Source organism: Cucumis sativus, chromosome 4 (genome assembly GCF_000004075.3).
Source record: "Cucumis sativus cultivar 9930 chromosome 4, Cucumber_9930_V3, whole genome shotgun sequence".
Classification (NCBI taxonomy): domain Eukaryota; kingdom Viridiplantae; phylum Streptophyta; class Magnoliopsida; order Cucurbitales; family Cucurbitaceae; genus Cucumis; species Cucumis sativus.
In genome coordinates this window covers 16250521-16371578 of record NC_026658.2, presented here as the reverse complement: position 1 = coordinate 16371578, position 121058 = coordinate 16250521, and the positions used below count along the sequence as shown (strand labels likewise).

Below are 121058 nucleotides of genomic sequence, written 5' to 3'. Positions count from 1 at the left end.
AATCCATAAGTTATTAGTGTTTTTGGTGGAATAGTATATGGTTATAATAGTTTGTGTTTGTGTTGTTCATGTTAATATAATGTCAATCATGTGGGTAGCGACTTTTCTAAGTTTAGCGGTTTTGTGGATTAAACTAATTTTGCTCCTGGTTGGAGAGTGCTCACTGTTCATGTTCCATCTTTCGTTTAGTGTTGGAGATCAGTGAATGAAACAACCTACTGTCTTCTTTGTACTTGTTTTGTTAATATATATTCTTTTATGTTATTGTTTTGATTTTTCACTACTATTATTAGTGTATATGTATGTAGCGGTTGAGATTTACTAAAATAACTTTATTATCTAGTTAAAGAACACAAATTTTAGGTCAGATTTATTGTATCACAAATTCACACTGTTGTTTTCCAAACTTATATTTTGGGACAAATAAAGATTACCCTTATTGACTATCTCTTTTGTTTTATTTATTCAACTTCTGTCTCTCTATTTGAAGTAATACAACTTATGTATATAAATATAACACAATCTTATTTGTGAAATTATATTAATAAATGATAATATGTGGTAATATTGTTTTTTCTTCTTCTTCTTTTGTATGTTTGAAAATGAACCTAACTTTGAGTGGTCATTATCTTTTATCAATTGATTAGTATACTTAAAAAAAGTATCTAATCTCATGATTATCTTTTCTAGTTTTGTCAACTTTATTTCTTTTCTTTTTTTATATTATTATTATTTGTATAGTTTTTTTTTTATAATTATAATAATAGAGATTTTGTTTATTAGTGTAATTTGACTCAATGAAAGTGTGTTGAATAAAATAAATCCTAGCCCTATAGATTGAATTGTATAATCTTAAACAGAAAAAAAAAATCATTCTAATTCTACCAATTTTTAGGCTTACATACTTCTTTCAATCTTACACTTTTCTTAGTTTATTATATTTTAGAACTCTATTTTAAAAATATTTAATTCCTTCTCAAAAGTTGTAGAAAAATAACATGTTTATTTCTTAACTATTTCATATTTTATGGGTTTTCAAATCGAGAGGAGTTGAAACTATTAAAAAAGATGTGGTAGCATTTAATTGACCGTTAAAATGACGAGAGAAATTTAATTAAAAGAAATTACAAAAGAGAAAAAATAAAAATAAAAGAAAAAGAAAAAGAAAAATGATGAAATTTATGGAGAAGAATTAGAATTTTGATTTACCTTTTATTTTACATTTTATCTATCAATATTAGTGCTAAAAAATGTAGTGGGTTAATTGTCGTTCCTTACTAAAAAGGAAAGAGACAAAAAAAAAAAATGTCATCCATATTTTATTTAAACAAAGATAGGTAGAATTATTGAATAAAAAATTTTATAAAGTAAAATATGTTTAAAATATTATTTAAAAATAAAAAAAGATGTATCAAATAGCTGTCGATATTTATGGTATGTATTCTATAAATTGAAACAAAACAAATCTACACTCCAAACACAAACATATAAACTTTATATAAACCTTATACATTTTATCGTGATTTCTGAAAATGGTTATATAATAGAAATTGTTTTAATAGATTAGGTTGTTTTATTATAGGTGAATTTATGAAGATAATGAGCCCATAACCATTTCATTTGCTTTAGAATCCAAAAGGTTAATTTAGCCCATAGTATGTATTGCGTAATGTCATAGGAATTGGGTTTTATTTTGTTAGAACTTTTAGAGAAAAGCAACAATAATTAATGTAGAGAGTCAAAGCATTAATGTTATTTGATGTGAAATTATGACAATGATGGCACAAAAAAGTTCCTTAGCTACTAAGTATAATGTAAACTAATCCTAAAAAGGGATTTGCAAATTAAATTAATTGACAACACAAATATAATTAAGTTCAAAAAGTAAAATTCCATAAGTTGATTGTTTTGGGAGGGGGAAGCAAAGAAACACCACATGTTTACATTGAGGAAACCTATTTGATCAAGTTTTTAATCAAAGCATGCACTATGCTGCTATTTTAGGAGGAAAAAATATCAAACATATGACATGAACATTCATCATTAAGTATACTTAATTGAGCTTCACTCGACTTATTTAGTGGATCCTTTCCAACATTTTTGTTTCTTTTTGTATATAATTGATTAAAAGAAAATTATCTTTTAAGTTCTTAGATTTTGACAAGTTTGAATATTCATTGAATTTTAAAAGGACTTTTTAGTCTTAAAGTTTATAACGATAGACTCGTTTGATTCCAGAGTTTTTAAAATGTACATTTTTAGTTTATGAGTTTTATAAAATAGGTTTAAAAGATCACTTAAATAACTTTATACTTTAATTATTTTAAATAATTAACTTTTAGGTAAAATTTTATAAAAAGAACGAACAAAACCGAAAAAGAAAAAAAAGTAGTTATCAAATATACATAATCTCATTTCTGGTTCTAGAAAAAAGAAACAAAGAACAAGAAGTCAATAAAGCATGCATAAGTCGAGTTGGACATATTTGGAGGTAAATTACGGACCAACCCGAATTTCTCGAGTGTGGGCAAAATATGGGTTACCGATTGTGTTTTTTTTTATTACCAATAATTTATACTATTTTTTCATTATTTTCTTTTCCACTACAAGTTGAATTTTTGTAGGGAACAAAATGTCACATTTTTAAATATATTACATCAATTAAAAAAAATATATATATATAATCAAACAAACAACGAAAGAGTTTATCTTTAAAATTACAATCCAACTCAATCTTGATTATTTAAAGTTAGATAATCTGGATTGGTCTAGTTATTGAATTTTTTTCATAATCCTTATTACGGAAGGATTCTTATTTTCTATGTTTGAGACAAAATCATTTTCAATAAAGTCAAGTGTGTTGAACTACCTAAATTTCATTGTGGAAAAAACCTGTGGACAAAAATAGGAACAAAAATTTCATTGTGTATTTATAAATACATAAGATCATATAGTCAAGTAACAACAAGTCAATCTTAGCCAATTATCCTATTTTTCTTTGGATGATTTTTTCCAACCTTCAAATCAACGTAATTTTCAAGTTAAATAATGAATCTATCTAATCTCTAAAGTTTGGAGAAAAAAAATATTTTTAAAAAATTGAAATTATTTACAAGAGGTAACCAAATCAATTAAACTAATCCATTAAGTTTTTTTTTTTTTTTTTTGTTAGATAGAATTTAGTACATATAATAAATTATACGATTAAAATTTAGGTATTATAATATGATAAATTTTTCAATAAAAAATCTTACCATAAATCCTTGATTTTCATTGTCACCTATATCTTTTCACATATTTCTTGATACTTCTGGACCCAATTTATTTTTGCATATACATATTTAAGAGATTGATCAAATTTAAATTGAGACAAAGCATTCTACTTTTAACTCAATTTGCAAAGGAATATAGACAGAAAAGAAAAGAGTGAGAGAGAGAAAGATTAGTGGAAGATATAAAAGAAGGAAATTCTTTTTGTTGCTTCTTAGACTTCAATTATATAACCATATAGTTCTATTTTATTTTTTAAATTTTTTGTAATGTTGTTCTTATCATAAAGACATTTATAAAAAAAAATTGAATTGAATTTAACTTTGAATTCTATAATGTAATAGCATAATATTTGTAGTATTTAAAAAGAAATAAATTAGGTATAAGTTCAAATATATGTGTAGGTGCATAAGAAATTTCATTAAATTTGAATAATAAAAGAATTGGGATTTTGGAGATCTAAGATTGTTATATTATAGAAGTTGGGGAGAAAAATAGATTTGAAGGAAGAAGAAAGGTTGAAGAAGAGAAAGAAGTAAAAAAAATGGGAGAGGAAGGGGAGAAGATGATAAGTTAAAAAGAAAGAGAGCGTAACAAACAAACAAACAAAAAAACAAAAAAGAAAAAGAAAAGAAGGTGGAGGGGAAGAGGAGGAGACGGTGCCGTATTCAGTGAAGGCAGCCCAACCAGCCATCGGATCCATCCATGGAAGAAACTAAATCACAGCAGCAAATTCAATCAAAACACAAACCCATTTCCAAATGCATAGCTTCTTTCCTTTTCTAATTGGTGGTTTTCCGATTCTCTCTCTCTGCGATTTCCTCGCTCTTACCACTTCTCTCTCTCCAATTCTTTCCCTTTCCCCCCTTTTCTATTCTTATCCCTCTTCCCCAGTTTCTTAATTTATTCCTTTTTTCTTTTCCTTGTTTTGTTTTTGATTTGATCTTCCCGCCCCACCCCACGATTTCTTTCCTACCCATTTCAGGTGGGAGATCCTCCGATCCCACCCCCTTTCTTCTTTCTCTCACTTCTCTCCCATTTTTCACTATGATTTCGTATTCAGTGCATTGAAGGCCCTTCTGATCTCTCTGCTCCTTTTACTTTCTTTCATCAATTCCGAGACGATAACCCCTTCTCTTTCATACCCTTCTTACACACTTACAGGTACCTATCTTCTAACTTTCTCTTTAATTTTACCCTTTTTTTGCATTTCCTTTTTCTTTTTTGCGGTTTTTGTGATGATTGCGTATCTGGGTCTGATTTGATTTGGGAGTTTTTTTTTTTTTTTTTTTTAAATAAAATTGAAAGGGGATAAATTTTTATGTGGGTTTTGGTTGTTTTTTAGGTTTAGGGTTGGTTATTAATTCGTGTTTGTCTCATTTGATATCTAGGATTTTGGCATTGCGTGCTTGGGGAATCGTTAAGGTGGTGTGCTGTTGTTTTGGATCCACGAGAGAGAGTTGTCAATACTTCGTCGAATCGAGCTGTTTGTCCATCATTGATTCCTCTTTTATCAGATTTCTTTGGGCCTCTGTTCAAAGCCGGTCTCTGATCTGATTTTTTCTTGCGTGTAAGTTTCACTTTTTCATGTTAATTGGAAATGGTGTCCGAGGGAAAGGCAGGAGTTTGAATGTGTGTTGCCATTGTTAAGCCCTTCCATTATATTTCTCTGTCTTCTTCACTTTCAGGCAGAGGGATTTTTCGTCTTAACGTTTGAGGATTTTCTTATGAAGTTATTTATTTGATTTTATTTGAATCATGCTGACCTTTAGTCGCTGAGGCGTGGACGTTGGAATAGATTGTTGGGTAGAACAAGAAATATGGGTTTAGGAGGATGATGGGATGCGGTTTCTTGGTGAGATGGAGATTGAGCTCTTTTGGTTTTCTGTGGTTTGCTTGGATGGAGTTGGGGTGAAAGGTTTAATGTTTGCCGGGGCTTTGTTTGATTTGTATGTGAAACTCTCTAATGTGGTCAAAAGATAATTTATGACATCTGGTCAGCCCTTGCTGGCTTCATCAGAATCTCCCTCAGTTATTGAATACAGATCCCAATCTCGAAATCGTGGTTCGGTTGGTTGTCTATGTCGCAGTGCTTCCTTCACCTCTTCCAGTTACGACGATGCTCATAGTGACATTGTGGATGTGAAGGAGAACTGCGCCAGCCCTTTTGGAGATAACGCTTGGAGTAGCGAGGATTGCCTCAGCCGGTCTATTTCGCTTTCTAGGAAGAGGCAGTTTTCTACTGTTGGCTCTCTGCTTTCTCAGCAGTTTCCTTTTGGCTACCCCACCCAGGATAGAAGACGCCTGGTCTCGTGGGGTGCAATGGAGATGCATAATATTAACGATAATAACCCTGAAAGCTTTGAACTTTCTAGGGTTCAGGAGAAGTTGCATAAAGCGCAAAGAAGTCGTCATAAGAGTATGGTGTTCGAGGATAATTTACAGCATGACGATAATCCAAGGTCGATATACATCAATGATCCAAGGAGAACTAATGACAAATATGAGTTCACAGGAAATGAGATAACCACCAGCAAGTACACATTGATTACTTTCTTGCCAAAGAACCTCTTTATTCAATTCCACCGCGTAGCCTATCTTTATTTTCTTGCTATTGCAGCTCTTAACCAGCTTCCACCTTTGGCAGTCTTTGGGAGAACGGTATCTCTTTTTCCCCTTCTGTTTGTGCTCTGTGTCACAGCTATTAAAGATGGCTATGAGGATTGGCGGAGACACAGATCTGATCGTAATGAGAACAATAAACAGGCTTTGGTGTTTCAATCTGATGATTTTCGATTGAAGGTATGGAAAAAAATACGTGCAGGTGAAGTTGTCAAGATTTGTGCTGATGAGGTCATTCCTTGTGACATGGTTTTATTGGGGACAAGTGATCCTAGTGGTCTTGCTTACATCCAAACGATGAATTTGGATGGTGAATCAAACTTGAAAACAAGGTATGCTAGGCAGGAAACAGCATCTGCAGTCGCTGAGGGGTGTTCATATTCTGGTCTTATTCGATGTGAACAACCTAATAGGAACATCTATGAGTTCACTGCCAATATGGAGTTCAACAACCATAAATTTCCGCTCAGTCAGTCAAACATAGTCTTACGGGGTTGTCAGCTGAAGAACACTGAATGGATTATTGGGGTGGTTGTCTATGCTGGGCAAGAGACAAAAGCCATGTTAAACAGTGCAATGTCTCCTGCCAAGCGAAGTAAACTAGAGGGTTACATGAACAGGGAAACATTGTGGTTGTCAATTTTCCTCTTTATCATGTGTCTAGTTGTGGCCCTTGGAATGGGCTCATGGCTTGTTCGGCACAAGGAACGGCTTGATACCTTGCCATATTATAGGAAAAGGTATTTCACAAACGGGGCTGATAATGGTAAGAGGTATAGGTTTTATGGAATACCTATGGAAACATTTTTCTCCTTTTTGAGTTCTATTATAGTGTTTCAGATTATGATACCAATATCCCTTTATATTACAATGGAGATGGTGAGACTGGGCCAGTCATATTTCATGATTGAAGATAAGCACATGTACTGCAGAGCCTCTTCCTCAAGGTTCCAGTGCAGATCATTGAATATCAATGAGGATCTTGGTCAAGTTCGCTATATATTTTCTGATAAAACAGGAACACTTACGGAAAATAAAATGGAATTTAAAAGGGCAAGTGTGCATGGGAAGAATTATGGGAGCAACTTGTCTGAGGAATATCCATCAATGCTGTATTCCATCCCAGGTACGGAAAATAGTTTCACTGCTTCCATTGTCATAATTTTGTTATCCATGTTTGGGTGAACTTATAGAGACAACTCTTGTTAGTTAATCTGCCAATGCTATTGCCGTTGGTTTGTGTCTCCCTACTTCCCTGCCTTTCTTTTAGCTTGGCGGTTGATAACATATCAAGTATTGTTGTTGTTGCTTTTATTATAATATTTTTTTTGCACCACTTTCTAAATGTATACATTGCTGTGTACTAAATTTCTCTATGACTGTTCCCTATCTTTTATTGCTCAGTTTTTAATATTCTTTAGTGAAGGAAATATCTGTTTGCATGTTTGTTATTGAGTTTACATTTTTTTCCAAGGGAAATCTTATGTTTTTCGAAGTTAGTCTCTTAATTGGTGTTTCTTTGTATCTATAAACATAAAAGGATTTGTATGAAACAGCCATTTCTTGCTTGTTGGTGGTCTCAATTTTCAATTTTACAAACCGCTTTCATAACATTTTTTCTGTTCAGGTGTAGGGTATATTCATCTATAATCTACAGAGTTCAAAAGGTGGGAGGGTTGGCACATAACTTCCGAAGTTAATTAGAGTTAAGTTGTATGAGAATAAAATTAGTTCTAGGGTCTTGTGTCAGTATGATCTCCAATAGATGACCAGCCTATGTCCTGTGATGTTACCCTGAGTTATCAAAACCTTCTGGTTGATGAAATTTTGAGATTATATCATGTTTTTTCTTTCTTTTTCCTTCATCTAGTGTGATCTTTTTGTAACAGCAACTTTAGGCAGGAGGAGGTGGAAACTTAAATCTGAAGTTGCTGTTGATACTGAACTTATCAAATTGTTGCACAAGGACCTAAACGGAGATGAAAAGATTGCTGCACATGAGTTTTTTCTTACATTGGCTGCATGCAATACTGTAATTCCTATTCACATGGATGACAAATCTAATTATGCAAATGGTGAATTGAGCGAGGAGGGTTTTGAAACTATTAATTATCAGGGGGAATCCCCTGATGAGCAAGCACTAGTTGCTGCAGCCTCTGCTTATGGATATACCCTTTTTGAGCGCACGTCTGGGCATATTGTTATTGATGTCAATGGTGAGAACTTAAGGTAGATAATCCTTTGCTTTCTAATTTTAATTCTTAGCTTGTCTAATTATTTTTTATCCATATCCTGTTATGTTGTGTTTGAATGATTTTTATGATAGTTTGTTCCATACTACATTACATCCGGTCTTTATTTTTTTGTGGATTCTAGGTTAGACGTTTTGGGTTTACATGAGTTTGATAGTGTTCGAAAAAGAATGTCCGTCGTCATCAGATTCCCTGACAACACTATAAAGGTGCTGGTAAAAGGTGCCGATACTTCGATGTTGAATATTACAAGCATTGACTCTGATAGGGATGAATTTATCAAGCTTACTACTGAGAACCATTTGTGTGAATATTCAAAGGAAGGTTTACGAACACTTGTAGTTGCTGCCAAAGATCTGAATGATTCTGAATTTGAGTTGTGGCAGAGCAGATATGAGGATGCCAGTACTTCTTTAACTGAAAGAGCAGTAAAACTACGTCAGACAGCAGCCCTTATAGAATGTGATCTAAAGCTTTTGGGTGCAACTGCTATCGAGGACAAGCTTCAAGATGGTGTACCTGAAGCCATTGAATCTCTTCGACAGGCAGGAATAAAGGTTTGGATTCTGACTGGAGATAAGCAGGAGACAGCCATATCAATTGGTCTCTCCTGCAAACTGCTGACTTCCGATATGCAGTCAATAGTTATCAATGGAAATTCAGAGAATGATTGCAGGCAACTTTTAGCTGATGCTTTGGCAAAATATGGTATTAAATCAACACAGTGCGGAAGTCAAAGGCCAAAGCTTAGGAATTGTGAGAATGAATGTCATGATCATGATATACCGAAGACACCTAGTATGTCAGATTTTACTGAAGGGAAAGAAGACTTGACTGATAAACCACTAGCTCTAATCATTGATGGAAACAGTTTGGTGTACATTTTGGAGAAGGAATTGGAGTCAGAGGCAAGAATCTTGTTGTTACCTTTGAGAACCTTTACATTGCAGTGTCAGTAATATCATTCTAATACTTCAAAACTTGTTAATGATTGTTGAAATGTTTCCTATTTTATGGCAGCTTTTTGACCTTGCCACTTCATGCGATGTTGTGCTATGCTGTCGTGTTGCTCCTCTGCAGAAAGCTGGAATTGTTGATCTGATTAAGAGTAGAACTGATGATATGACATTGGCAATTGGAGATGGTAAGATTTCTTCTCTAACTCCCTAAATATCACAACCTCTGTTTATTGAGTTAACTGACAAATGCTTTCAATGGCAATTCTTTTAGGGGCCAATGATGTCTCAATGATTCAGATGGCCGATGTGGGTGTTGGTATATGTGGACAGGAAGGGCGTCAAGCGGTTATGGCATCTGATTTTGCCATGGGACAATTTCGCTTCTTGAAAAGATTACTACTAGTTCATGGACATTGGAACTATCAGCGTGTAGGCTACATGGTTCTTTACAACTTTTACCGCAACGCCGTTTTTGTCTTGATGCTCTTCTGGTATGATAAGTTTCTTTTCGCATCAATGGATACATGCATTCCAACTGCTTTTCAGTCATACTATATGTCATCTGATGAACTTAGAGAGTAAAATACTTAATGGAAAGTGTAGTTTGTGCTATGATTTTATATGCTTGTTTATGCATAAATTACATCTTGACAACATGACACCAACTCTTACAATGGTGGTCTTTTTTTTTCAAAAAAAAAAAAAACAAAATTCTGCATTTTATGGCCTCTCTTCTCTTCAAATCCGAAACATGCCATCTGGTTATGAAATTATGCATTATTAATGTGCCCTTTTATTTTGTATTCCTTAGGTACATTCTATGCACGGCATTCTCAACAACTTCAGCTTTGACTGATTGGAGTAGTGTGTTTTACTCCGTTATTTATACGTCTATCCCTACTATTTTTGTTGGTATTCTGGACAAAGACTTGAGTCACAAAACCTTACTCCAGTATCCTAAGCTCTATGGTGCTGGTCATAGACAGGAGGCATACAATTTGCGTCTCTTTTGGTTCACAATGATTGATACCCTGTGGCAGAGTCTTGTTCTCTTCTATGTTCCTTTGTACATTTACAATGAGAGTACCATTGATATATGGAGCTTGGGAAGTTTGTGGACGATAGCAGTTGTTATTCTTGTCAACGTACACTTGGCGATGGACGTTCAACGTTGGGTATATATTACACATGCTGCAGTCTGGGGATCCATAGTCATAACATATGCTTGCATGGTGGTGTTGGATTCTATACCCGTTTTTCCTAACTACTGGTTAGTTTCTTGTACAAAATCTTGATGATCTCATCTTATTTATGTGTAAATGTCTAGGTGTCCATCTAATGTTATTTACTTGCATGATTGACCCTTTTTATTTGTTGTTGTGTAGGACGATCTTTCATTTGGCTAAGTCTCCAACCTATTGGCTGACTATATTGCTAATAATAGTTGTAGCATTGCTTCCACGTTATCTATTCAAAGTTGTGAATCAAAGATTTTGGCCCTCAGATATTCAGATAGCCAGAGAAGCCGAGGTGCTGAGAAAACGAAAAGGTCGAGAACAAATAGGCTCAAAGCGAGATCGAGATTCCAATTAACACGTGTCTACTCTACTACCATCTTGTGAGCAAAAACTCATTTGCAGATGGCTTCCCCCTGCCACACATGCGTGATTGTAACTTTGAAAGTTGGACATGCCAAGTGATGCATTTTTTTCCTTGGACATAGATGAATTCTTTTAGTTAATTATACTTTGAGGATAGATATCCACTCTGAAGGCTTAAGAAGGTGCTTTAGGAAGGTCTTATGATACAAATGATTTCAGTTCGTCCTCAAACACAATGTGCATCACGGGAGTTGGATCCACAGAATTTGGAGTCAGGTGTGATATGAAGATGAGAGAAGATGGAATGCCCCACGAAATGAAATGTTCTCTGGTTGGGGTGTGATGATTATTAGAAAAGGATGCGATAATTCGTGTCTGAAGCAGAGGAGGGATCTCGAGTCGTAGGGTCTATGTTTTGTTTTTTTGGTTGGATTGGAGGAGGATGAAACTAATGCTGAATTATGCGATACTGTATCATATGATGTTAGGGTGCTGAGGTAAAAAGAACGTACACAGTTTGAAAGAGAAAGGAGAGATTGAATTGAAGTATATAATAGGGGGTTTTCTTTCTTTTTTTTTTTTTTTCTTCTTTTTCTCTTTTTTTGGTTCCTTATTTGTTTCTTTTAACCCTTGTAAAGATTTGAGAAATTTTTACGCAACATAAGGAATGAGCAAGTGTGATGGAAAGTACAACACTAACATACACCTTTGGGTTTTATTCACTTCTTTCTTTTTGTGCGTTGTAACCATTTTAGCTTAGACATCAAATGAGAAAGAACTAAACATGAAAATGTTAGAATCTTTCATTCTCACATCCATTGACTTGCTTTTTCAATGGATTTTTTGGCATGTGAGACTGCTAATTTAGTGGTTATTATTATTTGTTAGGTCTAGTATTTTGCAAATTACAATAGTTGTGTTGTTTTAATAAAAGCAAGAACTTCATTGAGAAGAAAAATGGAAGGATAGGATATTAGAGAGAGAAAAAAAAAAGAAGCAAGCTGACCAATAACCTCCCAACTAAAAGAAGGGACTCCACCGAAGTAAAATGATACCAAGGAAATAGTTACAATAGGTCATTGAAACAGAAGTCCAAAGGGACACATGATATCTAAGTGTCAAACCTCACTTAGGATTTCTTTCCTACAATAATTGTATTTGCAGTGTTGAATAGTTTGTAGTGTAGATCATTTTAGCACATGTAGAAATGAGCAAACAGGAAGATAGGGTGAGAGGAAAGGGTATGAACACTAATTTAGTTGAGGATGAAGATTATAATAGTTGAAAAGGCTATTATAAACTGAAACTGAAAGTGCAAATAGCCCATTGAAGTTAGCAGTTATAAGTTTTTCAGGAAAACCCAGTATAGCTTAGGAACATGATCTTGAAAGCGTTAGCAAGGACATCTCCCCAAATGTTGAGTAGATATAAACTTATATTACTCTTGGGTAGAAGATGTCTAAACCATTTAAACTATATGGGGTGCTGCATTTATTTGATATTAACCTTGCTAACTCAAAAATTCAATTAAAAGAAAACCAACCATGAGGAAAAAGTATAGGTGAGATCCAATAGTGGAAAGCCAACAAAATTAGGAAACCACATTAAATCACGTGGATTCATTTCTCTCAACAGTTTTACAATTATTTTTAGTACAATTGGAGTCAACAAAACGTTAAAACACATTCAAATTTACTTGGGAGTTGCCAGTTTTTTTCAACCATCTCTTCCACTCAGCTGGCTCCTTCACATTGTTGTGTCTCTTGTCGACACTCAATAAAAGAGAAAAATGAACTCTCAAAAAGAAAGGAAGGAAAGAAAGAAAGAAAGAAAGAAAGAAAGAGATATTAAATCCATTTCTTTGATGCTCTTAAAAACCAGCTAGCAAAACATAAATGTAAAATACTACCCTACCATCAAACTTAATCATAATCCAAATTTCCATACCCTTTTTCCCAATCGAAATTCAACCTCATGGTCTACTTCCTTGGAACTCTTAGCCTTAGCAGCATCATACCATTTCTTTCCAAGTTTTCTTTTTAACTGAACAAGCAGAAACTATTTTCTTCAAGTATGCTAACTGTGGTTTTCAGATCATGAAGATATGGAGATTTGGTGAACTTTCTCCTACAAGTAGAAAGAAAACTGAATCAGGGCAGAAATTCAGGGAACTCTCTCCATTAAAATCGATTGGTCGGGCATATCTAGATAGACTGTCACAACGGCCTTTATCTGTCGACCTTCCACCCATCTGAGTGTCCATGTGTGCATAAAAAGCAACTCACCTGACTAGATTTCATTCTGTCCTGAAATCTTTTCCTTTTTTGATGCGAGCATTCAGAGCGATCCTATAGAAATATAGTGTGACCATAGTTGCACTGCACAAAAAAGAGAACTTTCAGCCAACAAACCTTTAAACAATGAAAAATGAATTGAAATAACATGAGAAGAATGAAGTAAGAAAAGACATAAACCTGATCAAAGTAGTCAGAAGACTAAAAAATGATGGTCTCTGCATTGAGAAGGAGAGAATGAGAAATAAAAAAAAAAAAAACAAAGTATAAGAAAAGAGTCATTCACCATGTAAAGATAACATTTAGTTAGTGTCGAGAGTTTTCACCTGAAACAGCAAGCGCAACTCTCTAAGAAATAGAACACTTGCAATCACTGTTACAAAAAAATTCTTGAAACGTTGAAAAATTCCTTCTAACAAAATAAAACTGATGAACTCAAAAGAAATGGACTCGGGAAATGTGAGCAGCAATTAAGGCTAGAAGACTTATCGGATGACTAAGTGAAGAAGAAGAAAAAACAATTCATTACACTTTATAGTCCTTACATCTACAATCCTCCTCCTTATCTGAATAAGCTTGTACAAACTAGCGAAGATATAGTAGCTTAAGGTGACAGATAATGAAGAATGTGACTTAGAAAACGTGATCATGACAAGACAACAGAAAAATACTTGCCAAGTAAGCATTTTAAAACAAGCTTAAATGCTGTACAGTGTAGAATTGAGGGCCAAAATGTTTACTCAAACAAATAGCTCCCATGTATGTTACATATGTTATGTTATTGAATTAATGGAAGACTAACCTGCTTGCCCCTTCAGAGCAAGTGGAAGTGATTGTCCTCTTTTGTACGACTGTAAGCTCAAAATACTCAACACCAACAAACCACCACCAAGTATCACTCCAAATCTAATTGCAGCAAGACTTCCCGTTAGCATGAAGGAAACAAAACCACCAACAGAAAGAACCAGTCCTGTACATCAGCAATAAAAAGTAAGTAAAAAAATAAATACTAAATAAGAAACTCAGCAGGAAATTTATAGGCCAACAGAACTAGATATATTGATGCAAAAACGACATCCACTTAACGAGTCATAGATAGATTCTAGAAAGGACAATGTTGCAATATATACAGATATTAAATTCCTTCAATTATTCTTTCTGGAGGTTTCTTTGCCTCCAAATTCAAATTAGATTTGGATGGATTGCTCGATTAGAAGCAGAAATAAATGGTTGTACTAAAGCCAAGCTGGCCCTACTCCATTCAAACCTCACATAAAGTTTGTAATACATACCGTATGGTATCCCATAATAGAATTCATGAACTTTTGAAATATCACTTAAGTCGTCAGTGGGAGAAGTAAATGTTTCCACAATCTCCTTGATTTCTTCAGGATAACGCTCTGTGGCAGTGGCAATATATTCTTTACTTTCTTCACTGAATTCTTGCACTATTAAAGCCAAATCATCCTTTGCCTTATCAGCTTGAATTTTCAAAAGCTTTGAAGTTTCATTCAGAGCAACTAATGCTTTCTCAGAGTATTCATCATACGCATCCTTTGAAATTGCTTTCATCTTCACAGCTTGTTCCTTGAAGGAATCTAAAGCATTTTTCCACAACTCTTGTGCCTTTTCAGCATCAAATTCTAAATCTTTTCCTTCGTTCTTCCCTTGAGTTTCTGAATGCTAGTTATACAAATAGGAAAACAAAGGAATCTATCAATCTACATTCAATGCATATAATCAACTACACCATCTTGAAAATTTGCTAACCATGTTTAGCATATTAACATAATTTTATAAGTAAAATAAGCACCCAACCATTCTCAGATAATGTGATACTAAACCTGAATATCAAAAACTAGTCAGACAATTATAGACTATTATTATTTTTCATAAAAAAAACCCGAGCATTCATCAAGAGAAATGAAAGAATATACAATATGAAAATCTTCATTTATCAAGCTTGAAACTTGCATGCATGCACATCATTACCATCATAAGAGTTGAAGGATAACATCTCCTTTCAAATAAATGAAATACCATATCTTTCATGCAAATGTTGGCCTTATGAAAAAATCCTTGAGTACTAAAAAAGCCATCGTTATTCAACAAAGCTTGGCTGGACAATGTAGATATGGCTAGATTACTGATCACATGTCATGGAGCTAAAATAATTTAAATAAATATAAATGTCCAAGACTTTAATTTAACTGCTCAATAATGCAATTCATAATACACATATGAATTACTAAACCACAGACCTCATCCTCCTCCTAGTGACATTCAAAATCCTACAGCCACAATATATCATAAATTATCCTAAATTCTACGCTAATCCCAATTCCAATCAGCAACTAGAAATTCAACACAACGACAAAAGATGACAGAATTTGGCATACCGACTCTTCATGGGACGCAGCAAACGCCAGAACCCGTCGACTCAATGTACACTTTCGATACGGCGAAAGAAACCCATTACGCTGAAAAGTATTAGCAACAAAGGAAACCTTACAAGCACCAAAACCCATCAAAGGATCAAGCCGCAGAGACGAGGAGGGGCGGGAGCGGAGAGGAACAGCAGCAGCAGCAGGCTTGTGGAGGTTCAAAGGGGAAGCGTCACCGGCGCATGGGGTGGAATTGAGAACCAGAAGCGACTCCATTAGCAGAAATGCAGAGAAAGGGGAAGAAGGTAAGAGATGAAGGGATATGGCGAGGGGTTCGAGGTTTAGAGGAGGAAAGGATTAGGGTTTTATAGAAATGGGGGTTAGAGAAGGAGAGAGAAGAGTAAGGGAAGGAGAAATTTTGTGTGAAATACAATGAGGAAGTTTTGATCTTTTTGGCGTTTAGGCGTTTGGGTTTGGTGGGAAGAATCACTTATCTATCAATCAAATGTTTTTTGGTGGTTCCATTCTCAAGCTTTCTTGCTTTTGTGAAAACCTCTATTTCATTACATTCCCAAACACTTTTTTTTTAAGTTTATTTTAATATTGTTGCATAAGAGATTGAACCGTCCAACTCATTGATATCCACCTTTCATGCTTTCTGGAGGAGCTCTACAACATATCTATAATGCCTCCAAACATCTTTCACCTATTTTGCATCTACGTTCAATTCATTGATTTTAAATTTTTATGATTGTGTTCATTGGAGATGGCATGAGGTAAGTGTGGAACTCTTGAAAATTTTTCATTCTTATGTCGGTTTAATTTTTTGTCTTTAATAAGCTCTTCACGTGCTAATCATAATCAACAAATGCAATTTGATTGTAGAGCTAAGAGTGATAAATCAAATTGCATTTGAAAATTAGGTAAGACCCACTAGACGACATTGTTACCATTATAGATACTCTTACCATGAGAATTGTAAACATGTCACATTAATTATTACGATCATAGATATTGTTATCAATTGACCCTAAATAAAGTAACAGAACAAGCTCAATTATTATCAAATTAAATTTGAATGTGCTTAAATAAACTTGATTGAAAACAATTCAATTACATTTGGAATTGAGGTGAATGCCCTTGTAACTACACCCATTTTAAAACAACTATGGAATAGCAATTGCAATTGCATGAAAGAAGTAGGTAAATTTCCACTTTTTCTCTCTAATTTGTTTTGGTCTATTCTTCCCTTATTTATTTATATGTTTGATAGGAGATTCAAATATTTGACATGCAAGATAGGAGAAGGTTTGACTAGCTAAATTTAACTCAAATTATTAGCCAAATCAACTAATTTTAAATGGGATGAGCTTTTGATGAAAAACTTAATGAGAATGGAAAAGATAGAGAAATGTGAATCATATTTCTTTAATCAGCAGTCAGCAATAGCTTTACTTGGGTGAATAGGCCAAGCAAGGAATGGCACATGTTCCCATCTTCTTCTCTAGTTCACTCTTGAGGTTAACAAAAAAGGAAAGAAAGAAAAAAGTCTTTTTGAGGTTCTTTGCTTGAAACTTTAATGTCACCTGATAATGTTTTCCTCTTTTTCTTTTATGTTTTTGTTTTTCATTTTTCAAGAAATGAACTTGTTGAATAAAGGCTCGTTTGTTAATGTTTTCCATTTTTCGTTTTATGTTCCTTTTTTTTTTTAGAATAAGAAATACGAATGTGTTTGATAACTTTTTTTACTTCTTGTTTTTTTATAAAAAAAAAAAAACAGAAATAGAAAATATGACGTTAGATAAATGTTTATTGTTTCCTTATTTTCTTCAAGTTTTTTCTTTTTTTTATATTTTACTCATGTTATTTAATTCACCTATGATTCAATTAAACATTACACCATTCACTTTATCAAACCTAGATAGGGAGGTCTTCTAATAATCTTATGAAGATCAAGATATGAAGGACAAAGTTGGCGAGAAGGAAGACAAAAACTCACGATAAAAAGGAGGACTGAAATCCATGGCGAAAACACATATTTGACGAAAACTCACCGCAAAAATCCAGATGCACGTGAAGAGGAAAACCCCAGATTCGGCTAAGAGGAAGATGGCGAAGACAATGAGAGGAAGAGGAAGACGATGGAAATAAGAGGAAGAAAAAGGAAACCATGTGGAGAGTGTTTATTTGGAAAAAATGATGGAAATAAGAGGAAGAAAAAGGAAATCGAGTGAAAAAATGGAAAAGGAAAAGGAAATAGAAAACTAATTGAGAAAAAAATACAAATAATTGAGAAAAAGGAAAAGAAAGCGATAAAAATAATTAAGAAACGAAACTAGAGAAACTACTTTTATTTTGTTCTTGATAATTCATTATAAAATGGGAAACGTTTTTAATATTTTTTAGAACGAGAAACAGAAAACGTTATCAAACACATCTGTTTTTTAAAAAATGAAAACAGAAACAGAAAACAACGAACGAAAATGTTACCAAATAGGACTTAAACTCTCTTATTTTTTTGTTTTTAAAATTTGAGAACCATTTTTTAAAAATGGACAAATTTTAAAAAACTATAAAAAGTAAGTTTCATCTATTTTGTTTCAATATAACTATTTTTTCTTGTTCTCAAAAAACCTTTTGGAGGCTGATCCAATCAGCATGCCTGGGGTCGTGGCTTTGGCTTCTGTTTGAAGGATTTACATGGGAGGAATTGTTATTAATCAAAAAAGAAAAAGAAAATATTTGTAACATATAGCCAGTTTTTTTAGAAATTTGGATTAATTTTCCTATATATTTTCAAATAGTTTCAATATTTTGCTATTTTTAAAAATATCTCATTTATTTATTTAATTTTTAATCTCATTTGCCTTACTTCTATTTCTCTTTATATTATTAATATTTATATATTAGTTTAATTTTGAATTAAAAAATCTCTTTATATATCAAATTAAATTTCAGTTTTCAAACTTTTAATATACAAATTCTTTTTTTAAAAAAATTATTTTACCATATGCATTTTTGTATATTATTTTAAATTCAATTTTAGTTACTATTGGATTTAAAATCAGTTATATTACAACATATAAACTTTTTTCACTAAAAAATTCATTTAATTTTTTCACTTGGCTTTAATAGATCAAGGTATGTTTATATGAACTTTTGATGATATTTTATAATATGTAATGTTAGATATTTTTTTATATTATATTATTAAAAAGGAAAAAACAATTATCAAACATGTTTTCGTCTTCTTTTATTTTATGAATATGATACAAATTTAGTTATCAAATATATTTATTTCTTTTTTCTTAACAAGTGGAAAACAAGGAATAAGGAATAGGAAACAAAAATGTCATCAAATTGAGCCCTCTAATTAAATGACATTTTCAATATGCTTAAACATTGATCTTGCTGATCAAAGCTTAATCACATAGTAATCTCTTCTATAATTTGGAAGTTTGAATGTTCACATCAGGGGAAAAAGAAAATGCCATGAAGAAGAGAGTAGTTGGAGAAAAGTGTATAGATTTACATTAAATGACATTGTTAGAACTATATCTACACAAAAATAAGCATCATATATATTTATGGGGGGGTTTTTTCCTTCCATCTGCTGTACATTGTGTTGAATCAATCACCAGAAGACCATAGAAGAAAATAAAGAAGAAAAGTTTAATAAATAATAAACAAATAGTATAAATTTTGAATATCAGTACCCTTCAATTCGAGGTCTTCGAAGGGCAGATGCTGATGATTTTCGCCTTTCTTGTCTATCGAAATCCTCGAAGGAGAGGGTCGAACATAACCGGGGTGGGAGTGTAGGAGACGAATTTCTCCCTCCAGGTGAAAGAGATGGGTGGATTCCAGAAGGTGGAGAAGGTGAGAAACTTAATCTGGCTGCTGCTGGTGTAATGATTCCATCAAGGCTTGGTGATCTTAGCATCTGTTTTGCAGGGGATGCAGCAATGGGTTCTTGTAGAGGGAATCGGCTGGATTGCTTTAGATTTTGGATGATCTTCAGATGCTCAACTACATTTCTCATTGTGGGTCTTTCTGAGGGATCCTTCTGAAGACATTTTTGACCAATGTCAGCCACTGTCCTGGCTGCCTTGGTTGGGAAACGCCCTTTTAATTGAGGATCCATGATCAACGACAATCGACCATCATCTGCTAGGAACGGTCTGCTCCACTTAACTAAGTTCCTCTCTTCTTTTGGGTAACGGGAATCGAGATTTCTTCGTCCAGTTAGCAATTCTAGAAGAACAATTCCGAAACTCCAAACGTTGCTCTTTGGAGTAAGCAGCCCCCTCTCCAATGTCTCCATTGATAGATATGCCGATCCCTGAATATGTACAGATATGAAAAGGAATCAACAGTCTTGCATTTGGAATGGTTGAGCGAAAAAGGATGGTTTAAGAAGCCAAGATAATAGCATGTACCAGCAAAATTACCAGAAACTCTACCACAGAGGGCAAAATTAAAGTTAAAGTTTCACTGTAAATATAAGAAACAAGAACTCACCACTGAATTATTAGAGATCTCTGTTTCGGGTGTAGGAATTTGTCCAACACAACCATATCCAGAAAGCTTGGCACTAAAATCCTTGTCAATCTGTATGTTGGCAGTTGAAAATTCGTTGTACATTGCCTGCAAATAAAGATCACATTCAGCATTAAAATTCTGTTTTGCTTCTTTAGTGACTGTGTTACGTATGTTGGCTGGAAGAGAGTGTACAGAATGATACTAATAATTATCTTGGTCAATTGAAATACATCCAAATCAAAATCAGTTACGAAAACACAAACTCTAGGTTCAAGTATTCAGTAGGAAAACAAGTAAATGGACCTCTAAAAGCTCACCTGAAAAGGTCCTTCTTCATGCAAGAAAGTGAGACCTTGTGCAGCACATAATGCAATCTTTATTCTTGTATTCCAGTCAATAGGTGGCCCATCTGACCTCCCATACAATAGACGATCTAAGCTTCCATGAAAGAGCCTCTCGTACACTAGCATTCTCTGCCCCGAACCCTCATGGCCGTGAAAGCCAAGCAATTTACAGAGGTTTGGATGTTGCAAAGATGTCAATGTACTAACCTCAGAAACAAATTCCCTAAAACCCTGAAGTGTAGAATACCAAATGTATTAGAATTTTCAATTTCTTCACGATCACAGAGATATAAAACAACTAAAGTTATCCCTAGCCTAGGACTGACAGTACAAAATACTTCTTGAGTTCACTTGAACATGATAAAAACTCAGGCTCTACTCCTGAGTTTTTTTGTGCACTAAAAAATGCATACATGTGCGAGAACAAAAAGGACCGGTTCTGAATTTTCATGGTAAAAAGCTAATTCTCGGTGCAATCTTTTAAACAGAAAATCAGGATGAAAAGTGCAAAAGTAAACAAGCTACCAATTTACAAAGACTATAAACAGTTAAACATCCTTAATAAAAATCTCAGTTTTCATTAAAACAAATGAAAGTACGTAAAACAGGCTTAAAAAAACAAGCCCACCGGATGGAGCCACAATACTGGCTTGTTTATAACGAATAATTAAATCTAACCAACTCTCAAAACACGTCATGTCACTCAACGAGAGCTGCAATGTGTCAGACTTCACCAACTACATGGGCCATTAAGAAGGGAAACATGCACTAGTAGTAGACCAGACTTTATATCTTACCTGATTGGATGGATGACGGAAAGTAACAGTGGCTTCAAACTTCTTTGAAGTTGAAGTGTCATCACCAAAAGAAGCCCTATATATTAAAGAAGATAGACTTTCTGAAACACAAGATTCAGCAGAAAAGTTATGGCAAGCAGCAGATATTTCTTCATATGAAAAATTTCTGACAGCTCCCACAGGAGGTAGTGGCAAAGGTCCAGAGGAATACAGAGGACCAGATGATGCCACTGACTTAAAGCTTCCAGTATTCTTTAGGGCCACAATAACCTGGGGTGATGGAAGAGGAAGGGGCTGAGGACTTGGAGATCTTTGTTCCTTACTGAATCCAAATCGGCCAATTGGTTCTTCTGGCTCCTCATATTCAACTGATGAAAGAGCGTCCTGTTCTGCTGCATCAAGAGATGACGGAGCAGACAATGTTCGTACTCTACTTCCAGCAGCTCCATTAGCTGGTTGTACAGGTTTCACTCTGGTCTTAAAACTTGGTGGTGCAGACTGCAATGTACGGGTACGAATTTGAGGTTCAGGCAGCTTAGTTGGCACAATTTCTTTAGACTTAACACATTTGTCATGAAGACTCTGTGAATAGTTTTTCTTCTTGCTCTTTAAAGCTGGGAAACACCCCATCTTATGTTCAAGATGGAAGAAATGCTAACAAGCCACGTACTCTTAATCGCCCTACAAAAAGAAAGGATAGAAAAAAGGACTAAACCATCAATTAAAAGACAAAAAATCAACCAAATTATAAATTAATGAACCCGAAAACAAAAGCTAAACTATTGGTGCATTCAAATTCAACTATCACCACGAAGTGACTAGACATTTTGAACGTCGAAACCCAGTTTTGCTTTTCAATCGCCCTTTTTGTTTACTGCCAATCTTCCACACATAATAAAAATCAAAGAAGGAGATAAAACAATCAACTAATTTAGCAATACGTCAGAAACAATTACCATCTCAAACAGTGAAAATTTCTGAGAAACCCATATAAACCCCACGAATAATCGAACAGAAATTCAGCTGTCACCAAAGAGAGCATCCATCCTTCCAAAATGAAAAGGAAAAAAGAACATGTTCACAAATTGAAAAATCCCAAATAAATCTCCTCCAGCAGACAATCAAAGAGCAAACTCCAGTGCTCGATACCCATTAACCTTTTCATCTTCAGAAATGGCAAGAATAGGCAGCACCAAATAAAAATAATCGCAAACTTCTAACCATGCCCACAAGCTCAATTACCCTAACTTTTGGGGGAAACCCCATTATCCATTTCATATTAATCAAATAAGAAGAAACAAAACAAAACCCCATCTCCATGGCGAAAAAAACCCATTACCCATTTCACCCGATTACACAAAACCAAGCATCAAATCGCTACAATCACAAAACAAATAAAGAAAAAAAGCCCATGTGCATCTCAACATCCAACAAGAAAAACAGAAGCCAGAAAAGAAAATGAAGGCAACACAGAAAGAATCCAAGAGTGAAGAAGGTTTTGAACGAATTGAAAAGAAAAGATGGAAGTAATTGAGAGAGTAAAGAGAAGGGTGATGAATACCTGGAGGAAAACAAGTGGTGGAAGGAAGAGTAAACAGATCGGAGGATTGAGAAATGAAGGGGATGGGAAATTGGGGTTTCCGAGAAAGAATTGAAGTCTGAAGAAGAGGAAGAAGAAGGATTGAGAGCAAAAACAGTGAAAGAAAGGGGAGAATGATTAAGAATTAGTTAGGAACAGAGGGAGAAAGAAAGAAAGAAAGAAAGAAAGGCTCCAATGAACAGTGGTCAAAGTTCTCACCAAAACAGAACAGACTTGTTGTTATTATTATTATTATTATTATTATTACAATTTAATTAATGATATTTTTATAAAAAAAAAAAACAAAAAAGTTATCTTTATTTAATAATGGTCTCTATAAATAGCATATTCCTCTCCTTATGACCTTTTTATCCTCCTCACCTTCTCATCCCTTTTTCTTGTTCGTTTTTCTGTTTCTTTTTCCTTTTTCCTTTTTCCTTTTTCCCAAAATAATAATAACAACAACAACAATAATAATACTCATATCATCTTAAATCATTTTTATTTTTATTTAAATCTACCAAAATCTCAATTTGTGTTTATAACTTTCTTAAAAAAAATAACTTTTTCGTTTAATAGTTTTTATTTGGTTTTATATTCTATTAATTATTTGAATTTTGTTTTAATTTCATCATGTATTTGAAGATTTATAATAAACTTTATTTTAAATGATAATATTGTAAAAATATTTATAAATATTGTAAAATATCTTAATTAAATTACAATAAAGGGTGATATTTTGTCATTTAAATATTTTAGTTCATTTTACTATATTTGAAAATTATTTTATAATAATGATGAGAACTAATTTAACTTATTATTTTTAGATTCACTCATGAACATTAGCTAAAAACTTGAGTGTTAGTGAAAAGTAAAATAAAAAGACAAATCTTGAAATTTAGAAAGAAAGAAAAAAAGGTAAAATTGTAAAATATTGAAACTCATTCTTAAAATCAATCAGAAGAGTTGAAATATGTATGAGACACGAAAATCAAATCCAAAACTTATCAATATGTATTCTCTAATTTTTTTAACTTTGTTATGGACTTTTAAACTTCTAATTTTACGTTGAATAAGTTGTAACTCCTTTTAAAATTTAAATGTTCATTTGTTTGATTGAACTTTTAGATCTCTTACAAATTCATGACCTATTAAACAAATTGATGGCTATATTACTAACAGTAGGGGCACTTTTTTTTTTTTTACTTTTTGTTTTCAAATTTTAAAGTTATTTTGTTCGAGAATTAATGGTTTATGTTCAAATATTAATGATTAGACTAATTTTTTAAAACCTTTATTAAGTAAATAATATTGTTTAAGCTTTTAAAAGTTTGTGAATATTTTTTAAAAAAATGAATGAATTTCATCCAAAATTAGGGGACAATATTTTTAACTCAATATGCATTTTGATTTTACCCTAAATGTAAATTTTAGAGACTTTATTTATAATTTAGTCATTTTGTTTTTACTAAATTTGCAATTTGATTTTATTTTTAAATATACGATAACATGCATTTAAACTTTTCAAATAAACTAGGTTATAATATTCAATATGTTGTATTTCCTCAAAAAAAAAAAAAAAAAAAAAATCAATATGTTGTATTTTTGTTTAGCATCCATAAAAAGGAGAGAATGAAGCTACAAATACCTAACCATTTGAGTTTTGGTTGATTTTGATAATACATTTTTGTGTATTGTATTTCACAAAGTTTTGGTGTGTGATATCACATAGATTTACATCTTGAAGGCACATGAATTGTTTTGATGCATACGTGCCCTCCTCATTCAAACACCAAATTTGGAAGAAAAATTAGGTTCAAAATTTTAGTCGTAGACTTTAATTTCCAACCATTTACTCCCTATAACTTTTATTTTAATTTGTAACAAGTCCCTACACAAAAATACTTTTCAAAATTATATGTCAAATTTTATTAGGTAAGTAGGGTTTGTCGGGTAACCTATTTGTTTTCTTTTTTTATTTTTTAATTTAAAAAATATGTAATGCTTTCACAGTAAACTCTTCGACTCAAATATGCATAGTTTGAAAGATGGATGAGAAGTAAAGTTCACAAAAGGTTGGGATTCATTTTGGAGTTGGAGAATCTCCCTCCCGACTAGATTACAACATTTTCTTTTTTGAAATTTCAAGTTGGGTCTTCGTTGGTATTTGCTTTTTGCTCATCCGCAACGTTTTTTTTTTCGTTTTCCCCTCAATTTGGCCAGTTGAATAGGATCAATGGTAAAGAAGAGGAATAAGAAATTAGAGTTCTTAGTTGTGTAAAGCCATTTTTTCTCGGAAAAGAATTGAATTTTTGACCAAATTTAATACACAAAAAATCTACTATTTTTTTCCTTTTCAAAACTTGTTTTGGTTTTCTAAAAATATTTTGTAAAAAATAATTAAAAAAAGTAAAAATAAAAATATCAACTTCATATAGCTACCAAACAAGACCTTAGGTTCTTTTTTCTTTTTACAGTTTAATAACTTAGACTTTATAGTTTACAGACAAATTTTATTTATAATCAAGTTATCAATCTACACGTGTAACAAAATTTACTAAATCTTCATAATACGTTACATGTTGGTGACCAAATCGCTACAAATTTAAAGCACATAAAGTATGAAAGTTTATGGTTTAATTTGTCACAAGAAGTTTGAAAATTGAAGAATTAAATCGTTACAAACAAAAAAGTTTAATGAATCCAAAATATGTTTTAGAATAAATTTGTGTGATATCTCAGAGCATGTTTGGTCGATGAAGAATTAAAATTTTAAAAAGTTCAAAAAACTTCATAAAATGCACGTTCATTTTAATGAATGAAAAGAATGTAAAACAAGATATAGATGATCGATAGAAAGCATTCCCTCTAATTTTCTAATTACGTCAAAAATAATGTTGAGAAACATAACTGATATTATGATATTAACGTGTTGAATACATATTCATTCAAATTAAGATGTTACCATAACGATTCATTTTCACAAGACTAAAAAGATCCCTAAAACACATTTATTGTGTTTTCTTAGTACAATTACTGATTTGGTTAACAAATCAAATAATCTCTTATAAGTACATTTGAGGCGAAGATGGTAACCTTATAGAGAATAACTCATTATTTCAAAACATATACCTTTTAAAAATGACATTTATTTTAAATGTCAAAATAGTTAAAAGAAATTATAAATATAAGAAATTTTAACTATTTATGGAAACCAGATAATAATAGGTGTCAATGTAGAAGGATAGGTTGTTATTTATAAATATTTTGATTAGTTTGGTTAAATTTAAATTAAAAATTTTAAAATTAAGAGGTAAAAGGCATTACGAAATGTAAATTTTGGTAAATAATAAAAATATAAAGAAGAAAGGATGAAGATAAGGATGATGTCCACAGCAATCTGAAAAGAAAAGAGAGAAACAAAATAATGAAGTGTTAGAAAGGAAAGAAAAGGGGAGGGGCAGAAAGGTAATTTAAGATAGCAAGTAGATTAGGGAGGTGGCAGCACCAGTCAAAAGTTTGAAATTTATAATCTTTTTTAATTATGTTTTTCAAATTATTAGATTTTTTTATATAAAAAGAAAACAAATAATAATATTTTGTATAAAAAGAAAAAAGAAAGAGAAAACATGTTCCCCACATGGTCAAAGATACCTATCAACATAGACCTTTGACTCCCCACGTACACCGTCAGATCAATACTAATCAACAGATCAACGGCCACCATGCAATACCCTTTCAATTATAGCCTGGACCCACATATAAGAACCTCTTTCTTGTCTCATCAATAAATTTCATATCAATTTATACTCTAAATTATTGTGATTTGTTATAGTCTAAATATATGATAAATTATTATTATTTTGGATATTAATTAAAGTATAAATGGATATAGAAATTAGAAATCCGTAAGAGAGCTAAGGAACAATGAAGGGCGGCAAAAATCCCGTGAATTTGTGGATGTTTCCACCACCGTAGGTCGGCGGTGGCGCTCGGCCCCACCGGCGTTGTTTAATTTGGACTTTCTTTCTCAACCTTTATTTATTATTATTATTATTATTTTGTTTTAAAAAATGTATTTTTAAAAAGTAAGAGTATGATTAACACCACGTGTTTTTTTTCTTTTTATATTATATGAAAAAAGAAAGATTAATGAAATATGAAGTCAATTAGTTATTGGATCTTGCAAATATGTATATTGATTTCATGTTTAAAACAATTGGCCATTTGTTTCAAATTAATTATTACCCTAAAATGTGAATGCCAACTTTATATTATCTTATGTTAATTAATTTTTAATGACTTTATTGAATGTGTTGTGCCCTTGTGGACGATGTATTTTTAATTATATAAATGGGTTAAATTACGTGCTTGTGTGTTACGTTGAATTTTAAGTAAAATGTTAAATTGTAAAAAACGATCATCAACTTTGAGGATTGTGTTCAAATATTATTTAAACTCTTAATTTTTTTTAAAAAATGGTCTTTAAATTAAAAAAAATGGTTTAAAAATATTTTCACGGTTAATTTTGTATAGAAATTGTTATAGTTTTGTTACAAAAATAACCTGAAGCTATTGGGATTTAAAAAGGTTAAAAACTACCTCCCTTAGTTCATTTTTCATGGCAAACGTTGTAGCATAAAAAATAAAAACTAATATTTTAAGAAAAAAGTTGAGTCATAAAATTCTGCAAAATTTCAAAATAAAAACTTTTTCTTAAAATATACTAAAGCAATAATTAATTTTTAAAAAAACCTCACATTGATAAAATGGTCTAAGTACTTTTTTTTTTAATTTGACAGTTGACTTTCAGTTAATTAAAATAAATATTAAGATTTGTAGTGTTGGTGATTAAATAGTCAACTAAAATTAAAACTTAACTTAAAATTTTGGAGGGTGAAAAAAATGTGAAACTTTTCTATTGTTTATGAGTAATTTTGAAACAAAATTTTAATTGTTTTCGTCCAAAAGTAACGACAAATGGTATTTTTGAAAGTTTAAAAGTATTATTTTAAACTTTTAAAAGTTTACGATATTTTTGACGCAACATACAAAGTTTATTGCATTTTTTATAATTTAATCTTAAATAAATGTTATATACATTATGAGTTTGTTAGACACAAAATTTATAACTTGATAACCTACTAGATACAAAATTAAAAGTTTTATGATTTATTAAACACTTGTAAAAGTAAAAATCTTATTAAACACACTATCCATTTGGAAAGTTAGAAGATCTATATGTCAAACAAACATATGAATTAATTTATAGAACTAAATTTATGATTCAAGTCTATAAATAAGTGGATTTTACCAGCTTGATCTAGTTAACTATAGAAGTACACGTAAAAAGATTCTTACTATTCACACAATTTTTAGAGAAGTGTACTTCGAATTAAATATGTATCTAACTTGATTTGAAAAACAAAGAGCGGCAATTTTGATTTTCTTTGTTCTTCAAACGAAGAAGAATTCTTCTATTTATAAAGTTTTCAAGAGATGGTCTAACCATTTGGCCAAGTTAATTGGAGTTTTGGGATTAGTTAACATCTACACAAATTAAACCTATTTTACGAGTTCAATTGAACCGAATTCAAAACATTATTAATAAACTACACCAAATTAACAAAATATTTGACCATATATAATTTTATGAAATGGTAAACATTTCTCATTCAAAGCTTTCACTTGTTAACATGGGAAGATCATATCTTCATTTTTACGTTTGTTGTAGTTCAAAAAACAGCATGCACACATTCCAAATGTTTGAGTTATTAATGGATATCTTGTAAGACATGTATGTGTATATATATGGAGGGAAGTGATTTTGAGAGTTACAAAAGTAATTTTAAGAGCTCCAAAACCGTTGGGAGCTACAAATCTCCCTAACTTCAACCCTTCATTTTCTATAAGACTTTTCATATTTCTAGCCCTTTAATTTTGGGCCATTTCTGCTATCCAAAGCCCAATATCATAATTGAGATAACTTTTCATAGCCGTTCACTTTTCCTAAAACCTAGTGCAAAAGAGATGGACCTTTTTTTTCTCTTCAAAAGTTTTCTATTGATTATTAAAACTCAAATCTATCACTACTTCAACATAACTATGTTTACGTTGATTGTTTAAGTTCAAGTACTAAGTTTGAATGAAAAATAGGAACATTTGATTTCTTAATCCATAACACATACTTTAACCAATTGAACTATGTTCTAGTCGAAGTTGATAATATATCTTGAAAATTAGTTTCATTAAAGAAAAGAAGAGAAGATCATGATCGTCTTTTTACCTATTCTCCACCTAGAAAGCATTATTTGTGTTAATATATATTTAGATTTTGATGTTTTAAGTTGCAATCATACCATTTTAGTTGAGTAATATTTCCATCCATCTTTTAACTACTTTGATTAAAACTTTCTTTTCAAAATAAGCCTACATAATAAACATAGCTTGACAATAAATTAGAAAAAGAGTAAAATGCATTTAATAATTGATGAGTTCATTGATCCCAATTGCCAATTACCTTCATCCATCCACTTCTAAATGGCTGCGATCAGTATTATAATTATATCATCCGACCCATCATTCCCCGCCCGCCGCACCTCACCAACTCCGCCACTGCCACCATCCGCTACCGTCTTCACTGGCAGACTATGGCGACAATTAGGGCAAGAGGAATGGGAAACTAACCAAGCATCAATACAGTGAACATGAAATCCATGGTTACATTTGGGCATAATCCTCAAACCCTCACCACTTTCGAATTCACCTAAACAAATCGCACATTCCGTACCTCTGATTTTCATTCTCCCTTCCCCTTCGTAAACCGCCACCGGAATCTCTTCCAATTCCTGCCTCTCGACTCTTGCCGCGGCGGCGCTCCACCACCGCCGCCATATGCAGCGGAGAATTGAGTTCATGACGAGTGCGCCGACGAGGGCATAGAGCAGAGCCGCTAAGAGGATCACCATGTTGTTGTCGAGAGTCGTGTGGGCTGGAAATGCTGGTGGCGGTGGACCTTGAACATACTTGGTGGGGGTGTGGTGGGTATTTGGGGATATAGTTTGTGAAGAAATGGACATTAAAAGTATGGGAAGTTTTGTGGAATTTAAATGGGTTGGGATTTGATTTGTTTCTCAGGTAGTTTATATTTAAAGTTGTAGAGTGTTATGGTTGAAGATGATGGAATGTATACCTAATTTAATATTGGGAAAAATATCATCTTAATTTAAACTCTCAATTTCCAACCTACCCAAATTACATAGTTTTTTTAATAAACATCACATGAAAATTATAATTTTTCATTTAAATTCTTTATTAGACTTTCATTTAATCATTTGAAGAAGTCTTCCAACTCGTTATAAAGAGGTTAATTTATACTTACTATCCAAGCTAATAGTTTAAATTAATACAATTATTAGTTATATGTTTAAAATTTGATACAATGCCCAAAATTTGTCCTTATACTGTTTAAGGATTTATGTCAAATTAGTCTCTAGATTTCTAGATTGAACTAGGAAAAACACATTTGATGGCCTTTACGAAAGACATAGACATGGCCTATGGACTTATATAAAACAAGAAAATTTTGTGAAATATCTTTTCCATGTTGTAGTTAGTAAGATGTTTTCGTTACGATAAGAGTTTTAGGGATGAAAATGAACTTATTTCTTCTAAAGATATAATGAAGTATTTATAGAAAAATTATGATCTAGGATAGGTTTTCGAGTCAGATTAAGGTAATTCTAGCATGTTTTGTATATCAAATAAGAAGGGTTATCTTGGTGGAGAGCAAGGGTGAGGAGGGCATGAGTTAAAGTGTGTGAGAGTTTGAAGCTGAAAATACCCAAACTTGTAATTTGAAGTGCATGAGTTAAAGAGAGGCAAACAAATGCAAAATGTAATGTGTGTTTTAAATAGTTAAAAGTTTAATAAAAGAAAAGTATGTTAGAAAGGAGCTTTAATTTAGGTTTGGAAAAGGAAGGTAGAGATTATAATAAATGTAAAAAGGGATTGATGAGTAACAAATTAAAAGAACAAAATCTTAATACCAAAATTGTGATGTAAATCATACACCTCGTATACTTGTAAAAACACTCAAACTTCCCTTTGATGTTACCCTTTACCACAATATCCCTTCCTTCTCTCATACTCCCATTCTTCCTAACACTTTTTTCCTTTTCAATCTCATTCTAAGTTTAAAATATTGTTTTGGTCTTTACCATTTCAATCAACTTTACATATAGTCTTAATTAAAAGTTATTATTTTATCAAATTTCATATTTTAAACTTTCTTTTATATATTTACGATGAGATAAAAAAAAGGTAATTTGTTGAGATAAAAGGAGTGATTATTTTGCTAACCAAACAAACTCTCTCTCTTCACATGCAACAAAATAACACAATTAGAGAAAACGTTCATACTTTGTTTTGTGCTTTTTAGATTTCTTCTGCTTTTCTCTCTCAGCTATGTATTCTTTCTTCAACCTTTCCTTTCCTTTTCCCTCTTCCTTACTTGCTACTTTTTTTTTTCTTTTTATTATAAATACAGCTAGAGAAGATATGAAACATAATCTTTTTAATGGAAAAAAGCACATTCTAATTAGAAAAAAAAAAACAAGAAAGAATACTTAATTTGACTTTGATTTTACACCAACCTCTTAAAATCTCATTTATTTTCATAAATAAGATTTGACTACTTTTACATATATTTTTTTAAAATATATAATCTATTGTCATAAATATTTTATTCAACTTTTATTATTTATATTTAATCTATTAATTATTTAATTTTAAGATTCCCGTCCGTCAGATATGGGATGTAAATATGTTACATAATTAATTCAATTAGGGAAGATTATGATAAAAAGTTTTAAAATTTCTTCTAATATACTCTCTCTCTTCCTCTGATCTCTATCTCTCCATTCTTTCTTAATTTCGTCATTTCCTTCAAATTTTTAGTAAATACATGTTTGTTTCATATTATTAATTTTGTTTTTGAAATTATGAACTATAGTATGCTGTTAAAATTTTTCGGCGAAGTTTTTCAATTAAAAAAATTTACGAATGAAATATATATGTCACGTATTTTACTAATTTTTGGTTTATAATCATGATATTGCATCCATTTTGCATTCTTTTTCATATATTGAAAGTTAATTTGATAATTTCTTACAGTGTCAGAAACTGATTTCGATTTGAATAGAACGGTATATATATGTATATATTTTAAATAGTATTGTACAATGATATATTTATATTACATCCATTTTTCGATGAGTGTATATGTACGTTTTAAATAATATTGTACTGTGATATTTGATGTATAATCATTGTACGATATTATTTAAAATATTTACGAGTATATATTATTCTATTTATATCTCACTATATATGTATATACACGTATGAAACAAATATGCACTTACCGAAAAATTTGAAAGGGATGAACATAATAAGAAAAAATGGATGGAGAAAGATTAGTCATAGAGAGTATATATGAATAAATTGACTAAAATAAACTAGCAATAAATTAGGAGAAATTTTGATTAGAATCTTACCATAATTGAATGAACATATTTACGTAAGATATCTAATAAATGATAATCTTAAAATTAAATAAAAATAAATATGACAATAGATTATATATATTTTGAAAATAGGGATCTCTCCACCTTCGGGTTTTTTTCTCTTTGATATTAATATTAAAAATGGATAGTTTTGTCATTTGGACTCAATATTTGTGTAAATTTATAGCCCACTAGAACTTTTATGAAAATTATGACAATATTACATTCAATAGGTAAATAAAGATCTCTATTTAGACTATTTTAATTAAAAGCCTTTCTAATTATTGTGAGCTTAGACAATGGTTATATAACTAATAATGTTTTCACTTAGTATCAAATTAAATCATTTCTAGTGGGCTAATATATATATATATATATAATGTTAAGTAGGCAAACATAAATGGTCTCTATTGTGTATAATGGTACTACAAGAAAAACTACCTACTATGACAGTTGTATACATCTTAAATTAAAAGGGGAAGAAAAAACTGTTACAAAAGCTAAAAAACCGCGTTTTTGGCTAGAAAAGACGTAATTTTTCGGATTTCACTTTCCGCGACAGTTATTTGGTGTCATAAAAGATACAAAAATAATTTATTTAATTTATTAAAATAAAATTTATTTTAAATTAAAAGTTTATTAAAATTAGATTTTTTCCTAATTCTAAAAACATTAAATAATTTTTTTACTAAAATAAAACATCTCCAAAACCCTTTCTCTACCTCCTCCTCCTCCTCTTCTTCTCCTCTTCTTCTTCTTCTTGGTGGAAGATCCACGAGTCGCCCCTCCTTTTGGATTTTTCCTCCCTTCCGGTAACCATCTCTCTCCCTCTCTCACGCACGTTGGAAACGACGAGACTATTTGTCAATGACACGCCCAAAATCCCCCTCTTTCTCTCCTTCGCTGACGCCACTGCCTAACACCCCTTGCACTGCGAACTCACAGATGAATCTCAACCATTATTTCTATTGTTTGTATTTATACAGTATATTAACTTGAATGTTTTTATTTTACCCACAATGTGATATATTGATGGTTCTTTTTATGAAAAACATCTCTCATAGTTTTGCTTTTATAGGAGATATGTGTTTGTTTTTATATATATATAAAAACATCCATCATATTCAATAGTGTTGTTTATGTTCATTTTTCTAATTTGAATCTACATTTTTTCTTTATGGTTGGCTATGTGATAAAGCATTTTGGTAGCTTACAATGTGTTTGATGACATGCTTCAATGAAGCATTTGGTTGATTTTTAATTGATTTTTGTTTGTTCTAATTAGGAAATCAAGGCCAAGGGAGATTTCATGGCTATGAGCTGAAGCTTCGAGAAAAAAAGAATGAAAAATGAAATGTGAGATTTTAAACTTTGATGGTGTGTAGAATCTTTTTGTTTGTCTATGAATTTCCTATGTGAATTTGAGTACTCTTGATTTTTCTACTGATCTTTTGTTTATGATTGCTATTGAGTTGTATCGTAATTGCATGATAGTTATAGCATAAACAAACTATATATATAAACTTGAACACAAGTACTTGTATCTAAGTCATTACTAAATTGTTGTAATTTGGTTACTCTTCATTTACTAATGATTGAAAGATTAAAAAAAGTTATGAATGTTTTTGCTATGAGAAAGAATTTTCACTACGAGGAAGAAATGAACTCTTTATGTTACTAATGAACTTATCTTGATTTATAGGAAGCTCTAATAAACCATCAATTTAAGCAATTGCTTTGGCCTTGTTATAGTTGTGAATTTTATTTCTTTTTGTTGGTGTTGGAAGTCAGTATGCTATAATGGTCCTAATCCTCTTAGATAGAGAGAAGTATGATATTTGTGAGGTAAGACATTTGCTATTAAACCTAAATGCATCATTGAATTTCATTTTTCATTGTTATTATCTTTGAAAAAGAAGTCTAACCTCCAATCTCTTTTTCTTTGTCTATATTATGATCTTGCAATCTTGGAAGCATTACAGTTTCTTTTGTAACATAAAGTTCTTTTATTTTATTTGGATTGAAATTATGTCTTGCTTTGATTGAAGGATAGGGGAAGTGATTATTGATAATTATAGGTATGTTCTCTCTCCCTTTCTTACAATAAGGATAGTAACAACAAAAATTACTACATGTTCTTCTATATTGAAAGAAAAGACAAAAAAAAAAAAAGGTGGTGAATGAAGACTTTGAAAATTCAAAGACAACAATGAAGACGAAAGCTTTTTATTTATTTATTTATTTTTATTTTTAAAATAAGAGTAATGTCATTGATAGATGAATGAAATAAGGGAGAACAAACCCATTCAATTGTTTCAAGCTCAATTAGGTTATATACTTGCCACAATATGATTCGAGTGCAAAGCAAGATGAGAAAGTCAACCTGATAGCAACAAGGCCACAAAACCAACCCAATATATTGAATTTTGGGAGAGCAATTACCTTAAATTTACAACCTTTTCGAAAACATTAATTGCATCATAAATAATGGAGTGTAGAAACTTGAATTATACTTCAAAGTGGATGCCTAAACTCTACTCAATTATATATTATTGTTGGTTCATTTCGAGTTTATAATGCCAATGCCATAATTAAGTTTGTACAACTTGCATATCCAATTTATATAACAGACTAATTAATGATTTTTATAAGTCTAATCTTTTAGTCCTTAAAAATAGTAAACCCTGATATGCACCCATGATTAATAATTTCCTTTTCAGTATTCAAATTCTATAATTTATGCTCGTTTCTTTCAAACGTCCTCATCACTAATTTTTACCTTTATGAAACATTTATTTATTTTTACCAATTTTTTGTAATTTTCAAAAGAGATAAAACAAGAGTAGAAAGTAGATAACAAAATATAAAAAATTACGAGCTAAAATAGAAAAAGAAAAAAAAGCAAGCAAACCCACATGCTCCATATGAATTTTAAGTTGTATTCTCTTATCAATCATGTTATAAAAAACTTAATTCCAAATACCTTTTTATACACTTCTTTTAAAAAATTATGGTTTCCAAAATAAATAAATTATTACTCTTTATTAATAATACATATTCGTGCAAAACATGTTTAAATGATCATAGAGAGAACAATTCATGTTTTTATTTATTAATTTAATTCAATAAAGTTAATTTTTACTTCGATTAAATAATATATAATAATATAATAATTTTAATGCAATAATATAAAATATATCAATGCGTTTTTAAAGTTTATAGCAACAATAAAAGAAAACTAAAAATCCAACAAAATCTAGTATTTTAGGATTAAATTTAAGATGAAATTGAACCAATTTCAAAATATAGAGAATAAAATGATAATTTACAGAAAAATCAACTTAATTAAAAAGAGTTAACATATTCATATATTCTTTTGTGACCAATATGCTCTCTCTGTTTAACAAAATATAGGAACCAAATATGTTCTCTCTGTTGTTTTTTTTTTCTTTTTTTCCAATTGATCTATATTAAAATTAATGTGAGAATCATTTTGAAGAATAAATAGTTCTAAAACACACATGTTATAAATTAAAATTCACACAAATTTTTAAGTAAACACTAACATATATTTATATAAATTTAAATTCTAACCATAAACCCAAGTACAAAGGGTGGTTTTCAAGTAGATAATATTACAAAATAAAGTTCATAATTTGTTCATAGCAAAATGCTAATCTCCCCATTTATTCTTCCAGCGATACGACCTCGTCGTGTAGTGTTGCTGCTTGATTTTCCTCACATTTTAATGCTGCAAAATAATAATAATTCCCACGTAAATTACTTAGAACCTTCTTAAACTAAAATAAAGTTAATAAGTACAAAATAAGAAAAAAATGGTTGAGTTTTGAGTAACATTTTCAAACAATATTTTAAGTTGTTCATTTTATGAATTTTGAGTATAGTTATTTACTTGATCTTTGACTATTAAAATATTACAATTTTCTTACTTTTGAATTAAAGTTTTTATTTGGTATTTTGATTTAAAAGTTTTACATTTTTGTTTAAGTTTTCATTCTACACATTTATGTTCGATATTTTATCACAATTAATTTAAAGACATTGAAATATTTATAATCTAGGATTAGTGTGAACTTTTCATTTTTCATTGTTTTGTTATCTAAAAGTTAAGCACAATAATAAAGGGAGCATTAATATTAACATAGTAAAGAGTGAAAAGGTAAACTTTTGAAACTTTATGGAACCAAATAATTAAAAAAATGTACATGAAGAGTTGAAAATATGAACAAAATGTAAAAGTGAATAAGTGAAAATTAAACTCAAGATGCATAGTTGAAAATATGAACAAAATGAAAACTGTACTCAAGACTTAGTCTCAAATAAAAAGATCATATAAAGTAAAAATTTTGAGAGAGAGAGAAATATATTACGTGTTACAGTCAACATTGGGGTTGATAGAGTAGGGAAGAGTGACGCCACACTTGGTCGGAAGAGCAGCAGCATTAGCAACATTTTGGCCATTATACTTAACGCCATTCACCAATGATTTCAAGCATCGACATACCGCCTGTCTATCCGGCGTTGTGCGAGCTGCCGTGCTCAACTGTTTCACACCACTGCAACAGTTAGACGACGGGTATCCTCCGCCCGTCACGTACGAAACACATGGACGCAAATTGGTGATCACTTGGTTGCACGATACGACTGCCTCTGTCGTCACCCCTCCACCTATCACGGCGTAGAGAAATGTTACTGTCAAACCCAACTTTAGAATCGTGATTAAGTTACTCGCCATGATGTGTTTACGAAAAGTAAATAGAAATTTGAAGGAGTTTGTAAGATGAGTTTGAGTGTGAAGTGGGAGAGCTTGGGGAGTTTAAATAGAATGGAAAATGAATGGGGGATGGGATTGGTAGGTTTGGCGGTGATAAATGCAGCTTTCGATTGGTTGGTGATAGTTTTAAAACGCCACCTACTAACGTTTGTATGTTAAATGCTTTGCTTTATGAGTAATGGTGTAGTGTAAGTTTTTTCTATGTTTTAGATCCAAGGTTTTTTCGTTAATCACCTCTTGAATTTGTAATATTAAGTAGGGTTTGTTTGAAATATTTTTTTAAATATTTAATTAAAAAAATAAGTCATTTTGAATCACTTTTATCGGTCTGAAAACCACTCAAAAAAAAAACTTTTGAAGTGTATTTTAAAAGTAAATTTTCTTTTATAAAAACAGTTTTAACTTTAAAAAGAGCAATCTAAAAGTACTCTTAGTCTATTGTGTATCGAATATTGAATAAAAAATACACAATAGAATAAAAATATTTATATATATAGATCTATTAAAATGATCATAAACTATTAAGACTAATGAAAAATAGTTTTTTATAAAGATTTTTTTATGTTAAAAGACTGAAATTTTATGCATTTTAAAATATAGTAACTCAATTGTAATTATATATATTAAATTTAAAAAAATTAAATGGTTATAAATTTGAGAGTGTAAATAATTTTTAACATTTTTAATTTAGTTTTTTTTATATTATTCTTAAAAAGTCTATAATTTTTGTAAGGTCTATTAATTTTAGTTTTTAAGCTTTTTAAAAAAAGAAAAATTTCACACTCTAATATTTAAAGTTGTATTAAATTTAAACTCTCAATTTCTTAATTAGTAGGAATGTCAAGTCAATTTTTTTTTTTTTCTTAGTTACTATAATAAAAGAAAATAAACCATTTTTCCAAATATTAAAGATTATATATCGAATTTGAAAACACAAAAACCAACTTTCCACTCAACTTAAATCTTTAGAGTATAATTTTGTTTTATTGAGTGGTTTATAAAACCTATTTTGTTTTTTTTTTTTTTGAGAAAAAAGTAGTTTATAAAACATTAATAACAAATAATCAATTACTAATTTTTAGGAAAGAGATTTCGTTATTCAAGAAAGAAAAGTTTTCGAATATTCTGACCTTTACATACTGCAAAATAAAAAAAAACAATTGAAAAGGAAAAATAGTTATGGATGAATTATGATTTTGGTCCATATAGTTCATTTTCTCATTTTATTTTAGCCTATACTATATTGTCTTAAAAGTAAAGAAAAAGTGGTTTTAAATTTTAGATATTTGAAAAAAGAATGAAAATTAGAAGTATTTATTAAAGCTTTAACTATATTGAAGTATCACTTAAGTTGATCTTTTTTGTCGGTTTTTAATTAATGTGTTTTGGAAAGAATTAAAAATAGTTATTTACTTCCCAACCTCCTCACAGTATCAAACCCATCACATCATGACACGTTCCTTCATCCCATAATCCTCACTCTTTGTTAGAAACTGAATTACTACCCTCCACGTCCTTTACAGTATTTGAAGTTTTAATAGCATGTAGTTTTGTTGGTTGATCTTTAAGTTTTGGATTCTCAAATGTATCTGACCTTCAACCTGTTGTTCGTTGCGCATGATCAAATATCTCAAAATTAAATTAAATGTTTGTGGACTTATTTGATGGACGTTTGAGGACTAAAAATTAGAAATGTTTGTGTTTGAAGTATAAGATTTGGAAATCTGAGTTTCTATGTGCTAGTTTTACATTTATGGGTTTAGCTAGCTTGTGTAGTTTTTTTTTTTTTTTGAAATGCACGTTCTAAATTTTATCATGTATCAATTATTGAATTGAAATGTTTTTTCTCTCCAAATTTTGTTCCTCTGATTCAATTTCTTTACCGATCTATTGATTTTTCATGACAATAATATAAAAACAATAAACTTTTAACATTCCATAATAATAATTTTGATTTAAGTCGGTCTAATTAGGAATATAACAAGTCATTTAATTTGACGGAGTTTACAAAAGTTCTAGTTAAGCAATATTTAAAAGGGTCTAGTATGTTTCAAAAGTAAGCATAACCAAAATGGTTAAACAAAAATGAAAGTTAAGTAAAGTTACATTTAGTGATGATTATAGTTGTCTTCTTAAGATACACATGCATTTTATGTACTTCCATTCTGCTGGGTAGTCTGTGCAACATCATGGGATAAGGTAATAGAGACTCAACTACAATTAAACAATCGTTCACGTTCATTCCAAGAATAGTCGGTAATTTAGCATAATAATTGTTTATGTATGTATGATTCTATTTCTATTTTTACTTTCTGCCATGCAACAATCTTTCCAATTTTCTTGGAAGTTTCTCGCATGTCTGTACGAAATGTGTCCATGAGGTCCTCTGAATATGACCGCATTTTCTTACTTAGCCTAGATGATCTTGCATCATGTGCCATACTTGTTGGAGTGGATGACATGTCCTGCCCAGATGGTGGCTCAAGTATATATGAATTTGGAATATCAAAGTTTCCGAGATTAATGTCCATGTCATCTTCCTCAATATCTTTTGCAGTCTGTGAGTCCATTTCAACGAGTGTCTTACATCTACCACCGGTCGCCCTATCTCTACCAAACACAATTTTCAAGTCATACAAGTAAGGAAATGGTTTGTTCAGTAGACCTCGAGCATTGAGGTGTCCCTATATGAAGTTAACAAACGTAGGTATATTATAATTTACTTTTATAGAAAGTATGAATTATATTCATCGTCTTACCTTAACCTAGTCATCGAACACATGTTTCTTTGCCTCAGTGCACTTTCATTCCTCATTTCAACCAAACTCACTACATGCTGGCCCCATCATCTCTACTATGATAGTGAACTGGTTCTTCAAAATTTTCACTTTTCGACTCTAAATTGGAGTTACTTGTATGTTGCTTCCAAGAATTTTTTCTTTCGTTAGTTTTTGAACATGTACCAAATATCTCGATTTGAATGTTTCATTATCAGCCCTCTAGCTACATCCTTCTTCCACTAGTTGTAATAATCACTCAACTAATGCCTCATCCTCAATGATTGTTCACTGATGCTTAGTGGCTTTTGAATTTGTCAACACCATCTAAATTGACACTTGAATTTTATAAAAGTTAATGTATACAAAATCTATAGATTGACATCTAGATAACTTAATTCTCATAATTTAAAGGGAACCCCCCGTGTATTTCTAACTCCAATTACACACAAAAAATAGTTCAAGTACAAATCATGTGATAAAACAATATAAATTAACTTAGAAAGAAAAATTTAATATTTCAAATTACATTTCAAACAAAGTATTCTTAAAAGTTAAAATAAATAATATGACAAATATAACACAACCATAATATACAAAACATAAACGTACTAACAAATAAATTAAAAACGCAAAAGTTCATGTACAAATGTGGAAAAGAAAAGAACACATTATGTAATGGTGAATGTCTAAATGTGCGAGGCAAGACAAGATAAAATATCGTTGAAAGTCACCTACCTTGTATACAAAGTTGCTTACTTCATGATAGTCGGAAAAAAAAAAAAAGTTTCACACTAACAAAGCAAAATGCACATATACCCCTAAACAAAATATGAAAGAACATGGAAAAACAAAGTGCGAAAAAATAGATGTGTTTAGGGAGAATGGGAGAATGGTATGGGAGAATGGTAAGACCTCACCCTCAATAAAGTAAATTTTAGATACAAAACATAGGAGTGATGTGTTTAGGGAGGATAAATGATCTATTTATATTAAAACAAGTGTTAACCAATAAATTTTTAGTTTCAAATCACTCAATCACAATTAAGTATAAATAAAGAAATAATGCTGAATACAAAAACAACTACCACATATACAAATAAAAATATAAAATTTCCAAATTTAAATCTCTCAACTACCTAATAAACATTAAAATTATCCGATACAAATACAACTACCACATATACAAATAAAAATAAGTTTTTCAAATTTAAATCTCAGTCAACTATTAGAAGTAAACATGAAAATTATTCACAGTAAAATCCCTCAAATCCATCTATTTTGTCAAATTTAAATTTCTCAACTATCACATGGACTAAAAAAAATTAATAAATAATAGCGAAAAAATAATTTATAAAAGAACACATTAATATACCAATCAAAACAAAATTGTGAAAATAGTGTGAGTAAATTTTCCATAAATACATAATCAATGGAAAAAAAAATCAATAATAATGTATGATCCTTTTTTATTCAATAATAAAAAGAAGAAAAAACATTAGTGAAGATGGTAGCTAAAATTTGAGAACTTAATAATCATAAAAAAAAACCTCGCCCACCAAAATCTGAATCATCCAAAACCAACAATCCCTACCTCTAAAATTATGGTAATTTAATGTTGTCTATCAAAGGATACACAACTTCTAAAATGCAACAAAAGGTGGATTCTATCATTGGAAGGGAGTTTCTAAGACAATGAATAAACAAAGATAGTAGATAGTGGCTTTAATTGAAAAGCAACGCTAGATTACAAATAAAGTAATCAAAATGTTTTAAAACTTAATCTTGAACATCACAGACCGTAAATTATAAACTTTGAATTAGAAAAAGTAATAAAAAAATCGTTAATAGATTGGTCTAAATGAAAGTGTCTCTTGTAAGGCATTAAAGAAAAAAAAAATTATTACAGAAAAAAAAGAGCATTATAGAAAATAAAAGACATTATAGAAAGAAAAAGAAAAAGAAAAGGCATTACATACCTGAGGAAGCATTAAGAACCAAATGCATTACGTACCCGAGGAAGCATTAAGGATCAGTTAACTAAACCTACAACTTCTTCTTTCCCTTTTTCAATAAGACCTCAGTCGGTTTCCTTCGTGTGAATATATCAAAAGTTTTGGGTTCTGATTTTCTCTGCCAAAATAAATCAGGTAATCGACCGTAAATTCGATCTTTCCTCCGCTGGGATTCAATCCCTTCTACTGGAATTCGATTTCGGCCGCCAAAACAAAGCACCTCTAACCCTTACTTCTTTGAATGAGAAAAAAGAAAGATATCGAAAGAGATCATAATTTCGATTTCCTTCACTCAAAGAAATCAGCGACCCAATTTTTGCTTGTTATTATTCACCTGGATGAAAGACCAGATGCCAACAAGGGGAATACATGAAGGATATGAGAAAGATGGGTGAGAAGATGAAAATATTAGAGTTTGAATGAGAAAGCAGAGGAAGTAGATGAAAAGAGATGTGAAAGGATTGATGAAAGAAAGTGGAGAAAGACTTTTTATTTTTTTATTTTCATGTGTAAAAAGATAAAACCCTTCCTTTACCCCATTTGTTAAGCCATTGAGTTTACTCCATGGATCAAACATGGGTTTGGCATCAATCTCACCTAATTTCAAACCAAGGGGCGCAAAACCCCAAGTGACATTTAAAAAACTTCCAAAACAAAAAAAAAAGTTGGCTTTGACATTAAAATCAAAGATCAAGAACAGTAGAGTTTAGAAGAAGTTAGAAATTTATTACTCATATGTATCCTAAGGTTTCAAAATTACCACATAGTAATAACATAACTTATTTGGTTTAGGGGTGTTCCTAGTTTCATGTTTGTCTAGAGACGACTTCTATTTTGATCGAGGTCGAGTAACTCCATTAAGTCGTATTCTGGGCCTAAAATAATCTTTTGGGTCACACATGCCCCATTACGTATTTGGCAAGGCTCGACTAAGGTCAAGCACATCATGCTTTCTTCTTTGAATCTCATTGGAACAAAGAAGAAAAAGGTAAAGAATGTCTACTTTGTCGGAATTAAGTGGTGGCATCTCAACCGGAAAATCTCCCTTTTAGGAGTTGAGGAATTGTTTTCGGTTAGACAACAATCCTTGAGTTGGTATAACTATCATATGACTAACCCTATGTCTCCCTCAGTGTGGACGACTTTTAGCCCCCTTCTCGAGTTCGAAATAGAAAGCGTCATGAATGTAGAGCAAATCATTTTTTCTTAGGTCAATTTTGATAATAAGTCGTCACCTTCGAAATGTATTATAATCTTTTCTACACTTTATATTCTTATTTACATTAAATTTCAATTATACCATTCGATCCAAAACACCCATAACAATATGTGTTTGTGGTCCAAACTAAAATATGTTAGATAAAAATAATAAACACATAAACAAAAAAGGAAAGAGATGAGAGGTAAGTTGAAATAGTAAACACTATAACAAAAATGAATTTAACATAGTAATATTATAGTTAGTCATAGGTTATAATAATTGAAAACAATCGAGTTAAACACTCCCATTAAAATACACAATAAATCCAACTTCACAATTATCTTCTTGAAAAATTTGTGTCTTGTTGGGAAAACGGGACACAACCAAAATACGAAAGTCGAGAACGTATCATATTAAAATAATAACCTAATATATAAATAATATAAATAAAGAAATAAGAAATTTAGAAAAATAAGAAAATAATTAAGAAATCAAAATCTCATATTTTTCCACTATCTCCCTTTTATTTTGAAATCACCTAATTCAAGTGTGTCTTACAACTCCACCAAATGTCACTGTTTATAGGCAACTAAGAGATCATATTTACTTGACAAATGACATGAGTGTTGTATGTTTAATGAGATGACCATTAAAGACACATGGCTTGTTTGATGTCCATCTATATAATAACTAATCTTTATAATATGTCTAGTAATTTTTTTTAATTCTATAAGTGGAAGTGTGTGCCTAATCTTTAAAATGAGTAAATCAACTTTTTCTTATGTGAAACTTCTCCCTTTTTTTTTTTTTGGAAAAATGAGATTTCTATTTTTTTTTTTATACACAAATTGAATTTAACTGTTAGACCACCAAATACATTAAATATGACCCATTTTTAATTTATCGTTCTTCGTGGAACATTGCATGTGTAGTTTTAATTGCACCATCTATTTACCTTACCAAAAACGATGCATCTCCTTATGAGACTTTTATATAAATATCATTATCAAGAGATCTAATATAAATATATAAATATATTGTGACTATATCCATAAGATGCATGTTTAGATTTTCATATAGAGTCAGACTAATTAAAAATCTTTTAATGTAATTGCATCCATCATCGGAGAATATGTCTCCTCATAATCTATATCAAGTCATTGAAAAAAATCTTGTGCAACTAATCTTGCTTTATATCTTGTGATCTCGTTATTTTTATTTCTTTTTCTTACAAATACCTATTTATATCCAAGAGGTTTGACACTTTCTGGTGTTTGGACTACTTGTCAAAAACCCTGAAGTTTTGAAGGTAGATTTAATTCTACCTCAATTGTTTCTTTCCATAATAACCAATTTTTTCTTTGTCGGCATTCTTCAACATATTTTGGTTCATAATCCTCGTTTTAAGATATTATATCAAGAGCAACATTTATATGCAAAAATGTTGTCAACAACTACATTAGTTCGGTTCCATCTTTTTCCTGTCATGACATAATTTATCGAGATCTTATTATTATCCTCGATTGTTTTATCTTTTTCGATATTTTTGTCAAAAGTTAATTTTTGGAGTTTTTCTGGAACATCCACATCTTTAATTTTTGGAGTTCTTCTGGAGCATCAACATCTTTAATTGAGTTATTGACTCAATTCCTTTTTCGAGGATTTTTATCTTTAGAACCTACTAGTCTACCACGCTTCTGGCGTGTTCCAGATTCATTAATGACAACATGTTGTGTTGGGATATCAATCTTTGATGGGATATTTGCGGCTGCTATATGTGATTTAGTTACTTTCTTTACATCTACAAATGCATCTGGTAACTATTTTTTTATGTTTTGCAAATGAATTATTTTCTAAACTTCAAGTTTAGATTGATCTGTATAAGGATCTAAATGAGACAATAATGATACATTTCATGTAATTTTTTTTTTAACTTCTTAATTCCTCTCCCTAATGTTGAAAAGTTTGTCTCATTAAAATGACAATCAGTAAATCATGCAGTAAATACATCACCTGTCAGGGATTCAAGATATTTAATAATTGATGAGGAATCAAATTCAACGTATATTTCTAGCCTCCTTTGAGGACATATCTTAGTACGTTGTGGTGGAGCAATTGAAACATATAACGCACATTCAAAAATTCTCAAATGAGAAATATTTCGCTCATGGTCATATGTTAATTGTAGTGTCAAGTACTTGTGATAAGTTGTTGGCCTAATACGCACAAGTGACGCAACATGCAAAATAACATGTCCCCATACGAATGTAGGGAGTTTAGCTCTCATACGAAAGGGTCTAGCAATTAGTTGCAAACGTTTTATAAAATGATTATGTTGAACCATTTTGTGTAAAAACATGAGCTACAAGATGTTAAACACTTATCTCAATAGACATACAATAATTATCAAATTTTTGGGATGTAAATTCACCAGCATTATCAAGTCGAATATTATTAATTGTATAATCACAAAACTGTGCACTTAACTTAATTATTTGAGCAAGTAATTTTGTAAATACAAAATTTTCACTTGATAATAAGCATACATGCGACCATCTGCTGTATGTGTCTATTAATACCATAAATTACTTAAATGGTCCACTTGGTGGGCTAACCAGTCCACAAATATCACCATGAATTCGTTTAAAAAATGTAGGTGATTCGATTTCCACTTTAACTGGTAATGGTCTAATTATTAATTTTTGTTGAGAGCAAACATCACATGATAATTCATTAGATTGAAGAATATTCTATTCTTCAATAGATGTCCATGTGAATTTTTAATAATTCTTCTCATCATTATGGATCCTAGATGACCCAATCGATTATGACAAATTGCAAATATGGCTAGGTTCATGAACTTCAGGTTCATTGTTGCATATGTTTCAACTACTCTTATACGAGTATAATATAATCCAGAAAATAAAGCAAACAATCTTTTTAATATACGTTTTTCATTTGAGACAGTAGATATAATATAAAAATATTATATTCCATTCTTTCTATTAGTCTCAATATGATAATTATTGCAACGTATATCTTTAAAACTTAATAAAATTAGGTTTGCAGAACCTGATATTTTATTGATTTTTTGCTTCAAGCATTGTCAATTTGGAAAAATATTTTTTATTTGCAATTATTGTATTTGTGTTTGCACCGTCTGCCAGACATAGATCTTCTTTGTTCATTTCTGAATGACCCAACGTATGAAAATAATTCATATTTATTTATTTATAAGAAAATAATAACAATAATTAAATATATACTTGTATGTTAATAAAAACAAAATATGAAGAAAGATAACAAAACGACAATATTATTCTAGATATTTACAAAGTCAAAAGTGTTGGATCGGTATGGCAACCCTAGAGGGGGGTGAATAGGGTTTAAATAAACTTTTTGACAAATAAAAAGTAAAATCAACTAATTAGATACTTTTTAAATTTAAATAAAGAACTTTGTAAACTTTGTTAAATAACAAGATTGATAAAAATATATGAATGGAAGTATGCAATCAAACTCAACCAATGAGAGTATGTAACTAAAATTAAATTAAAAAATAATTAAAAAAGAGTTAGAGAAGAAGACACCGTTTGGGATTTTGATTGAAAATCTTCTTTGGACTCTTTCCACGGATTTGAGCTGAACCGATTCTTGCTCCTTTTTCGGGTTCAAGAGCAAACCCGATCCTTTCCACGGGTTAGGATCCAACCGTTACAATATGATGAAATTTTTAAATCACACAAAAGAAAACTCTCTAAAAGAGTGAGTATACAATTTGAAGCTCACAAATTTAATCCTCACAATACAATAAGAAGCTCTCAAGAATAAGATGAAAAGAATAAAAATTGGAAGCTTTAGAGAGAATTACAAAAAGAAACATTTGTTGTTCCACCAATTGTGTCGATTTTCTCTTCGAGAGCTGTAAAGAAATCGGCCACATCCAAACTAGTTAGGTTGGATGGATCAACTGTATCATTATCTTGACAGACACAACTGGCTTCTCTACATTTTTTTCCTCTTTTTCTTTTCTAGGGAAGCTTGATATAGGTCAACTAAGTGTTTCAATGTACAACAAACACGTGGCCATGTCCAGTCATTCCACATTGGTAGCATATTTCTTCATCACTTTTTTTTTTATGGAGTTTTTACTTTATGCTCATCGTTCCGTGTGGTTCTTTTGAAATTTAGATTATAAGAACGACTATCACAGAAATAATAATAATTTCTTCCTCTTCCATGGTCTCTTCCTCGATCATGATCATGACCACGACCACGACCTCGTCCACAATTAAAATTCACAACATTCACTTCAGAAAATGGTGTTGTTTTAGTTGATCGGGATTCATGATTTTTCATCAACAACTCGTTATTTTGTTCGATAACAAGAAGACATGAGATGAGTTCAAAATATTTTGTAAAACCTTTCTCTCGATGTTGGTAATGCAAGAGCATATTCAAGATATGAAAAGTATAAAATATTTTTTCCAACATGTCCATATCAATAATTTTCTCTCCACATAACAACAATTTTGAACTAATTTTGAATAATTTACAATTGTAATTACTTACTGATTTAAAATCCCGTAGCCTCAAATGTATCCAATCATAATGAGCTTGAGGAAAATGAACTAACTTTCATATATTTCTTTCAATTTATTGCACAACGTATGAATGTGATGACGAAGGAAAATCATGATTTTCGCTTTCTCTTAACTAGTCGTTGCATTTCCTTCATTAATTGTATTTTCGAGATTCATGGCGTCTAGATGCATTTCATCATTAAGAACCCATGATAAATAATTGCTACTGTTATTGTGAAGAGCCAGAAATTCTAATTTCGTAAGATTTATTATGCTAATGCTATCATAAAATATTCTAATTCTATTAGGAATCTAATATATATTAAATATGCAATATAATATTTATTTTATTAATTACAAGAAGTAGAAAAAAATCGAAATATCGTTAGGACCTACCTTTGATGAAGGAGGCGGTCGAAACTCGTGTTATGAAAATGAAGCACAATCAGAATACAAAAATCGAGAAAATATAGTCTTAAAATAATAAACTAAACTATTATAATATATAAATAATCTAAATAAAGAAATAAAAAAATTTAGAAAAATAAAAAATAACTAAGAAATCATAATCTCATATTTTTCCACTATCTCCCTTTTCTTTGAAATTCGATCGGTTCAAATGCAAATTTGTTTTACAACTACACTAAATGTCACTATTTATAGGCAACTTGACTAATAGGATGTGACATTACATGACCACCAAAAAACCATATTTACTTGACATATGACATAAGTGTTGTATATTTAATGGGATTGACATATATATGTGTTGTATATTTAATGAGATGACCATTGAATACACATAACTAGGTTGATGGGCATCAATATACTAACTAATATTTATAATATGTAATAATTTCTTTAATTCATGTGGAAGTGTGTGCCTAATCTTTAAAGTGAGTAAATCCAAAACAAATTGAATTTAAGTCTTCCTGGAACATTGCATGTGTAGTTTTAATTGAACCAACTATTTACCTTACCAAAAAAAAAATGAACAAAATAAGTAAATTATTATAAAATATTATCCTTATCGTTGCCAATTTTTAAATTTACCACATTATCTATACTTTTAAATAAATATTATTCTTTTTTATGAATTATATTATTTTATAATTGATTTATTATTTGTTTCTATTTATTTAATATAAAGAATAAAATGAATACTTATCTTTTCAAAATTCTTAACTTTCATATTTTTATATATTTATTTCAATAATTTTAAAAAAAATAAAAACAAGCTATTTATATTAATGAATTTTCTAAAAGAAGTTGGTATGAATTATGTTATTTTATAATTGCTTTTTTATTTATTTAATATAAAAATAAAATCAATATTACTTAATGATTATCTTTTCAAATTCTTATCGCACAATGTTTTTATCTATTTATTTCATTAATTTCAAATAAGAAAGAAAACAAGCCATTCATATTCCATCAGTTGTTTATAAAGAAATTTATGAATTATATTATTTTATAATTGATTTTATTTTTATTTTTATTTATTTAATATAAAAAATAAAATCAATATTAACTTATAATTATCTTTTTAAATTATTAACTTCCAATATGAAAGATTTTTATCTATTTACTTTAATAATTTAATTTCTAAAAAGGATGAATTTATTTTTAGTGGTTATATTTTAAAAAACTTTGTAACAATTTATTTTCTTAAACTATATATAAAGACATTACTTCAACAATTTGCTTACAAACATTTGAGTTTTTTTTACAAGCTAAGTATGTTTTTCCTATGCTAAAGGTATATGTTTTTTTCTTATAATAATTTCTATTATATAATATAATATAATATAATATTTATTTATCCAACTCTCATCATTCATATTTACATATTTACTTTACTTTTATGTTGAAATATATTTTGGTGTTACGATATGTTAATATTTGATGATTTTAGAGAAAGAGTGGAAGAAAGATATAGTTTAATGTCATTTATTATAATATGGTTGTCTTTAAAGGAAACTATTAGTGTTTCTTTATTTATTCTTCATTTTTGGTAGGGTTCAATTTGAAGTTGAGGGTGGATTTTCTTATTTCTCTTTTCATTTTTGTTACATTTTATTTTAAGATTTGAATTATTTGAATTTTTCTATTATATTAAATTTGTGAAGTTATTTTTATAAAATTTATTTATAGATCACACATTTAGAATTATATTTTGTTGTGTACAATTGATGCGAACATGTAATCTTAATAAATCACATTTAGAACTATATTTTGTTGTGTACAATTAATGCGAATATGTAATCTTAAATTTTTTTCAAACGATGTTCATCGAAAATTGTTACAATGTATCAAGAACGAAATATTTATAAAGTGGTTACAATATAAAGTACAAATTGGAGGGGAGAAATTTGAATTTGAAACCTTTTTTATTCTTATTAGATACATATGCTAGTTGACTCTTATTAGATACACGTATGCTAGTTGATTCTTACCTAGTTTGATGTCTATAAAAAAATTATGATCCATACAAAGGAGTATGAGTCAAATAATAAAGAAAAAGAAAACAAAAGCCTGCACATAATTAACAATGTTTTCTTTTCGAAGATCTATATATAATTTTGTCACCAGTTAACGGTAGAGTTCCATAAATCTAAATCCAAAAACAGCTAATCTACCACTTGATTATGTCCATCAAACTGCAACAATTTCTTTTTACAAGTTTGATGAACCCCATTTTTAATCTTCAGCTATGCTACTTCTACTACCTACAACATCTAGAAGGGCTGTAAAAAGCACAAACAACTCAGTAGTTAAGCAATGAGTACTTCACTCTCAACACAATTTTGCCCTTTTCCACACCTAGTTTTGCACCTGTAACCAACCAGTGACCTGGAGAATCTTGAGGCCCCTTGCTCATCTCCGTAGTGTCGACAAGCTTTGCCAGTTTGTTGTTACCTTGTGTGTTTTTCGTATCCGAACTTGAATTGTCAGCATTATTGGTGTTATCACTAGAGGACACTAATTTTTTCGACTTTTCGATTGGCGGCAAATGGTCCCATAATGTTCTTCGTATTGTGCACCCTGGCAGTCTAGAATACAGAAGTTTCATGTACAAAACATTTCTTGATCCAAAATCCCAGACTCCAAGCTGAGCTCCAGTGACTACGTAGACACCGGATAGCTCTCCCATGAAGGTTTCAGGGTTTTCAATAGGAGCCGTGCTTACGTGGGAAAAGTTTTTCCACTTTACTGGCTCAAACCATCGACTATCTTGTTCCTCTGGCCCCTGCCACTTGGGAGCACCAATTGCAATGTGGGCGTCCCAGTATGGGACCATAATTTTTGGAAGAGAAGCTAGGTGTTGAAGATGGATACTTAACCGGTTCTGCTTGCTCCCTTCGAGAGACAAACGCATACCCGTCACTGGCTTACGTCCTATTGAGATCTGCATTAGCATTGAGCCAACATCCTCTTTATCAGGAAAAGTTTGTTTCACTCAAAAAAGAGGAAAGAATTATAATTTCTACGATATCTAACAATCTAAATATAAAAGTCCACGTGGATTAGTGGATACAACAATCTTTAACAATTATTTTATTTTCTAAATCCAAAACATGATGCAGATTAGAAAGGGCATTTCGCCCCTAGGTCTGGCCAACATTCTGGATGAAGAATGTTTGGAACCAGTTCTCTACATCCTGATTCTGGCGTCAGAAAACCTTTGATTATTTCGTTTCCACTTGTTTTAAGTACGGAATGAAAGTAAAAGATGGAGTTTAAGTAAAGAAAATCTTGATTCAAATGGTTAAAATATGTGCAATTTCTGAAAACTTATCCAGTATCGTTCATTGAAGTAAATAAAGCCACAATAAGCTCAAACCTGCTCTATGCTGACATATAGCTTTTGCCCCATTATACTGAATTGCAAAGAAGGGCATACTGGTTCTTTCCTTTGACGACCAGGAATTTTGTCGTGTATGGGAGCCCATACCCGAGGAATCTGAAACTCCAGAAAATATCTCAGTTCTTCTAATGGAGGTTTATCTACAAAAAGGAAATTGTCCAGATGAAACTTTTGGAATTGCATGATGACAAATAGAAGTTTACAGATATAGTAACATGTATAGAACACATTCAATCTTACATTCAAGATAGAGAAGAATAGCTCGAGTTAAATGCTCCTTCCCAGCTACACCATCAAGGAGAGCAGTTATGGGGTTAAAAGTCATCTCAATAACATCAGGGGAGGACCTAACAGTTCTGGCCCACCGGACATGATTTTGTTCCAAGTCATCTCCTCCTCTCCTCCGGAATATGACTGTGACATCCTAATTCATAAAAATAAAAGAAATAAGTATACATCCACAATTAGTTGAAATCATTAATGAGCGACGCATGCAATCAAAACAATGACAAACAATCACGTAAATGGCTTCTAACAGTGAATGACACAGTTGAACCATATCACCTAATGGAGTGATGAACCAAATGAGAAGTCAAACAGACTATGAACGTTAAGTGAATGTAAACCAGTCCCCTAAAAAAATTATATAATTTCCACGTACTTCTTTTCCAGTGAGATATGGAGCAGAAGTGGGCTGAGGATATACCCCTTGGTTGTTGAATAATCCACCCTCTAGACCCTGCAGGACTTAAATACAAAAGAGATATTAGAATATGAAAACTCGGAGTTCCAAGAAATTAACTATAGGAGATGCCAAACGTTAGTAAATAACCTTTTCCTTAAGTTTTATACTTCCAGAACCTGTCTGACCTTGCGTGTCAGAGAACCTCTGGTTTGCAATGTCCTGTACATATCTCTTCACCTCCATAGTTGATAAAGGAGAAGACTGGTGCTGTTTAACATATATCACATCCTTCCCACCAATAGTTATAGATGTGATTACATGCGTCCCAAAATTCTCAATAAAGCTGCCAAAAAAGAGAGAAAATATATATAAGGAAGAATCTTTATTGTCATTATCACTTGCAACTTGCAAGAATGCAAACGCTTCCCTCCCACCTTGCCAAAGATGGCGGATCCCAAGTAGTTGGAACAGCCCGCTTGACATTTTCTTTCAACTCTAATGGGGTTTTTGTAAACTGAAATTTTGCAAGTGGAATATAAAATCCATCAGTGGAAAGGCTCTTTGTTGCTGAAGCGTCAGTCTGCTTTAAACCAGTGAAGCCAAATACACTATTGAAACTACCAGATGGGTAACCTTCAGAAAGACCATCCTTTTGGTTAAAATAATCTGCCATCTGCAATTACATAATTATATGAGTACATTGATCAGTTTGCCTGCACTAGCTCTGAGGACTGAGGCTAATATATATCTTTCCATCTACACATTATAATTTTGAATAAAAAAATGAGTTATTTTTTAAAAGAACAATTCAAGTTCGTCTTACAAGATTAAAAAAGAACTGTTATAAAAACATAATATGGATATCTGCTGACAAGAGAACAACCAACTGGTTCACAACTAAATTTCCAGCTTCCTGGTGTACGCCGCTTGATATAACTTTTAGGGACATTTGAGGCATTAGATTGATTATTAGAGTTGGTAGGTTATAATAGTCCGTGAGGTACAAACTATTTTAATATGAGTGAGAATAGTAATGGTGTGTATTTAGGGTGTAAACAATTTTAGTCTAGGTAAGAAATAGTAAACACAATAACAAAGAGAGAACGAGGGAATGAGTAGGAAATAGTAAACACAGTATCAAAGAGTGATTTGAAATAATAATCATATATTTAATTGTAAGTTATAGTAGTGTTAGAAACCGAGGTAGCATGGGATGCATTTATCCCACGTTGGTTAGAAAGATGACAAACATGACTGGCCAGAGATAGTGTAAACATGACTCGCCAGAGATAGTGTAAAGGGTGTTAAACGAGTTACTTCGGATTTCAACGATTCTGTATCACCATATTCAAAAAGAATTTGAATGCAGATTTATCCAACAAATTCAAGAGCAAGGCAAGATAAAGATAGATACGATAATATGATAAATGGGGGAATTCTCCCAACCCCTTCATAGTCACCATCAAATTAAGTCAATAATCAACTTTTGATCGATTTGTTGAACTCATCGTTCCAATTAACTCAGTATATGCACTATATTCTCACTCAAAATGGCCTTCAGATGGTTCCAAAACCATCTTGGTCCATCAAAACTGAGTACAAATCTAACAGAAACTCCAACAAATAAAACAATTCCTAGATTAGGGGACTAAGGAGATGGAGAATTCATCAAATTACCTCATCGAAACTACAAATTCCAGAAGATCGATGCCCAATAGGCTCCTGAAAGTTCTTGATATCCCAGGGAACATTGTGCAAAACTACATCATCATACAAACAGATATCTCTAGTATGTTCATCATCAACCTCAACTATAGTAGAACCAGCTACGCCTTTACAATAAAGTAACCTCGTATCAAAATTTACGTCAAACCCTCTCCCAAGTGCCTGTACAGCGTTACTAGCAGTATGCAAAGCAGTTCCACTCTCCCCCATATTCTCATTCGAAAACAAAATTACCCTTCTTTCTACACAGATCAACAAGAACCCCGAAACAAAACGGCAGTAGCAACACACCGGAAAATCTTGTGTTTATTTTCCTGGAAGCCCACGAAAATTAGGGCTTTACTCACATGGGTGCAGTCCTCAATCGAGCTTGTCATTGATCTTCTACTCGTACTGAGTACAGAATCAAGTGCGAAAGCGAGAATTGAGACGATGGATCTTCAAATTCGAACCCTTGTCTTGGAATCCCGATATGGGGGAGGTTTTGACTTTAATCTAAAAGTTGAAGAGCTGAATTGGGAATATGCATTGACTTGAGCAGTTGTTGTTACTCTAAACGGAAACCTAAAGAAATGATCTTAGGCGATGAAATGGGTACTTGAAATCGTGGCCATTGAAATGGAATTATGAAAAATTCTGAGGGAGAATCGGTTGGAAATTCAACGGTATTGAGAAGAAGGTAAAGATTAGAAAGAAGACTTTTGAAGATCTTTGATTTGAAGATCTTTGATTTGAAGCTCCAATTCTCTGGTCTTCGTTTCGGTCGTCGTCTTCACGAAACCAAAATCACTTTCCTTTCATATTTTCATCAATATTTTCCCATTTTCAACTTTTTTTTTTTATTATATAGTTATATAAATTAGATAATTTAATTAATAATTCTATGTCTAATTTTAACACATTTACAAATTTAGAAAACTAATTATTTTTTATAAAAGTTTGAAAGTCTAACTATACCTATTAACTTTCTTTTTGCAATTTATTAAAAAAAATAAGTAAGAAAATGAAAAAAAATAAATTAAATAAGTTTTGAATTTGAATAATGTAATTTATTCATATAATTTAATTTACTTGTGCTAAATACACTTTTCATAACAATTTGTTGCTAGTTGTTTGTGTTATGTTTATGGAATTTAGCTAATTATACAATCATCTTACCTAAAACGACACGTAAATTATCGTTAGAAATGAGAAGAAACTAAATTTAATTTTCAAAAACTAAAATTAAAAAATAAAATTGCTAAGTTGATCGTTTATAACCTATTTTTTCTATTCAATAAAACTGTAACCTCCATAAACTAAATCATGTACTCAAAACATTATTTTAAAATTTATATTGTTTAACTTTGTAAATCACATCCAAATGATGTAGGTTGTTAATAAATAATATTATTTGTCAATAAAAAGCTTAACTTATGTATCTAAGAATCAATAGATGCAACAACATTTTAAAAAATAATAATAATAACTAACAAGTGAAAAGAATTTCGAAAAGGAGAAAAATAATCAAATGGGCCTCTTAGGTTGAGAAAGGTCAAATCCAAACAAATTGATATAGAGGAAATAAAAAGGGTTTTAGCGGCCTTAAAATGGTATACCATGTTAGAAGATGGGCTTAATCATATTAGAAGATGTATTTAAACTTTCTAAATTTTTAAAAAATGTTCTAAATGGACTTATACTTTATACAAATATATAGCCAATTCGTCAATTTATTTATGTTTATTATTAATAATATATTAAAAAAAGAAAAAAAAGTGAATTTATTAAGATTTGTATTTATTAAATCTCTCACCCTAATCTATGACATGTGATTAATTCTATTATTTTAATATTATAATTAAAATTACCTCTTAATTATTTTTCTTTTGATGATTTTGTTCAAAAATTATTTTCTCTCGATCTCTCACTTTTCAATCTCTTTCTCTCTGTCCATTCTTTCTTTAGCTTTGGCATTGTTTTTCATATATTTCACGCAATTCAATAATTTTTTATATATACTTATTATATTTCATCAAATTTGCTTTGATTTTCATATAATGGAAGTTAATTTGTAAAATTCTATCGTGACTGAAATTGTTTTCGATTTAAAGAGATTATTAAATACTTATGTATATTTAACATAATATTATATATAACAATGGATACATGCATACTTTACGTTGCATTTTAATTTTGTAGCAAATTTTGCATTATGTGAATGTACAAATTTATATTAATACAATTAAGAAAATGTATTGCTTATGATATTTTTTTTGTTGTACATTTGGAGGGTGCACTAAACTCATTATATATTGTATACTATATTACATAAATTAAAAAAGAAAACTAATAATATGAAACAATTAGTTGAAGGATGATCATCATAATATTTAGCAATTTTGGACCTACCTAACAAAAAAAAAAAAATAGAATTATAGGTGTTACTACTTACTAATTATTTTAAATATACATGTGTTTATACATGTCACTGCACAAAATTATTTTAAATACACACTAAAATATAATAATAATGAAACAAATATATATGCATTGGAAGAAATAAAAGTATATATCAATATTATCTCTATCAATATAACTCCCTAACTTAGATAAATGATTATTGTACAAGTCTTGAAAAGACATATATGTTCATTCACTAATATTTCAGAAACACTATAGCTAATATAGTTATCACAATCATTGAAAAAACCATCATAATATACTGTTGACGGCACATTCAAGAAACAAAAATAAGAAAAGAAGTAAGTTTAATGAAACTAATATGCATTGGCAATCAATAGTATAGGCATGTGTCACAACTTATGTATTATTAAAAATATGAAGGTGTATATATCTAATAGATCACATAAGAGAGTTATATGTCATGGTATATAACATGGGTGTTTTTACTAAGGGGCTAGAGGGGAACGTCCCCTCACATTATCGATTTTTGTATTTTAATATTAATTTTGAAGTGTTAGATTACAATATATATTAAATTTAGCTTCATTTTAACTAAATTTTAGTTTTAGTGTAGTACTTGTGCCTCCACTGCACAATCCCTAGGTTGTGACTTTGATTCTCACCTCTTACAATTATATTTCAAACTCGGTGAAACCCTAACTTATTAAAAAATGAAAATTTTAAATTCACATATTTACATTATAAAAAATAATGTGAAAATTGTCGATTTTTCTTTATTTCTACAAATATAGTTAACGTTATTGAAGCATCAGTGAATCGTCAAGATATTTTCTTAACATTTATAGTGTATTTAATATATAGTGCTCGGTGCCTCCCTATATAAAATTTTCGAATCTGCCATTGGTATATAATAATATATATTGTTGACGGAACATTTAAGAAACAAAAAAATAAAGAAGATGACTTGAATATTGAACTCAATGAACTTTTAGAACGCTTCACGGAAAATTAAACATGAAATATATATGACAAAAATTACATAAATAAGAAGGATAAAGAAATATGAACGAATTTTTTTTTGGACTTACCGGAAATACTTGAAGGAGATAGAAAGGGGAAGAACAAAATTGAAATACCAAACCAAAAAACTAGATCGAAGAAAATTGTAATGGTAGACGTCACAAGAAAGTATGTTTGTGAAAATTTGATATTGAGTTTAATTAGGATGAAATTGAATAAACTCAATTTGTAAAATTTATTAAATCTAATATTATCACATTAGCTTCAACTTAATGCTATATTTATAAAAAATATCTTATAATAAATGCAAATATAATTGTGGATTATTTATTATAATAATTATGAAAGTTATAAAATATATAATAAATTTGGTATAATATAATTAAGGTAATGTTTATTATATATTTTCAAAAATCAATTGTATTTAATATTGATGTGAACGTTCAAATAGTCCTAAAAAATGAAATTTTAATTAAACTAATAAATAAAATTTTAGGACATTACCCAAAAATCATGTCTAAAATAGGTGATTGTTTTAAATCTAAAAAAAAAAAAGACTCTTTAATTGAAAAAAGGATGGGAAGTTTTTATGGATATATAGTAAAAAAAATGAAACTATTTACAAAAAGTATAGCAAAAATAATAATAATAATAAATGCATTTGAGAGTTTGATGAATTTTGTTATATTTTCTAAACAATTACAATATTTTGTTATTCTTAAAAATATTCATTACAAATAGAGAAATTGTATTGAGTATGAAAACATTTAGAAAAAAACAATCAATGTTTTTTTTTTAATATTGCGAAAATGTCAAATACGACAAGTAATTAATACTACAAAGGCTATAAAAAAGTTATTTTTTTACAATTTAGAAGATCCAGTAACATGAACCCTATTGTCATAATTTTTTTCTTATTCTTACGACCACCCCTAGAAATAACTAGAAAAACAAAAATAAAAATTGCTTTCTACCTAAAATAACATCAATAATTTCATGGATATGGTGTAGTTGGATTCTCCCTCACATCTCCATTTTTATATTTGATTTTATAACTATTTTCTATATATTTTTTCTTGTTGAACTCTAATATAAAAATCTTAAAAATAAAAAAAAGGTAATTATGCATTTCACTTTTTTTAAACACAACTCATTTTCAAAATTAAACATGGAAAAAGTTTAATTAAACATACCCTTAATTCTTAAAACACAATCACTTTTATTGATATTCAAATTTTAATGTGATCAACTCCACTGTTTGTTTTCTTTATTTTACCATTATTCTACCTATTTTCACGAGCTTGAGAAACATCAATCTGAAGAAATATAATTATGCCTTTTAAAGATGTACCTCAGCTACATCATATTCAGATGGAAGGTGGATGACAACAACCAATACCACTACTTCGAGATCGTTGATGTACAAGCTCTAGCTGACACTTGCGTACAACAATTCAACAGCTTTTTAGTACAATGACAACGAAGATGGAGGATCGAATTACCTTTCATACACTTCTAGAATAAAAGATTATGTTAATTACTTAAACTCACTTTGACCTGAACAATTCAACAAGTGTATTGACAAGTTCACAAACTATTTCTCTTCCTACCTACTTGTATTGACTTTTATGTGGACGAGTCAAATAAATTTTCAAAATTAAATTTTATAAATTACTGTATTGTTTTTATACTGGGGAAAAGTCTAAGTTTTAACTTGGAGAGAGATTTTCGATCTTGTAGGAGGATCAGCCTAAGCATTCTTGTTTTGAAGTATGTTTCAAACAAGCAAATAAAAAGAGCCATTGAGATTGAGTTGTTTGGAAGTCTATTAGACAGATTGGTTATCAAATAAATACTTTCATGGTAATCGTTTAGCTCTCATTAATTAAGTTCTTTTCATCGACCATTTTGTCTCCAAGACATAGCTGTGATCGCATCAAATTAGGTTATCAACCAATGTGTTTATCTTTATGTTATTCTCACAATTGATTTAGTCTTTTATTGTGTGTTTGTAACATCGTGTTTAACTTCTGTTGTAACGCCCCAAACTTGAAGGTAAATTATTTTGAGAGAAAGAAGATGTGAAATGTATTAATATAATTAAAATATATATATGTATTTAATTATATTTTATTAATATATTTATTTTACATTTTTATTTAAATAAAAGAAAAGAAAAAGAAAACTTTTTTTTCTTTTTCTTCTTCCTCCCGTGCGTCGCCGACTGTCCCTCTCTTCTCCTTCCGTTCGCAGCAACCGCCGCCGGCCGTCTCCATTCCTCTTCTCCTTCCGTTCATGCGCAGCCGCAGCCCAGCCGCCGATCCTTTCTCCTCCGTTTTCTTCCCGCCGCAGCCCAGCCGCCCCATCCGTTCGCACAGCAACCGCCGCCGGCCATCTCCATCTTCTCTTCTCCTCTCCGTTCCGTCCAAACCCAGCCGGACGTCGCTGCAACCATCGGCCAGTTCGCGAGGCAGCCGTACGCGTCACCTTGCGGCCGCCGTACGCGTCACCTTGCGACCGCCGTCCAGATCTGTACCGCAAGACCTTCCGCCGCTGCAGCCGTTGCTCTTCCGCCGCTGCCCAGCCGTCTCAGCCGGTTCTGTCTTCCGTCGAAGCCAAGGCCGCCGCGTGAACCAGTAACCGCCACGCCTCCCCGCTCACAACTGCCGCTCCACCTGCTATCGACGTCGGCCGACTAGTTGCTGTAACCGTTCAGATTTGCTGTAACCGTTCAGAATTGCTGTAACCATTCAGATTCGCGGTCTGTTCGCGACGGTCTCCATCCGTGAAGCCCAGCCGCCACGTCTCATTTCGCCGACCGCTGACCGACCCACACTTAGGATTTTGCCGCGAGTTCGACAGTCGTGCGTTGAGGTGTTGGGAGTAACATTAGGCTCCCTTACATTCACAACCAGATTGTGAATTGTTGAAGGTTCAGTTCGCCATTATATCAGTGAGTTGAAACTTACGTTGAGGAAAATAAGTGGGATATGTATTGTGAAAGTAATTGAATTTTGTGTTGTTATGCTTAGGATTGTTTCGAGGACGTTAGTGATTAAGGAGCTTTTCTAACTTTGAGGTAAGGGATTTTCTACTGGACTCACTTATGATTGTGAATTGTATGTCATTATCTCTGACTGAGTAAAGATGATGAGATGATATATATATATACACGTATGGATGTAGATTCGGTGTTGAATGTATATTGTGGATTGACTGAAAATATATATATGCATATGAATTGAAGTAGACTTAATGTTGAATGCATATTGTGATTGTCATGGAATATATATATGTGTGTGTGGATGTGGACAGGACGAAAATTGTAGATTGTGCTTGTATGAGATGCAGATACGATCTTGTGATTGTCGTTTAGATTGGGTGTACTTTACGCTAAAGTATGACTGTGTGCTGGTGATCTGAGGGGTGTATTGACTGTATAGTTTGATTGACTGACGTATTAGTATATTATTGATAGACATATGACTAAAGTGAGATAAGTTGACTGTTAGGACGTTGAGAGAAAGAACTCTATGTTTTGAAGTAACTGAAAGATGGATTGAATGGAATGAGGGATAAATTGTTAGATTGTATTGGGATGTTTACCTTGTAGGTGTCCCACGGGATCACCAATTTATTTTGCACCTTCGGGAGCATTTGACTGATATGTGTTTCTGCAGAACACTAGACTGATATGTACGTCCCTCGGGGCGTTAGACTGATATGTACGTCCCTCGGGGCGTTAGACTGATATGTACGTCCCTCGGGGCGTTAGACTGATATGTACGTCCCTCGGGGCGTTAGACTGATATGTACGTCCCTCGGGGCGTTAGACTGATATGTACGTCCCTCGGGGCGTTAGACTGATATGTACGTCCCTCGGGCGTTAGACTGAGATGTGTATCCTACGGGATCACAAGACTGCGATGTACAGGGTGTCCCAATAGAACTTTAACAATTTATTTTCCCCTGACGAGACCAGTAGAGGGTCTCTTACTGAGTATTGTTATACTCACCCTTCTTATGTTTAATTTTCAGGCAAAGGAAATAAAGGTGGCAAACCGGCGAGGGGCAGGAAGGAAGCGTGATTGCCATAGGAAATGTGTCATTTTGCTTCCGCTTATGATTTCTTTTAAGGTTTAAGATGTACTAAAACTTAGTTTACAAACTTTTATTTGTAAATAGTGTTATTTTGTTAAGTTTTCTTGAATATTTGAAAATCAGGCCTGACATGTTTTGTTTTTAAATTGACTTATGTTTCAATTTGTATCAACCAAAGTCTTTTGTCAAAAATTAACGACCTCGACTTACCCAGAAAAGTTGGGTCGTTACATCTGTATTCAAAATTAAGACTTCTAACTCAATCAAATGATGTTCCGTAGTATCAAGGTAGTAATGGGTCGATCCACAGAGAACCAATTAATTTTTTTCTTTCAATCCATTTGCTCTCAAGTAACCAAGAGGAGGGAGTTGATGAATTGATTCAATTTTGGTGAATGTAACTAAAGCGGTAGAAAAAAAAAACACAAAAACAGAAATTTATTGGATCAAAATATCAATGAGATAAATACTTCGTCCATGACTTATTAAGGTTATTTTTGATTCACTATTCGATCATGATTCATCATGCATATCTCTTGCAACCATATGAACATAATCTTAATCAACCCCGTCTAGAAAAGCTAGAGTGACGTCCTATTAATCAAATTGATCTTTATGTTTAGATGAATAGCACACTAAACATGCAAATTAATTGACATTAAAATCTAAGTAAACTAAACAATACAAAATTATATAAGTGACTGTTTGATGGAAATTCAATCCTAAGCTATTTAGATGAATGTATTAGCTTGGAATTGCCAAATCAATAAACCATTCTCCTTGATCTTGTTTCTCCAATTGACTTGTGCATGAGAGATAGCTCCCATTTTGTCTATACAGTGCGACACTATCTAGTGTCCCTCCTTTCGTACAATGAAGTTTGTTTATCCGGTCGACATCTAAATATCCAATTAAGCGTTTTTTTTTTCTTGAATTGGTGTTGTGGCTGGAATTACTGAATTGTGCTCAATACCTATAAAATCAAAGAAAAGATACATACAATTCCAAATTTAGCCGAATATAATAACGAACCTATTTTAAATGCTATCACTAAACATATTTAAACTTCAAGTTTAATTGTTTATTAGTTAAGAGAATGAATATATGTAAATTCAATATTTAAAATTGGATTATATATGTCAAAATTTTGATTTATACTTATTTCTTTATGCTAAAACAATTGAGCTAAAATTTGGGTAATTTAACTTCAAATTCAGATTATCACGTAATAAACAATTTAGTGATAAATTTAATTATTTAGTTAAAATTTATAAAATTAGTGGTTCTTTTTAACTAAAAAGCTGGGAATAGAGAATTACGTTCAAGCCTCACTCTACTTTACCTTACCTTCTAAATAAAACTCTATTTTACCTTATCTTCTAAACATCTATATTACGTTGAATAAATACTATTTTAGTTTGAGTAGAAAATAATAAATACCATGCAAAAAAAGGAAAATTAGAAAATCAGATATTGAGTGAGAAATAATTAAACACTTACAAATTTGTAATAATATTGAAGTTACTTATTAGTTACCATAGTTGTAAACAAACAACTTGGAAGCCTTAAATATGAAGTGGGCTACCCTTTGAAATTAGGGTCCAAACAACTAAACATTAATTCATACTTACAATCATACTATTTAAGAGAATTTAGACATAGTTTTTCACAGAATTTAAAACCCATTGAACTTAGGGTCCAAACAACTAAATATTAATAAATTCATATTTACAATCATACGTTTTAAGAAAATTAAACATCTTTCACTGAATTTAAAACCCAATTCAAATACTTATGTAGAACAATGACTATGGTCTCCAGATTGGTTCAATAATATATGAAATTAATGTGGTAAACCTTTTACGTAAACCACAAAGTGATCAATATATAACTCTTTTGCATGGAATATTTATTTAGAAAAATTAATTGGTGATGGATGAATTAAAGTGAGAGTCAAATCTAGGAATTAAAGCCACGTTTTTACAGATGGAATTGAAATTCAATATACTATATTATAATTCAATTTGGAATAACTTTTCATTTTTTCAATTTAGGCTAAAAAAATAATCGGTAAATAAAATAATTTTTTAATAAAATAATTGTGGAGATTATTAATGCTCAACTTGTTAAAACACATCTCATCCACCAGCTTTAACACATTTCAAATCTCTTCACCTCCTATGTTGAACTCAAATCAACGAATATATATGCTAAAAAAATATAAGTATATTTACACAACTCATCTAAATTATTCAGCCATGACCACTTTTGCTTGCATCCATTCAAACGACTAAAGTTATACAAAATACCACTAAACTTTATAAAAAACACTCTAAACTTTTAAAAGTTTAAAAAATTTAAATAATCGTAAACTTTAAATAAAAATTAAAAAAATATCTATGATGTTTGTTTATGAAAATAAAAGTTGTAAATATATTCCCATTCTTTTTTTTACCCATTTTGTTAACTATTTAAATTTTGTTTATTCAAAATAAATAAATTTGCACACTCTAATTAAAAATATATGGACTGCCCAATAAGGAGAAAGAGAATAACGAACACATTAAAATTTCAGGAATGTATTGGTAAGTTTGCAACTAAAATAATTTTGTATGTTCGTAATTAAGTTTGTGTTAATATTTCATATTTTTCAATTAATTTTGTCCTTTTTGTATGTTTTAAATTGAGGATTTTGATTTTGATTTTTTTTTTTAAGATTTTATGCTAAAGTTTGAGTTTTTATTTTGGTTGCCAAAGGAATTGGTATAAAAATTGAAAAGGAGAAGAAAAATGAGTTATTTTTTAAGTCAAAGAAAAATTCAAACAAATGTATTATTATGCAAATGGTACCAAAATTTTAATTTTCATTCTTATTACCATAATTATTATTATTATGTTTATTTTTAGAGTTATTTATGTATATATTTTTTAACTCACACTGTTTTAAAAGAAAATTGAAAGTTGAAGAGTGTTATGAAATAAATCGCTAATTACTTCTATCTAAAGTTAACGATAGAGGATAATTTTTAACTCTTTTAAAAATATTTTTTTGAAAATTTTGAAAGTTTAAAAATAATACAAGAATAAAATTAAATAGAGGATAATTTTTAACTCTTTTAAAAATATATTTTGAAAATTTTGAAAGTTTAAAAGTAATACAAGAATTAAAGTTCAAATGCCAACCAATATCTTTATTTTATAAATATAATTTAGCCATTATAAATGGATGAAAAAAATAAAAATAATATGAAGAGTTGGTAAAAAAATATTAAACTAATTTTGTAAAGGTCCGTTTGAATTGAATTAACAACATAATATCTTTTCAATAATACATTTCCTTTTTAACACTTTCTTAAAAATGAGTTTAAATTTAAACACTTTACATGATTGGTTTATAAGTGTTTATATGTGGATTTTGTTTGGTTTGTCATATACCAAAAATGTTTATACTTAACTCAAATTACCATAAAAGACTACTAAACACTATGACCTAATTTCATAAAAGAAAATATTTTTAAATTTTTAAAAAGAAATATATCTTGAAATTAATGGTACGATATCTTGAAACTACTTGTTTTAAAATTTTGAAATGAGTAAAGTTAGAACCAAAATCATTGTTTTTTTTTCTATTAAATTTTTTTAAATAATTTTATTTTGGAAGTAGAAGTATATTGATATTTAAATTTATAATGAAGATAATTATTCTTTTTTTTTTCTTTTGAAAAAATAAATAAATAAGAGAAAAGGAAATTAATAACGTCACCCAAAATAAATACACAGAGCTTGATTTATTGTATTGTTTTAGTAATTATTCAAAATAAAAGAAAAAGAGGTGAGATGTTTTTTCAACAATACTTTATTTCTTTCAACATCCTAATATTAATAAGAATGGAGAGATAGTATAGAGGACAATTTTGTAATTTTCATAAAGATATAAAAAATGGTCAATTTTCTGATCAATCTCCTCACCTTCATTTTCTAAAAATTTAGTTTTTAATGATATATCTAAAATGAATTATTTTATAAATAAATTTCTAAAAAATGTATCTAATTTGCCAAACACTGCAACTTTTTTCAAAATGGTTTTTCTCGCTTCAAAATCTCAACCAAACACCCTTGTAAGTATTTTTTCACAATTTTTGTGTGAATATTTTTTAAAATTTTAGATTTTGTTTCCGCTAGAATCGGTTTGTATGTTTAAGAGTACTTAGACATGTATATATACCATGTATCATAAATATTTACAAAATGATATTACCCTTTCAAGTATTGTCAGAATTAATGTCTTTTAGTCTAAATAAATTTAGAATTATCATCGATATAAGTTGATCGGACAAAGAGGTTCATCACTCAAATTCTCATCTTTTATATTATAAAAATTAAATCTTCTAAACATGACCACATATGTAGTCTTTTTACCCAAATATGAGAGAGGAAGTGATTAATTTTGGGATGAAGGAAATGAGTTAAACTTATTTTTTAAAAAATGTTTAAGGGAACAAATTGTTATTCTTTTAAATGTTTGTTTGAACAAATTGTTTTTCTATCTTTCCTTTCCTTCTTTTCAAAAGAAGTATAAAGCTGTTTGTTACCTCTCTCTTTTTAACTTTTGTTCATTTTAGTCTCCACCGTTTTAAAATGTTCTTTGGGTTATTTTGGTCCAATCTTTTAAAAACAACCATTCTAAGTTCTTAAGCATAAAATATAAAATGAAAATAAATGATGAATTTTTTTTTAATATTTTAAAAGTATATGAATGAAAATGAAAGAAAATGTAATAATCAATATTTTAAAAGTAAAAAGATAAAAATAAACCAAGTCAAAAGTATAATGGATGCCAAGTTAAAGTATGAAGTGTTAAGTTAATACATTGAAAATAATAAATGTATATATGGAGTAGAAAGTTGTAAGGATGAAATTGATAGATAAGAAGTAAAAACAGAAAAAGATGTAGAAATAAAACTTTTAGATAAATATGGAAAGTTCAACCATGATTACTATTGAAGTATTGAAGTTTGTAGAACCGAGTTGAATAACTAAAAAATAACATTGTTGAAAATAAATTCAAATATAAACAAAGATCATTTTTAAATATAACATTTATAAAATATAACAAAATCGTTAAAATTAAATTTATATCTACATGACATGCCGATTTTATTTTATAGAATAGTTGGTAGAAATTGACTTTACAAATATGGTTTGTGTAGTGAGATAAAAAGCTATAAAAGATTCCATGGAAAAATAAAATTAAAGTTGACTGAGAAAATATTTATAAAATATCATAATTACCTAATTAATGTGAAGAAGATCAAAAGCATAAGATGAAAAACAATTAATAATGAAACATGGAGAAGTGAGAGTGAAATTTTGTAAATAATAATAATGAAACAGATATTATGATTGAAGATTTAGCTCTGCTTTTTAAAAAATAAAAATAATGAAGACTTATTTTTTAAATAGAAAAGTAAAATTCATTAAACTCCTTATGATCTATTTATTTTTTTATTAAGATATTTTTTTTATAATTTAATGAAAATAATTAGAGAAAAAATAGAATGAAAATGAATTAGAATAATAGAACAGTATGTATTTAATTTTAGATTAATTTTGACTAATGCTTTTGTAATTATCTGTTCTTAATTTGGTATACATCTGTAAATTTTTGTATATATATTTATATATTCTTAAAAACACAATTTATTTAATGAGGGTAATGAAAGAAAAAAAAAAAGATGGGAATTTAATTTAACTTTAACATTTGACTAATAGTTTTGTAATTATCTTCTGTTATTTTGTATTATATCTGTAAAACTTTTTCTATGTTTGGATGTTAAATACTTAATAGACACACTTTACCATAAGAAGGGTTAAGAGACTGTATGAATGGGGTTGTTTGTGACTTTAAAAAGTTCAACTTTTTATGCCTTTAAAAAGTTGATTTTGTTCTTGGGGTTATAAAAGTATACATAATGCTATTTTATACTTGCAAGTTTGATAGTAGGTTACACGTGTTAGGTAAGTTTTTAAAAGACAATTAAATACTTCTGAAAATTTAAAATTAAATTTGAGAATAACTATAGAAAACCATAAAAATCAATATTTTAAGGGGAAAATATTTTAAATATAATGATTATTAATATTTTAAAATTAGAGATAAATTAGTCTTTATAATGAAAATAATGTTATTGTGTATATCCATATATTCATAAAATTCATCAACAATCTTTTTTTTTTTTAAAAAAAATAGGCATATAAGTTAAATACATGTTAATTTTCATAAATATAACAAACAGTGGCGGATTCAGAAATTTTACATTGGAAAACATCGAACATTGTGTAATAAACACACTAAAAATGTTTTAAAAAAATATTTTAACGTTTCACTGATGCTCCAAATAACATTCACTACATTTTTAGTAATAAAGAAAGATTGACAATTTTCACATAACATTCACTACTGTAGATACTACACACTTTTCACGATTCTATTCTAGGAGGTCGCTTCGGATTTCTACGAACTTATAAGAGGATAAGTGATGAATTATACTGGAAGGGTATGGAAACAGAGTATGTCAGCAGAACAACTATGAAGCAGCTAAACCAGTCGAGGTCTTTCAACCAATTCCTATTCCAGATCAAATATTAGAAGATTGAACGATGGACTTCATTGAGGGGCTACCCCTAGCCGGAGGAATGAATGTTATTATGGTGGTGGTGGACCGATTGAGTAAATACTCCTACTTTATATCGTTGAGACACCCATTTTTTGCTAAGCAAGTGGCTGCCATATTCATCGATAGAGTAGTAAGGAAGCATGACATTTCCAAGTCCATTATCACAGATAAGGATAAAAATTTCCTTAGTAACTTTTGGAAAGAATTATTTGCAACAGTGGAAACTATTTTGAAAATGAGTACAACATTCCACCCACAAACAGATGGACAGACAGAGAGGGTGAACAGATGCCTTGAAACCTACTTGAGGTGCTTCTGCAATGAACAACCTAGGAAATGGGATAAATTCATCCCTTGGACAGAACTATGGTATAACACCACTTTCCATGCATCAATCAAAACTACATCATTCCATATTGTTTATGGTAGACCCCCTCCTCCTAAACAAACTCCTAACAATGAGGTAGAAATCATGTTGAAGGAAAGAGTCCTAGCCTTGAATGCATTGAATGAAAAACTTGTGCAGCACAAAATAGAATGAAGAAATTGGCTGACAGGAAATGGAGTTTAAAGTAGGAGATGAGGTCTATTTAAAATTTAGACATGTGACATGATGAAAACATATGATATTTAATTGGGATAGTTGGAAATTTAGCAATTAAAATCAAAATAATTGAGTATATAGCAACATTTTAAAAAAGTTGCAAATATAGCAAAATTTGTCAAATTCTATCAATGATATAAATCTATCAGCAATAGATCATGTTGTAAATATTGGTCTATCAGCAATAGACCATACGAAGTCTATCAGTGATAGTTTTGCTATATTTGCAATTTTTTTTAAAATTTTGCTATATCTTTAATTATTATTGCTGAAATGGTTATCAATTGCAATTTCCCTATTTTATTTGAATTTTTGGGCTCAATTAGACGTTAGCCCAAGTAAATGATATTTAATTGGATCAACACAACTAACTTGATCCAACGATCATAATGAAAACATGTGACATCATCATAATTGACCAAGTTATGTCTCCCATTTTAATTTGGAATACGTGTCAATTTTTTAATTAGTCACAAATTCAATTATTTGTATTTTCATCATTAATTTAGTAAATGACATTACAATTTGTGATTAGTTTCAAAATTTCTTATTCAACAAATGCCCCTTTTCAAGATTTATGCAGGTATATGGGTCGATGAATATAAAAAAAAAAGAAGATAAATTTGAAGTCAAAATATGAGTTTTTTTTTGCTCAATTCGACATGTCAAATTAATCAAACTATGCTAACATGAGCTTAACTCAAATGACACATGTATGTTCCTGTGGACGAGAGGTCCTGAGTTCAAATCCCCACTCCATAATTTATTACAATACCTTTGTAAAAAAAAAAAAAAAAAAAATCAAACTATGAATTTAGTACACGAGTTTGATTTAAATTTGAAATATGGTCAAACTTTATTTTTTTTATAAATAGGAGGTCATATATCCATGTTAATTTGACTTGAATTTTAAACTCAAATTTTGATTTTAAAATTGGAGATAATAGTTAAATATCTTATTAGTCTCAAAAATTAAACTAGAGATTTATCTCAAAAATGAAATAATTTAAAATAAAATAAGATAATTTGATTATCTTTTCTTTGTTATTAAAAAAGATTGAATATCTTTCCAAATTCTTTTAGGAATTGGAATTGTTTGTGTTATAAATAGACCCACAACCTATCATTTTTTCCTATTTAAACAAAAGAAAGATATAAAAAAAAACTCTCTTCTCCTTTTCTCTCCTCTTTTTCTTTTTGACTTTATGTTCTTTTTTTTTCTCTCTTCAGAGAAACTAGAATTGTCGCATCTGTCTTCCAAAAATATTTTCAAAAGGCAAGATCCCCCTCCCCCTCTTCATCTTCTTCTTCTTTTTGCAATCGTTTACAAGGGTGACTCTGTCGTCAGCAATACAACTTCGATTAAGGAGGATCAAATATTTGCCTTCAGATCCACCTCCTAGTAGGAACGATCAGACATCTTTGTTTTGTTTCTTTGTCAATGATCCAACTTCTACTAGAGGACAATAAAAAATTTGTCGTCAGATATGCCTCCTAGTATGAATGATCGGACATCTTCGTTCTACTTCACCGTTAGATATCAAACTTCTACTAGGGGACGATCTGACATTTACTGTCAAATCCACTTTCCTAGTAAGAACGATCAGACATTTTTGTTTTGCTTTGTCATCAACGATCCAACTTCTACTAAGAGATGATCAAACATTTATCATCAGATCCACCTCCCTAGTAGGAATGATCAAGCATTCTCGTTTTGCTTTGCTATCAGTAAACCAACTTCTACTAGGGACGATTAGGTATTTTGCCGTTAGATCTATCTTATAGTAGGAATGATTGCACCTTCGTCGTCTTCTTGGAGAGGTAGAGGTGAAGTTGCACTGTCATTGTCTTCTTGAAGAAGTAGAGGCAGAGCTTTACCGTCGTTATCTTCATGGATATGCACTATCTTTCTTTTGGAGAGGCAGAGCTGGAGTTGCATCATCGTCATCTTCTTGGAAAAACTTGAAAATGAAACCAACCAAGCAACCCTCGAACTGTGACATGGAAAAGCAGTAGTGGAAGGCTCGAAGTTGGAGATGAAGAAGCATCAATGAAGCCTTTGAACTTGAATATAAGAAGGTGTTGATGAAGGCCTCAGCTTGAATATGAGAAAGCGTCGATGAAGCCTTCGAGCTTGAATATGAGGAAGCATTAATAAAACCTTTCGAGCTTGAATATGAGGAAACATCAATGAGACTTTTGAGCTTGAGCTTTTAGCTCGAGAAAGACGAAGCCTTCGAACATAAATATGAGGAAGCATTAATGAAGCCTTCGAGCTTGATTTTGAAGCGCATTTTTTTGTTTGCACTCAACTTGTATATAGTCTTGCACAAAGTATTGTACATCTTCAATTTATTACATCACCTTCTGATAAGACAATCCTAATCCTCAATCCAAATATCGAAGCTATTAACATAACAAGAACCTAAAAAAGTCATCACCTACATCAAAAAGACGAAATTCGACAACATTGAAATAATAATTCTCATTTCCCTCACCTTGCAGAGTAATTTTGTAGTCCTAGAATTTCATATATAAGTCATTCATTAAACTCCACTTGGTATTCTTCGAAAAACAACAATGATTATTCCAAAAGTGTCTCCATGACCATTTCCTTGTTTTGAAAATTGTAAGCTTGTTGCCATAGTTTAATTTTGAGGCGAATTTTGATTGGTTTATCTTTGATTTTCCTTGAAAGTCATATGACGTATGACATTGTTGATTTTAGAAGCAACCTTTGAATCAAACATCTTTATGAGTGTCTTGGCCTCCAGTAAGAACTCAAAAGAAACACTAGAAAAATTCACTTAATCTCCAATTTCACACTCAATAATCTAAATTAATCTGGGACTAGTTACAAAATTTTTCTTGTTTCTTCAAATTAAAATTAAAGAGGCAAATCAAATGATGCCACTTTTCCAATCATTGATCCATTGGGCAATGTTAATTCATTTGATCGAGATGGTTGGACCCGAAGCTAGCTCAATCTAAGCTTTATTAAAAGGATAAATTCAAGTAAGTTTGAATAAAAGCTTATTAAAAATAAATTAAATTAAGTATTAAGTATAAGTCTTAACAATTGGGTCCAATGCCAACCAACCCAACCCCATACATATAAATAGAGAGGTTACCTTTCATCCGAGAATGGAGACACAAATTCAAAAATCAAAGAGAATTAAAAGAGTTTCAAACATTCTAAAACCAAAACGCTTCAACAAATCGATCGCCTCTTCTCTAATAAAATTGTGCATCTCTTCTTTGATGAATTGATCCGTACTTTGAAACTTCGAGAAACTGATCGTCTCTTCAAAACCTACAAATTGAAGATTCAATCTCTTTAAACAGATCTTAACAAGCTTAACTAATAAAATTGTATGCTACAAATTAATAAATCAAGTGCATTTGGAAAGATCAATTTTTTTTATATTGAATCTCATATGAACATCTTTTATTTATTTATTCTATAATTGTTATTTTAGAACAAATGACTCAACTCGAAAAAGTTTAGAAGTTGCTAAAACATAGTACAAGACCCAAACGTGTTAGGAAAGCGGAATTTGGACCAAAGGTCCAAACTGACTTCCATGATCTTTGACCTGACCATTTTAGTAAATATGGAGCATGCTCAATGCATCTCTCAATCCACTAAATGGCTCAAAAGTTAGCTTGATTTTGCCAATGTAAATCTTATATTTTGGATGTTTTTTTTGGTCAAAATTCCTATAAATATATCATTACGGTTTCCAAAGAGAAGTAAGTTAAAAGGTATATAAGCTTTTCATTGATTCTGCCCGTCATATTTTTTCAATCAAGATTCTATTTTGTATGGAGTTGTCACTCTCCCAAGAAAAACATCTAAAATTCACTACCAAAATATGTAGATATAAAATTTGTTAATCATTCCATAGTTTCAAATATAGTTCAAGATGCCACCCTCAATTATTAAATTCAGAAAAAAAAAGCAGAAATATCTCTAAAACAAATGAACTTTAATTGTAATCTATTTAACAATAAATATGAAATTAATATAACTAATTCAAATAGACTCCCTTTTTGGCAGATAAGATCAACACATAGGGAAAAATCTTTAAAGCAGATTCCCATCAAAATAATAATAAAAAAAAAAAAGAGAGAAAAAATTGCTTGAGAATTCTAAGGACCACTCTCTTTTCAATTTTTTGTTATGGTTCTATTCCCATTTCTCTTTCTTTGCCAATTTCTTTTTGGGAGGTTGTTATTTTCAGATTCATCATGTGGCATTTGGTTAATAGCTACAAAATATCTCTTTCCATTGTTCAAGTTCACTATAAAGTATTAATTAATTAATCCACCTCATGAATTAGAATCAAAATTGTTGTAAAAATGAAGTACAAGGGAACACAAATATCGAAGAAAAAATATATTATAATAAATAAATTAGGAAAATTAAAGAAAATAAATTGTATCTACTAACTTATTTGGAATTTTAGCCAATATGCTTGTCACTTACAAACCTTTCAAAAATCTCTATTTATAGGCAAAATGATACGTATGTGGTGATTTACACGAACATAAATGGTTTGTTATATTGAAAGATATGAACAACAAATATTATTTTTAATCTTTGAAATACAATCTATTCAATTTATTAACAAATTATACTTAGTGAAGGTTTTAAACTAACCAAGAGGGAGTGTTTGAAAATGACCATCATAAGATTATAATAACTATTGGTTTGTTGCAATAAATATTTTTTATATACTTTAATAAATAAGCTACAATAAACAAAATATTTATTTATTACCTATTTTAATATTTTGTATTTGTCATTTTTTTATTCTTTATTACAGTATTTACTATTTTTTTCCTAAACTAAAATAATCTATCACAAATTATTACGACACAATTATAAAAACTTAAGATTATAATAACCAACTTCTTCTCCACGTTATTTAATATATTATATATGTTTTAAATGAAATGATACAAACAAATAATAGACCATGCGAAACTAAGCAGGACTCCAATCACAATGTATATATAATTTAAAAAAAAAGATCATTATAACCCAAAATTAGCAAGCTTGCTTGATTGATACAAGGAGAAAGGTAAAATTGGTAGCATATCAAATAATTTTGAAAGTTAAACCAACCCTTTGTGATAGAAAAAAATGTTGTTTACAAAAGTCATTTTTACTTAAAGTCTTTTTGTTAAAAATTGTTTTGACTAGAAAAAAATGTTTCAAAAGCTAGTTTGAGTTGATTTTCAAACGCTACAAATTTATTCTCAACAGGACTCTTTTAAAATGAATTAGTTGAAAAGTTAAACCAAATATATCCTAAATTTTTATTTTTTGGACATCTTGTTTTAATCACTTTAGAGTGTGCTTGATACTATTTTCATTTGTTGTCTTTTGTTTTTTGTTTTTTGTTTAATGTTTTTTTTTTTAATTAGAAATGAGACTGTGTTTTATAACTATTTTTGTTTCTTATTTTTTAAAAATAAAAAACCAAAAACAAAATCTTGTTTGAATCCTTTCTCGTTTCCCATTTCTTGTGTTATTTAATTTTCCTAACACTCTCTCTTATTTTTATAGTTAAAATGAAATTTAATTATGTAAAATAAAAAATATATAGAATTCATTAAAATATAAAAAATAGTTATAAAACATTAAAGACACATAACTCCGCAATCCAAAGTTAATAATTATAATACAATAATTTTTGTTAATTATATGTCTTACGATTTAATTCAAAATATTATTTTCATTAAATTTATTATATGTAAAATTAAAATTTGTCTTAAATGATCATCTAAATTCAACCCAATATGGTTGTAAAATATTGAAGATAAGCTAAATGATTAGTCTTAGTAAAAAAAATTAGATTTAAAATAACATATAAACATATAAATAAAAAATAATATATTATATATATATATATATATATATATATATATATATATATATATATATATATATATATATATATATATATATAAAACCATTAATAAACAAAAAAAGGAAAAAAAATCAAGAAAAGTTAAACATATAAATATAAAAAATGAAAAAAAGTAAAACAAAATAAGAAATATATATAAAAAATAAAATAAAATAAAATCATGAAAGTTGAAAATTGAACTAAAACCTAGATCAAGAGTGGTATTAGGTCTGACTCCCAACCAATGAGCCAAGTACAAATTTAAGTACATAACAGAAATATAATTATATAATGAGAATGTAATTGGGTATAAGAGTTCAAGAAAAATGAATGCTATCAAATATGTACTCTAGATGATCATGTAAATTTATTTTAAAGATTCTAATAAATAAATTGTTAGATCTATAGGCGTACGTTTTTTTCTATCATGTATTTGATTAGGGGATGTTTGCGTGCATACAATTATGTGTGAAATTACATACATAAAATAATTTACAATTGAAGTTCAACAACTTAAATAGAAAATTTGAAAAGTCTAAGATGCGTAGATGAAATAGAGTTTAAGAATGAAAATAGTATTTTAGAGTATGTTGGCCAAATTTTAGTTAAAGAAAAACTTCTTCGCCCTTCCCATAATTAAAATCAATGGGAATTAAATTTGTAATTTATGAAAGAGTATCATGACCTATAAGATAAATGATTTGCACAACAGCGTGATGCTTGCCACACGGATTTTGATGCTTAAGTTATAAAGTGTATATATATGTGTAGCAAGTAGTTACAATAGTATTAGGTTATCTTTTGAGTTAAATGGGTTAAAATATGCATTTGACGTGTTTCATTTATGAATTTTTTAGGCTCTCCACCTCAACCTAAGAGGTTGGTTTAGACTCTTGACTCAAATCATCCTCTTCTCAAGGCTCAAATAGGTTGTAGTACACCTCCTTCGCCAATTGAGATGGTCGACCTTGAATGTTTCATCGTTGACAAGGGTGAGGGTCGAGGGGCCTATTTTCGTCAAAAGTCCAATTACTCATTTCTTTAAGCTCATTTCAATTTGTTGATCAAAGAGGAAGACATACAAATTGAAACCACGTGAGAGCTCCCAAATTGTGATTGTGGTGGATGCAGAAACTTTGGTCGTGCACATGTTGCTACATGGTTCGGCAAGTTCAGGATACCTGCTCTTATGAAAAGAAAGCTAAACTAGCTAAAAATAAAAACTTTTAAGATATTGAATAATGGAATAAAATTAACGTGACAATTTGAAAACAAAACCAAAAGTTTTATATCGCCGTAACTAAGCTATAATTTTGGTGTATAATATTTTTGTATTTATTTGCATATACTTTTTTTATGTTGCTCTTGATTCGTGTATTATACATGTAATTCTGAATTTTATCAATGAGAAACATACCAATATTCAATAAACAATATTTTGAACTATACAAATTATAAGTTATTAAATTGAAACGAATCAAACCAAATATAACTAATCCATACATCTTTATATCTTTCACGTAGAGATTAAAATTAGGTTGTAGGTCTTCGATAAAAAGATGAGGTCCTTGTCTCTCTTCTTGCTTAAACAAAATATTCTCATCTTTTTTTAATAGTTATGACTCACTTTAATGTATTGATCAAAGAGTTGGCAAATAAAGCATTCTTCAAATAATAAGTATATGTATAAAAAAATATCAAAATATGCATAGTTTAACAATAAAAGACAGGTCAGATTCGAGCTTAATAATAATTAACATGTAATTTTAAAAAATGAGAGCCCAAATATATATGCATACTTAATACTTTTAAATCTTTGTTGTTTAAGTGTTTTTTTTTTTTTCGTTTAAAGAATTTCAATTTAATCCCACGTTGTTGATGAGGCTCAAAAGTTTTGTTAATGATATCTCAGTGATTTCATGAAAATTTAATATAAGAGGAAAAATATTGTTCTTTCTCCTAAATTCAAAATTCAAAATATAGTATATACCTCTAATCAAATTTAAAAATTTGATGTGGATCATATAATTTTACAAAAATGGTCGATATTTATATTGAAATAGTGAATTCATGAAAATTAATTAATATAACAATTATTGGGAGGTGCGGATCAAACCTTCAACTTCAAAAAAAAGAAAAGAAATTCTAAACAATTACTATGGTAAGTTAAATCTCATTTTGATAATTGAATATGCTAATTTTCATATTATTTATATTATACTGACCTCGGTGATATTTTGTTAATTACTTTCTTTTTTAGATTTTTTTACCACATGATGAAAATAGCAAGTCATAAATTCCTCCTATTTAATTTATTTTGTCTAGATTACTTCGGTAGGTTGCATGGAATTAACGTGTTACACTTGGATTACGCATAATTAATTATTTGAGTTTATAACTTGATGAATTGAATGCTTATTTTAATGTTTCAATTTAGTTCACGCGTTTACATGTATATATATAGTATGTATATATATAGTGAGACTAATTTTAATCTCTTATTACGAATCAAATGTTGACTTGTTATATCTAAATCTTAGATTACGATGACTTAGGATATGCAAAAGAGTGAAAGATTATTTAAAATTATTTATGAAATTTATTGGATACGAAATTGAATATATTTGAAAATTTTGGAGAAATATTTCAAAGTTCTAAAATTAAACTTGTAATTGCACCCTACAAACGAAGATAAAAAGGATTGGATATGAATTCTATCTGCTGTTTAGCTTTTCCATTTTTATAGCATTAGATTCTTTTCTATTTTACAAAAAAAAAAAAAAAAAAAAGAAAGAAAACAAAAAGGTTTGGAGAGATGGGAAAGAATAGGAAAGAAAGTCTTTTTTTTTTTTTGAGAAGGGGTGTGGTGACAAACAATTGTTTAGAAACCTATACATCTAATCAATGAGAATTTAATATAGATTTAGGGGTGGAGCGTGACCAGGGACATATAAATTTTTATCATAAATTTATATTTTACCTAAACTATCTAAGTATATAGGGTGAGCATTTCATCTCACATTAATAAATTATATTTTGTTTTAGAATTGAAGTTATTTGAGAATATTAACTGAAACTACGTGTTGCACTTGTTTCATAATTTTGAAACTGAAATATAGATATACAAGTTGAAATAAGATATTTATACCCTATTTTCTAAACAATTTTAATATTTTGTTATTATAAAAACATATTTTGAAATTATTATTTAGAAAATGGTTAAAAAATAAAGATATAATTAAAAAGACATGAATTTATGAGAAATTATTATTATGATAAAGAAAATATTGATACTATTTATCAAATATTGTAACAAATTTAAATGAGCTAAGAAAAATTTGATAAATTTTGTTGAATTTGGTAAATATATATCTTTGTTTTGTATATTTAAGAATATTCCTAAATTCATATTTATACTATCGACCTTTTTTTTTTTTTGAAAAATATTTGGGTCTTTACGAGAATCCAAAATCCACCATTGTTAATTGTTGTTCGATCTAATACCATTTGAAAGTTAAGAATTTAACACGAAGATTCTTCTTGAAATTTTTTTTGAATAGACTTGAATGGAATGGAAAAGTTTAAGATTCTACTTTTAAGTTTGTTTCAATATTAGAATTTGTAACTTTTATGATTGTTTTTTATGTCGGTTTTGGCACTTCTTTTCATCTTTAAATTCATCACTAATTCTTCCTTTTTTTTTCAATATTTTACCTACATCACTTTACTTCTTTACTTAACTTTAGTGTCATCTTTTTTATAAACATTTATTATGTTATCATGAATTTATTTTAATCTTTATGTGTTGTTTGATGGTTAGTTAAATTTAACTTTGAGATTTAAATATGTAATGTGATATTGAAAGAAGAAATTATAACAAGTAAATAAAATAATTTTATCCGATTTCATTGTGTAGTTATTGATTTTATTTTTATTATTAGTCAATTTCATTATATCAACTAGATTAAATTGTAGCTTAATATTGAGAGTTAGATAAGATTTGGTTAGATAAGAAAAGCAAGGTGTAAGTCCAATTAATCAAATTAGCGGATTCAATGAAATGAAAAACATCATAGTCAAACTAAGACTAACTACATTATAAGGATTAAGGGTAAGTGAATTGTCAACTAAGGACAACGGGACAACCTAAATTAATATTCATTATGGTTCTTCCTAAATTGATTAGAACAATATAACAAGTTGTACTAACCTTTTGCCACTTAAGATCAAATAACAATTATATGTTGCCTATTGTGATTCGATGCTTAGCTACTGACTATACACTTCCTATCATGATGCAATTATAAACATGCAAGACAGAAAAAAAATCCAAGGACACAATAAGAAACTATGCTATTGATCTAAATCTTCAAAGTCACAATATTGGAAACAACAAATTTTATGTCTTGTGTACCTTCGTTCTTCATCAACATGCCAATCAAGGAGGTTGAGTTTGGATACATTAAGATAAAAAAAAAAAAATTAAAAAAATAGAGAGAAAATATATGACTAAAAATCAACTCGGATCGGATGTGGAAAGATGTGACTTAAAAATCAGGTAAAAAAAACAATATATAAACTAGTTGAAGCATCGTGACACTGACGAAAGTGGTCTTCAAATGAAATGAGTTTGGAGTGTCAAGGTGTTGTATGTCTTGCAAAAAAAATAAGGCTATTGATCGTGTAGCATTGAGCATGTAAACCCCGAACCCTAAAGAAACAGTACAAGAAATTGAAAGTTTCCCGACGCAGGAAAAATCGTCGAAAAACATGACGTAAGTAGAAGCCGGTGTTTTTCAATGCATCTTGGTGCATGTCTAGGGAAGGCATTAGCCCCGACACAGACACATTAGCGTCGAAACTGGCTGGAATGGTGTAGGGTGGTTCCTCCGACGTGGTGCTAGGTACGTCGGAAAATGAACCCCTATCCCCAACCTGGAAAGTTTAGTGTCAAAATAGGCAAACAATTAATTGGCCTTCCTCCGACGTGGTGTCAGGTGCGTCGAGAAATGGGTACCTATTCTCGACGTCTACAGTGTTGCGTCAGAGGAAGGGCAGATCATTAATTGTACGTTACGCCTTCCTCCGATGTGGTGTCAGCAACGTAGGGAATAGATTTAGGGATTCACGACGTGTCACTAATCACGTCAGAAATAAGTTTGGCGATTTCTGACGTGTCACTAATCACGTCGAGAATAGATTTAGGGATTCTCGATGTGTCACTACTCGCGTCGAAAATAGGGTGCTATTCCCGATGCTTTTGTTGTGCATCGAAAATTCTACTGACGTGGTGCCAGGTACGTCGAAAAATAGAGGAGCTCCTAACATGTGTGTCTGGAGTTCCTAGACATCTTCCGACGCTATATTGGCAGCATCTTCGACGTTCATACAACGTCGGAAATTGATTAAGAACTCCTGACGCACACATGTTGAACTCTTGTCTGTGGTCCAAATGATTATGCTCGCTCTTATAGCGGGTGTATAGCAAATGGAGTTTGATTTCACACTAAAGATCGTGATAGTCGTCAGACCACTCAAAATAGTTGAGTAATGGTGCTAGGTGATGATGAAATAGGACAAATCTTTTTCTATGGTGAACTACATGAAACTATAAGGGTACAATACATTTGAATGAAGACAATTGCGCTTTTTAGGTGTGAAAGGTATGATACTAGTTCGAGGAAAAATAGAATTAACATAGTTGATGACTTTATATCAATAAGTACTTGTAACCGATGGTACAAAAATGAGCATTTCATCCTTATAAGTCAAGCAACACAAGTTTTTTACTCAGATGATTACAAACTTGGTCAAGATTGGAAAATAGCTCAACAAATTCAACCAAGACATGTGTAGGATATTTCAGAAATAGAAAGTAATGAAGTAGAAGTAACATCAGATGAAACCATATCCATATGTTATCCTCGAGTTGAACATAACCTAGATTCACAAACTTTTAATAGAGAAGATGTTGAACCTTGACTATACAAAGTAATGAAGAAGCATCAACCGATGAAGCATTGGTTGATGAAGAAGACTTTGATTCGGCTACTTCTAGCGATGAGTCAATGAGTGAGGAAGATTATGATATCTAGTGACTTACAAGCGTACTACAAAGGTTATACATAACTAACTATGGTTTTATTTATGCATATATTTGGATTGTATCTTTCGACTGTTAATTTATGTTTATGTTTATAGCTATATTTATGCATCAAAATATTTTGTAGGATGTCGTCAAGAAATCTTGGACCGAACAATCGTAGTAGGTCATCTTCAAATGTGAATTAATCAAACAATTCTAATCAAAATAGTGTTGGTGAGCAAGAAGTCATGTCCATAGATTCAGACATTTAAAGTATGTATTCATTTCTATGTTAAATCTTCTAGTTTTCATATAACATTAGAGGTATTAATATTAACATTTCTTATGTAGGTTCTAATACAAAAACAAAAGGCCAAGGATTGACTAGAGGTGTTGCACTTGAGAAATATGTCCAAGCAAATGGTCGCATTCCAATTAAAATTGAGCTTGAAGATAGAAAACCGATTTGTAAGAACTCTTCCAAGTTAAACTCTCAAATTGGAAAAGAGGTATGAGCGATAGTACCGCTTGACTGTGAACATTGGTCAGATGTATCCAAAGAGGTGAAAAGGGAGATATTAGGTAGACTTTCGATAAGTTATTTAAGTTTAGTTTTAAGGAAACACTATGTTTGTTTTAGACCAAGTATAAACTAACTTGTTTTATTTCTTAATTCTATAATTAATTCATTCTAAACTTAGATGAACCTTTGATACAAGATTACCTTGATCATGAGATAATTGTATTGTATAGAGATTTTTGTTGTTCACTACATAAAAGCTACAAAAAGTGTAATTCTCTAGCTGAAGCACGAAAACACCGTGACAAACGAGTGACACAGGATTCAGATTGGGCTCATTTATGTGATCGATGGGAACGAGGAGACTTTAAGAGAGTAAATCTAAAACAAATATTAAGACATGATTTAAACTTCCATTCACTCATCGAGGTGGAACTGTAACATTTTTACGCCATAAGAAGAAAATGGTATGATACATACTTATTTTTCTATTGTATTTATAAATACTTTATCATAGTTATAATTTTGGTTGTAACGTGTAGAAAGAAGAGGGCAAGGAAGTAAGTGACACTGAATTATTTAAACTCAGGCATTCCAATGAGAAGGGGTGGGTGGATGAAGCTAAAGCGAAATATGTAAGTAATGATACTCATTGTTGAAATGTTTCTTAATGTAGAACATATTTATACTATTATGTAATTATGGTATAGAATGAAATGATGGAATTAAAAACCACTTTATCACAAGAAGGGAGTGAACCACTTCTAGAAAAGGAGATATGTGAACGAGTATTGGATAAGCGATCGAGGCATGTGAAAGGACAACGTTGGGGACCAAGACCCAAGAATGCTAGAAATGAAGTAATTCAACAAAGCACTAAATAAGCAAATGCACATATTGCACACTTGCAAAGTAAAGTTGAATCGCAACAAGATACAATTGAAGCGATTTTAAAAAGGCTAACATGTCAAGAAGCTAGCTCCAACATGGAACGAAGTTCAGAACAATTAAATGAGAGTCAATAGCTACATTTTTCAAATTAATTAGTTTGATATAAAGTGTCAAATTAGAGTAGTATATACAAACATGGTATACTGTGAATTAATATGGCTATCCTGCAGTTATGATGATTTAACTTGTTCGATTGAATCCTCTATTTAAGATTTTTATTCTATTATTTGGACCGATCCCTACCAAAAGAAAATTAAACTATTCTTCTTGGAACTTAGCCATGGTGCCATTAACCGATCATCTCCAATGTTGAATGTCATATATGTCTCTTTCTCCTGTGTTTGGTGTGTTATGTGCCATTCTGTTGTAGAATATGCATCTCCTCATTTTGCAGATTGTTCCTTTGCTACACATTTTTGGCACATCATCTTGGATGCTTTTGATTGGTCAATCTCTCATTCCAACAATATTAAAGATTTCCTTGATTCATTCTTGGAGGTAGGATGAAAAAAAACAATTTGGTTAACTATTGCTCGTGCCTTCTTCTGGACTTTATGAACTGAGCGTAATAAACGACTATTAGGTCTCTACTAGCCCTTTTACTTCTTTTTTTGAGAGTGTTTTATCTAGTACTTTTTATTGGTGCAAAATTGGGCACCCTTTTAAGAACTATAGTCAATCCTTTCTTGTTTCTAATTGGCTATATTTTTGTAATCACCTTTAGGTTTTTGGAATTTTCACTTTTTTATTTTATCAATGAAATGTTTCTTATTTAAAAAAGCAAAAAAAAAAAAAAAAAAGAATTTTGTGTCGGTGCTAGTTATGACTTTTTGCTTAAAGTTATGGTTGCTTATTTTTGTGTTGTTGCTAATTGAGATAAGTAACCTTTCTATTGGAGCCGCCTTTGAGCCAGACTACTTAGAATAAATCTGTTATGTGGCATGAGTCGTTATCAAGTTAGTTGTGATGCAACATCATGTAACTGTATTGAAGTATCGTTATTTGGTTATAGTTTATGATTGAATTTAGTATGTGATTGAGTTGAAGTTTATAAGTGAGTTAATGATTATGATGACTGATTAATTATGTGATTGTTGTTCTCATATGACTATTATGTGTGATGTTTTGGTTTATTAGTAGCTACCCCCTTACTGGTAATGATGTGTTCCTTAGCAATTTTGTGTTTCCTCCAGGATTCAACATTTTATGTCTCCTTTGGGATTCACCAATTTGCTTCACCTTCGAGATTCACCAATTTTGAGTTTCCTTTGAGATCGACCAGTTATTGTGTCTCCTTCGGGATCCACAAGATTTCAGAGACACATTTTGTCTACAGTAGAGGTGGGTTAACAATGCATGTTTTACTAGTATAGTCCATCTATAGGACATAGATGCTTAGCCATACCCTAGTAGCATGGGTTACTTACTGAGTACGTTTGTACTTAACCTTTTCTATGTTATGTTTTTTTAGGTAAACACAAGGACAAGGTGACTAATGGCAAGAAAAACCCATAAGCGAGCCATGGGACCAGAGTTAGCTTCCGTACGTAGGGTAATGTTTGTCATATTTTGATTTTAGATTAAACATTTAGGTTTTATTTGATTTCTTTTTTTCTTTTTATTTAAAATTAGATAGGGTAACGTACTTGAAAATACTTAGAACTTTCGAATTGTTACAATATTCATGAACCATGTGAATGTATTACTCACTGTAATTTTGTTCTTTCAGTCATTGATCTAAAATTGAAAACTAATTAAAATTTCATTTATATAATCATTAATAGGTTAAATTACAAATTTGATAATTTGTCTCTAATTTCATTTTATATTCTCATTTAACTTCTAAAATTTTTGAAGGTTTAATTTTGAAAGGTCCAATTAAAAATAAGATATTTAAAGTATCTGTTACATCTTTTCTATTGGGTATATATGCATTTTCTTTTTTTATTAACAATATGATACTTTTTAGTAAGGATGTTCAAATAACTTGACAACTCGAACAACCTGTCTAATCCAGATTGTAAACATTGTGTTGGATTACATTTAATTTTAGATTGAATTGAGTTGATTTTTTTTTCAAGTCAAGTTGGTTTATGTTACATTTTTTAAAATTTAGGTTGACCAACCCAACCCAAATTCTCTAATAATATTAATATACATCTTACAACTTATAAATATTATAATTCATACATATTGTTATAATCTTTGTTTGAAGCTTGTAATTGATATGTTGAATTTTGATATTTAACATTTGAGTTTTCTAAAATTTTAATTATTAATATTTGTTGATTTTAAGTTAATAAAAATATATACTTAAAAATGAAAAGAAAAAAAAAAAAAAACTTGACAACTCAATCTAACCTGAATTTTAAGGGTTTGGTTGAAAATTCTATTTGGGTCATTTGAGTCGCAACACGATTAACCGAAAGGAGTCAAGTTTGCCTTTTACCATTTTTACAAAAGAAATTAATAGAAAAATTGTAAAAAATAAAGTATATGAGAAAATATTTACATTTATAATGTTTGTTGGGAGGTTTTGTTTTATGAAATGAAAATATTTTATTAAATTTTTTTTTGTATGTTTGAAAAAAAAAACCCTGTAATATTTATCTAATTTTTAAAAATTAATTTGCTTAATCGGCTAGAAGCCCATTTATTAATTGAATCATATCCTTTTAAATTAAATTATTTCAACGTATGGTTTATCCACACCAAAACCTACTTTCTTTGTTCTCAATTTTTAAATTAAACCCTAAATCCGCATACAATTAACTTACATAATCAATCAATTAGCAAAAACATGTGCTAATTACCACATTAACAAAAACGTGCCACATATTAATTATAGTAATTAAAATCCATAGTATATGACAAAACCTTAAATACTAATTAAATCCCAACTTTTTTTTTTTTTTTAACTAGAGCCATAAAATTTAAAGTAAAACCCAAACTATGGATGCCAACATTCAAAGTTTCTAAAACCATAATAGCTTAAATTAGGGTTAAATATCATTTTCAACTTTATATTTTAAAATTTGTTCAACTTTAATTTACATTTTTCATACTTTCAAATACCAAAATTTAGTGAAGAGTTATTAATAAATCTTAAACTTCCTTGCTCAAAAGACAATTTTTTTCAAAATTAATTAAATAACGATAACTTTCGAGCAAGAAAATATAATGCGTATATGATTTTAAAGTCAATTTTTTTTTTCTTTCAAAATTTGGTTTTTATACTTTAGGATTTGTTCAATTTTAATCGTGATACTTTTAAATTTGATATTAGTTAATAATAATAATAACTTTAATGCGAGGAAAGATAACGTGTGAATATGTCGTTAAAATTTAGACTTAACAAATTTTTAAGAAAAATCAACAACAAACAATCGTTAAAGACTAAATTTAAGATTTCTTGAAACTAAATTTGAATAATCTAGAGTATATGAAGTTAAACTGAAAGTACTGAAATTAATATAATATTTCAACGTTAAAACATATAAGAAAAGAAAATCAAAGAGTTCAATAATCTTCAATTTGTAAATTGAGCATGAGTTTTGTGAATTTGGTTAAAAGATAATGACATGAATCAAGAGTTCAATCTATATGGTTGGTCGGAACATATGATAGAAATTGAATTAAATTGATTGAGTAAAATACTTTTCATAAAAAAAAAAGAAGGAAAAAGAAAGTATATATATAGAGAATTAGAATTTAATACTTTTCCATATAAACAAAAATTTAGGTTATAGATATAAATTGGAAAGTGTTATTTTTATCGTAAAAATGAAATAAAAAGGATTTTGGATAGAAGAAAGAAAATTAGGAAAAAAGAAAAAGAAAAAGGGTGAAGAATTTAGAAAGTTGCGTTAAATTTGATTTTGATTAAAATTTAGGGGATGTTTGTTTGGTTTGATGGAAAATTGATTATTACAAAAAGAAAAATTGATTTTGAGGATTTACTGTTATAAACTTGTTAATCACTTTCGGATCCGCCCCCATCATCACCTGCTTCAGAGAGACTCCTCTTTTTTGCAAATTCATCGGTTTCATCCATCCCTCCGCCCGCCCTTCATCGCTTCTTTTCCCTCCTTTCTCCAATCGCTTCTCACCGGATCATATAAATTTCCCACTCCAGATCACCATCTTCACTTCCAAACTTATATTTCCCCCTCTTTAATTCTCTCTAATACAATGGTTGCACCGTCGATTTCTTCAGCGGCGGCCTTTCAAACCGTCCCCTCTCATCGCCCCTGACCAAATTCACGTTTCCTATATCGTCGCTGAAGCTTCAGTTCTTTCATGGGCGATCTTCGGTCTTGGTCGCTTGAACAAAACGGCGCCGTAGCAGAAGACAAGCCGTCCTCCTCCTCCTTTTCATCCTTTTCATCGTTGTTACCCTCAAATCCCACGCCCATAGGTGTCGATTACTGGCGGCGAGCCGAGGAAGCCACGCAGGCTATAATCTCCCAGGTTCAACCTACTGTCGTTTCGGAAAGGAGAAGGAAAGCGGTTATAGATTACGTGCAAAGACTTATTAGAGGCCGTCTTCGATGCGAGGTGAGCTTCGGATTATATCTTATTTCAGCATCGCAATCTTAATCCGTTCACTTCTCTTACTTATAATTTCTTCACTACTAGTTTTGAGGATTCTGGAGTTTTGTTTATCTGTGGTTTTAATTACTGATGTTTTGAGTATTAAGGCTAAGGATTGGGTTTCGTTATGAATAATTAATCTGGACAGTGTTCACAAGGTTTCTCTTTTCTTCAAGTAGCAATAGTATATTGGAAGCAGTCTTGTGATGGTTTAATGTTCTGTGTTCATCCTAGTTTGTGGGTTTTTTCATTGCTTTCAATTGCTGGAAGGTTTTATGCATTCCTATGGGTTGAGTTGGTGCTGATTGTTATCCAATCTGTGATGACCATATTGACCAATGCAAGGTGGAAATAATGCTTTAAATTACTTGGATGTATTGCAGTAGATATGGTTTTAGTCTATGATTTTGATCGTATAGGTTTTTCTGTATGCTCTGCCTCTCTTCAACGGTGTATTTTCTTTTTCTTTCTTTTTGTTAGAGACGAGGGCTTTTGTTAGATGGATGATCTTCATATTCTTTGATAGGAACGAGGTCATTGTACATTTTCCTTGACATATTTTTCTCAAATATATTTTGTAGTTATTGTTTTTCCCCTATTGATTAATCAGGCATGGCCTTCTAAAAAATGCTTACTTTTTATTTTTGTCATCTTGATGTTTCTGTGCAATTGTACTTTCTGTGTAGGCCAATCCAATTTCAATTCAAAACAATATTGATCTACTACTTTCTTCTTTTAATTATGTTAATCAATTTATTTTTATTTTGATCAAAAATAGATATTTTATTGATGTCGTGAAATACACAGGAAAAAGAAGACAATATTCATCTACTTTCAAGATGCATAGTTTAGTATGTGGCTGTAGGTAACCATTTCCCCTTACATTAGCAATAATATTCAGTTCCAACGACTCCATCTATGCAGTTCCGACGAAGGCTAACATTCTTAAAAGCTTAGCAGCTTTAATTTTTCAAGAATTGCTGATATGGGATTTATTGATCAGATTTTTTTTTAAAGAAATATGAGATATTGAATGTACTAGTAGTCCTCTCAAAACATACAAATGAGAGGCAGTTAATGATGCGTGTGGGTTTTCAATATAAAATTAATTGTTATAAATTCGTAGTACTTATTAAAAATTTTGAATGGGCACTTTGAGGTCCATGATTTAAATCAGAGGATGGGACTTTTATCAAGTTCAAACATTTGTGGTGGATATTTGTGTTTTCAGAAATGTATTGATACACCAATTGCATGGTTTTGTTTTTTCCTTTACTCAGCTGACCACTTGATGGTATACACTTGCTCTGGTTGTATTCCATGAGTATGGCTTGCCTTTGGAAACTAGTTTCAATAGCTGTGTCATGAAAACGTTATGCTGGTTGAATCTTGTAAAGTAGCATAGATGTAATTTTAAGCCTAAGGTCTGTTAGAGCTAGTGTCGTTGGCCCTGACTGTATGTTAGCTGACGCACAAGCCATTGCTTTCTTTTAGAAACGTCCAGAATTCAGATGTTCTCTATTGGAATTGAAATATTACCCATTTCAACCATTTTTCTATTAGAAGTTTGTGCTCTGATTCTGAAAACTGAATTGAATTTACAGTTTTTCTTGTAGACATCTCACTAACATATGGTAGTACAGGTTTTTCCATTTGGATCAGTGCCATTAAAGACCTATTTGCCTGATGGAGATATTGATTTAACTGCCCTCGGTGGTTCAAATGTTGAGGAAGCTTTGGCCAGTGATGTATGCTCAGTCCTCAATAGTGAAGATCAGAATGGGGCAGCCGAGTTTGTTGTAAAGGATGTGCAATTAATTCGAGCCGAGGTCCTGATTACAAATATTATATTATTCCTTTTTAAAGGTTACTGTATTATTGTATTAGCAAAATATGCAATTGTGTGAATTGACTTCTTTAATTACTACCAATGAGGTCAAGGTCTGTCCTTACAGTATATGTTAAAGATTTTGGTTCTTTATGGTCATCTTCCCAGTTTTTGATGGATCATGGAAATTGTTATGATATGCTGGAGTTTTACTTTCAGAATTTCAGTTGGCAATTGGTCTTGATACTCTACCTTCAATCATTGGAAAGAAGATGAACATATAGGCAATAAGTATGGTACTTGAAATCAATAAACTGAAACTAGCCATTTCTGAGATCGTCCATCGTTTCTGCTATTTTTTTATGAACTTCTTCCCGAAGTTTTCCATATCTCTGGAACTTCTGAGATTTATTGCTGGTTACTTCTCCCCTTACATAATGTGTATTTTGGTAGAGTTTGAAACATTGATACCTGAAAATGCCTTGGGTAGATTTTCAGTTGCCAAGTCTTTTATTTTCATTTCTCTTGAGATTGTTTTATCATATGGACTTGTCTCTAGGACTCCCCAGATTTCCAATGGCAGCTTGGTTGCTGAAACTGAAACTTACTTGCAGGTGGCTATTATGTCTAGTATATTTATGAGATAATTATATTGGATATTAGGGAGGAGTGTCATGTCTAGGTTCATTTAATAGATGGTTGAACTATTTATGCATGAATTTAATAGCCAGTTTTTCATCATCATACGTTGTTTATCATGTGTTTACTTTATATTTATTGTTTGTGTAATATTACAGTGTGATACAATGATCTTCTTCTTGCAGTTAGTATATAGCCCTCTATAGTTTTTCATGCAATGTTTAATGTCTTGGCGTTCTATTTGCAGGTTAAGCTTGTAAAATGCCTTGTACAGAATATAGTTGTTGATATTTCCTTCAATCAGTTGGGAGGGCTCTGCACATTGTGCTTCCTTGAGAAGGTATTTTTCTAGTGAAGTACATCTGTACACGTGTAAGTTCAGATTAAGTTGTGTGTGGATGATTTGATGCTTAAAACTTGAGCTGATTGCATAATCTACCTTTGGTTTTTCTGTTTACCTCATATGATTGAGAACTTACGAGATACGCATGGGTCTTAGTATTAGCGAGAGTATACTTGGTTAATTGTAGAGCTTACTGAGCACTTGTGATATCTGGATTCCACATCCAGAATGATCTTTCTTACATGTTCAATTTGATTTTTTATGTGATTAAAAGCAAGGATGAAAATGTTGGAAATATCAGTCGGTATGTCACCGATATATTGATAACGTACTGAAAGTCATACCAATATAGGGGTCCCTAGGGGGTAAGTCTGTTTCTACAGAAAATTGATGATGATGTATCATGGGCATCAACAATTGAAAGAAGTTGCAGACATTACCTTGTGTTTGACCGTTAATCGTGAGTATGTTGGTGATGTATGGACTATTCAGTTTTGACACCACATTTTATTCCAAAGTTCTTTCTCCTTAATTTCCTCCTTTCCCCCATTTTTTAGTTACACTCCCCAAAATCTCTCCCGAATTTTCACGGCCCATGAATCTCTCTCTTCTTTCTTTCGTAATAGATGTATATTTTTAAAAAATTTGAATCACTTATTCCAATGTAATATCTTTTTTTGTTTCTCTTGTTTGTGTGTATCAGTGTATGTGTGTGTATATATATAATATTAAATATTAATTAATGTTTCAAATATCAAACAATAGTCCAATTTCTTATTTACATTTTAGTCTTCAATCATATTTTTCATTGTACTAAATGGACACTTTTGACTCAAAACTGTAGATGTACTTCAAGGGGTAGTTCGTATTTTAAATAAGCTAGTGTTGAAGTTTTCTTTAGAAGTTAACGATATAGTACAAGTATTCTTCATATCCGTTACTTTTACTGAAATATTCATCAATATCCAAATATCTGTTGATAATATTCATAAATTTATGTGATCGATTTCAAAATTTGTATTTTCATCATTGATCAAAAGTAATTGAATAAGAAAATTTGGCCGTTCATATTTTTGTTGTGTGTTTTTTTCTCAAGTATTTAGCTTTTGAAGCTATATGGTGATTCTTTGTTCCCCATTCCTTCCTGAGAGTTCATCAAAATACTAACATAACAGTATTCTTTAGAAGAAGAAATAACGATGGCTTAGTGTTTTAGTTTCTATACTTAATTAGTAATTATTTATGCTCTAGAAAAAATATACATGAATGTGAGGGAGAAAGCTCGTGAGAGTCCTTAGCCTTAGACGACACCTGGATTTTCCTTGCTTGTGCGCATTTGCATGCATAACATGTAGTTGGCTTGTCTTTGCCCATGTAATTCCTTACCAGATTGGTTTTAACTGTCCGTCCTTTTGGGTCAAATAACACTTTTTTTTTAATCAGTTTAATTAATTATTATTCATTTAATGAGCAACCAAACTTTCATTATAAACATAATTGAACATACAACAGCGTACAATTCTTCATCATGGCATACTTGGAGTGATAAACATTAAGGGACTAACTAATTGGTGTCTACTGCCCGATGCTTCATTTGGCCCTTGCATGTTGCCTTGTTCATCTTGATGCATGAACATGCCATTGAATTGTTTGTCTGATGTACAAATAAACTTCCCTATAGTTTCTTTTTCATTTAACATTACTCACCTAATGATTGTTTCTTGGTTCTTATTAACATTTTTTATGAAATGTTGGGATCAAAACTCCTTTTCTTTCTTCTCTTCTAGCATGTCAAAATGCCATAAAATAACATTTCGTAATGACATTTTTATTGCTACGTGTTCTAACAGATTGATCGTCGCATTGGGAAAGATCATCTATTTAAGCGCAGCATTATACTTATTAAAGCTTGGTGCTATTATGAGAGTCGCATTCTTGGGGCTCATCATGGTTTGATATCAACATACGCTTTGGAGACTTTAGTTCTATATATTTTTCATCTCTTCCACTCTGCCCTAAATGGTCCTTTACAGGTAAGTAGTTTCGGAAGGCTGCTCCTTTTGAACCCCCTTGATTTATATTTATTTCCCTCTGTTTTGCACATGCTTATTTGTTCCCTCTGTTTTGCACATGCTTATTTGTTCCCTCTGTTTTGCACATGCTTATGACTATTCTATCATACGTTTAACCTTTTAGGTGCTGTATAAATTTCTGGACTATTTTAGCAAATTTGATTGGGATAATTATTGCATAAGCTTGAATGGTCCAGTTCGGATATCCTCACTGCCGGAGCTTGTTGGTAAGCAGCTTCTTTTGGCATACCTGAATTTTTTGAAGGTCCTGTATGCCTTTCTGTTTGGAATTTTAAATATTTTGGCCTTTTTCTGGCAGCTGAGACGCCTGACAATGGTGGGGGTGATTTGTTGCTCAGTACGGATTTTCTTCAGAGCTGTTTAGAAACCTTCTCAGTGCCTGCAAGGGGGTACGAGGCCAACTCAAGGGCATTTCCCATAAAGCATCTCAACATCGTTGATCCACTGAAAGAGAATAACAACCTTGGTCGCAGTGTAAGCAAAGGTAGTTAATTTTCTTGTGTCAGGTTTGATTGTCTGCCATTTCTTTCCATCTATGATAACGTAATCAAACATCCCAAGACTATGGTGAAGTGGTTTTCTTTTTGAAGTGTATCATTTTGAACAATTTAGAAATTACTTAGTTCCTTGAGCACATACAGGAGCAGGGGAGAGGTCTTTTATAACATGGAGTAAATGTTTAATATGGACATAAATTACATTAATCCCAATTTTTTCTCTTTCAACATCCAAATTATTCCTGAACTATGTTACTTTGTTTTTAGAAATACATTTTAGTGCTCAAGTATCTATCATCATTTAACCTAAACCAGTGGCATGCCTTCATTTCATTGTCTCCCTTGACTAATCATGGAAGCAAGAAATTAAGTGTCCAATTGTATAACAGGCTCAAGAGCATTTACCATAAAAGTACGAATTAAATTCAGTTATTTGGTCAAGGAACTCCTTCATCCACTATATGTTGTGACACAGGGCATTTCTTGTGGCTTGGTTTGTGTGATTTCATGGGCCCTTTTGGGTGAGAGGAGCCATATAATTTTGGGAGGGTTTGAGTGGTCTAATGAGGTTGTGTGGTTCTGGTTAAATTTCATCTTTCCCTTCGGCCTTTTGGTCTACAAGCCTTTTTGTAACTATTCTTTATATTTTATTTCCCTTGTTTGGAGCCCCATTTTGTCTTAGTTTGACTCCTTTTGATCGAAACTTCTTTTATGCCCTTTCTATTCTTGTCTTAAGTTGGGTTATTCTTAGATGAAACAAACAAGTGTCCAAGTTTGAAATGAATATAGGTTTATATTATGCAAGAAAAATGTAAGGCCACCTATCATCCATCAGCATAGGAGAAGGGCCAAGAATGCAATTGAGGGTGAAAGTTAGTCATGCATGAGAGTGAGGAACATAAATATTATGGTAATGAAGGTGAGGGGACCACGACAGAGGTTGAGGGTATTTGGGAAAAGAAAGGGTAGTATAAGTAGCTGAGTTTGTACTTCCATTTTCTTTAGCTTGGAATTACTATCAAAACTCTCGCAGTGAGAGGAGTGTATTGCCTTAGGGCTTTTCTTCATTTAATAGTACTGATTGTAAGGAGATTCCTTACAGAAAATTGACTGTAAGGGATAAAGTTAACTTTTATGCATAAAGTCCGGGGCTGAACTTGAATATTTAAAAATTAAGGAATCAGAATAAAATGTCTGAGAGTTGGATAGAATGGAATTAATATAAAAGTTCAGGGTTATAATAGAATTCAAACCTTAAAAGTGATCCAATCTACTGATCTGGTTAGCAACTAGCTTTTTGTGACCTAGATGAACTCCTTTGAAATATTTGACAACCACTCTGTAACTTGCAGGAAACTTTTATAGGATAAGAAGTGCTTTCAGTTATGGTGCTCGGAAACTAGGTTTCATCCTTTCCCATCCTGAAGATAATGTAGTGGATGAAGTTCGTAAGTTCTTTTCTAATACATTGGATAGGCACGGAGGTGGGCAGCGGCCTGATGTTCAAGATCCTGCTCCGGTATCTGGTGGCTATGAATCTTGTGCAGCTTTACTAGTATCTGGTACTGAGACACAAGAAGAAACAAATAATCGTGATTCAGGTTCTGTATGTGCTAGTGACACTATTGGAGATTGTAGCTGGAGTCAGGAGGTATCAATTCATGGGGGAAATGCCAATGATAAGGAATTTGGTGAATACGACCATGTTGGTGGAATTATGAATGAATCATCTCAAGGAAGACCACTATCAGTTCCTTCTGGTGTTGATGGTCTTGCAAATGCCATTGGTATTTCAGATTATCGTCTCTCTGGTGATGCAAATGATCTTGCTAGTCTGAGAATTGAAGGTCTTTCTATTTCACACGATGCACATAAGTCTTCCCCTTCAAGTTTTGAGGAGGGCATATCACCATTGGGCCATGAATCACTTCGTCCTCATCATTATTTTTCCAGACCAATCACAGAAAACGGGGAACTAATAGATGAAAACACAAATAAATGCACTCCTGAGAACTCTTACCAGCATTTGCAATCACCTACTAAAGCAACAGGGTCGTCTGCAAAAGGTAAGCAAGATGAGAACCACGTGAATAATGATGATGAAGTGGCAAACCAATCTGAAACAAAACAATCTTCTCCACCTTTACATTCAGTTTCTTTGTCATCTGAAGACTTCTATCCTAGTTCTCGTGGTTATCGGTTTCTGACTAGTAATGTTGGACCTCCAGAAGCTTTCAATGCTTTGTCAGATCTTAATGGTGACTATGAAAGTCATTGCAACAGTTTGCAAATTGGCCGGTGGTACTATGAATATGCCTTGAGTGCAGCAGCCCTTTCGCCTATTCCTCCACCATTGCCTTCACAATATCCAAACAAGAATCCATGGGATATAATACGACGCTCAGTGCAGGTCAAACAGAATGCATTTGCCCAAATAAACAGTAATGGACTTCTTGCAAGACCAGCATTCTATCCCATGCCATCACCAATATTACCAGGGGGTGCAACATTGGCCATGGAAGAGATGCCAAAACCACGAGGAACGGGGACATACTTTCCCAACATGGTATTCTCGTCATATTAATCTTGATATTATTTTAATAATTAAATAGAAATTGGTAGCAAATACTTGGGGAGAACTCTTATTGATGTGCACAACATTTTCTATCTTACCTTTGTTTTTTCTTGCACTGTTTGGGTGGTTGAAGATTTACATCTTTCTTGTCTTTGAGTATTTCCTTTTTTCCAGAATCATTATAGGGACAGACCAGCATCGGCAAGGGGAAGGAACCAAGTGTCGGTGAGGTCGCCACGAAACAATGGCCGATCGCTGACCCCTTTGGAGACAACCGTGGCTGAGAAAAGTGGTCAAGACTTGTATCAAGTACCAACTGTTAATCATGGTGGTGGTATTGGTATGTTGTCTTCCTCTAGTTCTCCTGTAAGGAAAGCTCACCATAATGGAAATGGTGCAATGCCTCGACCTGATAGAGCTGTAGAATTTGGGTCATTTGGGCATCTTCCAATAGAGTCATCGGTAGATTGCAGCGGGGAACCAACTCCTGCAACTGCGCATTTTCAAAACTCATCAGCTTTGAATGTTTCAAGCCCCAAGATGCAGAAAGCCAAGCAAACGTTGATCACAGATCAAGACAGGTACGAATACTTCATAATTCTTCCAGGTATTTATCCGATTACATGGAACTTGTTAAACTGCTTAAAGTTTCTCTTTTTTCTTCTTGATATGTAGGCTCTCTGTTCATATGCAATCATATGAGTTGAAAGATGAAGAGGATTTCCCACCCTTATCCAACTGACACGAGTGGGAATCAAAGTTTTATTTATTTGGTTAGTCAGTATGAAACTGAGTAGGAAGAAACTGTAGTTGCTAACAAACTGGACAAAGCGTGACTCTTCCACAACGGTTTGCGATCCCCCCATCTCTGCAATTTAGATGTTACTGTTTTCTATTTGTAGCTCAAAAAAGCATTTTGTAAATTCTACCAATTTATTTCGCTTTTCACCTCAAATATCTCGATAGTTGTCGTGTTTTACACAAAAAGAGCCTTTTCTTTTTCCCTTTTTAAAACTAGGATGTTTGTAACAATGGTTGCTTCTTTTTCTTTTTCTTTTTTTTCCCTCCTGCCCTCCATGTTTTTGCCCTTTCTTTTACGCCTTGTAGGTAAAACATACGAGCACAGAATATATTGTTGCCTATGTTTGTTGTAAGTTAAATGAAAATGCTTCTTTTTGGAGCCATCTCTAATATTGCCTTATCCATCACCATGCATTAGCAATAGTGTTAATGATTTTCTTTGCCTTTTTTCTTTTGTGTTTACTTTTGCCCCTTCCATTATTAGTCCAAATCGTCAACTTAGAAATGACCTTTCGCACTCTCTTTATATGGAAGAGCCTTTTTGGGCTTTGTAAATAAAAAGAGTTCCGTAGAAAGATTTGAGGCCGATTCTTTCTTCTTTGGTGACACGTGAAATTGTGGTTTAGTCTAAGAATATTTCTTGGTCCTAAGAAAATTCGAAGGATACAACTTATTCAACACAAAGTGTGTTGTACTAGAGGTGTATAAGTAGGTTGGTTAATTTAATTCACTTCATCCTTTGCTTATAGTTTATGCATGATTCGTTTTCATATAAAAAAATAGACATATAAAGACAATTTGAATGTGTTTTTCGTACTTGAGTTGTATAAACCATCAGAGATTGGGTTCATTCATTGTATCCAAAGTTTATATAACAAGACTGTATCATGTACATAGTCTTTATCATGTACAAGTAGTACATTGTATTAAATGAAAATGTGAATCAAAATGTCGTAACATAAGAGATGTAAAAACATCTTGTACTTGAGTTGTTGAAAAAGTTAGTTAATTGGATTGGCTTCATTTAGCATTTAGGTTTATATGCATGATTCAAACATAATCAAAATGGTTTAACTTAAGAGCTGTTGTATGTTAAATCAGGCATTGCTTAATTTTCATATTAGTATATAATACCACAAGGTATGTGATCTGAAGTATGTGGTTTCAATACTTTTACCCTAAAAGATTCTATATAAATCTCACTTATCTCACTCTAAAAACTTTGTAGGTGTTCGATGATTTTAAATAATTTTTGTATCTCAATTTATTAAGGTCACCAATACAGTATAGATTTTTCTATACAATAAAACTGACTGTCGATCTATAGGCTAATTTACACGTTACAGTATCCAATCAATTTGACAACATTTTTCCTATAAATTACAAAATTAAAAACCTAAAAAGAGAGCTTATTGATTGTTTCTTTATTAGGATCGAAAGAAGAGAAGAACTTGTACAGAAGAAATTGGTGAGCTATAAGCATCTGATTCTTAGTATTAAATTATATATGTAACATTACGTAATACCTTTAATTAAAAAAAAATATATAATTATTGAGAAATAAACGAATTGTTATATGTTAAAATTGTTGAATATTTTAATTAAGATGCCACAACTTGTTGATTGACACGTAAAGTCAACTATATGGTTATAAAATTTGCGATGAAAGTGACAATAAACCAATGGTGTCAAACAAATCAAAATCCAAACCCATGCTCTTTTAAAGTCAGCTTAAATATTAAAATTATTGGGGCAATTGAAAATTTAGCATAATTGTGATTGAATAATTTTTAAAAAAATAGTGGCAATACAAAATGATTCAAGATATAAAATTAGTGGAATCATAACTCCTAGCCAACCAACGTTCAGATAATTAATTATCGTTCGTTTGTGTATGGACATGTGTATACATATACGCGTTAGCTTCTAATACTTTTAGTTGAAATGTATATACTTATTGTGCTTACTTAAACTATATGTTGTATGATTGATTTTTCATAAACCTATAAAAGATACATAAATTTTAGTTATTGAAATACATACAAACACATTTAATTGACGAACTTAAATGATAGATAATGTGTTGTGGTGACTATTTATAATATAAATGAAAAGAAATATTTCCAAGGTATGTGGTGCAATCCCTAAGTTGGTTACATGTGGAATCACTCATTCTATATTATTATTAGTATTGAAATAAAAAAAATTGAAAAGGTGGTCAAATTTTTTTAGAAAAAGATATTTAAAAGTTAATATTTAGCAATATAGATTTAAAAATGAAGAGAAAAAAAAGAGGTCAAATTGGCCTTCTTCACTCTTTGGCCCTTTAAAAAAGTCAGCTTAAATCTTATGAATATTACTCTCTTTGTTTATTCATAATTTAATTTTTAATTAATCGGCTAAGCTCAATCTTTAATTTATATTGAGATGCCATTGAAGCACCTGCTGCCTGCCTTCTTCAAGTGCTTTTTTTCTTTTTTAAATTCTCAACCACAGTTTTAAACTCTCTACTTTTTCCATAATAATTACTCACTTTCCTTCAACAACAATTTGATTTTTTAATTTTAATTCTTAAAATTTAAGTTTATAAATATCCTTTATCCTCATTTCATTTTAAAATTTTTTACTTTATCATCTACTTTTTAATCTTAAGAATCAATTCATATATTTATTTTTAACAAAAACATACTCTTTTTTTAGCTTTTAAAATTTAGCTAAGAATTCAACTCTTAAATCATCGTGAGAAATTAAAATATAAATTTAATTTTTAAAATCTAAAAAAATGGGAGGGTTATCAAATGAGATCTAAGTTACGTTACATAACGACTCAATTACAATTGGTTTGTTTTCTTTCTATCTATCTCCATGTATTTAATTTTCTAATTTTATTTTAATCATCACTAAATTTCAAATTGAAAGAATCACAATGGACTTTGGGTGTTAATATTTGGTATCTTAATATGGGTTCATTTCATTCTTTGCCTATAGCTAATTAAAAGTTTAAAATTTTAGGGTTTGTATTAAAATATATTTAAACCTCTAATTTACCAAAAGTTAGAAGCCGAAAAATAGCCAAGCCAAGCCAAGCCTGCCGATTAAAATATCAACCCCGTCACCGTCAACTAACACCAGCGAGGCATAGACTCCGTCAAAAACAGAGACGTCATCCGTTCCGTTAAAAAATTAACGCCTCTTTCCTCTTTCCTCTCTTCCTCTTCTACTTCTTCTACTTCTTCTTCTTCATCGTTTTTCTTCCATAATTCAACAGGTTTCCAAAACAAACTTTCATTTCCCAAATTATTCTCTTTCAAAAACCCCACAAAACAAAGAAATAAAAACTTTCCTTTTTTCTTTTTTCTTGAAAGAGAATTCTCAGAAACCCACAAATGAATATAGCAAAGAGAAGCCAGAGATTCTTCAAATTCAGATTATTTTCTCTAATTTCTTCTTCAATTTCAAATTATTTGATCTAATTATTTCAAAACCTTTGATTTTTTTTTCTTTTTCTAAAGAATTAAGCTTTTGATCATTTGGTTTGTGTGTGTTTGTGATTTTGGGGTTTTTATTTATATTTTTATTGAATTTGAATTTAGAGTTACAAATGGTTTCAAAATATTACCACAAATTTTCACGTGGGGTAGTAGAAATGAGTTGGATTAAGCTAATTTGTGTTGATTGCTCAAACCTTTTTTGGTTCTTATTTGGATTTTTCTCTAATGAAAACTATCAAGGGAAGCCTCGGATCATCTAGCATAAATTAAACCATATTTATTATTCCAAAATCTATTTTCTTTTTTTTCCCCCTTTTTCTTTTCTTTTTGATCTCTCTCTCTTTATACATAATAATATTGTGTTTTTATTTTGATTCAAAGTTTTGTGAAATTAAAAGAGAAATTAAAGAATGGCACAATCGAATATTGGGTATGCTGAAACAGATCCTTCTGGTCGCTATGGACGGGTAAGTTCTTATTTATTTTTTAAATTTAAGGTTCTATAATCTTTTATGTTCTATAATCAATCTATATATTTCCAGTAAAATATTTATACAATAAATATTCCAAGTTTAGGGTAGGTTTCAATAATGCTTCCAGACTATGAAAAGCAAGGTTAAAATTTTAATTAAAAATATGTCATTAAAGAGTTGTTTTTTGGCCTTCAAATTTAGTTAGAAAATTGACAAATGATCAAATGGTGTGTAAAAATATGAAGGAATACATTACATTATTTACAACATCATTAATGCAAATTGATGCAGAAGCTAAGGTGTAAAAACTAATTACATAAATGCTTTTAACTATATTTGAAATAAAATAGGACGAGAATGGATTGTTTTTTTTAAGTTATCATTTATCACAATTTAGCTCATACTTTGAAGTCGTCGTTTCTATTTTTGGTCTTAATATTTTCTTTTATTATATATATTTCTTTTTGTACAGATTAAGGGTTTGTAAGATTTTCTGTTTTTTCCTTTCTAAAATGATATATAATAGGAAAGTTCCAAGTTGAAATTTTGTTTTAATGAGGAGGGTTTGAATCAATACCTACCATTTTCTTGCACGTATTATTAATTACTTTTAAAAGGGAATAAATTCTTGAATTCCATCTTATCTATTAATATTGTTTTTGTATTTATTTCAAAAAGTTATTTTTTATGATTTATATATATATTTGAAAACATTCTTGTATAAATTATGCACACCAAGTTATAAAAATGGTAAATCATGATTTTAAACTTCTATATGATAATAAAAATGTAATAAATGATATATTGAAAACTTTGTTCTGTATTGAATTATGCTTGGTATTGGACGAACAATTAATTTTTCCTTTAAATTGAAGAAAAGATTATTTCAAAAACATCTATTTGGATCTATTCAACTATATTCAAACCAACAACTATCATTCTTACCAACTCAATTTGTTAATATTCAACCAATATCTAAAGGAGAAGAGTGAACTTTAAGCATTTTGTTCATTTTGTTTTAACTCTTTTTTCAATAATACAATGTAATATTCAAAGGCGGACATATTCAAACCTTTTGTAGACCTCTCGTCGATATCGTATTCTATAACTAATTAACGAATAAATTGTAATCTTGAAATCTTGGCTAGAGGTGAGCTACAAGAATTATTTATGAAATATGATATAGTTGTTGGATGCTTCATATATTAATTATTGTGCAGTTTAGAGAAATTCTAGGCAAAGGAGCCACGAAAACAGTATATAAAGGCTTCGATGAGGTTCTTGGAATTGAAGTGGCTTGGAACCAAGTCCATCTCAAAGATGTCTTCCATTCCCCTGAAGAACTACAACGCTTATACTCAGAAGTTCATCTCCTCAAGAACCTCAACCACGACTCGATCATCCGATTCTACACTTATTGGATCGATACTCATCGCCGAACGTTCAACTTCATCACAGAAATGTTCACATCTGGCACCCTTAGAGAGTACTAACTAATTCTCAACCATATATCCTTCATGTTTTTGTTAATTTTCGTTTTTGTGTTGAATTGAGGGATGATCATCAATGCTATTAGGTATCGACAAAAGTATCGAAACATCGACATCGAAGCAATCAAGAACTGGGCTCGTCAAATCCTACATGGTCTTGTTTATCTTCATGGTCATGATCCACCCATAATCCATAGAGACCTAAAGTGTGATAATGTATTCATCAATGGCCATCTTGGGCAAGTTAAGATTGGTGACCTTGGACTTGCAGCAATCCTTCATGATTCTCAACATGCTCATAGTGTCATAGGTAAACTTCTAAATTCGATATTGAGATGACAAGGCCTCTTCATATTTCTACAATGGTACAATATATTGTTGTATGTTTAGAATGGTTGCATGTTCAACGATTCAAAATAATGTCAAAACGTTTGATTAAGAATGGTTATGTTGAAATTTTTTTGTAGGTACACCAGAGTTCATGGCACCAGAACTTTATGACGAGGAATATAATGAACTTGTGGATGTTTATTCGTTTGGGATGTGTATGATTGAGATGCTTACTTTGGAGTATCCTTATAGCGAATGCTTTAATCCTGCTCAGATATACAAAAAAGTCACTTCAGTAAGTCAATATTATTACTATATTATTATATCTAAACCAAAAAATATTAAATTATAATAAGTTTGATCCATTTTCAAGTGTCGATTTGGAAACAAAGTAGTTTGAAACTTTCGAGAAAATTGTATCCATAATTTTTTTAAACAAAGTTCAAATGAAATATGATAGTACTTTTTGGAAACTCAAGTTTTATATCCATTTAGTTACACCACATCATAGAGTAAAATACAACTAAAATCATATAATTGTATACTTATGTTGATATTTGACTCTCACCTTTCTTAATTGCTATCTTATTCAGTAAGTCAAACAAGCTTGTTTGCTCGCACTCTCGTTATTATGTCTGTGGAGTTTTTTTCCTCAAATTTTAACATGTTTTTTCTCCATTGCCGTCTTCTTGACAAATAGCAAGAATTGAAAGCAAGAAATGAGTATATGTGCACGTGTATACAAATTTCATTATTTCACTTTATAGTTACATAAGAAAAATGACCAAAAAAAAATATTTTCTAAAAAATATGGATCAAAATTTATTTTAGTTGAAAAACAAACTGATAATTTACCATAAGATGTTGGACTTAATAAAGAAATTGGCAGGGAAAATTGCCAAATGCATTCTATGAGATCAAAGACTTGGAGGCCCAAAGATTTGTAAGAAAATGTTTGGAGAATGTTTCAAAGAGGGTGTCTGCTAGAGAGCTCTTGCTTGATCCATTTCTAGCACCTTCCAACGCTAACAATGCCTCTCACAATGAAGAGTTGTTGTCTTCATCTTTATCTCCAGAGAAATCAATAATGGCAAGAAGAACAGATTTAGCCATTTCAGGATCAATCAATCCCAAGGATGATTCAATTTTCCTTAAAGTGCAGATCAAAGTGAAGAACGGTAAATACGAGTTCTGATCTTGTTCAACTTTGAGTACATTACATTAACAATAATTTGGAGAAACTGATTATTATACACGGATATATATATATAGGTAAATCTAAGAACGTATATTTTGCATTCGACATCTTAAACGACACTACAATCGACGTTGCGACCGAGATGGTTAAAGAGTTGGAAATTATCAGTGATTGGGATCCATTGGAGATAGCTGTGATGATAGAGAAGGAGATATCCTCATTGATTCCAGATTGGGAGGAATGGAAGTTACCAAAAATCCAACATCAAGATAGCTTCAACTATGAACAAGATCACGATGGCGACAACGATAACGACAATGACGATGACGACGAAAACTATGCAACACCACATCCTTTCTATTATTGCGGCTCTTCTCATGGCTCCTCCTCAGATTCTCTTCATGCTTTCTACTCTTCCCGTGAGAACCCCAATCATTATTTTGGAGGGATGAAGGACACTTCTAATACTACTGAGTGGTTTCGAGGTACACCCTTTTCATTCTTGTATCATCGTGGGATATATTTGTCCAAGCGGTTAATCATTTGGTTTTTTACTTTTACTTTTACTAAATTAAGCCTATAAATACCTTCTCATAATTCTTTGCTGCCAAAATTTTAATATTTTAAAAAAACTAAAGTAAGTTTTGAAAATTTTAAAATATATATATAGTTTTTTAAAAACATATTTTTATTTTTAAATTTTGACTAAGAATTAACAATATTACTTTATCATAAAATAAGAGACGATAGATTTCATTTTAAAAGAAAGAACAAATTGGATTACCAAAAATAACTAATCTTAGTTGTTATTTACTTTTTTGGATAAAATTCTATGTTCGATTTTATAAATTTTAGTAGGGTTATGTTCTCTTCCATCCTTCCAAATTAAAACATTTAGAAGAAGTACCTTTAAAGGGTAGGAAGCCCATATTTTAAGCATCAAGTGTTTTTCACTGCATGAAAAAAAGAACAAATATTACATTGTTCTAAACACTCGTAAATGTAATTCTCTTGAGGTTGGTTTTAAATGCAGAGGATGATACAAGTTCTTGTTGCTCTCTCAATTCCTTCAATTACTCTGATTTAAGTTTTTACTCAAACAATGAAGATGAGTATGAATATGACTCAAATATCAAAGGAAGAGAGCCTCAATATGTCTCAACAACCAAACAACCTACAAGATTTTGCCCAACCATGAAGATAGACTCACACCATTTGAGGCACAAGGACAATAAAATTATCCCCAATCGAGAAGTATTCGAGAGTCGATCTCGATCAAATAACTCGCCTAGACTTACAAGGGTGAAATCGATGGTGAACCTTCGTAGTGAGACGTTGCACCGGTACTTAGTAGAGATGTTGTTGAAGAAGCGCTTGTTCAATACTGTGGGTGCAATGGAGAATATTGGATACCAAAAGCCATAGCAAAATTGATATTATTATCGAATGTGTTCAAGTTTCATGAATTATTTCAGTGGGATTTGAGGATTTGTGTATATAAATAAATGAAAAGGAAACTGAATTGTGTTTTGGGGCTTGTAGTAATTATGTTTTACATTTGTAAAACGTGTGAAACATAAAGCCATGGATATATATATATATGATTGAATAGTATTGCCCTTTCAATGCATTTTTATGTGTAAAAGGAAAAGGTTATCTTAAGAGTATATAATTGAGTGTTCCAAGCTTTATAAGTGCATTAATTAATTAATGGCTAGAAATACTTGTAAAGAGATTGTATACTTTTGAAGAGTTAATCACCATGGGAATGATAATTTAGTATTAAATTAAATGTTTAAGGGATCGAATTGGATTTTATCAAGTGTATGTACAATTGTTCTAAAATTAGAGCTATTGAAAAATTACATTCTAGCCGACCTCGAGATTTAGGATTCAGAATATAGATGACAATTCGGTTTTCTTACATCTTTTGTTACCGAACAACGTCATCTTTAGACTTTATTAAGCAATTTCTTACCATTAAACGCTATATATATTCTCACAAATCAACACGAATTTTTTTAACATACTTTGTCTTCACTCACAATATGCATATTTTCAAAAAGTTACTGACATATAATTGGTTCAAGCAAAACAAGCTTAAATTAAAGTTTTACAATTTAACCTAGGTAGTAAATTTCAATTTTTTTTAAAGCCTTAATAGCCATACTTTCATATTCTCAAGATCTATCTCATTCAAATGTAATCTCAACTAAATTCATATATTTTGACATATTTTATAAATGTGAAAGAAAATTTTGTTGTCTAACAAGTACTTAATTATGCATTCTGAAAAACAAAGCTGAATCATGCAACATATGTGCAAGGAAATGATCAAACTTCACCATTTGGCTGACCATATATTTGTTTTGAGTACGAATGTTATTTTATGACTTATTAAAACTTTAAACATACATGTTAAAGCCACTTTTTGTGACATTTTCTCAAATAAAACTCCACTTTTGCAACTTTTTGAAGAAGCAAAACTAAAATAAAGCATTGTAAAAGCGACACATTAACAACAAGGTTTGAATTACTTTCATTTTTAGAAAAAAAAGGTAAAGTGAAATGTGAATTTCCAAAATCAAAAGAATTTGAACCAAATATCCAACTCTACTTTTGCTGAATCTTAATAGGATTGCTATCCAAAACAGCTCATAAGAGAATATATTCCCCTCAAATTTCTTATATATCCTAAATATATATGTAGTTTTAAAACCAATATTTAGTTCCCTCAAACCATATACTACATTAATAATAATTAAATCAGTACCCTTAATAAAACTAATATGCTAAATATATTGAATGGAGTTAATTACGAATAGTTCTGACTCTTAGATAATCTTGGAACATTTAATAGGCCAAGGTCTTATCATTCTCCTACACTAACAAACTTAATCCATCTTTTTTTTTTTTTTTTGAGTTCAACAAAGATACAACTTTAGGACTTCAATATTGATTATATACACATTAAGTCAGTTGAAGAAATATTGAATAATTTTGACTATAGATTCTTTTTTTTAATATGTATTATGTGGTAGTGGAAAATTTGAATTTCTAATATTCTAATTTAATTAACATGTTGGATAATTGATGAAAAAACAATAAGATTTTAAGCTTATTTTAAAATTGTTATGAAACATAAATATAATGTTTGAAAATTTGGATAGGAAAGATATAGATTTAAAAAGTTTATAGGTAAAATAGATTAGTTATGGAAAAGAAATGAAAGTTGAAGAGTGAAAATAAAAAAGAATTAAAAAAGAAAAAGAAAAAGATAAATATGAAGGGAACAGACACAAAACGTGGGTAGGACGCCATAAATGCCCCAATTGGGCCTTTCAAAACCAATTTTCTATTTATTTATCTATTTTGTGTGTATATATATATATATATAAGTAATCAAACTAATTAACTCAAAAAATGCCGCCACCCTCTACCCTCGCCATTAGAAAAATGTCTCTCTTACGCACACAATCCCATTTAACAATCCCAGCTCCCCCGCCCTCCCCAATCCCAACCGGCACCGGATCCCGTTCCGCCGCCAACGAAACCTTCAAAACCTTCCTCGACAACTCCACTCACCTCCCCCAGCTCTCTTTGCCCGAATCCCGCTTCTTCTCCGCCCACAATCCTGCTCCCGCCGTCCTCGATTTCCAATCCTTAGTTTCTTCCGGTTGCGCTGACGTGGTCGCGCGGATGCTTCGCTCCGTTCATGAATTCGGGGCCTTTCGGATCGTTAATCATGGGATATCCGGGGAGGAGGTTTTGTCGGTGGTCAATCAAGCTAAATCTGTATCTGTATTGGAAGATAGTAATAAGGGAGTTGATGATCGGAGCTGGGACGGGGACGACGGAAATCGCGAGGCGATTTTGCAGGTGCGACGGCTGAATGATAGCGAGGTGTCGGGAAATACAGTTGTAGAGGCCGAAACGAACCGGGAAATCAGGTAAATTTCCGATACCATCCGATGACTTTGATTGTTTCCGATATCATTGAAAATGGACTGGGCTTAGCTGTAAACTGGCCCAAGTAAGGCCCACTATTTACGGAAATGTTTTTTAAAAGATTTTCTTTATTATTACATAATATATATTATCCTTTTTTTAAGAAATACAAACTCTGTATTTATATAGTTTGTTACACATAGATATAATATTTTCAAAATATATAGTCGTACAATTTTTAGTTGTTTCATGTCAATCTAAAAAATATTTTTATTGTGTATGCCACAATTTTACTTTGCCACCTAAATATTCATTATAGTCGTTTTGCTTGAGGGGTTCTTTTAAATTTTATTATTTATGTTATTTGTTTTTTTTTTTTTTTTAGAATTGGTATAAATAAAGTAATTAGATTACCAGAAAGAAAAGAAGAAAACTAGAAACTTCAACTTTTTTCCTTAATATTAATTTGTCAAAACAAACTAAAATATATATTTAGTATATTTTACCTAGTGTACAATAATGTAATTGATTTCTTTTCTTAAACTTTAGAAAACTAATTTTGAAAAAACTTTAAGCAAGTTTAGGAAACTCTTGTTTTCTTGTTTTTTCTTTTTTTTTTCTTTTTTTTTTTCTTTTGGCTAATTACAAATCTACCATAAGTAATGGTGTTAGTTGCCTTACACCCTGAAGCTTATAAGATTGTTAAATTAATTAAGGTCTATAAAGTTATACAGTTGTAAAAATTGAACCATAAAATGTTGTTACAATTTCTACACTTGTTTAAGTTGGGTTTAAAATTTTGGGAGTATAATAAATTCTTAATTAGGATTTTAAAAAAAGGTTGGATTTTGACTCGAATTCTTTCTATTCCTAAGAACTATTTAACTATATTTTGATCGGATTTTTTGTTTTGATTCGGTTGGATTTGCATTTGCAGCCAAAAGATGGAGAAAATAAGAAGAAAACTAGAAGGCATTGGGGAGAAATTAAGTGAGATATTATGTGGATTCATGGGAGAGAATGTGGAGAAATTAGGAGACAAAAAAGAGACCATGTTTAGCATTTACAGATACAATAATAATAATAATCGTCCAAATGATATATTTGAAAGGGAAAATGATCATAATACAAAAATTTCAAAAAGTGAGAGAGAAGGTGATGAGAGTGTGATGATGAAGCTTGAAATTCCAGGAGAACATTGCCAATTTTATGTGAGTTATTCTTGTCATCAACAAAAACAATATACACGTTGCTTTGATGCTGCTGCTGATACCATTGTTGTCACCATTGGCAAACAATTCCAGGTATGTTGTTCATTCATACCTCCTCCATTCCTGACTATTTTGTTTATTAACTCCACTTAATCATATTATCTTTTGTTTTAAATTATTTATATTATTTTGTTTGATTACCACTTTTTTATTTTCTTAATCTATATTTATTTAAAGTGTTTAGCTCAACCCAATTTTTCAAACTATATATAAAATAACAGTTTTAAAAAAAGAGGAAAATTGTTTTAGTGACAAATAAATATTTGGTTGAAGTACAAAAACCATTCTTTTTAAATTTCCAAATTTTGGATTGGCTTTTAAAAACATTAATAGAAAGTTTAACAAAATAATTAATTTAAAGATATGTGTATAGATTTAATCTTTAAAAATAATGAAAAAAATCAAGTTGCCACCATATGGGGCCAAAATTTTCATCAAATCTAATAGAGCCCTAGATTCAATTTGTTAGGGTTTTCGTTTCTTTTTTGGATTTTTTTTCCTAATTTTTTTTAGTTACATAAATAGATTATAATTTTTACATTATCCACTTATGTATTCCTAGAAAACAAATGATGTTAGTAAAATAATGTGATTAGTAATATTGAATTAATTAATAAAATTGTGATATGGTTTTGATAGGAAATGAGCATGGGAAAATTGAAAAGTGCAAGAAGTGAGATGATATTTGTACCAGATTTGCTTGGAACACAAACCTCTTTCTCCATTGACCTCAAATTTTCAAACCCTAATTTATTATTAAATAATAATAATAATAATTCCCATTCTAAAGTCATTTCCATTTCTGATCAAATCTTCTTTGCCTTTCTTCTTCTTTCCCTTCACTTTCTTTACACTTGCATTTCTTCATTCTTCAAACCCTAAATATACAAATATTCAAAAACCCTTCCCTTTTTGTTCTCTCTCTTCCCCATCTTTGTGATTCATATATATATAAACCTAATTCTATACAAATTTTTTGGATATATATATATTGATTGATTGGTTGTTGGTTTTGTATAGAAATTTGTGGTGTGGCATTTAGGTTTGAAAGAGATTGAAGGGTTTTTATTTGAAAATATATATTCTACACATTATTTGTGTTTGTTGAATATATATACACACATTGTAATACAAGTGTGTGTGAAACGTTTGGGAATGGAAATTTATATTTTAGTGTGTGAGAGAAGAAAGTTTCGAGTGTATAAATGTCGAAATTTCTTTGTAAATTTGACTCTTTTTTTTTTTAATATTATTATATATAAAGCTACGTTGTTGTGTATTGATGACAGTGATTTGTTCTTGTTTGGTTTGTTCTTTATCTATGGAGATGCAAAGATGGTGTTTCGAAGAAATTTAGTTCATGGGAAGTGAACTTGAATTTGTATTTGTATTGAGGCGATCTGGACAGTAGCAATTAATCTGTGAATATTAGGTTTTTGTGGTCTTAAAATAATATTTGATGCTTTTGCCTTGAACATATTTAATTAAATTCAAAACTAAATATATGATATATAATTTATTTATAGGGTAGAAATTATGGTTGGTTTACGTTGAAAATTAAAATTATCATCAAATTATTAAAAGAATATTTTTCGTCTAGAATACAAAATTGAAACTACTGGGTTAGAAAATCCCCAAGAATTAATTCTGTAAGAAAGTCAATTAAAAATTGTTACTAAATCAAAAGAAGACTTTAAGTGCTTTAAAAAGTATTTATAGTGAAAAGAAAACTAAGTATGTTTGTCATAAGGGGGCATGAATGTATTAAATTTTTGTTGATGGTGGAGATTAATTTTGACATATTTGACATTGGTATACGAGATGAAGCGACATTGCCATCATGTTGTTAAAAGAAATCATAAAATATAAGTATCAAAATACTCGAAAAAATAATTTAATTTGTTTACAAAGTATAGAAGGTTAATTTATCTATTTAAATAATATTTTAAAATATCTTCTTATCATAGCTTTTTCAAATATATATATATATATATATATATATATATATATATATATATATATATATATATATATATATATATATATATATATATCTTCCTATTCTTAGGTGTCAATATTTTAAATCTTGTCTTAGAAGGAAAGAAAAAGATAAAAAATAATAATAATAAATAAAAAGATGGATCCAAGAAGGTAATCTGACCCACTTCAACCAGTGTGTTTGGGCTCCAAAGCCCACTTTGATATGAGGAAAGAACCATTGTAATCAACCAAAATGGTCAAATTAGCCATAAAATTGCACACAAATTAGAAAATAAATATAACGGCAACAATCTTTACATTTTTTTTTTTTTGAAAAGGAAATAACAATTTTTACTAGTCATATAGTAAGTTGTTTTAAAATATCAATTTCGTCCTTCAGTTTTCCCTCCTCTAGTTGTCAGATGATGACTTCTATCACTAATATCTATTATAGTAGCATTACCTTGATATCATTGATATATAGTAGCCTATTAAAAATATTACTTATAGATGTTATCAATTATATCATTCTGTTGCTATCACCAAGAAAATCTATTAGTTATGAAAAATATCAATTGATAACCTAGTTAAACCTCATCAATTAAATTTTGGTATGTTTACCAAGGAGATATCATTTATAAAAAATATATTTCTATTGGTATTGATTATAGTTGCTATCACCGATATTTTTCTAATGCAATCATTGATAGATAATATTAGTGATATCATTTTATGTTGATAGCAATATAGAAAAATTAGTTATAGTAGCTATTAGGAATATCAAATGATAGCAACATTGTTGATAGAAAATATAAGTGATGACAACTAATATATACCACATTTCTCAAACAGAAAGCTACCACACATAGCAGTTTCGAATATAATATCTCTTCAAGTGAAAGTTACTCTACCCTTTAATGGCTATCAGTGGTAAAAGCTATCACTAATAGTCGTTGTTAATTATATTATATCAACCGATAACATATTTCTCAAATTAAAAGCTATCATTGATAGCATCTATCAGTGATAGCAACGTATAACAACTATTAATTGCTATCAATGACATCTTTCAATTTAAGAAAATCGAGTAAAATTACTCGTAATGGTGACAAGTTATCATTGATAGTAGCTATCAATGATAACAACCGATAACAACTATTAGTGATATTAACTAATTGTAGCTATTAATGATAGTTTTCAACATAAAAAAAAATTAAGAAGAAGGGTGTGAAATAATAATTTCTCAAATTGAAAGCTACCAGTGACAATTGTTTTCACTCATAGATGCTATCGGTGATAGATTTCAATTTGAGAAATTCGACAAGAAACACCTAAAAATGGTGGTTGGACGCGGGTATTTTAGTCTAACTATTTTCTATGATATATATGCAATTATTTTATCCATATGTTATACATGTTTTTTTTTTCTTGCCATTTAGGCAACTAACTCAGTTAAATATGTGAAACTAGGGGTGTAAGAATAACCCTGATAACTTAACTATCCAACTCATAATATATGAGTTGGGTTGGGTTGATTTAAAATATGAGTTGTGTTGGATTGAAAAATTTAAAAGTTTTCGAGTTGGGTTGGGTATCGGGTTCAAGCTGAAATTCAGATCAACCTAATCTAACTCGAATTAATATATATATTATTTTTTTAATTATGACTAATTAGGTTAAGAAGTAAAGACTAAAGAGGCCGCCACCACACGTTTTCCCTATCCTCTCTTCTCCTTCTCCATTCGTGTTTTTTCTTTCCTATTCACTTCTCCATTTGTGTTCTCCCTTTCCTTTCCACTTCTTCTCCATTCATGAGACTTCGCGTTTTCCTTCTCCACCTCACCGTATCTCTATCCAAAATCTCATATTTCAGTTCATCTTCTTCTTCGTCTTCTCCATTCGTCTGACTCTTGGTCGTCTCCTCCCTCTCCTCGTCGTCCGTTAGATCTCAGTCTCAGCTTTTGATGACCATCCAACGGTCATCTTCTTCCTCGGTCTCTTTAGCTCACAACCATTAGAATTTTAAAAAAAAAACAACACAACCCGACAACCAACCTATATTATTCAGGTTGGATTGGAAACTTAATTCGAGTTATTCGAATTGCTAACCCAAATAACCCAAAAATATAAGTTGGTTGAGAATGTCTCCCAACTTAACCCGATTACATCCCTATGTGAAACTAAAAAACTAAAAAATTATAAAAAATTATTGAAAAACAATGGCCATTTTTTCAATTTCAAAATCCTTCACCCACTCTTTAGAAATGTTATTATTGATTTTCCAATAAGGACCAACTATGTGTTCATGATTGCTATTATGACTCGCAATTAAACCAACAAATTTATAATTTCGAAAACTAAGCTACACATTCTCTCAAATTTCAAAACAACTATATATCCATGTAGCACTATTCCTCTATTTTTTCTTTATTTACTCATAATTTTTTAAGTATATTTTATGTTACTACTTGTCTCAATGTTTGAAAGTTTAAATACTATGTATTCTCAAGTTAAACATTAGTAAATTGCAATAGGGTATATAACCACGAAATTAAGAAAGTTCAAAAGGTAAGTACATATTTTGTAATCAAATGTTTGTGATTATAAGAGGTAGGGCTTGTGTGGCTGTGATGCACCAACTCAAACATTATATAATGAAATTAATTGTTTTGAGTTAAATAATAATACAAAAGTTGTCATAATATTACAAAACAAAGGGAATAAAGTCTTTTCATTTTGTCAAATTAAATGTCATTTTCCATTTTTTCATTTCCGTTTTTATGGTTAATTATGTAATGGTATGGGCTCCATAAAAGTCTTTTGATTTGATTAGTGTCTACAATTTTGTTTGATTTGGAATAATCTTATACGTTTAGATGAAGTAGTTTGTCTAGTGGAAAAGAAAAACAATAATGCCGATCAAAGTTTTTAATAGGAAATAACTTTGTATTTGATCCTGCTTTTGATAATAATAATGGTGAATTTGTTTGAATGTGAACGATCTCGCCAACAAAGAGTAAATATTTTCACCAACATGATCATTGTCATACACACTTTGATGACTGATGCTCGAGTCCTAGAGTGAAAATGTGTGAAAGCTTTAAATTTAAGAGTGGAATTTCAATTATATCGTTGATAAAGTTATAATAATATATTCATGGTAGAGTATGATCTAAGGGTCTTCTTCTTGCTTCTCTTGAGGATCGAGTACATGCAAGTAAACCAAACCAACTAGACATATCATGGACCTACTGGGCTTGGAACATGTGCGAGAAAGCAGGTCGCCGTAAGCTAAGTCTAAGGCCAATTTTTCTCTCATAACCAATTCACGTTAAATTAATATTTGAATTCATTCAAATATTTTATCTCTCACAAAATTAATTTTGAATCATATTCAAAATTAAATTTATATAATAAAGTTTAATTAAAATATAAACTTTATATTATAATGTATCACCTTACATATTTGAACATTTTAAATTACAACCAATATAAATAAATCGCATTACCCTTTACGAGCTAGGAATGTGACCTAATAGATCCAACGATATAAGATTAATTGGCTAAACTCATTAACCACATTAATCAATATTCGTTAACTGTGTGTACACCCACTAAAGACTCACAACTAAACTTTTCTCACTGTAGGTATATTTATGTGTCCACAAATATAGACCAATAACACTAAGTTGGTCATTCACGAGTGTTCGTAATACCAGCTAAGTTAAATTACTATTTTACCCATAGGTTACTTCTAGTCCTTAAATAGAAGTGCTCATCTAATGAATAACTTGTGTATGGTCCAACCAATAAACAGAAATTCATCTCATGCAATAGAGAGGGTAAGACCCTTTGTTCAAGTCCCGGAGACACCATTTAAGGGAACATTCATCTACTTACCCTAAGGTGGGACATGAGTGAATTTCATCTTGTGTGATTATCTCTTCCCAGCTTCCTACTTGGTCTTGTCCCCAAAATGATAAGCATATCGAGTCAGCAATCTGGCCACTCTCACCCATACAAATTAAAAGACAATCATTCGCAAATAGAAGTTTATAATACACTCAAGATTAACACTAAGTTACCTAGGTCATCCTAATGAAATAGAAACTCAACTAGTTAACAGAGTTACATCTAGTTGTTACACTATTTTGTGGTCTGGTCTTATGCAAACTCATTGCATAGGATACCCTCATTTCCATGTCACCTACACGAACGCGTTTGATCATTTTGTTTATATCAAATACAAAGTAAAACGTATTCATAGTGTTACCAGGATAAGGTACCTAGTCTTATCCCTATACTATAGACCCTTTAAGTTGGTCTCGAACATTGATAATTGTATGTATCTACATACTGTTCAAGACTCATCAAACAACTTAGGATTTTAGTTAATTAGATTTAGGTTATTAAGACAAAGCTAATAATATAATCAATAACGTTTATTGAAATAATAACATTTTATTAATAAATAATGGTCAATAAGTTATATTTACTACCTACGAGTTTTATGAAATAAATCTCAACACAACTAGCTCAATTTTTTGTTTTGCTACATAGAATGAACTAGGGATATCGGTGCCACACATTAGAAACACACGTTTTATTATCTTAAACATCATGTCGAAGCACTTATTGCTCCAACCATTGAGAACCTTCACATGCATCATCGTAACAAAAAAATTTAGGGATGAAAATTCTAAATAGTCGGGGTATAAGTCACAACTTATTTGGTTTAATAGCTCTTTAAATACCATGTTTGTTTTATCTTCTTTTAAATCTACCCCATTGTTAAAAGACAATTCATTATCCAAACATTCATCCATCTCTTCTACGTGTTAAATACCAGCTTGTAAACTTGTTGCATACCCAACATTTCATTTTCTTCAGAAAAATGGGATACTGCCAGTTACTTGAGCAAGATGATTACTACTTGTTCATTCATCAAGTCTTCGCATACCTCTGTACAAGTTCATAGACTCTCCATGATACACTGAGTCTACGTAGGAGGAGGTTATGCCAGTGGTTAATAGATGTTGTTCCACACCCTCTAATTAGTCCCAATTCGAATTCATACATCTCTTGCATGAATACCTTATTTGTCCGTAATTATTGACGTGATATTATGCAACTTCTAAAAATTGAAAAACTCATTCTCTATACTCAACCAAAAACCTATCTCTAAGTTTCATCCAACTCTTGTCCATCTCGTTAAAAACCCTAAAACATAAATTTATATCTCTCCTCTTAGATACTCCAACTTACTCCATGATTAAGTTATATTGTCTAATCTTCCATCTTGCACTAAAATGAAATTTAACCCTAAACCTTAAGTTTAAATCTACCTAACACTTCATACATACTTAATTAGAAGATACCTAAGACTCCCTGAAACTACTAACAGATCATAAATTAATTTTGACATAAAAAAACTAGACTACCATAACTACATGATAGATATAAAATAAATCAACCACAGGTCGCGTCAACCTTTTTAATTAAATATCTAACATTTTCCAAAATTCAAATTCAATTTGAAATTAAATAGAAATTCATATTCAAATTCAAATTAAATATCAATTTCAGTCTCAAATTCTAAAAACATACATTACACATAAATTATATAATATGAATTTACACATACAATGTCAAATTTACAAATACAATCTCATACATTCCACATAAAAACATACATTATATAATACAATACACATAAAATTTCAATTTCAAATTATACATAAAATCTCATACTTTTTTCCAATACATAGACTATATAATGTGTACATCTATTTTTATAGTTTCAAGAAAAAAAAACTAACTTTGCTTTGCAGAGCGGTGGCGGTCAACGACAAGGGAGGACAAACAGCAGTGGGCGGCGCAGACGAGCTCACTAAAAAATGGGGTCATCCAATCGATTGAGTGGAGTTGTTTAAGAAAACACACGCTCGGGATGGCCAATTCATTTCACCAACAGTTGCAAATGCATATGTAAGTTTCTACTATGCTTTTGTCTTTTTTTTTTTTTAATGTACATTTCATTTACACGTTTTACTTAATCAATAAAAAAAAAATTATTGCAGAATCAAATGCTGGTCATCTAGTCTCAATGCAGCCTAGAGGGTTCTGAATCACTTTATGGGGACAAGATATGCAAGACGGTTCTGGGTAGACAGTTAGACTACTCAAAAGGTCTTGGTTAGAACCTTAGGCCAAAGTTCCGACATGCTGCTAGTTGTTCTTCCTTTACATCCCACGAGCGAGAGATGCACACTAAAATGGTTACCGAGCTAAAAACTTGTCTTCAGGAAGTAGAAGAAAGTACACGGAGACACGAGGAAAATCCTCAGAAGAAGGAAAAAATGAGGAAGATGATTAAAGAATTCACTCGAACATCAAAAAGACCTTGATTTCTTCATTTAATGTACGTAATTTTTTAGCTTTTACGTTATTTCATTTCTTATTAGGATGATATATAATTAAACTTTAATTTCGTGTTATTGTAGGTTCGAAGGCATGGGAGGACTATATCCTCATTGCTTAGATTAGTTTTTTAGTATTTTAGTTTTTTAGTTTTTTAGTTTTTAATATAGGTTATTTATGTAGTTTTTCTACCTACAAACGTATGTATTTTTGTATATTTGAATTAATTTTAATATATATTCTATTTCATTTTTTATTAATTTTACGTTACCTGTTTTAGAATTTCAATCAATTTAAATCGAATTCGATCCCAATAGCAACAACAAGAAAATTAAATAATAAAAATAAAAAATTTGGTAAAAAGATTTTTCCGACGCAGAAGAGGGGGTCGCGGATGCTGGCATCTAACGATGCGACATCGTTCCATGTTATGACAACGCAACGTCGGTCTACCTTTAAGCTGATGTTCACAACGATGTTGGCAATTTCTTATTGTCTACGTGTTAACCAGACGTTGGCATTAGCATATTCGGATTGTTGACCTTGCCGACGAATCATGCATCAGCTAAACTTCTATACCGACGTCATCTTGTTTCGACGTCGTCATTACCTTTTACGATGCGTCAATTATGACGTCCGCACCAACGTGCCTTTCTGCATCGGTGTAGCCTTCACCAACGCATAATGGATTTTTTACGACGCATCCCGTGTCGGCATAACCGGTTCTTCGGGCAGTGTTTGGACTAGTTTTTCTCTAATTTCTGAATTGTTTTGTTTTTTTAAATATTAATCTATTGCAGAAGTATTATCAAAGCAACAATTATGTTGTCATCCTGGTTCATTTGGAAATATGCGTATCATATGTGAGCAGAGGTTGGATGATGAATCAGGCGTAATATTTGGGTATATACATAAGGTATGTTTTTTTTATATGAATGTTTGGTTGTCTTCTATTCTTTATACATAAGTCTTAGGCTTCAGTTAGTTGCGCAGGTTTGATTATCAACTATCCTTATAATTTTCTCAATATTATTTCTCTTGTCAGGTGGACTAACTTGTTTTTTAGGGATTGATGAGTGAAAGATTTCTCAAATTGGGTCATGTCTTAAGGGGAAGGTACTGTGTTATTGTGTCTTAAGGGGAAGGTACTGTGTTATTGTTTCTCATTGCGGCATTATCGTTATTTCTTTTTCGTTTATTGGATAAGAAACCATTTCATTGATAAATAGCTTTTATCATTATTTCTATTTTTAATTAGAGGGGTATGTATGTGCTATGGATGATGAAAAACAATGTCTATAAAATTGTTATATTATTGTAGACATTGCATTCTCATAGTTGTTCATATGGTGTGCTGAAAATATTTATTGATCATTAGCATTTTTGTCAACCTAATTTCTTTGAAAGTTTAGATTAGGAATGGTAAGATTAATTAAATGTTATGGAAGAGATTTGGAAGGGATCGGGTGGAAAGTAAAAGAAGAAGATTTTTCTAAAAGAAAAAATAAAACTCCTAGCGTACTAATATGTAGCATCGGGAGATACTAACAACTATCATCGCAACTAAAGACATCGGGAGTTGTCAGAATCTTCGAGAAACTTTGCTTGATTCAGGTCCCAATGAGCATTTATGCGTTAGAAGATCTTTTTTTATGCATTTTTTATATCTCCTAACGGTTTTATGCATTAGGAGATCTATAATTTTTGTGTATGTCTCACCATATCCTTGAATTCCATTCATCTTCAATTCTCCAGCCCACCGCTGACAACTGTCGTTGTCTTTTTAGTCTTTCATCTATGATCTCCATTGTCACCATCAATCATAAGATTTTTTTTCATGCATTTTAATTCTTGAAATATAGATCGTCGGAGGAAAGTTTAGATATAATATGAACTGAATACACAAGAAAATTAAATTGATTACAACTCAATTGAAAACAAATACACTTAAATCAGATGACATAATAAGGATTAGATACGAAAACAATCAAATACTTGGAATAACTTCGAAACCCTAAACAAATAAAATTGTTTATTAAAGTTCTTCTTTTTCAAAACAAGACTAAAGTTGTGGGCCAAGCCCACATCTCTAGTCTTTTCATTTTTTATCAAACTCATGCATGCACGAACATGGCACCATCTATTCTCCATTTGGGTTTTAACTAAGTTAAATGAAATCGTGTATCCAATACACAATTTTGACATACGTTACACCTATTCTATTTTTATTGATACTTTGCATTTTAACACTATTTTGTGTTTTTTATTTTGATCTACTATATTTGTTTAATATCTTTTCTTTGTACTCTTTTGCGTCATTGCTAATTTGAAAAAAAAAAAAAACATTGTTCTTCAACTTTAAACCCTCTTCTTTTCCAAACAAAATTAATAAGGACATGAAAATTCTTGCTTTCTTTCTTCTTTCATAAAATATAGTACGACCTTAGTTAGCAATCATTTGATTATTTAATTTAATACTTAAAAATAATGGGGAGTGAGAGTAAATATATGTATGTATATAGAAGGTTAAAAAAAATTCAAAAATGAATTTTGAATCTTATTAAATTATATAGAGAAGAGAGTGTATATATATGGTACTATTGTCTAATTACTTTAGAGTTTGTGGCATTGGTGAATTTTATGTTATTTGATATTGAATTCTTAAGATTTAGTTGGTGAAAGAAAAAGAGAAATGTATTTATATTGTCGACAAATATCCCAACATGGTTACGTTGGCTATATTTTATTGTTCACTTAATTGATACCAAATTTTAAAGTATGGCATAAAATTGGCTTTACATTATTGGTTCAAAAGCCTCATTTTAATTTCAATTTTGAACCATCCATAATTATGCATTTAGCAGCTAACGCACCCCTCCAGCCTCCACCTCATCAAATTCTTTTTAGGCTACTAATTTCAAATCACACACATACGAAATTTTGTTAATTGTTACAAAAATTTGAAAGTATAAGATTAATTAGTTATTAGACACTAGAAAAAAATGTAAAAGAAATAGAGAAATTTTCAAATATTTATGAAAAGAAATTATAGATTAAATATTTAATAGGTAGTTGTTGTTATTTAGAATATTGTGGAAAGAAATATATAAATATTTGATGAGGGATAGAATATAAATATATAAAATATATAAAATATATATAAAAAAAGTAACAAAGCGGCGTCGTGTAGAAAAGGTTATGACACAAAATATCAAATTCGTCTCTTTCTACGTTTAATAATTAAAAAAGGGGTTGAGGCGTGGGAAATTGTGAAATAATATAGAAATAGAGGGGTCGTATTTTAATAAAGAGAAGAAAAAAAAATGATAGAAAAAGACAAAAGAATCAGATTAAAAATAGGTTATTACCAAAAAGGACACGCGTGTACAGCGACGGCTTTACATCCAAGATTTTCTGGAAGATTGTTGTGTCCCCCTCACCCACACGTGCTACCGTCACCGATCCTTTCTTGTCGCACTTTCATTGGGCGGTCACCTAAAGATTTTATCTTTTTCAATTGAATTTCCTCCCATTGTCCCTCACTCTCTCTTAAAATTATATATAATTCTTCTCTCTCTCTCTCTCTCTCTCTCTCTCTCTCTCTCTCTATATATATATATTATAGTGTGAGTGTGTGACTGTGTGACTGTGTGTGTGTGTGGTTTATTCTTCGTCTTTATATATTATTACTTTTGTTTTATTTTGTCGACAAATAAAAGGGAATCATTATTTTCTATATTGGAACTTTGGATGTATTAGGAGGAGGGGTTATTAGGCTTTTCTTCATCCTTTAAATTAAAACATAAATAAAAGGACAATTTGTTTTTCTAAACCTTCTATCATAATTACGTCAATTAGTGATTCAATATCATATTCATATATAGACCATTTAAAAAGTTACGTGTTCAAATTTTTTTTTGCATATCTTCATTTTGTGGCTCCTACAACAGGGTAAACTTTTATTTTATAGTGTTTTATTAAAATAGTTTCCAAGGTAAAAAATGCATCAAAGGTTTTCTTTTTGTTTCCATGCATCAAAGTTGTTTAGAAAAGCCAATTTGATAAACTTTGATGTAATTTTGTTCATGTATTTAAAAAAAAGTTTTGTTTTTCTTAAGTACAAACAAAAAAAAAATGAAGAATCCAATACCACTAGATTCTTGGATACATACAAATGCCAAGTTGAATTAAGCAATTAATAGTTTGTTCATAGATTTTCTAGAACATTTTATTCATACCTTTACTTTAACGTTGGGAACATTATTGACTTTATACATTTTTATATTAAAAATATTTTCATGATTTTGGTACTTAAATTTTAATGAAGGTTACCCTTTTTTTAAGTAATGGTTAGGTGCAAAACAGTTGTTAATACACAGGGCAATAAAAAAGAGTATGAGTAGTTTTTTCATTACAAGAGATGTATGAGTTGAAAAAAAGAGTACAATAACTAGTGGGGTTGACTATTTAATTACACATATTGACATTGTCCTTAAACTTACAATGAATTTATGATCTTGAAATGAGTAATAGTTTAAATTATTCTATGGTGTGCTGATATATTGCATCAATAATGTGTATGATCTATATTTGTGTTTGTTTTAGTCATTATTATTAGTTTTTATTAAGTAGAGATTCCAATAACCTTTAACCTTTATTTTAGAAAATGGATTTTATGCCAACTTTAGTGAACATCATCATTATCTTTTTGACACACATTTGAATGTGCATTGCAATTGTTATATATGTAGCCTTCCATTATTCTTAATTTAATTCCACCAAAAGTCAATTAGAAAAAAGAATACTTAAATAATCAAAGTAATAATGATGATTTAATTGAAACAATAATTTTTTTAAAGGCTTGAGTTTTATATTTCAAATTGGTAAAATAATATAATAATAATCTAAGTTGCACACACCAAATCAAATCTATCTAAGGTAAAAATA

General features: G+C 30.5%; 9 protein-coding genes and 2 long non-coding RNA genes across 14 annotated transcripts; 5 read left to right on the top strand and 6 right to left on the bottom strand.

Annotated features, from left to right (window-relative positions):
- The first annotated feature begins 3752 nt into the window (after positions 1-3752).
- Positions 3753-11430, top strand: LOC101206692 (phospholipid-transporting ATPase 1). Of its 2 annotated transcripts, none has more exons than XM_011655422.2 (9): positions 3753-4434; positions 4662-4840; positions 5043-7018; positions 7782-8121; positions 8269-9052; positions 9165-9288; positions 9375-9594; positions 9915-10373; positions 10489-11430. In XM_011655422.2, exons 3-9 carry the CDS (start codon positions 5257-5259, stop codon positions 10694-10696), a joined length of 3897 nt encoding a protein of 1298 aa, XP_011653724.1. In that variant the 5' UTR covers positions 3753-4434; positions 4662-4840; positions 5043-5256; the 3' UTR covers positions 10697-11430. The 2 variants fall into 2 exon arrangements, with proteins under 2 accessions (XP_011653724.1, XP_011653723.1); XM_011655421.2 differs by having other exon boundaries at positions 4959-7018.
- Positions 11431-12295: 865 nt separating this feature from the next.
- Positions 12296-15914, bottom strand: LOC101212391 (protein FATTY ACID EXPORT 3, chloroplastic). The gene is made up of 7 exons (XM_004142634.3): positions 15398-15914; positions 14291-14681; positions 13801-13968; positions 13325-13371; positions 13179-13216; positions 12990-13082; positions 12296-12831 (listed from the first exon to the last, which is right to left on the bottom strand). The coding sequence occupies exons 1-6, from the start codon at positions 15656-15658 to the stop codon at positions 13001-13003; spliced, it is 987 nt and encodes a 328-aa protein (XP_004142682.1). The 5' UTR covers positions 15659-15914; the 3' UTR covers positions 12296-12831; positions 12990-13000.
- A 2883-nt stretch (positions 15915-18797) lies between these two features.
- Positions 18798-22849, bottom strand: LOC101212149 (probable serine/threonine-protein kinase PBL1). 2 transcript variants are annotated; one of them, XM_031884658.1, is made up of 6 exons: positions 22627-22849; positions 22022-22112; positions 21066-21746; positions 20242-20499; positions 19904-20029; positions 18798-19724 (listed from the first exon to the last, which is right to left on the bottom strand). In XM_031884658.1, exons 3-6 carry the CDS (start codon positions 21693-21695, stop codon positions 19092-19094), a joined length of 1647 nt encoding a protein of 548 aa, XP_031740518.1. In that variant the 5' UTR covers positions 21696-21746; positions 22022-22112; positions 22627-22849; the 3' UTR covers positions 18798-19091. The 2 variants fall into 2 exon arrangements, with proteins under 2 accessions (XP_031740518.1, XP_004142681.2); XM_004142633.3 differs by lacking the exon at positions 22022-22112 and having other exon boundaries at positions 22627-22848.
- Positions 22850-25837: 2988 nt separating this feature from the next.
- Positions 25838-29812, bottom strand: LOC101206934 (RING-H2 finger protein ATL74). 2 transcript variants are annotated; one of them, XM_011655420.2, is made up of 2 exons: positions 29165-29808; positions 25838-26044 (listed from the first exon to the last, which is right to left on the bottom strand). In XM_011655420.2, exon 1 carries the CDS (start codon positions 29721-29723, stop codon positions 29181-29183), a length of 543 nt encoding a protein of 180 aa, XP_011653722.1. In that variant the 5' UTR covers positions 29724-29808; the 3' UTR covers positions 25838-26044; positions 29165-29180. The 2 variants fall into 2 exon arrangements, with proteins under 2 accessions (XP_011653722.1, XP_031739744.1); XM_031883884.1 differs by lacking the exon at positions 25838-26044 and having other exon boundaries at positions 29012-29292; positions 29435-29812.
- A 5944-nt stretch (positions 29813-35756) lies between these two features.
- Positions 35757-37068, bottom strand: LOC101205706 (non-specific lipid-transfer protein 1). Its single transcript, XM_004151647.3, has 2 exons — positions 36602-37068; positions 35757-35961 (listed from the first exon to the last, which is right to left on the bottom strand). Exons 1-2 carry the CDS (start codon positions 36964-36966, stop codon positions 35949-35951), a joined length of 378 nt encoding a protein of 125 aa, XP_004151695.1. The 5' UTR covers positions 36967-37068; the 3' UTR covers positions 35757-35948.
- A 2012-nt stretch (positions 37069-39080) lies between these two features.
- On the bottom strand, positions 39081-42332 carry LOC105435256. The gene is made up of 2 exons (XR_969277.2): positions 39765-42332; positions 39081-39689 (listed from the first exon to the last, which is right to left on the bottom strand). It is a non-coding gene; the product is annotated as an uncharacterized LOC105435256 (long non-coding RNA).
- A 7785-nt stretch (positions 42333-50117) lies between these two features.
- LOC101212639 (MACPF domain-containing protein CAD1) lies at positions 50118-54664 on the bottom strand. Its single transcript, XM_011655418.2, has 7 exons — positions 53812-54664; positions 52569-52807; positions 52282-52477; positions 52111-52188; positions 51690-51873; positions 51426-51589; positions 50118-50990 (listed from the first exon to the last, which is right to left on the bottom strand). The coding sequence occupies exons 1-7, from the start codon at positions 54067-54069 to the stop codon at positions 50349-50351; spliced, it is 1761 nt and encodes a 586-aa protein (XP_011653720.1). The 5' UTR covers positions 54070-54664; the 3' UTR covers positions 50118-50348.
- A 5276-nt stretch (positions 54665-59940) lies between these two features.
- LOC116403408 lies at positions 59941-61376 on the top strand. The gene is made up of 3 exons (XR_004216197.1): positions 59941-60238; positions 60318-60364; positions 61324-61376. It is a non-coding gene; the product is annotated as an uncharacterized LOC116403408 (long non-coding RNA).
- Positions 61377-86112: 24736 nt separating this feature from the next.
- LOC101207419 lies at positions 86113-95900 on the top strand. The gene is made up of 9 exons (XM_004142685.3): positions 86113-86698; positions 88378-88563; positions 89449-89541; positions 91395-91577; positions 91741-91843; positions 91936-92121; positions 93487-94700; positions 94884-95290; positions 95385-95900. The coding sequence occupies exons 1-9, from the start codon at positions 86441-86443 to the stop codon at positions 95449-95451; spliced, it is 2697 nt and encodes an 898-aa protein (XP_004142733.1). The 5' UTR covers positions 86113-86440; the 3' UTR covers positions 95452-95900.
- A 2870-nt stretch (positions 95901-98770) lies between these two features.
- Positions 98771-104143, top strand: LOC101207665 (probable serine/threonine-protein kinase WNK5). Its single transcript, XM_004142686.3, has 7 exons — positions 98771-99468; positions 100695-100960; positions 101051-101274; positions 101432-101589; positions 102184-102472; positions 102567-102977; positions 103526-104143. Exons 1-7 carry the CDS (start codon positions 99412-99414, stop codon positions 103915-103917), a joined length of 1797 nt encoding a protein of 598 aa, XP_004142734.2. The 5' UTR covers positions 98771-99411; the 3' UTR covers positions 103918-104143.
- A 1768-nt stretch (positions 104144-105911) lies between these two features.
- On the top strand, positions 105912-109161 carry LOC101207912. Its single transcript, XM_011655417.2, has 3 exons — positions 105912-106442; positions 107378-107744; positions 108351-109161. Exons 1-3 carry the CDS (start codon positions 105916-105918, stop codon positions 108591-108593), a joined length of 1137 nt encoding a protein of 378 aa, XP_011653719.1. The 5' UTR covers positions 105912-105915; the 3' UTR covers positions 108594-109161.
- Positions 109162-121058: the final 11897 nt, after the last annotated feature.

What these genes read in the sequence shown, in the direction of transcription:
- LOC101206692 (XM_011655422.2), top strand. Translation starts at nt 5,257, where the DNA reads ATGACATCTGGTCAGCCCTTGCTGGCTTCATCAGAATCTCCCTCAGTT. An exon ending in TTTGTCTTGATGCTCTTCTG is followed by an intron (nt 9,595 to 9,914) that starts GTATGATAAGTT and finishes TGTATTCCTTAG; the next exon opens with GTACATTCTATGCACGGCAT. An exon ending in CCCGTTTTTCCTAACTACTG is followed by an intron (nt 10,374 to 10,488) that starts GTTAGTTTCTTG and finishes GTTGTTGTGTAG; the next exon opens with GACGATCTTTCATTTGGCTA.
- LOC101205706 (XM_004151647.3), bottom strand. Translation starts at nt 36,966, where the DNA reads ATGGCGAGTAACTTAATCACGATTCTAAAGTTGGGTTTGACAGTAACA.
- LOC101207419 (XM_004142685.3), top strand. Translation starts at nt 86,441, where the DNA reads ATGGGCGATCTTCGGTCTTGGTCGCTTGAACAAAACGGCGCCGTAGCA. An exon ending in TGGTCGCAGTGTAAGCAAAG is followed by an intron (nt 92,122 to 93,486) that starts GTAGTTAATTTT and finishes TGTAACTTGCAG; the next exon opens with GAAACTTTTATAGGATAAGA. An exon ending in GGACATACTTTCCCAACATG is followed by an intron (nt 94,701 to 94,883) that starts GTATTCTCGTCA and finishes CCTTTTTTCCAG; the next exon opens with AATCATTATAGGGACAGACC.
- LOC101207912 (XM_011655417.2), top strand. Translation starts at nt 105,916, where the DNA reads ATGCCGCCACCCTCTACCCTCGCCATTAGAAAAATGTCTCTCTTACGC. An exon ending in GAAACGAACCGGGAAATCAG is followed by an intron (nt 106,443 to 107,377) that starts GTAAATTTCCGA and finishes TTGCATTTGCAG; the next exon opens with CCAAAAGATGGAGAAAATAA. An exon ending in CCATTGGCAAACAATTCCAG is followed by an intron (nt 107,745 to 108,350) that starts GTATGTTGTTCA and finishes TGGTTTTGATAG; the next exon opens with GAAATGAGCATGGGAAAATT.
- LOC101212391 (XM_004142634.3), bottom strand. Translation starts at nt 15,658, where the DNA reads ATGGAGTCGCTTCTGGTTCTCAATTCCACCCCATGCGCCGGTGACGCT. An exon ending in CTATTATGGGATACCATACG is followed by an intron (nt 13,969 to 14,290) that starts GTATGTATTACA and finishes GCTGATGTACAG; the next exon opens with GACTGGTTCTTTCTGTTGGT. An exon ending in CTTCTGACTACTTTGATCAG is followed by an intron (nt 13,083 to 13,178) that starts GTTTATGTCTTT and finishes TTTTTTGTGCAG; the next exon opens with TGCAACTATGGTCACACTAT.
- LOC101206934 (XM_011655420.2), bottom strand. Translation starts at nt 29,723, where the DNA reads ATGTCCATTTCTTCACAAACTATATCCCCAAATACCCACCACACCCCC.
- LOC101212639 (XM_011655418.2), bottom strand. Translation starts at nt 54,069, where the DNA reads ATGGGGGAGAGTGGAACTGCTTTGCATACTGCTAGTAACGCTGTACAG. An exon ending in GATCCGCCATCTTTGGCAAG is followed by an intron (nt 52,478 to 52,568) that starts GTGGGAGGGAAG and finishes CTTTTTTGGCAG; the next exon opens with CTTTATTGAGAATTTTGGGA. An exon ending in CATATCTCACTGGAAAAGAA is followed by an intron (nt 51,874 to 52,110) that starts GTACGTGGAAAT and finishes TTTATGAATTAG; the next exon opens with GATGTCACAGTCATATTCCG.
- LOC101207665 (XM_004142686.3), top strand. Translation starts at nt 99,412, where the DNA reads ATGGCACAATCGAATATTGGGTATGCTGAAACAGATCCTTCTGGTCGC. An exon ending in ACATGCTCATAGTGTCATAG is followed by an intron (nt 101,275 to 101,431) that starts GTAAACTTCTAA and finishes ATTTTTTTGTAG; the next exon opens with GTACACCAGAGTTCATGGCA. An exon ending in TATACAAAAAAGTCACTTCA is followed by an intron (nt 101,590 to 102,183) that starts GTAAGTCAATAT and finishes AGAAATTGGCAG; the next exon opens with GGAAAATTGCCAAATGCATT.
- LOC101212149 (XM_031884658.1), bottom strand. Translation starts at nt 21,695, where the DNA reads ATGGGGTGTTTCCCAGCTTTAAAGAGCAAGAAGAAAAACTATTCACAG. An exon ending in TCCGTCATCCATCCAATCAG is followed by an intron (nt 20,500 to 21,065) that starts GTAAGATATAAA and finishes TCTACACTTCAG; the next exon opens with GGTTTTAGGGAATTTGTTTC. An exon ending in ATGAAGAAGGACCTTTTCAG is followed by an intron (nt 20,030 to 20,241) that starts GTGAGCTTTTAG and finishes CTTTATTTGCAG; the next exon opens with GCAATGTACAACGAATTTTC.